Below are 103,087 nucleotides of genomic sequence, written 5' to 3' on the forward strand. Positions count from 1 at the left end.
GTGTCCTAATCAAGGGAAGTAATAGTACCACTCTATTCTGCCTTGGTCAGACCACACCTGGAGTACTGTGTCCAGTTCTGGGCACGACAATTTAAGTAGGATATTGACTAGCTAGAATGTGTGCAGAGGAGGACAACCAAGATGATCAAGGGTCTGGAAATCAAGCCTTAGAGGGAATAGCTGAGGGAACTGCGTATGCTTAGCTTGGAAAAGAGGGTACTGAGAGAATATATGACAGTCTTCTTCAAGTATCTAAAGGGCTGTCACATGGAGGAAGCATGTTTTCTCTGCTCCAGAGGGTAGGACTGGAAACAACAAGAAAGGAGATTCCGACTAAACATCAGGAAGAACTTTCTGAAAATACGAGCTGTTTGACAGTGGAATGGACTCCCATGAAAGGTGATTGACTCTCCTTTCCAGGAAGGTAGATGGTCAGGGCCCTATGGAGCAGTTGCTGCAACCTGAGCCATAACCTGAGACTTCTGCATTGAAGGTGCTGCTGTGCTTTTCGCTTCAAGCCCATAGCTGTCAACTTTCAGATTTGAAAACAAGGGATCAGCAGCCTCGAAAATAAGGGATCAGCAGCCTCATCTGTCCCGGGGACAGTCTACGGGATATCTAACAATCCGGGATAGCAGCGGGGAACAGCGCTGGAATAAGGGAATTTCCCGCAAAAAAAGGGAAGGTTGACAGCTATGTTCAAGCCCCTCTTGGTTCTAGCAGACAGCGAGGCGGGGGAAGGTGGCCTACGGACCCGTCTCTTGGCTGAACTTTCTCCTGCGACATCTGGCACGCCTTCCCGTCTCAAGTCTGCCCTGCAGTGGCGTAGCGTGGGTTGTCAGCACCCGGGGCAAGGCAAGTAATTTGCGCCCCCTAACCCGTGGATTTGCGCCCCCTAACCCTAACCCCCAGATGTTGCGCCCGGTGCGGCTGGCCCCCCCTGCACCCCCCACGCTACGCCACTGCTGCCCTGACTCTTCCTCCTGCCTTGCGGGCGGCATCACACCCCCAAAACCACTGGTCATCGCTTCTGCGAGAGTGATCTTACGCACAGAATCTGCAAACACGTACCGGTTTCGAGAAAGAGCGCGCCGTTTTTTTCACACCATCGACCCACTCGGTACAAGTTTCTAGGCCAACGCACTCCGCCTCCTCTCATCCGATTGGCCGCTCTTGCGCGGAGGGCGGAGCGCCCGTCCCGTCCGTCCCTCCACGTGGAGTCGGCGGTGCTGGGCGCGCAGTCTCGGGCTGCTGGAGAACTTGCCCCGTCTCCGGGAATCGCTCGGCGCCGCACCGAGGGGGAGAATGAGGGACTCGCCGGCCGGGGCCCGCCGATGGCTCCTCTTCCTCTGGCTGGCGGCCGGCTCGGGCGGCTCCCCGTGCCGCTGGCCCGCCTCGCCCCGCGCGCTCTGCTTCTATGGGCAGGTGCCCGAGAACAGCCCTCCGGGGACGCGGGTGCAAGGGCTGCGGGTGCCGCTGCGGAGGCTGCTGCTGCGGGCGCCGTCCCCGACGCCGGGAGCCGCCTGGGCCCTGGAGGGCGACGGCGCCTCGCACTTCGCCCTGCAGCTGCTCCCGCCCGGGGCTCCCCGTCGGCGGCCGGCGCTGCTGCTGCTTTTGCGCACGGCCGAGCGCTTGGACCGGGAGGCGCGCCCGCGCTACAGCCTGTGGCTGACGGGCCCCTCGAGGGCGGCGCTGCTGCTCCGGCTGCGGGTGCTGGACCGCAACGACCACCGGCCTCGCTTCCCGCCGGGCCCCGCGCCGCCCCTCGAGGTGGACGAGCTGGCGCCGCTGGGCTCCGAGGTGGCGCGCCTGCGCGCCCTGGACGCCGACGAAGGCGCCAACGCGCGCCTCACCTACCGCTCGTGGCCCGGCGCCTCCGAGCCGGGCCGCCGCCTCTTCGTGGTGCCGCGCAGCGGGCAGGTGCTCACCGTCGGCTCCCTGCTCGGCCTGCGCCGCCTCAGCCTCTGGGTCTCGGCCCAGGACCACGGGCTGCCCCGGCCCTTGCGCAGCCCCGCCAGGCGCCTGGAGCTGGCCGTGAGGAAGAGGACGGCGACGACGGCCGCCGTCCAAGGCGCTGCTCCGTCGCCGCGCAAGGCTCGCGCCCTGGCCGCCGCCTCCTCCAGCCCCAGCTACAAAGTCCGCGTCCCCGTCGGGGCGCCTGCGGGGGAGCTCATCTTCACCGTCCCGGACACCCGCTACCAGGAGGCGGGCGGCAGCTGGTTCGAGATGGTCTCTCCAGCCGCGGCGGGGGCTTTCCCGGTGGAGCTGGACAGGGGCTCCGGCCGACTGTCCCTCGTCCGGCAGCTGGAGAGGGGAGGCCGGACGGAGGTGGTGGTCAAGGTGCATCGGATAGACGGGCAAGGTGAGGCTGCCTCACACCTGGGAAGCCTGCTAAGTCGTGGGGGTCTCTGAGCAGCTGCGAAGCAGATGCAGTGACATCTTAGGGGTTTTAAGAAAAACAACAGCTATAAGCCAGTCCTTTACTCAAAGTATATCTTTTTTTAAAAATAAGATATTTATTGAGATTTTCAATATATATGAGTATATCTTTTGGGGTTGTCGACACAGAAATTTAAGGCAAACGTCCCAGCAACGCAATAAGATTGAGAATAATGAAACCATCTATCTAAATGCAGCATATTCTAAAATGCTTGGGCTTGATGCTGAACAGAACACAGTGTTAGGTGCCAGATGTGGGTTGTGTGGTAAATTGCCCCATGTGGAGCGGGTCAGAGAACTGCTTTGCCACTAAGGCTCTTCTAGTTGCATAAGCTGCCCAAATGATTTCCTGGGATAGCAACAGTTTTGTGGTGCTGTGGGAGCAACACTGAAGCAGCATGTAGACTGAAAGATTGGTGCCTGCATTCATGTGATTATTTCAAAAGAGATGCTGGAGTTCACAGACTCATTCCCTTTTTAATTATTTTGTTTTAAAGCATATATTGACTTGTGTGAGAGATTGCAGACCTTAGAAATGCATCAAGCCTGTAAATAAACCTACTGAGCAGAAATTCTGCCTCCTAATTCTTCAGACTCGAGATACAGCTACTCTCCATAGATGAGGCTTGTCTAATGCTTCAAACTACAATACACATCGTGCTCAAGTGTTCGTAATTTTGCTCAGCCTTTTTCTCAAATGAAAATGGTCACAGGTCTGGTGGATGGGAAGGAGGTGATTCACTCTTTGGGCCATTTCTCCTGATGGGAAAAGTACACAATCCTTTCATGTTTTTCCTTTGGAGAGAAGAAGGACATGGGAGAGCAATATTTGATTAGAAAAATGGCTTGAGAGGCTCTTCCACATCCTCCCTCATTTCTTTGTTTGAGACTGCAGCCTTCAGAGGCTGCTTCTTATTTTAAACGAAAAAAAGTCAGGACAGGTAAACACGATGTCACGCTGTTTGATCCCAGGTGGCAGACGTTTTGATTTTTCTTCAACTTTGTATTTTATAGTTTAGCTGTGTGAGTTCATCATTTGTAAAGATTTCAACAGTTTGGAGCAGAATATTGAGTTACGGTGCAAACATTCACAAGCAAACAAGACATGCTGAAGCACATTTCAAGCTGTACATCCTATTATCCTTGGCAAACAGTGTGTGGACTGAGGGATCCTTCCTAACCAGTGTGAAAATGGTTGCTTGTTTGCACAAAACTACAGTTATTTCAAACATGCAGTTTGCTTTTGAATAAATGCAGCTTCCTTTCTAAAGAAAGAGGTCATTAAACAGGTGCAGCGGCAATATCTGAAAGTGCAGTATTGATATTCATTGCTTACATTCCTTGATTGCAAAACTGCCCCCCCCCCCAGTGAAAGCATAGTGCTTCAACCTCTTGAGAATCTTGTTTCTTTTTTCTGGAAAGAAAATTAAGTTTCTAGTCTTCAAGACTTCTAAGATGGAACTGACTGTAGTGGAGCAAGTCCCTTTATTGTGACTAACCAAAATGTCACAAAAAGCACACAAGCTCTTTGAGTCCAGCAAAACTCTTTATCATGCTGGATGTTAAGCAAAGTGGGAAGGACGGAGAGCAGTGATAAGAGAGCTGGTTTGATTTTGAAGCCATGGTGTCTGGATTTTCAGTAGTACACCTTCCTTCTCTAAGTAGGGGCAAGTGCCTACATCAGGGATAGCAAGTTTTCTGCCCTCCAGATGTTGCTGAACTACAACTTGCCTGTTGACTGTGCTGGCTGGGGCACCTGGGAGTTACTCTTGCTATCTACATGCAGGTGGTACTGTTAAAGGGTGTGTTATTGGTCATAGAGATTGAACATATTTAGATACACTTTATATATGTGTTCTAAAGCTTCCTCCTTGTTTCCCATCCCTGGACTTCAGTGTAAGTTGAGGTTTCACACTCACAAGGGCTAACAACACATTTATGTATTTTTGGTCATATGAAGAGCCAGTTGTGTTCTCAAGGTGCTAACACTGCCTGTTACAGCATGTATGGGTAGCCTGTAGCCCTCCAGATATGGCAGCTCCCAGCCAGCATGGTCAATGGCTGGGGATAATGGGAGTTGTATCTGGAGGGCCACACTGAGCTATGGAGCATCTCCAAGTGGCTTAGTTTCCATCTCATATGACTCTTTCCATTGACATAATCTAGACAGTGTCTTAGTGCAGGTTTGATGCAACAACATCTGGACGTCTTTCCATGCTTACTGTGTACATTTCTGCTTGCAAATGTCATGGATGAGGACATGGTAACAGAGGTCAGGCCATTTCTCCATCTGGTCCAGTTCTCTCTGGCATCAGAGTCAAAGGCAGATGCTCTTTCCCACCAGCTGCTACTTGATCTCAGGGGCTAAACCTGGGACCTTCTCCATTCAAAACAGCGACAGAGAACCTCTGGCCCTCCAGGTGTTCCTAGGTTCCAGTTCTTACTAGACCAACCACCATGGCCAATGATTGTAGATGATGGCAGTTGTGATCCAAGAGGGCAACAGGATCCTCACTTCCTGGTGTAAACCGCATGCTCTACTACATCCCTTGAATGTTTTAAATAGCTATTTTTAACTGTCCTTATGGATGATTTTACTGTTTGGTTCTTTTTGCAAATAGCTTTGAGTTTTTCTTCTTACAACCAAGTGGCGTCTAAATTTTATGAAATGTATAAATAATAAAATATTGAGCCAGCCCCTCAAACGGTTTAGTCCCATCCACCTCCACTGCATTAAAAGTCCAGACAAGGCTTTTTGTGCAGGCTTGATCTAGCTTATTAAGTTAAAAGCAGGCAAACCGATGAAGGGTATTGCTGTGTTAACTTGTGAAGCCGACTGCACAATCGGTGTGCTGCTCTTCTGCATTGTTGTTCTTTAAAAAGAGCTTATTATGATCTCTGCCATGATCCTCTTTGCAAAGCTGTGTTCTGCTTCATCCTGTGCCCAATAACAATATCGACAAGACAAAACGCCTCGGGGTGGAAATAATTCCAGTGATCATGTAGGACAAGGTCATAGCCACACTTCCTTTAGAGCAGCTGTTCAAAATTAAATTACATTTGGAAATCTTCAAAATAAAACATGCTGGAAAAATGTCTGCGTGGTTGCTTATAACTGTTAAGCAGTTCCGGGAACTATTAAGTTTTACAAATGCACTTGGAAGAATTGGCAAAAACCAACCCATTGGTGGCTCTTGCAACAGTGCAATACTGTGGAATTCCAAGCTTGACCCAGATGTATTTCATGACTGCATGGAGCAAACAGCCCTTTACCAACATCCATTATGTGGACTATAAAGATGAGGAAGGAAATGTAAAGAGAATTCTGTAATTTTTTTTAGTGCCTTTCATTTGAGTAGGATTACACTTAAACAGGCAGTACAAAGTTGCCCTGTGTGGTTGTTACTTATTTATTAGACTTGTTGATCCCTCGCTACCCAGAGGTCTCCAAACGATTCACAGCACATTTAAAAAGAAAGTATAAATAAGCTATATAATGAAAACGGAATAAAGCTACTCCCATAATAACCACATGTTGGGGAAGTTCTCTCTCAATTTCAATTTCCTACCTATAAAATGGAAATACACGTAGTGCATAGAATTGTTTAAGGATAAACTAGTTCAGGCAATGTTATTGCCCACCATGGATATTACAAAAAAGTAGGTTTGATGCTTTGCTGACTCTGGTTTCATTATTTTGTGTGCTATTCTTGTCATCTTTTAAGGTTTGTGTACATTGCTCTGTCATGAATGGCTATAAGCTTTCTGTGCCTCCTTGTCCCTGGGAGTCTAATTTAGTCTGTGTGGGTCCCAATTAGCAAAGGAAACAGGTAATTACAAAAGCCAATTTAATCTCCAAATTAGTCTAAATTTTTAAAGATAGGAAAATACAAAATCCATTAAATTCCCAGGACTGCTTCTTTGTACTGGTCGTTATTGCTTTCCTTTTCTTCCAGTATAAATCCATCCTTTGTGTCCTTTCCCTTGATCTTGCTGAGGCTCTTGGTGTCTGCCCTACTTGAGAGACAAAGTGACCATAAGCTGCATATTGAACCCTGCCGCAGCTTTATGAATGCGGAAAAAAGCACTTTTGTGAGTGTTTGAGAGGAGTTCCAAGCGCTCCATCACCTTATTTCTTAGCAAAATGGAAAGCCTAAAAGAGCAGGGTGTAAAAAAGGGAAAAAAGTTATATGTTCTGTATTTCTGAAGGGTGGCTGCTCATTGTCCTTTAACACACTGTATAACAAATCAACTCACTTTATGTGTAACATTTATCATAGAGCCCATAACGGATGTTCTCTGAGTGTTAAAAGTGTGTATTCTTAAAAATGCACTTTTCAGATAGATCAAACACAGAGTTAAGTGCAATGAAAACCGATTTGAATTAAAATGGAACTAAATTAAAAATGGTCTGCATACTGCCAGAGGAATTTAATTTTCATCAGTTCACCCAGAAGTTATAGGAATGACTTCAGAGATATTTTTGAACTATTTCAGTGAATTTGTTCCAAGTACTGGCAATACCTCGCATGATGAAGGAAATATATGTCTCTTCTTTAAGCAGCTTACGTTTATTATTGATTTGTATACTTTTGGAATAAGTTGGTGGGACAAAAGTGTAGCAGCAGTGGTTTGCATTCAGTTTTCAACACTTATTTTGGGCTAAGTAAACTTGCCCAGACCAGGCCTGCGTGGTTTAAGTAGGTAGTAATATCCCCCCCCCCCCCGCCCGCACTCTTTGTTATCAGTTTGGCTTAAACATCCTGCTGATTTTGTGTCTTGCCAGATCACTTTCTTGTGGTGACAGATCAGTATTGACAAATAACTTGGCTGTAACATCAAGCTGTTTATGTCAACGGAACAAAATGTTGTGTGGTCATATTGATTCAGCACTAGCTGAACACTTGTATGTCTGATTATTATTTTTTGTCAGGCGGGGGCTTGGCTGAAAATTGGGAGCCAGGAAGGCACATTTTGTAGTCTGTAAAATGCTTGTCTGGTGTAGCACTGATGTTAAGTATTTGGGTACTTCTGAATTTTTGGCTAATAGTATGTAACATCCTAAACACAAGAAGGTAATTTGGTTGGCTTTTGTTCCATTTGAAAAGCATGTCTTGAGCACAAACCACAGGAATTGTTTCTTCACCAAAAGCCCCGTCAACACAATCATCAAAGTTGGCAGCATTGTGTAAGTAGCCAGCCAGTGTTAGAAACTCAGCTATATAAGCTAGGCTCCTTAAACCAGGGTTACAGTCACCAAAATGGAATGCCTAGTTGCCATTTTGGGGCCAGACAGCTTTGAAAGTCATATTTTTCAATACAACTTTTTGGTTCCTGAAATTCATTTTGATCGTGCAGATAAAATATAATGGATAGAATTCTCCAGCATGTGTTGCTAATGTGTGAAAATAGTCAAGATCCAAGGCGTGGCACCTCCAGATGGTGGAGACGTCAGGTGCCATCCTGGTGCCCGGGCTTATTCACTTGGTTGCAAGTGGCTGATAGCCAGGTGCAAAGTGCACCTGGTGCCTGGCGAATTTTGAACGATGTAGCCAGCCACCAGTTAAGTATGGAAACTAAACGTGTGTGAGTGCATCTGGAATTATTAAAAGCCATTGTCAAGCAAAGGTGGTTGTCTCTTTCTAAGTGGCTTTAGTTAATCAAGTCAACCTCAGTAAGCCCTCTTTTTAATCAAGTAAGTTAAGTCTTTTAGCCTCAGTTTTCTTGTCAGTGCCTATAAAACAGTGCTTTTCATGTGTTTATAATACACCTTTGTTCAGTTACGGATATAAAGATGCAGTGGTCTCTCATTGGGGCACCATCCAGACCCAAACCTGCTTGGCATTAGCAAGATGGCCAACAGCTCCCATCATCTCTGATCGTTGGTCATGTTGGCCAAAGACCATTATCCATTGCAAGATGCTTTTGAAGGTGAATTATATTTATTTATTTCATAAAATTTACCGGTACATACCGCTTGATTGTAAAAACAAAGCAGAACACCCCAGATGGGTTTACAAAAAAAAAAAAAAGAGGTTTAAATGAGGGCTCCAAGGCATTTAAGATGCTGAAAATGCTACAGAAAACAATGGTGAAGCCCCAGGTCTTTGTTCCGAATCCATACCTACTCTTTGCTTGAGCAGAAGGTAAAACTAATCAAGGTCCAGATAGCGTTTTCTGTTAGTATGCCCTGTTCGCTGGCATTTTGGATTTCATTGCTTTCATAAAGCAGTGCTGGACTTAGGACAGTGCAGGAGGTTTCCCCGAGCCCCAAGGGAGCACAAAATAATAAATGAATTATTGCGATAATAAGAAATATTTGGGGGGGGGCGCCAAATTTTGTCCTCACTCAGGGCACCATATTACCAAAGTCCTTCCCTGCAGAATGGCTCAAGTTCAAACATAAGCCAGTTTGCATCGATTGCTATAGCTTGTTATCCTCTGGCTATTAAGTGACCTATGTGCAAATTAGTGGGTGAGCTCCGTGAGTGGTTTCTGAGAGCTTGTTTGTATGCTGTAGTGATGGGCTTAATGCCTTGCAGGGTTTTTGCAGTGGGATTATAAATCAGTCACTTATTAACTTCGGAAGGTGGTGGACTCTCCTTCATTGAAGGTTTTTAAGCAAAGTTTAGGTGGCCATCAGTCATGGGTGCTTTAGTTGAGAGTCCTGCATTGGACTAGATGACCACCGTTGGTTTTGATATTCCTTGAAACAATTCCTCTTCTGATCAAAATAAAAACATAGTGGGGCTTTCAGGAAGGAGTATAGGTGGGAAAGAATTCAGCACTCACTCCCTGCCTACCCCATTTCCTTACAAAATTCTTTTTCTTACACATGAAATTTATAGTTATTCTGTAGTTACCTATCTTCTGTGCATGCTAAGATGCCCACTGATATGCATGGGGTCCTTCCTAGTAGCCAAAGGAATTCATTAAACCAAGACAAAGGATTCTTATCACACCATTTGTGTTAATAAGCTGTCCAATTAATTAGCCAGGATATTGGTGCTATATATGACAAATGATTTTTTGTGCTGTTACAGGTGTTAATACAACCATCTTGGCAGTTAACCACCAATCTTCTGCTGTAAAAGGCTGAAGATGTGCCTGCTGAACTTAAGCTCTAATTATTACTGGCAGCTCCCACCTTATCATGTTCTCCTGCCAGCTAAGAGTAGGGCTGGGTGATACCTGGCTCTCAGCATCACAATATATACCAGCTAAATATATTGATATCACAATATATATCTGTGGTGGCGGAGGGCCTTGCTGGGCCTCCCTGTGTAAGCTCCCAAATTCTTATTTACTTACTTATTTTTTCTGTATCCCTTGCAGACCATGACTGGTATTTGTGCCGTGTGGTGATTATAGCTGTTGAAGAGGAGCTCATCTCTTGGGAAATGTATCCGTACCCCTATTTGGCACGTGTTGATCCTGACGCTCGAGCCGGCACATCAGTCTATCAACTTGTTGCCCATTACAGTGGTAATGAAAATTCTAGTGTTGGGATATCCTATGCTCTGATTGCAGGTAAATAGGTGCTGCTTTCTGTCTGAAATGAATTTTGCCTCTTTTTATTTTGAAACCCATTGATGCACTGCCAGGATTCAAGCCCTGACCCACTAGGGTGCTTTGAATTTCTCAACTTTCCAATTCCAAAAATGAGTAGTGCTAAAAAGTATCTGAAGAAGTGTGCATGCACACGAAAGCTCATACCAAGAACTAACTTAGTTGGTCTTTAAGGTGCTACTGGAAGGAATTTTTTTATTTTGACTATGGCAGACCAACACGGCTACCTATCTGTAACTGGTGCTAAAAAGGTGTAACATGACTGGGGAAATTCAAAAGATAGTTGAGTTAACTTAATATAATTTAGGTTGGCTTGGCAAGTAAAATGTGTGCAAAATTGCATAGAAATCATTAAAATGATTGCAAAGTACTTGCAGTTCTATTAAATATTTATTTATTTATACTTATATTTTTCTTATTATTTTATTTAGCATTACCTGACATTTTCAGTAGGTAAAATTAAAACTCATAGGTTTTCCAAAAGCAGTTTATGTGCTTCTTCATCAAATGCAGATTTACCAAGCTAAATGTTGTCCAGTCACAAAGATAATAGCAGATTTGAATTCATCACACCCAAAACCATATTTTCAAAACCCTTCATTGAAGAAATTTGCAAAAATTAAGTATCACCCCTTAAAATGACACACCCTACTGACCCACCTCTGCCCCAGCTAGTCTCTTTTTGGCAGACTTAAAAAGCCTTTGTTACGTTGCGTTGATTATGCATATTTTAATTGAAAAGTGACTAAGGGATTGCATCTTTACTGCCCCATTTAATGTCCCCACCTCAACAAACCCCACTGCAGCCACAGCAAAACTACTTTTTGTGCTGAGTCCTAGATTAGTTTGAAGCGTCAGTGCTCTGCAAATGGTCTTTTCTCCCCCTACTGCTGTTGCTTTCCCCTATAATTCACTTTCCCTTCCTATACCCTTCATTCTTCTGTGCCATATGCTTGATAGAAGCAGCAGATGAGATAGCGTAATGTAGTCAAGTGAGGTAAATTGGTTAGGGACTAGCTTGATTTAATCGCAAGTGCCAAACCGCTTTGCATAAATGGGATTTTTAATTGGCTCAGAGTGTACACAGGAATGTGTGCAAGCCCTGCTCTTTCCTGTGTCACTGGTGTGTGCAGGAGACAGTGGCAGCTCATGTGTGCTACTAACTTTGGCCCAGGAATGGGAACAGAATTCCTGTTCAGAATACTGATGGTGGCAGCTCAAAGTCTTCCTTCCCAGGCATAAGAAGTGGAGCACCAAGTTTGGTGGATGTGCCAAGCCACCCTGCTTGCTGATTTAGCTGCCACTCAGCCATCAAAAGCATCTTTTTCTGTCCACTGCAATGTGTAAAAGTCAGTGTTGGTGGGAAATAGTACTGGGAAAGAAATTTGTGTAAGTGGGGAGCTTGGTGCTAAAAGGTAACAACACCTCTTTTCATAATTTTTTGTACTCCTTTCACTCAACAGGTGGTGAGGAACGATTTGATATAGATATGGACACAGGGGTCATATTGACAACTGGCTTGCCTTTAACTCTGAACCAGGAGTATGTGGTCACCGTGCTGGCCATTGATGAATATGGCAGCAAAAGCCCATACGCTTACATCTCTATCCTGGCTGGCTCCAGGCCTCCTCAGTTCACAAATATGTCCTACAGTGTGTTTGTTCCAGAAAATACTCCAGCAAGTGAAAAGTAAGTGGTGAATTAATGTCCTGCTGTACTAAAAGACTGCGTTGTAGATACTTACGCACGTTACGTAAACATAAAAAGCTTGCATTGTAAAACCAAAATTTATTTTCAGTGTGTTGTTGGGTCTAGCTTGCTCTACTGGGGCGACCCTTGATGGCTGCTTTGAAGTTTTATCAGGTGAAAAATGTGGAAATCTGCTTCTTTATGTGAATGGGTCAACAGGAGCATGCTACAACTCTAGTAGCTTCCTGTTGTTTTCTGAGCCCAGTTTGTGTCCGCAGAAACCTAATGGCCACATCAGACAGAACACCAGGCCATTAGCTATGGTTGAGCAAATCGTCCTTTGCACAATCTGTATGGTGGCGTGCACAGCCCTGTAACTCCTGCTTTGCTTGAAACAAACCACGCAGCAGCTGGCTTAGTATTGATGTCCCAGTCACCTCCCCAATTGTGGTTTGTTTGGGAGAAACAAGATCGCCATTTGTTTGGTAAGGAACAAACCATAGGTGCTGGTAATTGCTAAGCCAGCTGCCTCCATGGTTTGTTTTCCCACCCAACCAGGGGAAGAGCAAAGTGGGAGCACCTGGACTGACTGCAGCAGCCTAATTTGAAGTCTAATTTCAGGAGTTATTTTTAAATCCATGTACTGAAAGTGTAAAAATGAAATTTGCAAGGAGAAACTGGTAACTTGGCAAGGGATCCTGGTTCACCTCTTTCATCTCTTCTGCCTACCCAGGATTAACAAACTGTCTCTTGGTTAATCTTTCCTTTTCAGAGTGGCTGTTATTGAAGCAGTCTCCTTCCAAAGCCAGCCTCTCTCTTACACTCTGCTGATGAATCCCAGTGGCCTCTTCAGCATGGACCCAGAGACCGGCATGCTAAGCTTGACTCATACGGTGGACTACGAGAGCGAGCATCACCTCTACCATTTTTTAGTTAAAGCAATGGAAGCCGAGAGTTTGCTCAGCAGTGTCACTGAGGTAGAGCCAGGGTTTTCCTTTCCGTACTTGGTGATCTGTTCATTTCAGTATAGGGGGTTTGCATGTTAAGATCATTACACAGAGCATATCGAAATACCAGTCCTCCAATGCCAGCCTAAAAAGTTTGTGTATTGAATTAGAATGGCAACCCCAAATGGATTTTTTAAAAAAGGCATTAGCGCTTGTGTAAGGAGATTTCCCTTTCTCCACCCATGCATGCTCTATGGGTTACCCCAGTACGTGGGTAGTGCTGTAGTCTAAACCACTAAGCCTCTTGGGCTTGCCAATCAGAAGGTCAGTGATTCGAATCCCCACGACGGAGTGAGCTCCTATTGCTCTGTCCCAGCTCCTGCCAACCTAGCAGTTTGAAAGCATGCCAGTGCAAGTAGATAAATAGGTACCACTGCAGTGGGAAGGTAAACGGCATTTCCGTGCGCTCTGGTTTCCATCACAGTGTCCTGTTGCACCAGAAACAGTTTAGTCATGCTAGCCACATGACCTGGAAAGCTATCTGTGGACAAACGCCAGCTCCCTCAGCCTGAAAGCAAAATGAGTGCCGCAACCCCATAGTCGCCTTTGACTGGACTTAACCATCCAGGGGTCCTTTACCTTTACACCCCATGCCATTCCCAAATGTGCTCCGAAGGGTTGAGGGAATCTCCCAGAACTGATTTAGGGAACTTGGAGGGGGGGGGGAGTGAGTCCATCAGTGCATGGATTTCTTGTGCAGTGGAGCAGTCTGCTTAATTCTATGTTGAATAGCATGAACAACAACAATAATAAACAGAAACAAAAGGTGCCCATTTTTCAGTACATGGTTCCCAGAATCTGGATCCCTGAGGTGATGTGTTCATCAGTTCGTTGTTGCTTGGTTTATCCGCTGCCTCATAATCTTGTTGTTTTTTTAAGTTCAGTTCTTTATATTTTTAGATCTAAAATATAATTTGTTTAATTACCTTGTCATGTAAGACCATTGAAATGGCCATAGCCCAATGATAGAGCATCTCCTGGGAAGGTCCCAGGCTCAACCCCCAGTGTCTCCAGATAGGACCACTGTGTGAAACTCTGGAGAGAGCCGCTGCCAGTCAGTGTAGACAGTACTGGGCTAGATGGACCAATGGTCAGGCTCAGTATAGAGCAGATACCTAGAATTGTTTAATTATCTAAGTTATATAAGCCGCCTTGAGTGGTTGCTTTAGAACCAGAACTCCAGGATGTACATTTTCCAGGGACTATGGAAAATGGAACGAATTTCTCTTGGCAAAGAAATATGCACTTGATCGGATCCCATGTAACTAAGCGTTTCTCTTCTGTCCCCTTGTAGGTCATAGTTCATATCACGGATGAAAACGACTGCTCTCCTGAATTTCAGCAATCTATTTATAGCCGGGAAAGCATTCCTGAATCAATCCCTATAGGCACGTCTTTATTGCAAGGTAAACCAGAGCCATCATTCCCTTGCCTGTCTTTGCAAAGCACCACATGATGAGCCGAGGACTGCAGGCAAGCTACTTCAAGTAGAGATAGGTGCAGCCCTTACTCACAAGAGTCTCTGTCCTTGCTTGGGCAGCTAGTATGAAAGTGGGCACATGTGCCCCTTCCCTGGTCCTGGGATGGAGCACTGGGAACCCTCCTCCCCACTGCCAGAGCCCTTCCTGGATTCCAACAACACTCTGTCCAGCTCCAGACTTCCATCTTCCTTCCCAGTACAGCCAGGCAGGGTGCAAGGTGTGAGGGGGCTCAGCGGACATCTGTTCCAGCCTCCTTTACCTCCTCATCTTCCTCCAGAGCCTCTCATTCTGGGGCTGAGCCTGATGGTGTAGTCATGACACTTGGAAAGAATACATCCATGTATATTAAGATTTCATTCTGGCATTCTGCTTATCCCCCCCCCCTTATTATCGCATTTCAAACAAATAAGCAGTCACTATTATATTTTGCTTTTTTAAAAAAAAACACCTGTTGCTGAATATTTGGACAGCTCTTGGTCTCGTGCCCTCAATATCTTGAATGAATACCCAAAGGTCAGTGAGTTTCCATCCTCTTAATTGCACTGGGGATTCTGAAAAAAGCATTTGCTCCCATAGGGCTTTACAATGTGTTTTCTCCCTCTTGGCCAGCTGTGAAAACATCTTTCTTGGGTGTTAGAAACAGCACAGAACAGCTCTTCTACTTCCTGTCATGTTTGACTCTGCAGTGCAAACAGCACCTTTTTCCTAGGTTGCATTTGGCAGACTGTGATGGTCTCCTCCCAGCCACTGTGGGCCCCCTGCCTTCTGATGGAAGGGTGTTTCCTGCTAACACAGAGTGTACCCCTCTGTTCACTCTCCCGCTTTAAAGGCCAGCTGCCACCAGACAAGGTTTTAATTATTTCCACGAGGCTACCCCTTACCAATCAGCCTCCAAATTTACCTGGGCTCCTGTCTGAATCATTATTACTATTGGTACTAATTCCTTTATTTTTTGCTCTTCACTCTAAGGTCCCAGAAAGTGTTTGTTTGTCTGAGCAGTTCTTTGTTAATTACTGAAACTTGTGTTGACTAGTCTTCTGTATTGTGACCCAGCTCAAATGTCCTCATTGTTTTCACCCTTTTAAACATTCCTGGCTGCAGTTCTTGCAGCGGACTGTGATTCTGGATCCAACGCTGAGATCCTCTACTTCATTCAGAGTGCTGATTTTTCCATCACGCCCGAGGGTGTCGTCAATTCCAATCAGCGGCTGGACTATGAGCGAGCCAACCACATGTATGAGTTTGTGGTCATTGCCGTGGACAAAGGGCACCCTCCACGGACAGGGACGGCGTCCGTGCGCATTCGCTTGACAAATGTGAATGATGAAACCCCGGTGTTCTCCCAGTCAGTGTAAGCAGAGCTTCCTTTGCAGTGGTTCCACTCCTGCATTGCAGATTTGCTGTGTAATCTTGTTGTGCCAGTCAGAATGGTTGTTAGGTCCTAACCCTTAGCTGTCTTAAACTGACCTGCAGAAACTAATGCAATGTTATGAAGGTGCATTGCACAAAATAGCTGCAATATCTGATTTTTTGGACCATCAGGATATATAAAAATATGGGTCTGCTTTTAAAAAAATAAAAAATAAAGACAACTTGAGGTAGATGTTTTGACTACAGCTGCTGGCTGGGGCTGATGGAAGTTGAAGTCCAAAACATCTAGAGTGGACCAGGTTCGTAAAGGCCTGTTTAGTCAGACATATTATGGGATACATAGAATCAGCAATGACGTGACTATGTGGTAGATGGAAGCCGATGAACTTACCTTTAGTTTCTGACCATTTCCTGCTAGTTCCTACAGCAGGTTTTAAATTACAATTCTCTCAAAATTCCAGAATGTATTCTCTTCCCTTCCTCAGAGCTAAACAATGTATTACATTTATTCAGTGTCAAATGACATAAGCATTTCCCTTGCTTCTGGCACACAAATGATGTACAAATAATTCTAGCATCGCACAAAGTCCACACGCTATAAGCCAAAATTCTCCTTTCCTAAAGAGCTGTTTAGTCACAAAGTGAAATCAGGCCAAATCATTATCATTATTATTATGAATTATTATTATTATTATTTATTTATTTATACCCCCCCCCCATCTGGCTGGGTTTCCCCAGCCACTCTGGGCGGCTTCCAACAGAACACTAAAATACAATAACCTATTAAACATTAAAAGCTTCCCTAAACAGGGCTGCCTTCAGATGTCTTCTAAAAGTTTGGTAGTTATTTTTCTCTTTGACATCTGGTGGGAGGGCGTTCCACAGGGCGGGTGCCACTACTGAGAAGGCCCTCTGCCTAGTTCCCTGCAACTTGGCTTCTCGTAGTGAGGGAACCGCCAGAGGGCCCTCGGCGCTGGACCTCAGTGTCCAGGCAGAACGATGGATAGCAGGGGTGTGCAAACACCGTGCCTATAAAGTACATTTCTTCCTGCAAAGAATCCTGGGAACTGTAGTTTGTTAAGGGTGCTAGGAATTGTAGCTCTCTGAGGGGTAAATTGACAGCTCTGTGGGTTTTGTGGGGGAAACCAAGTGTTTTCATTTTCTGGTGTGTCAACCTGCTTGCCCACCTAGCCCCAGAGGCATTGCTAGGTGCTTAGTCCCATAACACACATTTACATATGATTTACATATGTGGGGGTGTTTTTTGGGGGGTGTAAATATGCCTCTGGGAAATTATGGTGGTGGCTGGGAGTTTCACCAGCACTGTGCTTTGCTATATGCCCAGCCAACTCTGTACGAAGTTTAAAGAACTGTACAATGCTGTTTAATGGGAAATTGTTGGGTGAGTTAGGAATTAGAATGCATTTTTTCTTTCCTTACATCAGTTACAGAACTTTCCTCTCAGAAGATGCAGGCCCTGGTACATTAGTGGCTACCATCCACGCAAAAGATCCTGATGGAGATGGAGTACTGTACTTAATTACGGGTGGGAACGAAGAAGGCAATTTTGAACTGGATAGCCATAAAGGTAAGGAAAGAGATGCTGAATGTTAATCTATTGTATCTTCTTCCGCACTGTAGGCATTGCCTGTACAGTATTGATAAACCTAAATAGGAAAATCCTTGCAAATATATGCAGGCTGCTCATTGTTTCAGTATAGCTTTCCTGGCAATGCCAGAATAAATTGGATTTATTCATTTATTATAAGTTGTAATGTTTATTTGTGTAGCCAAAGCCATTCAAAAAGGAAAAGTACAAGATAAAATATATTACACAGCTAAAATAGTTATAAAAACCAGGCATTCTGTCAAATAGAAAATCGCTCCACCGATGAATTTGCCTGATCATCCCCACAAACATTTCCCTTTAGAAGTGTCACTCTAAAGATAAAACAAGCCACCTTTTCCAGAAATCTATGGGGACATATTGTTCTCACATTTAAGACCCTTATGTCCTGTAAAGAGAGATACCTTTTCCTTTTCCTTGTTGGTAACTCCACCTTCCTTCCGACTCCTGAATCCAGGTATCCATAATTTTCTTTTGCTTTCTTTTCTTGATCTTCAATCTTCTGAATCCAGGTATCCTCCGACTTCGCAGAAACCCCCTGCCTAAACTGAAAAGCCCGCAGTATGTTCTAAATATCTCTGCCATAGATGACAATTCCTCGGGGGGACCACGATCTCTCAGCAGCTTTGCAGAAGTCGTGGTGGAAATAAATGACATTAACAACAACAAGCCTGTTTTCAGGGAGGTGAGTTGACTTGCTGCCCCATTCGTGTGTTTTTAATTATTTATGTAGCAGCAGAATTGTTAGTAGTTTTGACTTCTGCTTGGCAAACGTGCAAGATGTGGTATTCTCTATGCTTGGCTGCTGCTGATTTTGAAAAGTTCAAACCTGTAAAGTTTCGTCCAGTTTTAAGTCGGTCTTTGTAGTCTCCCTAAATAACTTGTGCTTAAAACTTTCTCTCTTCCTTTCAAATGAATGCCTCTGACTCCATCTGCTTTATCTTGCACTTAATTTAGTTGCCAGAGTACTGTGCCTTACATGATAATGGATTTCTGAAGTTGCTCAAGTTAACTTGCTGTTTTCTTGTATTGCAGTGTGCTTACTACAGTGACAGTACCTGGGTTCTAGAGAACCAGCCTCCAGGAACCTATGTTCTGCAGGTGGAAGCCTACGATGCAGACTTTGGAGTGAATGGAGAAGTGAAGTATGGCCTCATGCACAGAGATGGAGCTTCACCGGGCTTCAGTATTGATCCTGATTCAGGTAAGAATTGCCTTTCATAGTCTGGCTAGCGCTGCATTCTTTTTCTTCTCTTTTTACAATAATTTTTATTGGTTTTCAATTACAACAATCCAATGATAGCCTCATTATAACAATGCCAAATTATAATGCAATTACTAATCCCAATCATTCAGATGCCAAATTATATAATTTAGGTGGCCTCCCATGTGCTAGAATGGATGGTTTGATGATTTACTTTGTTTCTGCGTTCCAAAATCCTATTCATCTCAGTTACACTCCAGTCAAAATAACAATCCCTTACACAACAACTGCAATATTAACGACATCCATTCGTCTTGACACATTAAATGTTTTATACATCTATAGGTGAAGCATTCAAACTACATCCTTATTCCTCCTGTGTGTGACAATTATTCTGTCCGTCGTGTTCCTTCCTGTCCTTGTAAAATATTATGTCTATCTTTTCCCAGCCGTTGCTGCTCTCCATCATGTCTTGGGCAGAGCTAATATCCCATTGTTGTTTCAGAGTTCTCCATTCTCAAATGCCGGGCGAGCCAGATCCTGCATGATCAGAAAGTGTTAACTCCATAGCCTGTTCCCCTCTTACTATAGGAACCTGGGGAACTGCTTTATACAGAGTCAGACCACTGGTCCATGTAGCTCAGCAATGTCTGCCCTGACTGGCAGGGCCTGTCCAGAATTTCACATGGCTGGGATCTCTCCCAGCCCTTACCTGGAGACACCTGGGGCCTTCTAGATGCAAAGCAGGTGCTCCACCCACTGAGCTCTACAGCCCTCCCTGTATGGGAGGCACTTGTACTAGAGTGCTTCCGAAGACTGTTCGTTTGCTCATGCTTTCTCTGGCTAAGTCATTGGCCCATTGACCCTGACACTGCTCCTGACATTATATTCATATTTGTGAAAGGAGGGTGGTGGTGGTGGCTATTGTTTTGTTTTTGCTTTAACTAGTTATCTTGTGCTTTTATTATGTATTTTTACCTTGTGAACTGCCCTGAGATTTTATGTATATTTTAATATTCATTTTATTTTGCATTTTTTTTTACATTTTAGTGCTTGCTATAAATGCTGCAGGACCCTTGGATGGGAAATTGTCTATAAACTATTGTTATGAAATAAAGCAATAAATTATATCCTCAAATTTAAATGGAGATGAACCATTTGAAGGGGTGATGGGGGGGTTAAATACCCCTCTCCTCCCTGTCAATCCCATTGGAAATAGTTTTTCTTCATCTAAACTGGTTGTTGGTCTACTGTCACTTGCTTTTAAGTGTACCGTATTTTTCGCCCCATAGGACGCACTTTCCCCCCTCCAAAAATGAAGGGGAAATGTGTGTGCGTCCTATGGGGCGAATGCAGGCTTTCGCTGAAGCCTGGAGAGCGAGAGGCATCGGTGCGCACCGACCCCTCTCGCTCTCCAGGCTTCAGGAAGCTATCTGCAAGCCTTGCGAGCCCGGCGGGAGTTCCCGCGGGCTCACAAGGCTTGCGGGCAGCAGCCTGCAGCCCCGTCGAGTGTCCGCAAGCCTTGTGCGCCCGGCAGGAGGTCCCGCCGAGCGCGCAAGGCTTGGGGCGGCAGCCTGTCGCCCGAAGCACGGGGAGCCCTCCGGAGGGCGCCTCGTGCTTTGGGCAGGTGTGCGCAAGGCTTGGGGCGGCAGCCGCGGTGGGGGGGGAAATATTTATTTATTTATTTATTCCCCCCCAAAAAAACCGAGGTGTGTCCTATGGGCCGGTGCGCCCTATAGGATGAAAAATATGGTATATCCTTGTACTTATTTCAAGCCTCACCGTGTTGTGCTTCTAAATAACGATGCTAAATTCTTCGGGTGCACAAGTATTTACTGAATTTTTGTTTTCAGACTCTCAATGCATTTCAAGCTGACTACTCATCTTCTGGTTATTTCAGCAGAAGCTCGTGGTTCTGTAGTTACGTTATTTCTTTTAAATAGCCCTTTACCCTGAAGAAGAGAGAAATTGGGTCAAAACACATTGGGAGTTGGGCAATTTCTTCAGTAAATGTTTGTATACCATCTAAGCTATTTTGTGAGACACAAGAAAAATAAATTGCAGAGTGGAAGAAAAAAGGAGCTCCTCTGTGCAGGCAAACATTACAAGGGATAAGCTTTTATTAAGCCTGAACAGTGGGAGTGAGTTGCTGCAGACTTGTGAAAACGTCTGATTAAAGCCAGCGGTGATCCTGCTGACTCTTTGATAGTAATGTTTCTGTTTAGGTGTTATCGTTTCGACTCGGCGTTTTGACCGAGAGAAACAGAAGGAGTATACGCTCTCTGTGACGGCTACAGATCAAGCTCAGGAGCCACTGATTGGAGTGTGTCAAATCACCATCTTCATTGCTGATATGAATGACAACGATCCAAAGTTTGAGAACAGCCGCTATCAATGTGAGTAGGCACAAACTGTTGTTGCACTGTGAGAGTTGATTTAAGTTTGCGAAGTGTGTGTTGAGCCCAGAAGCCTTCAGTTAGATTCCTTCTCTGTAGGGCTGTAAGATGGCATAAATTTAAATTTCCTTTCAAACCCATGTTCATCACATGCAGCAATGTTTCCGTTCCACTGCATTTCAGTTTCTGGCAAAAAGTTATCATTACATTATTCCACACCATTTGTCCCAGTTCAAAGGCCATTCATTTCATTGTATAGGAAATGCAAGGCAAATGGGAAGGGGCGTAGCATCATGAAATACATATTGTTTGTGTTACGTATCATTTACAAACGGGGGGGGGGGTGCAGAAGCAAATTCCAATTGTAGTCAATGGATTGATTTCTGTTCTTGGCACGGGACAATTGAGTGAACGTTGGCAATTTCCGCTTCTGTTTTTATTGGAATTCTGCAACATCTCTGACTGCGGCTTATACTCACCTCACCTGTGTGAGCAGCAGTGCAGAAGCCAGCTATACTAAAGCTAGGTGAAGACTGCTTTGTATGGGAAAATGTACATTTGTGGTCACTGGCCTAGGTGGGTTACTTGTTAGGAAGAAAATGTATGCTGCCTTAGGTTCCAAAATGAAAGAAAGGGGGGGAGTAAATAAACATCATCGTAATTTTATTTAAAAAATTCCTTCCAGTAGCACCTTAAAGACCAACTAAGTTAGTTCTTGGTATGAGCTTTCGTGTGCATGCACACTTCTTCAGATACGCATGCACACGAAAGCTCATACCAAGAACTAACTTAGTTGGTCTTTAAGGTGCTACTGGAAGGAATTTTTTTATTTTGACTATGGCAGACCAACACGGCTACCTATCTGTAACTGTAATTTTATTATTTATACGCCACCTATCTGGCTGGGTTGCCCCAGCCACTCTGGATGGCTTCCAGCAAAATATAAAAACATCATAAAACATCAAACATTTTAAAAAGTGTCTATACAGGGCTGCCTTCAGATCTCTTCTAAAGGTTAAATAGTTACTCATCTCCTTGACATGTGATGGGAGAGCATTCTACAGGGTGGGTGCCACTACCCAGAACCCCTCTGCCTGGTTCCCTGTAACTTCACTTCTCACAGTAAGGGAACCACCAGAAGGCCCTCAGAGCTAGATCTCAGTGTCTGGGGGTGGAGACACTCCTTCAGATATATTTAGGGCTTTATAGGTCAGCGCCAACACTTTGAATTGTGCTTGAAAACATACTGAGAGCCAATGTAGATCCTTTAGGGCTGGTGTTCTATGGTCCTGGCAGTTGCTCCCACTCACCTGTCTAGTAGCTTCCGAGTCACCTTCAAAGGTAGCCCCACGTAGAGCGCATTGCAGTAGTCCAAGTGGGAGATAATCAGGACGTGCACCACTCTGGCGAGGCAGTGCACAAACAGGTAGGGTCTCCTCTGGCGTACCAAATGGAGCTGGTAGGCGGCCACCCTGGACACAGAATTGGCCTACATCTCCATGGGCAGCTGTGAGTCCAAAATGACCCCCAGGCTGCATACAGTGGCCGTCCGCAGATGCTAATCCATTAGGGCAAGTTGGACTCTGCCCCACCAACCTCATTCTGTCCTTAGCCAGCCCCTACCTGCCTGCCTTCAAAAGGTGGCTTTAACTGTTGTTGCCTTTGGCTCCACCTACCGTTGTTCCCTTGCCTCCTGCCTTACCAGTCACATCAGGCACAAGTTGTCACTGGGCTAAATATTGCTTCCAGGATCAGAGGCAACAATGCCTCTGAGTAGCAGTCCATTGGGGAGAAACAGCAGGAAGAGGTTATTGCCATCATGTTCTGCCTCTGTGCTTCTGAAAGAGGCATCTCGTTGGCCACTAAGATAAAGGATGCTGGACTAGATCCGGCAGGGCCTTCCTTGCATTTTTATGTGCTGTGATTGCCATCACTGAAATGCCACTTTAACTAGGCCAGGGCATGTTTAGAATGAACTCTGTGCTTCCATCTTTCCAAAGACTTCCTTCGTGAAGACACCCCAGTGGGGACAAGTTTCCTCCATGCTGCAGCTCATGACGATGACCAGGGGGTAAACGCCGCCATCATGTACTCCATGTTGCCGCAGGAGCCAGAATACTTCCAAGTCAGCCCCAGCACCGGCTGGGTGTACGTGAATCTCGTAATCTCCCAGGTATGCTTCTGCATACAGCAGAGCTTTCCAAACTGTGTGCCGCGACACATTAGTGTGTTGGCTCAGTGTGTAGGTGTGTTACGTGGCCACTACCCGCGCTCCTCCCAGAGCTGGAAAGGGGTCAGTTTAACCTCCGGTTTGCTGCTAAAACTGAACTGCTGTGTTGTGAAATGATGCATGTCCGAAAAGGTATGTCACCGGCATGAAAAATTTGGAAAGCTCTGGTTTACAGAATACTTGCTGCACCTGCTTTTTTTCAGCCTTTGTTCCAGCAAACGAGCATTCGTTTTTTGGTGAACGGCTGCTAAAAATTATTTTGCAGACATTTCAGATCACAAGATACATCGTGGCCACAGATGGAGGGAACCGGAGCAGCACGGTGGAACTGACCGTCACTGTAACGAACGCACTTAATCAGTCGCCGCAGTGGGAGAAAAGTGCCTATTCGGTCACGATCCCGGAGAGCACGATTCGAGACACCAAGATAGTGGTAGGCTTTAAAAATAAAATTGGAAACGTATTTGTTTCAGGATAAAAGGAAGCTGGTTTACACTGAGTGGTGCCCAGAACTGGACACAAAATAGAGTGGGACTATTAGTTTCTTACCTTTCTTCCCAGGAGCTCAAGAGGGTGTGCATGGTTCTTCTCTATGAGTCATCGTCCCTCCCCTAATTGTTCTGAAATTCTGCAAACAAGTCTTGCTCCTATTGGACACCGGTATCCACAAGTGAATCCATATTTCTGCATCTCTGATTTTTTTATTTTTTTAAGAAGAATTGGCTCCTTTTGCTCCACAGCTCATTTCTGTTCTTCCTTGGGTGTGGATTCCTGTGTGAAATGTGCGTGGCAGTAATTTGAACATCCTTTCCAGACATTTTGTAGTATAATTCCCATCATCCCTGACCACCAGTTGGCTGGGGCTAATGTGAGGTGTGTTCCAAAACATCTGCAGAATTAGAGGATTGGTTATTATTAACAGGAAAGCAGAGCTCTGATGCCATGGGCCGTTGGCTGCAATAGTATCATCTGCATTTCGACTCTTAAGGATCAAGGTGGCCCATGTAAATGCATCTCCCCACTGAATGGTGTTCCTGGTTATTCCTGTCCCTAGACTATCAAAGCAACGTCCCCACTTGGTGACCCAAGGGTTACCTATACCCTGGAGGAGGGCCAGGTTCCGGAGACAAACATGCCTGTCCGCTTCTACCTCAAACCGAACAGAGCAGATGGGTCTGCTTCACTGCTGGTTGCTGAACCTCTGGACTTTGAGACCACCAAGTTCTTTGCACTGAGCATCAAGGCTCAGAATGTAGCTACAATTCCATTGGCATCTTTCACCACGGTTTGTGTTAATGTCACAGGTTGGTTATCCGTTTATTAATATCGGCATATCAAACTGAAATTACAAGTACTTGATGTCAGTGAACTATGTATCGCTAAATCTGCCTTTTTGTTCCGCAGACGTCAATGATAACGTCCCGTTCTTCACATCTTCTACTTACGAGGTTTCTGTACCTGAGGGAGCAGCGGTTGGTACCTCTGTCGTGCAGGTTCTTGCTACGGATTCAGACTCGGGACTCCACGGAGAGGTTCGTTGTTACCTTTCCCTTTACTGAAAACGAGTGAGAAAATGCGATTCTGTATCCTTAAACTTTCTGGGTGGTGGTCAGTGAAGTCTTGCTCAGAGTAGACCCATTGAACATTACTAAGTTAAGTCCATTAATTTTAGTTCATGCGCTCCGAGTAAAATCTAGCTGAGTACCATTTAATTGACTCAAGACTCTAACTTTTTGTACTACAGTGGAACCTCGGTTTTCGAATGTAATCCATTCCGGAAGTCTGTTCGACTTCCGAAACCTTTGAAAACCGAGGATCAGTGGGCTGGCTGCAAAGTCAGTGGGGGGGGGGGAATGTAAAAAAGCGCCTTGGAAGCCATTCGACTTCTGAGGCCTGTTTGAAAACAGAAGCATTCACTTCTGGGCTTTTGGCGTTTGGCTTCTGAAACGTTTGGCAGCCGAGACGTTAGAAAACTGAGTGTAATAGCCTCCTGAAGTAGGAAGTTACAGTATACATATTCTTTTCAACTGGCGCCACATGCCATCTGTTGCATGCGTTAAAACTTGTGGATGCCAATATGCATTAAAGCACTTGTGTAGACTGTACTTCATTTAAGACAAGAATGGAAGAATTCTTATTTTCTGCCAAAAGTTGCATTCTTCTCAGGGGTCATTTGTTAGGGGCTGCATCCTGGCAGTGGGCGAGACCATCTCTTTCCCTGTCTCTGTCCTTCCCTTCCCTTCCCTTCTCTCTCTCTCTGTCCCTCCTTTCCCCTTTCTCACCCTCTTCTTTTCATGGGAGAAATAGATTAACTCTGGCTAGAGCCTGAATTGACTGCTTACTCTTGACCTCATGTTAGTGTATTATAGGGGACCCTTGGACGTCTGTGCTGATACTTTCCCTCCCCCTCCCCCACTTTGTGCTGAGTGGATGGGCCTGTGAGCCTCCATTTTAACTTCCCATGATGCCTCTGAGGTCACATTACTCGGGGACATTGTGACAAATTAAAACAGGGACTTTATGCTACTCAGATTTGATAGCAGAAGTGTTGTTGCCGCCTGCAGGGCTTATTGGCGCAAGAGGACTCCAGAAGACACTTTGCTCAGACCTTAAAGCCGTTCTCACATTACTCAATAATCAACGGCAACCAACAGCAGATTCACAAACATAAGAATGTCTGATTCTCCAGTGCAAAGATTTAAAGACCAGTGTGTGAATCCAAATTGCAGCAATCAGTGAGAGTCCTGAATTGTTCAGTCGTTAACTTGCTTCAAAGGTTATGCCCTCTGTGGCAAGTCCACACAGCTCTTCAAACTGTAGAGCAGCGGTTCTCAACCTGTGGGTCCCCAGATGTTGCTGGACTACAATTCCCATCATCCCTGAGCTCTGGCCTTGCTAGCAAGGGTTGATGGGAGTTGTAGTCCAACAACATCTGGGGACCCACAGGTTGAGAAAGGCTGCTCTAGAGGGTAGAAAACCACAGTCCACATATTTGTGGCTATACTGTGACTACACAGACCTTTCCCTTCCACACAAACGGTGCTGCTATCTAACTTTCTGTAAGTGCTACAAATGGCATAGGTCTGTGACTATCGAATAATTATGGCCTTGGAGCTGAACTAAGTTGGATGTCCTTGAGAGTGGTTGTGTTCCTGTTTCTGAGCTGTTACGAAGGTGGGATAGAGTATAAAGCCCACTCCTATGTTCTTCAATTGCAGGTCCACTATTCAATACTGAAGGACGCTAGTGAAGATTACCAATACTTCAACATTGATTCCAAGTTGGGAGTCATTTCTACCCAGGCATCTTTTGACAGAGAGAAGAGAGGATCTTACTTGATCGAAGTTCATTCCCAGGATTCTTCTGAATCAGCCAGGCCTGGTTTATATGGGCAGCCTAACACAGGTAAACCTCAGTGGGTTTCAAAAAAACACATAAAGAGGTTCCTGTGGGTCAAAAGAGGGTTCAGAACGATGTGCTGGCATTGTGATTGCCTGAGCCTCCAAAGGCAAATAGCTGGTTATTTGCTTTTCAGATACGGCGTATGTGAGGATTTTAATTAGCGACATAAACGACAATGCCCCTGCTTTCCTGCATTTGGTGTATGAAATTAATATAGATGAAGACGAGGATGTCGGGTATGCATTTTTGACGGCAACAGCAGATGACAAAGATGAAGGTACACAACACAGGTTTATTTTATGTGTTGTCCAGTCTTGACTGAGACTCTGTCACAAGAGACCAGGGCCCTGCGGGACTTGACATCTTTCCGCAGGGCCTGCAAGACAGAGCTGTTCCACCAGGCCTTTGGCCAGGGCACAGCCTGACTCCCTCCCTCGGCAATCTTCGCGGAGCTCTGGCCCAATGGTTGCCAGTGGCCTGAATTAATTAATTTTATAATGAATGATTTTAGAGTGTTGTTTATGCTATACTTTTATACTGTTTTATTGTTGTTAGCCGCCCTGAGCCCGGCTTCAGCTGGGGAGGGCGGGATATAAATAAAATTTATTATTATTATTATTAATTTGGACGCAGTAGTGAGGCTATGGCAGGCTGTTCCAGAAGATGAGGTGGCAACTGTCCTGTCTTCAAAGGAACTTTTTCTATATGTGGTACAGGAACAGGTTTATAGAATGTGGAATAAAACAGTAATGGCAAAAATTGCATGTCATGTACTTTTCAAAATACGACTATTTGGAAACTAGCTTTATTCAGACCTTTCTTAATGTTCTGTAAAGAGAGCCGGGATAATTTTTTAAAGCATTTCTCATAAGCTCGATATATCCACCCATTATTATTTTTTTTAATGGAAAGTAGACTCGGACCTTTTGAGTTAGAATATAGCCAAGCTAAAAGTTTTTGGCTAGTATCTCACATGTGTTAGCATCTTCGTCTGGCACTCTTACATTCCCAAGGTTTTTTATTTAAATAGGATGGATCATAATTTTGGACTGACGCCCATTAAGAGTTGGTTATTTCCGTGCCGGAATTGTTATTTATAGGGCAAAATGCTGCTATTAAATTGGAGGACTTATTGCATTTTTTGCTAGTTGCCGTTAACGAACTGTAGTCCAAAGGTGGAAAGCTTTGGAAAGTCTAAATATTGCTGCTTGGTATTAAAATGTCTGGACAGTTGTAGTCTCAGAAAAGATTACATGCAATGCACAAGTTCTGCAAGGCAGAAAAAAACCGCATACCTTCTGTGCCACTGGGGATGAAACTGTATTTTGTATATTTCTGACCATAATACACAAAGACACTTAACAGCACTTGCTGTAGATATTTGGAAGCCATATACTCTTTATTGTGCTACTCTCTTTTCACAGAACGTATCGCACTGTCATGTCAGTAGCAGTTCCTATCTGTACATGACTCCTAAACTGGGACAGTTTTCTGTTGTTTGTTCTTTATGCCTACTGCATTGTAATAAAATGCAAAGTAATAATAATGATATAAGAGAGGGGTACCTAGCCTCTAGATTCACTTCAGAGTCTTGCTATACATACATACATACATACATACATACATACAGTTTACTTTGGAAGTAGGCATGCGTGACCCTTCTACATTTTGGGTTGGGTCCAAGCATACGATGCAATCCTAACCTTATCTACTCAGAACTAAGCCCTGTTGAATTCAGCAGGGCTTACTTCTAAGTTAGTGGGGTTAGAACTGAAGCCTTAGTCCAGGCATAGGCAAACTCAACCCTCCAGATGTTTTGGGACTACAATTCCCATCATCCCTGACCACTGGTCATTAGCTAGGGATGGGCACGAGTTTGCCTGTGCCTGCCTTAGTCATGCTGAGAGTAGACCCATTGAACCACATGGCTCTTAAGTCAGTTGATTTCAATGGGTCTACTCTTAAGCAACACTAAGCCTGGATCTAAAATTTTCTTGTTTTTTTCAAAATTCTTCTGAAAGTAATGTTGGGATAGACCCTAGTGCTCAGAGATCTCCCGGGCTGTGATAAGGATAATATGGTAGCAACCTCGTGTTTTTAGGATCTAACGCCAAGCTCAGATATCAGATCACTTCAGGAAATGAGCGAGGAGATTTTTACGTGGAACCTGAGATGGGAACTCTATTGATTGCCCAGTGTCTTGACTATGAACAAGAACAGCATTATGAGCTTCAGTTGGTAGCTTCTGATGGAAAATGGGAGAACCACACCCTTGTTATCATCAATGTAGTCAATAAGAATGATGAAGCCCCTGTCTTCTCCCAGGACGAATACCACAGCAGTGTCTTGGAGGAACTTACTGATCTGCCGGTAACTGTTTTACGGGTAAGCAGGGTAAATCTGGGTTCAAAAATTATGCAAATGACACTGGTGGAAAATTCCAGCAACTTAAAAGAATTGCAATTCTTGAAATGAAAGCATATTCACTCAGAAGACAGTTTTGAGGAGCTTTGTTGGATTTATTCTCCATAGTAAGTGTGGGTTTGCGCTTAGGATTGCAGCCTAATTTATGTGAATTTCTGGATACTAACTGTACATTTACACCATGTCATCGTTGTTTGGTTTCTACCAGACTCCATAGTGATCTCAGCTGGTTGCAATAAAACTATCATGTTTGGGTTTTTATTTTTATTATTTCAATGTATACACCGCCTATCCAGATAATAATGTGCAAAGTGATTAAGAACAAAGTATAACATAAAACAAACAAAATATCGTCAAATATAAACCAATATACAAGACAAGGTTTTAAAAAACCCAGATCAATGAAATAGCCTATTAAAAGCAGCAGGAAAAACCCCCAGGTGAGCTTGATGGCTAAAAACCTTTCTAAATAATGTATCTGTTGTCGGAAGACCACCCGTAGGGGGCACTAAACAGGCCTCCGTAGGAAAGGAATTCCAAAGTTTAGGTGTTTGGTGCTGAACCTTTGTACTTGCTTTCAGGTTTCTGCAACTGACCCCGATCAGGAAGCTGACCAGAGTGCCCTTCGCTACTCCTTGCACGGTCAGGGTGCCCAAGCGGAGTTCACTATCAGTGAGTACACAGGCGAGATCACTGCAAATGAGAAGCTGGACCGGGAAAAGCGGTCCGTGTGGCGCTTCCTTGTTCTTGCTACGGATGAGGATGGGGAGGGTCTAACAGGCTTCGCTGACGTCATCATTGACGTGACGGACGTGAACGACAACCCGCCTCTTTTCCTTTGCGCCTCGGACGGTTGCTTTATGGGGCAAATTCCAGAAGACGCCCCCGCTGACTCCACCGTCATGGAGATGTCAGCGGTAGACCTTGATGACCCCAGAGCTGGGAAGAATGCCGTGTTAACCTACAGTATTATTCAGAATGTCCAAAACGAGATTAACCTCAACCTGTTCTCAGTTAACCCAGCTACTGGTACCATCTACACTGTGTTGGGATCCTTAGACAGGGAGAAAGAAGACCAGTACCTGGTGGTGGTTGAGGCGAAAGATGGAGGAGGCCTGACTGGAACAGGGACTGCCACTATTTTGGTCACTGATGTAAATGACCACACGCCAACCTTCACGCAAAAGATCTACACGGCCTTTGTCTCCGAGGGCGCAAGCCTCAGCGCTGAGGTTGCTGTGGTGTCAGCTACTGATGGGGATGAAGGAGAAAACGCTGTGGTGGCTTTCAGCATCGTAGGTGGAGATGAGGACCACAAATTCTTTATTGAGACGGACAAAGCAGACAAACGCGGTATAATTCGACTGAGGAAGCGGATAGATTTTGAGAAACCCCACGAGAGGGTGTTTAACTTGACTGTAAAAGCAGAGGACCTGGATTTTTCCAGCATAGCTCACTGTGTCATCTACGTGGAGGACTCCAACGACCATGCTCCTCTGTTTTACCCACAATTCTATGAGGTAGCAGGTCTGGCTGAAGACGTCCCCCTCGGAACTAAAGTCGTCCAGGTTATTGCTGTTGATTTAGATTCCGGGCTGAATGGACGGTTCTCTTACCGCCTGCTAAATAAGTCGGACCCAAATGGGAAGTTCTCTGTGGCTACTGATGGCTGGGTCCTTGTGGCAGGTCTTCTGGATTATGAAACTGTGGCACAGTACCAACTCGTGGTCATCGCTACAGATATGGGACAGCCTCCCTTGAGCGGCAGTGCCACAGTCCTCGTGGCTCTTCAGGACGTAAACGACAACGGACCCGAGTTTGAGGTGCAGTACAACCCAGTAGTTTGGGAAAACACTCCTTCTCCTCAGATTGTCCAGATGAACGATACCTCGACGCTTTTGTACGCTAAGGACAGGGACAGCCCAGCAAACGGGGCGCCCTTCTCCTTTCACTTACTGAGCGACTTTGGCAGCGTGACTTATTTTAATTTGCAGGACTTCAGCAACGGGAGTGCAATGCTAACTGCGTTGCACACGTTTGACAGGGAGGTGCACAAGGTATTTGAACTGCGGATTCTCATTGCTGACAGCGGGAGCCCTCCCATGAGCTCAACCAACACATTAACCGTGAATATCGGAGACCGAAATGACCACCCTCATGCTGCTGGCTTCATGGAGTGCCTCATCTACAGCTACAACGGTAAGCTGATGGTGATGAAGCTGGCTTGCATGCTTAAAGGAGACTGCCTTATTCCAGGTCATGTTTTGTATATCTGCCTTGTTATTGTCTACTCAAACTGGCAGCAGCTCTGCAGGGTCTCAGGCTCATTTTCCCCACCAGCTGATCCTTAAAAAACCCCCAAAACCCGAAACTCTGATACCAGGGGTTGAACATGAGACCTTCTGCATTCAGAGCATGTGACTTGCCACGAAGCTATCTATGGTCATGTCTGTATTCTGCATTCTTGTGGCCTGCATTCCCTGTTCACAATCAGTTTCAGAACACCTTGGGTGAACATTAGGATGCATACAGAGGAGTTTACATCCCAACTTTACATCTCAGATTGGTTTTACCTTGATGCGTTCTTCCCAAAGATTTATGGGTTGTAAATTTGGTTGCATTTGGGGGAAGGAGTAAAATAGTACTAAAGAAAGTCAGGTAGGTTGAATGTGTTCCTTCGTGCAATGTCTTCCAAAATCTGTTCTGGCGAATGCCCAACAGCTTGCCTGCTACCATCAGTCTTCCCCTTAAATCACATGGCAGTAGTGATTGTCACGTCCATCAGGCTGTTATGCAAGCAGAGACTGGCACCTGCTGTGCCGTTTGGCATTCTGGCTATCTATCCTTACTAAAAAGCATATGTTTAGCCCTTCTTTTTAAGAGAAGTGTGAATGAGTGCAAACCAGGCTTGGGGAATCTTCTGCTCATGGGTCTAATTCGGTCTCAGTTTGGCCCATGAGGCTGTTTTCCCTTAACCCACACCCACCTCCCTTTACAGCTGACATCATGTGTGATAATCGGCTGATGGGTGGTGTTTCAATGCACCATGCAGGGCTCTTTGCAAGATTGCCCCTATCACCTGGCATAACTGTCATGTCAAGTGACTGACAGGTCAAATTTGGCCCACGAGAGTTAGAGGAGAGAAGGATCTGGGCTGCTTCACAGATCTAATTCTAGTGCCTGCTGAAATCCTGGTCTGGGACCAATGATCCACGTGTGGGCAAGAGGAAAGCTCTTCTGAAGGTGCAGGGTATTTTGTTGATTTCCCCCACCAACCGCAGAGCATGCTACAACTTCTGAAAAGCCACTCTAGATGGTGAGAGGACTTTACATGGGGGGGGCAGGGGCTGGAACTGGCACATCCCTCCCCCCCCCAGTGCATGGATCATTCCTCAGTGATTGAGCTCATGCATTGCATGCAGAAGGTCATAGGTACAATCCCTGGCATCTTCAGGTAGGGCTGAGAAAGACTTCTGGTGTCTGAAATTGTGGAGAGCAATGGTGAGCCAGTGTAGAGAATAGTGAGAGCAGTGGTCCGACTAGGCATAAAGCAGGTCCCTCTGCTCTTCCCTAGGAATTGTTAGATCCAAGCCTCAGGTGGCATAGGGGCCTGAACAGGAATTTTGGTGGTTGGTGAGCTCAGCATAGTTCCCATGGCCCTTACCTGGCTGGTTTCTGAGTCTCCGTATTTCCTTTTCTGAGACATTCCCTTCACTTAAAAAACCTAAAACAGGTGCCTGCTATAAGCAAGCATATGCAGTTTTTTCTTTATTGTCTCAATTCACTAAATTTGATTTTCCTTATTTTACCTTGAAACAAAAGTTTTCTTGTCCCAGATTTTGTTTTCGTAGGCATACAGCCTGCACATCCTGGATGACAGATGTGTGTCAGGTTGCAGGTGTTGATATCTTGCGCTGATATTTCAACAGCACAACATGCTTCCAGAACAGTTGAAAAGCAAACATGATAGGACAATAAAATGAATAGTAATTTTTTAACACTTGCAGAATGCTTTCTCACATTTACATAAGTAGTAGATTTTCTTTTTTCCCATTTTTCTTCTCTTTTTTTTTTTAAGGTATCTTGCCCACAACTGTATTGGGTCAGATTCATGCCCCAGACAATGATGACTGGGACCACAAGACGTATCACTTTGAAGGGAAAGCACCCAGGTAAATGTCAAGTTCTTAAGTTTTTGAAAATAGCTCTCTCTTAATGAGAGAGTCGAGTATCAGAAACGGGTAGCTGTTCTGAAAAATAATGCAGTATAGCTTCACAGAACACATGGGCTGCATTCACACATCATACTAAATCAGGGTTGCCAACATGGTGGCTGATACCTCTGAGCACCCACACAAACACCCACCCACACACACATACTACCCCCTTTGTCTTAAGGTGCTAAGAGTGGTTTTCTTTTTCTACCTTAAGAACAACATAGAGCTGAAGAAGGAAGTTGGAGGAGGGGCCTCTCTTCCCCACTTCCTCTTTCAGCTCTGTGTGTTTTCAAGGCTCAGATGGATTCTGCTGAATCTGACTTTTACCCAGCTCTTAGAAATGTGAAATGTTTGCACACTTTATTTCTGGGTTTTGTTTTAAAGGTAGGCTGCTAAGGTAGGGGGTAACCAGTGGCATAGTGCCCACTTGCCCAAAAATCTAATTGTGCCTGTGGACCTAAAAATGTTGGCAACCCTTGCACTATGCTATAGTTTAGTGTGACGTGCATAAAGTGAAAGGGTGGACATAGGAAAACATTTTCGGCTATCGCTACTAAGACTATTGAGGAGATTTTTAGATATAAATTGCTGGGCCCTATGCTTCACTTATGGGGCAGTTTGCACAAGACAATGTAATCTACCTATTTAAAAATAGTATTACGTGCACCCCTTAACTTCAAACTATGAGAGATTTCAGGGGTGCAAATATGTGCCATAGGTTTGGTTTCTTTAGAAGGAAAGTCTTTAAGAGATTATGTGTGTTTTTGCAATGCATTAATATGCAAATTCCATACTTCAAAGTGATTTGGGAAGGGCAAGAGTCCCCAAAAGGTGGCATGCCACTGCCCAGAAGCAGAGGCACTGCCAATCACCGGGAAGTGGGGGGGGGGGAGGAGCAGTAAAGTGGTTGACGCTGTGCAAACACATCAGCAGGAATGCTGGATTGGCTTTGCCACTGGGCCCACAGACCACGGGTTGCTTAGTTCCTTTCCCTCCAGGAGGGCAGTAACTTCGTTGGCCAGGAGTTCAGGTGCGTTAGTGCCACCCTTTCTCACTCACTGCTCCTGGACAAATTTATTTTAACAGGTGAGCATAACCAACAGGTGAGCATAACCAATTATACTGGGGAGTAGATAAATTTACCAGAGGGTTAAATTCACATGAAATGCAACGAGCCAACACAGCAATGAAAATCAAGCAGATAATGTGACTGCATGCATAAGTTGTTATTTCATTTAACAAAATTTATACACCACTTAAGTCAACAGAGAGCTCTAGCCACAATTTGATCGGGTGATACCATGAATGGTTTCTTCCTCTCAGGTATTTTATTCTGAATGACAATTCTGGCTTACTAAGTATCAAAGAAGGAACTCCTTCAGGAACCTATGACATAAGAGTGAAAGTTACAGATGGCATCTGGCCTGATGTGGTCTCCACTGTAAGGGTGGTTGTGAAAGAAATCAAGGAAGAAGCTGCTCACAATGCGGGATCTATCCGAATAAGAGGTAAATGATGAGTTGTAAGCATCTTCTGGAGATCAGTTAACATTGTTGAGACTCCTGAATGCCCACCAAGGCCTGCAACTGAGTCACTAAGGACTCATGACCAGGGGTATCAAAGGTTGCAATGTAACAGGTTCATGAGGGTATCATAGTTCTCTTGGTGGAAGGTTGTTGATCCAGGACCCAGAAGAGTGATATTCTAGGACAGGGGTGGGGAACCTTTTCTGGCTGGAGCACCTGATCTTTATCAACCCCACCTCTAGCGGGCCAGTGTTGACAAGGCGGGCTGGACCTCTGACATGTCAATCACCTGACCTTATAGCGGCATCCAGTGATGCTTTCCCTTTGCAAAAGCCTCTTTGAAGTGGCTAATGCAGGCACGTTGCTTCAAAGGATGCTTTTGCACAGGGCTGGAGGTCCCCCAGCCCTGGTATAGAAGACAGAAAGTGATTTCTCACTGTCAGCAACCTTCCCTGGTTGGATTCCAGCACAAGCCAACTCAACTGGCTCCCAGTATCAGTAGGAGAAGAGCGGTCTGCACCCTCAAATGCTACCATGACTAGTGATGGGGAACACTGTCACTTATGATTTCTGTCAAGTTCCCATTTTTTCCATTCTCATTTTCAAATCGGTCTGCCACTCCTTTTTAACAAAACTTTCTTACAAAAATTCACCAGCATTTTAGGGTACATTTTTCTATACCTGTGTTTGTATGCAATTTTGTCTAAACTGCAAAGCAGTTTACCTAATAAGAGCACATTTTAATACAAACATTACCCTGGTTTATGCATTTTTGTATGCATCACTTGGCTAGAAAGCTGCATTGCAAATTCAGAGAAATGTGAATTTCAAACAATGGCTGTGTATCAGGTTGTGATTTTTTTTGTGTGTGTGCAAAATTTGGCATGTCCACTATTACATATGAACTGAATCAAATATCTCCCCCATACCTAGTCATGGCATCCCCCAAAGCCAGGATTTCATTTTTTTTTAATTTTTTTTATTGGTTTTACAAAAATTTTTTAAAACAAACAAACACATACAAAGACATACAAACACGTATAGTTTCATAACATTTTTTCATAAACCTCTTTTCCCGGACTCCCCCATACCCCCCCTTTCTGCATCCCAATGTCCATAATTTTTAGCAACTTCTAAATATTTCTTTCCAACCTCTATCTTCTTAATCTTTTCTTTAATCTAATCTTATATCGCTGTAACCCTTTCTTTCTGAAAACCTCGACATTCTAGCATTCATCAAGTTTATAGTAGTCTTTGAGATAAGTTTTAAATTTCTTCCATTCTTCTTCCGCCGTCTCTTTTCCCTGATCACGGATTCTGCCAGTCATCTCAGCCAATGTCATGTAGTCCATCACCTTCATCTGCCATTCTTCCAGGGTGGGTAGATCTTGTGTCTTCCAATACTTTGCGATGAGTATTCTTGCTGCTGTCGTTGCGTACATAAAGAAAGTTCTATCTTTCTTTGGCACCAATTGGCCGACAATGCCCAAGAGAAATGCCTCTGGTTTTTTAGAGAAAGTACATTTAAGTATCTTTTTCATTTCATTGTATATCATTTCCCAGAAAGCTTTAATCTTCGGGCATGTCCACCAAAGGTGATAGAAAGTACCTTCAGTTTCTTTACATTTCCAACACTTATTATCAGGCAAATGATAGATTTTTGCTAGCTTGACTGGGGTCATGTACCACCTGTATATCATTTTCATAATGTTTTCCTTTAAGGCATTACATGCCGTGAATTTAATACCGGTGTTCCACAACCATTCCCAGTCAGCAAACATAATATTATGACCAATGTCCTGTGCCCACTTAATCATAGCCGATTTGACTGTTTCATCTTGTGTATTCCATTTCAGCAGCAAGTTATACATTCTTGACAAATTCTTAGTATTGGGTTCTAACAGTTCAGTCTCTAATTTTGATTTTTCCACCTGAAAGCCAATTTTCCAAAGCCAGGATTTCAGGTCAGTTTAATAGCCCAAGGTTTCCTGCAACCTGTCTTGTCCCTCGGTAGAGGCCACAGGTAACCATGGAGTACCAAGATGTTGGTAAAGTAGTATGTGTTTTAAAAAAAAATTAAGGTTTAGGTATGAGATTGGATAAATTTTCAAAGGATGAATTCCTATGAACGTTCTGGAAGTGGTCTTGCCTTTTAGAGAGGAGATGCCTGAAGGTTTTTATTTCACCGTTGCTTCAGTGTCAGGCTTGGAAATTTGTGTGTGTGTGATATATTTACAGATATCACTGCAGAGGATTTTATATATCAGTCATCCGAGAGTGAAAGTAAGTACAACCAAATGAAGAAGCTTTTTTCAGAAATCATACCGGCCCAACTCGAAAATGTCCACATCTTCAGTGTCTTGAACAGCCCAGGCAAAACACAAGGAATAGATGTATGGTTTGCAATTCATGGATCACCCTATTACAAAGCAGAAAAACTTAACGGAAATGTTGCTGTGTCCAAAGCACGGGTAAGTGGTGTTTATTTGTCATTCCCCCCACCCCAAAAAAACCCTTGCAATTCTAGGCAACATTTTTAATGAAGTCTACAGAAGCTATCTGATGGAATCTTTGTGGATTTCCTTCTAAATTTTATTCCAGATTTTGAGAGTGCAGTTTTGCATGGGAAACACACGGCAGCTACTTCATGATCAAACAGGTTTGAAGATAGTCTTTCCCCCAAAGAACTCCACTCTGCAGGGAGAGTGGACCTGTTGAGATGGCCTGCCTGTGGGGACTGGTGGAATCTGATGGTTTCCTTAACACCTGGTGGTGTGCAGGCAAAAAAAATAAATGGTGTGGGGGAGGGGGCAGCTGGAGCACAGGTAGTGTAAATCCCAGTCTGAACCTGAGGGTATACAGTCGTACCTTGGAAGTCGAATGGAATCCGTTCCGGAAGTCTGTTCAGCTTCCAAAACGTTCGGAAACCAAGATGCGGCTTCCGATTGGCTGCAGGAAGCTCCTGCAGCCAATCGGAAGCCGTGGAACCCATGTTGGACGTTTGGGTTCCAAAGAATGTTCGCAAACTGGAACACTCACTTCCGGGTTTGCAGTGTTCGGGAGACAAAAGGTTTGAGTCGCAAGGTCTTCGACTTCCAAAGTATGACTGTATTGCCGTTCTTATCGTAGGGTGATGATGGCAGGAAAAGCCATCCATCGAAACTTTTCCAAGTGGTGAGTGGACTCTTGCCATGTGGCCAAGAGAGCGTTGTTCTTGTCCTCAGCAGCCTACTGTAACAATTTTACAGATTTCTAAATGCAATAAGAAATAATAAATTCCTGAGGGACAAAATGGCTCAGAGTCACACAGAGCTGCACATCACAGTTACAGCTTGCCCAGTGAACGGGCAGTTTCAGTTATTGGAGTGGGGAAGCTTTCCCGTCTTGGCTTCTTAGAGCTGGCTGAAGGAGACTTGACAGGGTGGGTCCAGTGGGTTATTGGAGGAGAGCTAATGGTAGTTGTTGTCCAAAACATCTGGAGGGTACCAGGGTTGTGGAAAGCTGCACTAGCTTAAGACTAAATTGAACATTGAATTCAGTTCAGAGGAGACTTTTTAAGAACAAATACGTTGCGGGGCACTGCTTGCTATGAGACAACTGCAGCAGAGCCCAAAAGGTATCATTTGTGAAGTCTTCAAAGAGGTGTTTTTAGTCTAGTTCTCTTGTGCATTTGGGGTTCCTTTAAAAAAAAAAGGGCTGACAACTAGATCTAACCCACAACAGCTGGAAACTATCCTGAATATCAGCATCACACAAGTTGGCATAGATGAGTGCGCAACTGAAAACTGCTCTCATAGCGCCGGATGCACCAGCAAAAATGAATTCAGTGCTCTTCCCACGATTACTTCTTCCGGAAATGTTTTGCTGGCCTCCATTACAGTGCTGAGCAGTGCCCAGTGTACTTGCGAAGCTCGGGAGAGAAAGCACCATTCTTGTTCCTCCTACCGGATCAATCCATGCTTTAATGGTGGCACCTGTACAGACACAGACCTGGGCTACAGGTTAGTAGATTGGCTCATGATTGAGCTGTGTTGTTGTTGTTGTTTTAAAAAAGTGCCAACCTTTATGTGGGGATGGGGAACTGGATCATGGTAGAACTCCAGATTCGAAAGTAGCCAACCCTCTGCAGGCCTCTTTTGACAAGCGGGTGGGGCCACTCAGCTGCCAATCACTTGACATCATATAAAACCATGTGAATTGAATGGCTGCAAAGGAAGAATGGGCTCCCCCTCCTTCCTTCTCAGCCACAGCTTGAAGGTTTGCCTCATGAACTTCCTGCTCCTGACATCAAGTGTGGAAAATGTCGGTGCGGTTGACACAAAATGACCTGGTGACCCACCCTTAGAGACTGGACAAGTCTCAGAGGCTTTATAGTGAAGAAATGTTCAAGGCGGAGTACAATAATTCCAACTAAAAGCACAGTAAAGGAAATACCATTCGCAGATTATATACTCGGGTCACCTTATATGCTAATAACCAATTCTGACGTAGCTGAAACAACACCATCTGCACACAAGAGGGAAGTATCTTGAAGCCTGGGAGAATCCCAGGTTTTGCAGAATTATACATCTTTGACCCCAGACATGTTTCTGAAATGGCTTTATGGCTGTCATATTTTTCCAAGACACAAGATGGCAATGTTGGGCTTTGAAGTTAAATCTCTATGGTTTCAAGCTTAAGGATAGCTCCTCTTGCCTCCCTGATCAACTCTTTCCTACAACCAATGAATAGAAGCGGACCCGTTATATTTGAAAGGAAATTATTCCCCTGCAAAAAATGTTTTGGGTTTTTGTCTCCTTTCTCCTCCTGGAACATTGTCTGCCATCTCTTGAGTACTTCTCACTGTACAGTGAACTTTCCCATTTCTTTATTTGTGGATGTCCATTAGGCCCTTTAGATACTAAAGAATTTAGAAGAAATTTGTTTTGTTAGATTTAGTGTGTGCATGTAGGAGATATATACCACCTTCTCTCTGAGGAACTCAAGGCAGTGTACATAGTCCCCCCCCCCCCATTCCCTCCTTTTTAATCCTCACAACAACACACTGAGGTAGATAATTCTGAGAAATAACGGCTATTTCAGGGTCATCCATTGAGCTTAAGGGCTGAGGAGAATTCTTCCCTGCCCTTATCTGACACCATAACCCAAGGTGGGGAACCTGTGGCCCTCTAAATGTCGCTGGACTACAACTCCCATCACCCCTGGTCATTAGCCAAGCCACCCATCTTAGAGGCCCTCACTTCCTCCTGCTGGAGTGAGTTACATAGTTTAACTGCACTGTGTGAAGAAACTCCGCCTGTACGTTACTACTACTAACAATAATCTTAAGGGGGGGGGTTGTTGCCTGCCCTTCACCAGAAGATCACAAAGCGGGTTAAGTAATGTACAAATAAAATATTAAAACCAGTTAATTAAAAACAACTAACCATCAGGAAGAATAAGGTGAGTCCTAGAAACCATTCTTCCAGTGGCAAAGGGTAGCTACTACGCTCTTTGATTTGCAATGCAATGTGTGTCTGCTTAGGGGTAGAGAGAGGGACAGGAATAACACGTTGGTTTATTTCTGCAGCTGCAAGTGCCCCATGGCTTTCCATGGACCTGAATGCCAGCAGACACAGCACACCTTCCGAGGACACGGATATGCCTGGTTCCCGACCCTCAAGCCTTGCTTTCAGAGCCGTATATCGCTGGATTTCATTACCGAAGCAGCCAATGGACTTCTGCTTTACAACGGGCCCATGACACGCCTGAAGCCGGGGGAAGCAGAGGATTTCATTGCCCTAGGTGAAAGATTTCTGTTTCTCTCCTTCTGTACTACTGGATCATAAAGCAGGGGTTGGGAATCATCCCCCTCCCCCCGGCATTCCCTCAGGACCACATGCTAGAGATGGGTAGGGCCAGAGGCAAAATGGGTAGAGCAGTGGAAGTGATTCCAAAGGCCTCTGGACTATGGCAGTACAGACACTGAGGTCCAGCTCCAAGGGCCTTCTGGTGGTTCCCTCACTGTGAGAAGTGAAGTTTAAAAGGAACAAGGCAGAGGCCCTTCTTGGTAGCGGCACCTGCCCTGTGGAACACCCTCCCACCAGATGTCAAGGAGATAAACAACTACACAACTTTCTGAAGACATCTGAAAGCAGCCCTGCATAGGGAAGTTTTTAATGTTTGATATTTGTTTGCCGTGTTTTATTCTCTTGGAAGCTGCCTAGAATGGCTAGGACAACCCAGTCAGTTGGGCGGGGTATAAATAATAAACTTATTATTATTTCTCATTTTGCTCTCTACACCTAAGGTATATTCCTCTTTCAACTGTATTTATACTGGAATCATAGAATCGGAAGCGATCACAAAGGGTCATCTCTTGTGCAGGAATCTCTTGCCCAACGTGGGGCTCAAGCTCACGACATGTGAGATTAAGAGTCTCATTCTGTACCAACTGAGTTATCCCAGCTGAGGGTATGCAAAGCCAGGAGCGACTTGGCTGGTGGGGCCTCCCCGCAGTAGCATTGCTGCTACTTACAGGGAGGGACGAGGCAGCAGCAAGGTCAGGGCTGCACAGATGCACTGGTAGAGCCAACTGAGCAGTCCTGCTGGTGCATCCTCTAAGTCGCATCCGCTTTCCCCCACTCCTGGTAAGCGACAGTGACGCTTCTCCTTGGGATGCTGTTGCTGTGGCCAACTCCTCTTCCACTGGGCAAGCTGCTCCTGCATGAAGGTAATGTGAGTTCTTGTAGTCTTAGATCAGGCATCCCCAAACTCCGTCCTCCAGATGTTTTGGGACTACAATTCCCATCATCCCTGACCACTGGTCCTGTAAGCTAGGGATGGTGGGAGTTGTAGTCCCAAAACATCTGGAGGGCCGAGTTTGGGGATGCCTGTCTTAGATGATACAAAAGAAGTGCATGTCAACAAGGATCAAGCGAAATTCTCAAGGAAGAAAACCACCCAATATGCTTTTCTCTTTCATTAAACAGAGCTCTCGGAGGGCGTTCCATTGCTAACTTTGAGCCATGGCTCAGGGGCGCTGCTTCTGCAGCTGTCGGAGAAAGTCAACGTCGCTGATCGGCGCTGGCATAACATAAACATAATCAACGATGGAAAGGCAAGTGTAAAGTGTACCCCAAAAGGACTCTAGAAGTTTTTGAGCTTTCACACCCAATCTTTATTTGAGCATAGCATATGTTTTTTTATGTTAGTTATCCTGAATGGAAATCACATTTGTAGAGGAAGGGAGGAAATTAGATTTGTGATTAGATGTTACATGGGTAGATGCATATTTTTTTCTCAGGTGGAATAATTTGGTTGGGGAATTGGCACAGGGGGCAGGAGACAGGACTCTCCAGCGCTCTGGCTCCAATCTGAGTCAACATAAATATCTTTTCCACTTTAGAAAGTTCAGCTGATCTTGGACCACTGTGTAAATGTCTCTGTTATGAACAGCGTCGGTGCCCTGCAGGGAGTGTCGAGGGCAGATAAATCTGCCTGTAAAGTTTCTTCCGAGACTCCAGGAAGTGAGAGGTAAAATATTGGAAATATAACCTTTGACTGGTAGATCAATCAACTTGAGTTTAGGTTGTTTAATTGATGCAGGCCAATTTGAATCGGTAGGGCCGTGGGCTAAGTCAGCAAATTTCATTACGCCGCAAGACATGCAGGTTAGTGACTTGTTTAATGATAACTTTTAATTCTTTGGGCCACTTCAGACATCATACCATTCAGTTGCCAACAACCTGCCTTCTGTCTGGGGTTCTTAGTTTAGCTACCATTCCAAGGATCCTTTGGGGGGAGCCGTGTGCTTTAAATGCATGGTGTGTACACAGCCATAGTATGAATCCATGGAGAGCTGCTGCCTGTCAGTGTTGGCAGCTAGATGAACCAGTGGTCTGACTCAGTATAGGGCATCTTCCTGTGTTCCCTTCCTCAAAGGCCAGCGGTTATCCTTATCTAGGTTGGCTGTAGGTTTATTAGAACTGTGGGGTGTGTTTTGCTTTTTTGCTTTCTACCTTTCTAATTCTCTTGCTGTTGGTAGATTTCTCAATGTTCACCAGCCTCTCCAGTTGGGTGGAGTGAAGAAGGCCCAGCCCTACCATACGACACAAAAGCATTTCAGAGGGTTTGTTGGCTGCATCCGAAATGTTGTCCTCGATAGCCAGGTAAGACCGTCAAGGGATTGCACATTCTTCCCCAGCTCCCTGCCATCCCAGTCTACCTGCAGCTGCTTACCGCCATTCTTCTTCCTTATCTATTTCTCTATAGGTATACAATTTAGAGCATCCTGCAGAGTCCTTGAACAGTGCACCAGGGTGCTCTCTGACTGACGGGCTGTGCCAGAAAGCTGGTGTGTCTTCCTGTGGCACCCATGGCAAATGCATTGGCGACTGGGGCTCTTTTAACTGTGACTGTTTCACCGGCTACACAGGAGCAAGATGTGACAAAGGTTCGGTTTGCACTGTGGGGTAAATCTCAGTAATCCCAAGGAAAAGACTCTGGCAACAAGGCAGTTGACTCATCACGGAGTAGAGTTGGTTTCGGTTTTGATTTTAATGAGATGGATTTGTTAGCTTTTCCATTAGGAGTGCATTTTGCACCATGCTCCCACCCCTAATTTTGTGAATTTTTTACTTAAGCGCTGCATAATCTAATTCTGCTTCCATAACAAGGAATAGGGACTTTTGGTAAATGGAGCGTGGAGGTGCTGAGGACTAGATACATTTTTGTCCCTAACCAAAATAAAATGCAAGCTAATATTCTTAGTCATTAAATGTGTCGTGTTTATGCCTGCTAGCTTAATAGAACACCTTCCTGCAGCAATGTAGTTGGCTGTGGTCCACAAAACCTTGTGCCCTAATAAAGACTCTTTGATTTTAATAAAATATAAATTCATACTAGACACTTAGGAAGGGAGGTGGGAAAGTCCAAATTATTACACAGTATGACCTTCGTCTGCCCTTTCACATTTAGCTCTTCCAGAATGGACTTTTGGAAAGGATAGTTGGATTCACTATGAACTGAAAACGCTGTTTAATGCGTACCACACCCGTGTCCAACTTGCAGTACGCACAAGGATGTCCTTCTGCACCCTTCTCAGTATGGCATCTTCGGATGGAAGCGGATACATTAGAGTGGAGGTAAACAATTAATCCACTGTTTTTCCACGAACACTTTCATTTTTTCATTTTTTTAAAAAAAACCAAACCAGCGATTACAGGAGCAAAAAATAAAATTAAGTAAAAGTAAGTGTCACATCATACATTGATGTTAAGGAAAAGACAATCCAGATTTCCCTCATCAGTGCAGGTAGAGACTAATTTGCATCAGTTCCAAAAGTGCAAGAAATAAAGCATAAAAACAATCTGGGTCTTTTGACCCATTGGAGACCTTTAAATTGTGGGTAATCCTCTCCGAAATGGATATTTCTATAACAACGTGTTAACTATAAGGCCTTCAGTGTTTTCTACCTTTCATGGAATCATCATAGAATCATAGAGTTGGAAGGGACCGCAAAGCTCATCTATTCCAGCCCCCTGCAATGCAGGAATATGCAGCTGCCCCTTACGGGGATTAAACCTGCAACCTTGGCTTCAATCACCACCGTGCTCTAACCAGCTGAGCTGTCCAGCTGCCTTTGTGCCATTGAGATTCTGGCTGCAGCCAGCATCCAGCTTTCAAGCACAAATTGCATACATGACCATCCCAGATACTTAAAGAAAGTTGTTTTTACATATTCCATAATTCTACAGCTGTTTTCTCCTGTGACTATGTTAGACACCACAATAATTATTTTTCTTTTCATTTCCCAGTTAAATGGGTTTCCAGTTAAAAAGCTGCATTTTCTGAAAAGTTTCTTTAATCTTATAAAAACTTAATTGGAGCAGAGCACTTTTCCCACTGCAAAGAACAACAGTTTGCTCCCATTAAACCCTCAGATCTTTAAGTATGCTTTATGCGTCTTCCATAAAATTATTTATCATGTCTCCATGCAGGTAATTGGTGGACATTTTGGTGTGAGCTTCAGTTTGGGAGACAAAGACCACACGCTTCAGTTAAGCACTGTGCACATAGACAACGGTCAGTGGGTTGAACTAGCCTTACAGCGGTATCACAATGAATTTTATTTGCGTATCAATGATGGTGGAGGCGATCATGAGACTTCGGCCATTCTGGGATCAAGCGGACAGTTTGAAATGAATTTGGCAAGCATTGTGCTCGGAAACCGCCTTGCTAACGGTTCAGAAAGCGATTTCCAAGGTACGTGGTGTAAAAAATTGCTCATGTCCTTTGTAGAACCACTAAGGATGTGCAGCTCAGAACTTCCTCCAGAGCGTAGCAGCACTGGGCATTTCCCAGAGCCCCAAGACCAGAAATGGGCCCACTCATCTAACAGTACTACCAGTTCCGCTTTGTACAGCGTATCTAAGAAGAGCAGAGGCAGATTATGAGAATTTGCACCACCCACTTCTTCCATGTTTGGGGCCCCCACTGAAAATGCCATGCCATCCTAGTATAACTCCTAGGAAGCCATTCATTTAAAAAAATATTTATCATTATCATCATTTATCCCCATAACTGTGGCTTTTTCTATGTTGTATCAATGGAATGCAATTGTAACAGGTAATACGTGTTGCTTGTTCAATAGCAATGGAATAACCTTTCTAGATGGTGCATTGGGAAGTGGTTCTCATTGTCTCCGCCCATTTCTCTGTTAATGGGACAGCTTTGCACTGTGCTGTACTTGGCAAGACTAGCAGTTTCCCGCATCGCTGCGCCAGCATGATGCTCCTGACTTGAGTGGCATCCAGGGTTCACTGAACATCGGTGCAATGCACTTTCACCACTTCTGATGTCACACTACACTCTGGTTAAAGGAGGGCCATTTACAACGGAACTCACTTAAGCCTCTCTTCCTTCTGGTGCCCCCTGCAGGCTGCATGAGGGATGTCCGCCTGAATGGCCAGCCTCTTCTTGTGGATTGCAAAAGCACTGAATACAGCTTTATTGTGGAGCAGCAGGGCATCACCATAGGTTGCCATTCCAGCTCTTGCAGCAGTCAGCCCTGTTACAGCCCTTTCCACTGCGTAGACCTTTGGAGGAAGTATGAGTGCAGGTATATATACCCTGGTCTTGCTTTGTTCTTTTTTCCTTTTGAAATCTTTTTCCTTTTGTAAAATCAACTGGTTGGCCACGGTGAGAACAGAATGCCAGCCTAGGTGGCCCATTGGGCTGATCCACTAAGGCTCTTCTCTCATATCTGTGGAAGGAATCAAGCCAGCAGTAACCCTACCATATGTAGCAACCGAATGTAAATGTCCCATTTTAAGTCTTTTTGCTGCAACACCAGTGTGCATGAGCTCCTGCACACAGACAAGAAAGGAACCTTTCTACATGCACCCAGAGAGCTTTGCATTTTTGCTTTAGTTGGGAGCTGGGACTAGCTTACTTTCTGGGACATCATCTGTTCCCGAGAACATTTCCTGCCGTCGTTCCAGATTTTGTGATAACCGTTCTAACTCGTCTGTAGAGGGCATCAACATTGATGCAGGAGCAGGCAAGCACTGGCTTAAGGGAGCTGGAGAGCATTGCACCACTTTTGAAAAAAACTCTGTTCCCATCCCTTGCTTTTAGAGGGGCACCAAATAGTCCGGGGTCCTTATTGGCCTGCACACATCACCAAGGGACCACAGGAAGTGTTGCTTCTGGTCCATCGTTTCAGGAGCATAGCCACACAAGATAGGTGCACCTTCCAGGCGATCTGTTTATTCTGCATCGATCCTGGTTTGCTGGCACAAAGCTTACGCTGTGCCTGGCCTTCATTGAGCATGCATTCCAATTCATTTATGTGGCAGTTCTGTAACAATGAACAGTCACACTGCTTTGCTCGTGGAGTGTTAACACATTTCCCTCCTAACCCCACAACTTTCAGTGCATTTTCCCTATCAGAGTCCATTTGCCGTTCCTATTAATTGTGTTTGTTTCGCTAGGGCATGGGTAGGCAAACTAAGGCCTGGGGGCCGGATCTTGCCCAATCGCCGTCTAAATCCAGTCCGGGAATCAGCATGTTTTTACATGAGTAGAATGTGTCCTTTTATTTAAAATGCATCTCTGGGTTATTTGTGGGGCATAGGATTTTGTTCATTTTTTTTTCCTTTTCAAAATATTGTCCGCCCCCCCCCCAAGGTCTGAGGGACAGTGGACCGTCCCCCAGCTGAAAAATTTTGCTGACCCCTTCACTAGGGCAACAGGGTGCCCCTATCTACTTTAATTATGCAAACCTGAATTTCTGGTATATGCTTGAATCCCTCCCACAAAATAGTGGAGCCTGGAGACATCCAGAGACAAAAGCAGCTCAGGTGGGACCCAAGAGGTACCTCCTGTTATTTCAGCCACTGGCTGTGCTCGCTCCCCCTAGGGAACTTGTGGTCCCACTGCAAGGGATTTCCGATCCTTCCTTTGCATTTATAAACATTGCAAAACCACGGAGCGGCTTCATGTTTTCTCTTTCATGAAAACGGTGGGTTTCTCTTCATCCAGGTGCCCAGCTGGCAAAGTGGAAGTGATGGATAATCTCACGGGCCTGAAACAGTGCACATCGTCACCCTGCGGGCACTGGAACTGCAGGAATGGAGGGACCTGTGTGGCCCAGTCCCGAGACAAATACGTCTGCCAGTGCCCTGAAGGTTATAAAGGGAAATGGTGCGAAGTCGGCCCCGTGAAAGCTGGAAGACCCGTGGGGCTCAGCTCTGGTTCCATCTTGGCTATCAGCATGTGCCTGCTTGTTTTTCTAGGTAGGAAAGTTTCACCTCTCTTGTGCTACAACTTAATTCTGTATTGAAATGAGGACACTTAGCAACACCTCTGCCTTCCTGTACTGCTTTAACAACTGTTAGTAAAAGATACTCCATGGAGATCTGGCTACCTTCTTCCTTCCCTTCCCTCGCCCCAGTTCTTCCCATCTCCCCATCTATGTCTTCAGTAGTTCTTGGTCAAGATTGGCACACGTGCTAGACAAAACGGAAGCTTATCTACATTGTTTTGAATATATATGGCAGGCCTAGTCCCACTGCTCCTCTGTGCACCCCATAAAATTCCCTGCCCTGGTGCTCAGATCAGCATTGGGCAACTGGGTCCAAGACCTGGCATTTACATTTCCCACAGGACCCCAGAATGCTGCTATGTTGGGCACTGTGGGCAACCACTGTAGGGAAAGAAAGGGCCAGTGGATGTGATTCTACTCCCCTTCTGTGTGCATTTGGATAACAGCTGAGCAGTCTTGCTAAAGCTGGTTGTGTACCCAGGGCTCCCCTTCTTTGGCTGCTGTGTTCAGTGGAGCTCCATAGATGCATGGGACTTGCCAGTGAGAGATCCACACTTGAACCTCCAAGGCTGCCTCCCTGCATTTAACCCTGTGCTTAGGACTTTGAAAACCAAAATGCAAAACTGAGCTCAGCTTTGAATGAATTGTTAACTCGGGAAGGATAAAAATGAGCCCGAGGATCATGTACAGTGCCTGGAGGAAAGGCAGGAAATAAAGCAAAATAAAAGCCTCCCTCAAATAGTCAGCTTGGATGGTGATATTTCTGCTGATATAAGCACAAGCTATTTATTCATGTTTTTGCAGCCCCTTTGCTTCTCTCTTTGGATGTGGGAAGAGCCAGGCTGGATCAGAGCATCCTGCTTTCCACAGCAGCTAGCCAGATGCCTGTGGAAAGTACACAAGATGAGGACAATTCCTCTCTCCCACTGTTGTTCCCCAATGACTAGTATACAGAGACATGCAGAGTTTCACCCTGGAAGTAATATATAGCTATAGCAACTATTAGTCATTGAACAAGCCAAGATATATTAAACCAAATTCAAACCGTGATTTAATATCCTGACTTGTTCTGAAGCTGGCACCAATAGTTTCATGATTTAGATGAAATGGGAAACTATGGTCATTTACAGACTTCCTCATTTCATCGTGGTTTTCAACAAGGGGAGAGGAAGGAAGGGGCTGCACGCATGAGTAAAAGGTTCATGTGCCTCAGCTTAAGTCAACTTACGAGCATACAAATGCGGCCACTGTGTACATGTCTCAGAAAAGTAATGACTCAATTTATAATACCACTTTAATCTTCATTAAAACAGTGTTTTACTTACTTTGGGTATCTTATTTACTCAGGATTGGTGAAAGGCCAGAGACTGGCCAAAATGCCCTCTATTTAAATGTCCTAGTGGATTCCTGTAGGTAAGTAAAATACCCTTTTAATGAAGCTTGATGTTAAGATATAGATGATTCATTACACTCCTGAAAAATGTACTTTTGTTTAATTGACCCTTAAATTAAAACACGGAATTTCCTCCATACGAATATAAACCTTAAATGCTTTGCTTTTCTTCTTTATGAATTGTATACAGCTATGCTCTGCAGGTTGAAGGCTGCTCATAACCAATGTTTCTTTTTTCTTTCTTTCTTTTTCCTTCCTCAGGTTTATTAGTTTCCTATACTGTGTGGAGTCAGTGGGGGAGATCAAGGTTTCGGAAAGGAGGAATTTACCACATCCCTGAGGAACACGAAAGCTGGGAAGATGTCAGAGAAAACATCTTCAATTATAATGAGGAGGGTGGAGGGGAGCATGACCTGGTATGGTTTTGCATGACCTGGTATGGCATCACGACGGCATTTTAAATTCCTTAATAGGCCAGATTCAAATATGCATCAGAGAAATAAAAAAGAAGTAAAATAAACATTTTGAAGGCATGATTGCAAACTGTTTTGTCAGGGGAAAAGTTTCGTAAATGAAATACTTAACCATAGCTAAAGCATAATGCTGTCCATGTTTACTCAAAAGTAAGCCCCACTGTGTTCAGTGGGGATTACTCCCTAGTGTGCAGGTTTAGGACTGCATAAAATTAATATTTATTTATTGCTTTCAAGTTTTGTTTACAAAGCAGTTTACAATATGAATAAGAGTGGGGGGGGGAGAGATAAGAAAAGAGTGAATATAGGGGAAAAGATAATCGGGGTAAAATGCATACAATAAAATCGGGGTAAAATACATACTTCCCCCCCAAAAATGTACTCTCCAGACAAAAACATTGCAAAGAATATTTGTGCTTCCAGTTTTTTTAATTAGTTTTTATTACTGTTATTGTGTTACAAAACAAATCTTAGTTACATTCTTACAAAACTGGAAGAGATTAGAAATTACAGTTGCATAATGCAGCCCCTGCCAAGCTGTATGCAGCTTACCTGACCAGGTTACTGAAGTCCATCCTTTATAAGCCTCTTGCTGCGAGGTTCCAAATAGAACAGGTTAATTGACTAGCAAAGCATGGGCTGTGGGTTTGATACAGGAAGTATGCCATGAAAGTTTTAAAAAACCAAACTGGGAGGCTGGGAATGGGTGGGTCAGTGAGGAAATAAGTGTCACAACCACTTCCAGAATTGTAATGGGAAAGAGATGTTGCCTTTGTGATAAGACCCCCTTTGCCCCTGATTTTATCCCTGATGCCTATCCCTCAAATATTCTCATTAACATTGATTTAAAAAACCCAGACCCTGACTTCTTAGCATCCTGGACCACATTCACCAGCCCAGACTTATTTGTCTGAGGTAAACATTGAGTTCCCATAGACCTCCCTTGTGTTTCACGTCTCTCCCCTTTTTGTCATTGTCACTTTCCTTTAGGGTGTTTCACATGAACCCCTCCACATGGAAGGGATCATCATAGAGCCTTACCTGTCCCTGCCACATTCCCCTGAAGTTTTCATGTTCAGTCGAAATTGGAAGGAGTTCTACCTGTGTACATCTACATGTGGGTACAACTCTTCCTGATGCCACTGAACACACGGATGTTACAGAGTGTGGTGGTAGTAATGCACAAGTGTGCTAGCCCACACAGACCCTCCATGTAGTCCTTTACTGCACATTTATGTGAATTCCCCTTTGAGTACTCCAGGGCTGGCTCAGGGGATGATGAGGTGTGCTTCTGAGGAGGCTTCAAGATGGGTGAAGGGCCCATCATCCCACCATTCTCCTTTTGTATGGAGCCCTCCCCCTCCCAGTGGCAGCACGAGAGGATTCTCAGTTTGCGTGACCTGCTTCTTCCAGGTTAAGAGGGCCAGGGTTGCCTTGTCTGAGCGCCCCCCAAAATCCAAGAGCCGGGTCTGGAGTACTCGCAAATTTTATTGGTCGCCACATTTAAAAGAAGAGATAAAACTGAATACAGTACTTTCAGCTGAGGCTAAACCAACTCTGAGTACAAAAGGTACTTGACACTGTCTCTCCTGTCTTGTGTTTAATATTAATTAGCATTAACTTCTTAAAAAACTGGTGTTGTGCATTTTAACTGTGTTGTTTCTCTGGAATCAGCCAGAGGTCTTGCTCTAGGACTGACGTTTTGCCAAAACGTTCCCTCATGAGAAGTCTCTGAAAGCTATTTCATATAATAAAAATTTCTTAGAGTTTGATCTTCATGTGGGGAAAACTATATACACTGTAAATTAAGAGGTCTGGCAGGAGTGGTTCTCCCCAACCATCAACACATGAAGTTTGAGTCTGTATGTTCATTGGCTAGTAAGTCTGTGGACCTACAGAAGGGAAGCAGAAATCTTTAAGAAATTTTGTATGACCTGACCTTGATTGTATGTAGAAGTGTGTATTTGGTGGGTGGGGCTAAGGGTTAATATGTGAAGCACTGCCATTTATTTGACTGAGTTTTTGAGAATCAATGTGATTCAGTAGATAAAGCAGCCTTTCCCAAACCAGTTCTTTCCTGATGTTTTGGACCACAAGTCCCATCACTTGTGACCATCAGCCATGCTGGCTGGGGCTGATGGGAGTTGGAGTCCTACAGCTTCTGGAGGCCACCATATTGGGGAAGGAGAGATGGACTTGGATCTGGAAAACTCCCAATGCAAAGTCCTCCTTCCTCTACCATGGTCTGAATATGGCCTTGAGTAAGTCCATCATCTTACTACCATGGTCACCATCTTTCAAACAGGACAAATAGTGACTGACGTCCCAGGGCACTGGGATAGAAAACAGAATAAAGACTTGAAAGTGATGAAAAGTGTGATAAAATAATTAAAGGTAGTAATTTTATTTGCTTAATGTTTCCTTTCCATTTCCTCCCTAGAGTGCTTATAATATAGACGCATTGAAGCAACCTCTACAAAGTATACCTCATCTTTCCTCAGGAAACACTGCTTCACTCCTCAGATCACATTCTGGACCACAAAGAAACCCACTTGTGAATCACGCATGCCTGAAAGAATCTTCTTCTTTGGTCCCAGACCTCAAATATTATGTGTCTCAAATACAACAGGATGCAGACAAAGATTTGCAGAGCCTTCCAGCTGATACTGTTTATTGTCGAGAGTGGCAACACTCTTTGAGTGGAAGCTTGCATTCCTTGGACCTCTCCAGCATAGAGGAAGATCTAAATTATAATTATCTCCAAGAATGGGGACCAAAGTTTGTAAGGTTAAAAGAGCTCTATGAACTTCCAACTGAACAGTTGTAAAATGTGGGAGACAGGAACCTAGCACATTGCTGTGTGATGGATCCTACTCCTAGGAGAGCACACTTCAAAAACATTTTAGTATTTTATTTAACAATCCAATTTTGGTTCTATTTATTCATGCTGGTTATTTGGGAACAGTAGTGTGGTTGATCTCCTCACCTTCCCTTAAATTAATCTGTATACAGTATTTTAGTGTCTGTTGTACAAATAACGTTAGAGGGATATTTGTTGTGAAGCTTTGAAATGCTTTGAAATGAAGGAATTCTGTAGCACTGAAGAGTAGCCTTTAAAGTATCTGTAACGTGTGAATCTTTAGTAGTAATCTAGATGTGCAAGTAAATTTCTGCCATATTGTATTATTTAATCCTCTTAATGCTAAATGTTTTATGTAGATATTGTGTAGATATTGTAAAATACATTTGTTTACTTGTCTCTCTCTTTTTGTACTTGGGCGTCAATAAAATCTTCACTCATTTTTCTAAATAAGGGGAAGAAAATAACAGTTGGGCGGCAGCAGGAACCACAAATAAAATGTAGAATTAGTATAGAATTAACCCACAGCCCCCCATGGGCATATGGGAAGCACTTCTTTTCTCTGATGCTGTTGGCCTTGCCTGTGAATGATTTGATACCAAAGGGCATTGTTCCTTCTAGAGCCTTCCGCCTATAAGTTTGGGTGCTAATTAGGTTGATTCCTATGTGAGAGCCAGAAGCAAGCAGAAGGGGTGTGTATGTGACTAACCCAGATTCTTGCAGAGATACGGAGTGCTGGGGAATGGCCAGCTTGTGAGAAGATACAAGCCAACTTCTTTGGCAATCACTCATGGCCGAGTAAGATTGTCTTCCATGAACACGATCTTAACAGTGAGTCTGTAAGTGACTACGGAGGCCAATTCTGGTTCCACACGTCCTTCCACAGTGGAGCGCTTACAGGCCAGTGTTTCCCAGTTATCAGTGTTTATACCGCATTTTTAAAAGATTTGCCTTGGAAGAGTCCCTCTTTTGCTGACCACCAGCATTACACTTTTCATTTTTAAGTTTGGAATAGAGTACCGTAATTTTCGCTCCAAAACACGCACTTTTTTGCTCCTAGAAAGTAAGGGAAAATGCTTGTGCGTGTTACGGAGCAAATGCACAGATCGGAGCCATGGCTGCCATCAGTCAAGCAAAGCGGGAGCCGTTTACACACTCTATGAGGCTCTCGCTTTCCTTGCTTTAAAGCGACCTGGAGCAGGGGAGGAGGGAGGGAAGGAGAGCCATGGCAGCAAAGCTGACACGGAGGAGGGACAGACGCTAGCAAAGGTCTGCGCGCTCTCTAAACAGAGCAATGAGGCTGCAGAGGGACAGCAGGAAAGATAAAATTTAAGCAACCAGCAGCAAAATAAAACCAACCTCTAGCTCTGAGCCACCCAGTGAAAACCAGGAAGTAAAAACAAAGGCTGGGGATGAGGGAGAGGGGAAAACTTCGCAAAGGTCTCAGCTGATCTGCCGGGAGGGAGCAGCTTGTTTTCAGGCAGGATAGATTTGAGCATTGTCTGGGTCCTAGTGCCCCTATCTCTTTTTTGTGCTCCATTCTATTGCTGCTGGTGGCTGCTTATCACTCAGGCTGCAAGGAGGAGCGCTTTTACACAGCTAATGGCGAATCCCCTGCAATCCAAGTCCTCCTCACTTGCTCAAATCTATTCTGCCTCAAAACAAGGAACGGAAGGAAAAGGCTGCAAACTGTTAAATGGGAAAAAAACCCAGGCACAGGGCAAATACCTTAAGTATACCTTTAAAGCAACAGTGCTCTTTCCCTCTTCCCCGCTCAGCTCCCCGAAAAGCTCCTTCTCCACACCCCCCACGCTGCTCCTTGTCCCTTGAGTGCTTTTCCTTCCCTCCCCACTTAAAACGTGGTTACAAAGCACGGATCCTCAGGATTTTTGCACTGGGTCACCTCAAATTCACCATCAGATCACATGTCTGTGGCCACAGCATGAACCACAAAAATACATCCACTGTTTCATTTAGAATATTTTTTTTCTTGTTTTCCTCCTCTAAAAACTATGTGCGTGTTATGGTTGGGAGCGTGTTATAGAGTGAAAAATACGGTAGTTGCTTTGGAAGGCTTCCATTGCCACATACAGAGGATGCTTGATGGGTGGGAATGTGGTATTGAGCTCACCTGTTGTGCTGAGCACTTCACTTGGAGGAAAGAGGGAAAATTAGAAAAAGGCTGCAGGTACCTGGGTCAGAGAGAGCAGATGGTGAACCACCATTACCAGGGTCCTGGGGAAGTGTGGTGGGCAATAAATGAGGGAGTGGACGTTTGTAAACTCTGCTCAGCCTCTCGCCCACCTGTCGGTGCTGTTGCTCAATGTCAGCTCAGCCCACTATAAAAATCCGCGATTGGATAGTGGATGACACAGCTGATCCGTATATTTGCAATCAGGCGGTGTAGAAATGATAAGACAAATCCCTGCAACTTCTCTCAAGGGAGCGGAGCAGCGGCCTGAACCTCGCGCCAAGATAATGCGCAGGATTCCACAGTCTTAAACACACGCACGCATAAGTGCTCCAGCTCCCCCCAGGATTAACAACCCATTAAACCTTTTCACCCGCTGCACAGCTGCCCTGGGAGAAGCTCTACCGGTTGAATTTCTGCTCCTCGCCGCGCACGTGCGCGCTCCGTGGCCCTCCTGGGTGGAATCCAGCGCCAGCGAGCAAGCGAACCAAAGGCACTATGCGTAAGCGAGCGGCCACGGAGGCGGAGCCAGCCGGAAAGCGACGAATCGCTTTCCGAGCCCGGCCTGCCGCCGCTTCTCGATTGGCCGGAATCCAACAATCGGGGCGGAGCAAAAGCCCGGCCGGCTGGCTTTCCGTCCCTCCCCTTTCCCCGAGACAGGGCGGGCAGGATAAGAGCAAGCGGCACAGGCGGCGGCCATTTTGGTTGGTGGAGGTAAGAGGAGGAGGCGGAGGCGTTTGCCTGTAAAGGGTCAGAGGCAAAGGTGAGGAGGGCGAAGGGGCTGCCGCGTCGCTGGGCTCCAGTGGTGTGGGGCGGAGGGGGTGCTCTGAAGGGATGGGATGTTTAAATAGGTGGGGTGCGGTCTTGCAAAATAAAAGGGATGCAAGGGAGGAGGCGCTGTAGTATGTGGTGTCGCAGGACCCGCAGTGTGTCGCTTTGCACCGCTGCCGTGGCCCCTCCAAAACGGGGTCTGGATGCAGGAATGGTTTGCCCTCGGCGTATGTGAGATGCAATCAATGCAACATGGTGGTAGCCAACACACACCTGAAAGGTGACGCTTCTATGCAAAGCTCACTGTTTGCAACGTTTCTACGTGTATCCGTGTCAGCTGATAATAACAGCTCTAGTGCACATGGGGAAGACCGCTCCGGTGCACAAAAGCAAAGGCCTCAATGAAATCCTTTTTTAAAAAAAATAGTCACTTCATGTATGTTTTTTAATGAGGGACTCTCTGTTGGTTTTCATGTAAGGATGCAGATGAAATGGAAATGGAGCCTAATGAGAAGCGTATCATGTTGTGAACCGCCCCTGAGATCTGCGGATGTTGGGCTCAGACCAATCAATCAATCAATCAATCTATCAATCATAAAATAGCTATTTGTTTGTTTTGCATTTTATATATTTTGCATTTGTTTTGATGGTTCTGGAGTGTATTGCTTTGGTGCAAGGTTTTACAAACAAGAGATCCGTTCCTGCTCACCCCGGATCCCCATTTGTTGTGTTTGTGTTGTGGATCTCAGTGAGGATTAGATACTCTGCAGTCGTAGGAATATATTGCATTGTATGGAGCAGCTGTTATGATGTTGCTTTTAAATCTGGTGTAGCTGCTGGCCCAGCAAATGCTTGAAGAAAGGGAAAGAAACTTCAGAGAGGAAGATGAGTGCAGAAGCTGCTGACCGAGAGGCTGTCACTTCAAGTCGACCTTGCACACCTCCCCAAACATCCTGGTTTGAGTTTTTGCTAGAGGAGTCTCTGCTGGACAAACATCTGAAAAAAGTTTCGCCTGGTTAGTAATATCAAAAAATCTACAGAGAACAAGAGAGCTTGACTGTGTTGTTTCTGCTAGAATGGTTAGGATTCTCCTTAGTTCTATGTATAGGAATTCTTTTGTTGTGAGCTAAATTTGTTACTTGTCATTTGAATGTGGCTGTACAGTTAAGCTGCTTAAATCCCATTGAAATCAGTGGCATTTTAGCCTAAGGGAATGCCACATATTATGAATGTGTGAATGTTTAGCAAAAAATGTATAAAAGGTATCATATTGAATAGAAATAGGGCAAACATTTGCAAGCACACATCATAAACATAGCCATGATTGGTTACAGTGTTCATTTGGTGGTAGACCTGAGTTTGTGTCTGTGTGATGTTGAAAGGGCCATAAATGCAGGGTTGTAATCTTCATCAGTATTAAATAATCAGACAAGTTTGTTTTCTCTAAATAAAAAATCATCGCTGCACGTTCATCCTGGAAAGTATGCTGTTTGCTTTGTATTGGTTACCTCTTTTTCTCTAGTATTTTCATCCAGATCAAACTTTTCCAAACCTGTCTTTTCTGCCCAGTAGATCCCTCACCTGTTCAGCTAATCGTTCAGTTTTTGGAGCAGGCTTCCAAACCTTTGGTGAATGAGCAGAATCAGGTCCAGCCTCCACCTGATAACAAGAGAAACCGCATTTTAAAATTGCTTGCTCTGAAAGTTGCAGCACATTTAAAGTGGGATTTGGATGTACTGGAGAAAAGGTATCAGTGGACTTCTTGGTTAATGTTGTTAACATATAATCAATGGGGAACTTGCAGCTCTTGGGAATTGTAGGCCAGAAACATCTTATTATCTCCCACCTTTAGCCATACTGTCTGGGCTGATGGGAGTTGTAGTCCAACATCATCTGGAGGGTCCCAGGGTTTAGACAGCATTCATTTTTAATTTTTTTTTTACATATTTTGTGCACGTTCTCTCTGGTTTTTATTGTTTTTGTTGTCTTAGAGGAGCACATGCTAATACAAATGTATGCTTTAACAAGGACCTACAGTGCTCAATTAATAATTATTAATCATGATTCAGCAAGCCTGCTGAAAGTAAACAAGTCTGGTCAGTGCCTGCATGGGAGAACACTTGGAAACCTGATGTATGCTACCTTAAGTTGTATTGCTTTAAGGAAGCTTTGTAACAAAGTACCATTCAGTAACTTCTGCAATCCTTGGTCTTTTATTCAGTTTATCGGTTCCTGTATTGAACATGCTGCTGAACGAACTGCTGTGCATTAGTAAGGTTCCTCCAGGAACTAAGCATGTAGATGTGGACCTTGCCAGTTTACCTCCAACCACAGCAATGGCGATACTACTCTACAATAGATGGTGAGAATGTCATTGTTTGAGTGTCATTGATGTAATTCAAATATGGAGACAAGTGTTAAGATTAAATGAATCTTGATTATATTGCTTAAACTAAACTGGTCTAATTTGATAGTCCTATGACAAAAATGTTGTATGCACATTGGTTTGCAGTTTTCTTTGAGATTTAAACCAGCAGTTGTAATAAATCATTATTTTCAATGTGTACATAGATCCCTAACTATAATATTATTTTGTAACTTACATAAAAGATCAAGGAAAATTATAGGGATATACTGTCAAGTTATTGAATCGGAGGAGAGGTTGACCACAATCCCATTTTAAATGTGGTGTAGAGTCTTAGATCTATTTGTTGCCATTTTTCTTGGGTGGAGCATATGCAGTCATGGATAAAGTTTCACATATTTTTCCTTGTAAAATAGCTTTTTTATATGTAGGAGCCATGCAAGAAAAAAGTTGGCAACTTCATGTGCTATACTATACATGATATTTTTTAGAATCAGATAGGTTGTTGGTGCTTTTTGATAACTTGTGACTATCACACTTTGAGTGCTGTTTTAATGTAGCACAAACTTTTGTTTGAAGCTGTAATAATGGATAGAGCTGATAATAATAATAATAATAAATTTTTATTTATAGCCCGCCCTCCCCGGCCAGAGCCAGGCTCAGGGCAGCTAACACTAGTAAAATTACAGTAAAAACATAATGGGGGCAAAAAAACAATTTAAAAATCAGGTTGTTTCCATGACTGAACTGTATGATTATCACTTAACTTTCTTTTAATAGGGCTATTAGGACCATAGTCAAAAGCAGTTTTCCTGTCAAACAAGTGAAACCTGGTCCACCTCAGTTAAATGTGTAAGTTTGTGCATCTGTTTCAGACCCTTACAAACAATACATTAATCAACTTAACTCTACTTTTAGCAAGGCATAGCAGTGGTTTAACATCATAGGTCATTACAATAAATATTGTTCAGACGTTTAATATTATTGTTGGTTACATGGTCAATTGAAACTTTACTGTATTTTTTTTAAAAGGGTGTGCGTGCGTGCTGGTAAACTTTTTTTTTTAAAGAACCCTGCCACTGAATTGATTGTAGCTGAGAATAGGTTCTGGTCCTATTAGAGCAAATTATATTCAGAAAAGTTTTGTAAAATGCCTAAAATGTAAAAACTGAATCAATTCTCTATTACTGAAGTGTTGTTGGAGAAATTTAAAATGCCGTAAACAAAAAAAAACTTTTGTTTTCTTAAATTCAGAAGATGTAAGCTGTTTTGGAAATCTAAATATAGGGACATCCGTTTAATATTGCTTTGAATGGTACGCTCATTGTTGCTTTTGCCTTTTTTATTTAGAATGAATCAGATTCAGCAAGAAAAGGAAGTAACAGAAAATATCCTGAAAGTAGTAAGTGCCTTTTTCTTTGCTAGATGTGAATGTGAGTGGATTGACATATTTAAGGAAAAAAATGTGGAACTTTGGATCAATGTACTGAATTTAAACCCTTCCTGGATAAATATGGCCCTTCGTAACTTTTCTTTTCAATAGTTTATTTGCCATAGCATATATTCCAAACATTCTCGTGCTCTTAAAAACCATAGAATAACACGTCATGTGCTCCAATCTCATTAAAAGGAAGGAATACATTAAGATGTGAGTGAAAATTAAGATGTGAGTGTATTAACAGAGCAACTCCTCTTGCTTTATTGGAGACACTGGCTGTAAATTTTTGCCCAACCCATGACTGTGTAAATAAATAACTGTCTGCTTTATGAGTTCCTTGCAAGAATACAGTGGTACCTCGCAAGACGAATGCCTCGCAAGACGAAAGAGTTTTCTGTTTTTTGAGTCGTTCCGCAAGACAAATTTCCCTATGGGCTTGCTTCGCAAGACGAAACGTCGTGAGAGTTCTTGCGAGTTTGTTTCCTTTTTCTTAATGCCGCTAAGCCGCTAATAGCCGTTCTTCGCAAGACAAAAAAACCGCAAGATGAAGAGACTCGCGGAACGGATTAATTTCGTCTTGCGAGGCACCACTGTACTTATGTGTGGGTCCATTTTGTATAAATATGTTGCCATTCTGGCCTGTTTTACCACATTTCCCAGTCCCTTCACATTTAAAGTAATTATGTTGGTGTCAGTACTCATTCTGACAGGTGGCTATTACCGTATTTTTCGCTCTGTAACACGCACCCGACCATAACACGCACATAGTTTTTAGAGGAGGAAAATCCGTAGGCATGCCACCCGTAGGCATTTCCTCCATAACACGCACAGACATTTCCCCTTACTTTCTAGGAGGAAAAAAGTGAGTGTTATGGTGCAGAAAATACGGTAATTACCCCCCCCCCCCAATTAAGTTGTTCTATAAAGTTATTGTCATTATGGCAGATAGCAGTGAGCGACTGCCGTCGCTGTGCAGGCAAAGCAGGTTCTTGAACACTAGTTTCTAAGATTTCCTGTGCTAAGGATCTACAGTTCCTGAGTCCCTGATCCATGCTGCTATTAAGTGTCCCATATACTGTCGTGGGTGGCGCTGTGGGTTAAACCACAGAGCCTAGGACTTGCTGATCAGAAGGTTGGCGGTTCGAATTCCCGCGATGGGGTGAGCTCCCGTTGCTCACTCCCTGCTCCTGCCAACCTATCAGTTCAAAAGCACGCCAAAGTGCAAGTAGATAAATAGGTACCACTCCAGCGGGAAGGTAAACGGCGTTTCCGTGCGTTGCTCTGGTTTGCCAGAAGCGGCTTAGTCATGCTGGCCACATGACCTGGAAGCTGTACGCCGGCTCCCTCGGCCAATAAAGCGAGATGAGCACCGCAACCCCAGAGTCGGTCACGACTGGACCCAATGGTCAGGGGTCCCTTTACCTTTACCTATACTGCCATACCTTGGGTTACAGACTCTTCAGGTTGTATTTTTTTGGGTTACGGACCGCCGAAACCCGGAAGTACCGGAACAGGTTACTTCTGGGTTTTGGCGGCTGCGCGTGTGCAGAAGTACTAAATTGTGCTTTGCACATGCGCAGAAGTGCTGAATCGCAACCTGCACATGCGCAGACGCGTCACTGCAGGTTGTGAAGGCTGCGGGTTGTGAACGTGCATCCTGCACCGATCACGTTCGCAACCCGAGCATCCACTGTACTATACGCGGTTGCTGCATCTTCTGTGCAGGGAGATGTGCTGTTACGTCCGCTGCTAAGTCCTTCACCCAAGTTTCTGGGTGAATCAATGCAGCAAAATGAGGGACTCCAACAAGCAGTGGTGCTACTGCCTTATGTGGTGAACCCAATTCCTGATCCTCAAGCTCCCTCATTGAGAGCCAGGCTGATGTTGTGACCATACCTGCCTCACTGTAACGTCCCCCCCCCCCCACTGAATCTCAGATTTTGCTTGCTGAAGGGAACTGGACTGTGCTTGTGTTTCGTATTTTGATGAATAGTTCCTTGTGTGAGGTGGTATTGAGGATAATGGGTTTTCGTGAAGACTCCTTGGATTGAAAATCGATTGGGTATGTTGTAGGAATCTTGAACTCTGCAGAAATCTTTAAAAGACTGGATTTCAAAAGTTCAAGCCTTCTGATAATCCCTTGTTGCTCTTCCATTGGGAGGTTTTTAAAAGAGCATTTCAAATTCTCCTCCCAGTTGCAGTTGTCTTTGGTTAAATCTTCTGATTCCAGGCACTTGAGCAGATCCTTTGGGGGGGGGTTGCTTAGGCTATTTTGAATTCTCCTTATTGGTGTCCTGTTGTTGTTGTGATGGCCAGCTGCTTTAGGGTTATCTAATAATGGCAATATAGTCAATTTTTTTAAAAGCTTGTGTTGGAAAAACTCCCATATCAGTCAGCATAGACTTGGCATGTTGTAACATTGTCAGGATACTGGGACTCCTGAAAGATAGTAAAACTTTCTGTGTTTGTTTGGGGCAGATCAGAGATTCTTTTAGCTGATAGAAATGTGGACCAAGGTAGGAATCTGCCTTTATAGGTGCATATTGTAAGGTTGACTTGGTTTGCTTGCAGCACTAAATGTTGCTGCTCTTTCATTTCACTGCCAGACTTCTGGCTTGAGTTCTCTCAATGTTTGGATCTATTTTTGTTTGTTTGTTTGTTTATCTCCTTAGCTCGTGGGGCGATAGAGGAGGTACCTTTGAAACCCTGTGACAACTCGAGTAGATCTCCCTACCGAGTGTCCCCTTGACCTTACTGATCAAAATATTCATTTTGGAATGTAGTAAGTTCAGTGTTTGACAAATCAATTGTTTTAGCTGTCATTAGAATCAGCTCGGGACGCGGGTGGCGATGTGGGTTAAAGCCTCAGCACCTAGGACTTGCCGATCGAAAGGTCGGCAGTTCGAATCCCCGCGGTGGGGTGCGTTCCCGTCGCTCGGTCCCAGCGCCTGCCAACCTAGCAGTTTGAAAGCACCCTCGGGTGCAAGTAGATAAATAGGGACCGCTTACCAGCAGGAAGGTAAACGGCATTCTGTGTGCTTCGCTGGCTCGCCAGATGCAGCTTGTCACTGGCTCCCGGCCTATAGAGTGAGATGAGCGCACAACCCTAGAGTCTGTCAAGACTGGCCCGTACGGGCAGGGGTACCTTTACCTTTACCTTTTTAGAATCAGCTCAGCTGGGTTCTCCTGAGTAGCACTCGGGTTCGTCTCAGCCTTCTGGGGTTCTGAATTTGCCTTATTATGATTGCTGTTGGGCTCCCCGATAGTGCTGATAGGATCTTCATATGAATCTCCATGTACTTCAGCTAGCACTGCAAAGCGATTGTGAAAGGGAACTTGTGCAGACGTAGCAAGACATGTTGAGGGGGGGAAATCCCGATCTTAGACTGTTTAGCTGTGGGGGGCGGGGAGTGAGTAGTCCTCAATTTCTCTAAAACGTTTGTTTGGCCCCCTGATCATCCTTCCCACCAGTTAGTGTGCCAGACTAGTCAGAGGGCAATTAAAAATTACAGAGCAGCCGGCTTAATTAAGCATAGGTTTACTCTAGAAACACTATTGTTGTTTTTGAGTGAGTTGAACCTCCCGCAGCCTCTTATCAGCATTAATAGTTGAAGCTGCTTGGGCAGCTGGGGCATGTTTTGACTACTGCCAGCTTTATCTTCCAAGAATACTGAATAATTTCCTTTCAGGAACCCTACATTTCAGACAGCCGGGACACAGGTGGCACTGTGATCTAAACCACCGAGCCTTGGGCTTGCCGATCAAAAGGTTGGCGATTCGAATCCCTGCGACGGGGTGAGCTCCCGTTGCTTGGTTCCAGCTTCTGCCAACCTAGCAGTTTGAAAGCACGTCAAAGTGCAAGTAGATTAATAGGTACTGCTCCGGCGGGAAGGCAAACGGCGTTTCTGTGCGCTGCTCTGGTTTTGCCAGAAGCGGCTTAGCCATGACCCGGAAAAACTGTCTGTGGAGCAGACAAACGTCGGCTCCCTCAGCCTGTAAAGTGAGATGAGCGCCGCAACCCCAGAGTCGTTCGCGACTGGACTTAGCTGTCAGGGGTCCCTTTACCATTACACTTCAGACAACTGTAAGTCTGTGTATAGGCTGAATGTAAACTCCCCCCTCTGAATTATCTTGCAGCTACTGTCCTCAGTTCAATTAATTAGCTTATGTAGGTAACAATTTAAGATTTTAAGGAGGTTTTCTCACCGCTGCTGTATCGTAGTCTCCATCTTTTTTGTAACTTTCCTGTGACCCTGTTGGTGCCCTCTTATTTGTGGTCTAATTCCGGGTCCATGTTATAAGAAAGAGTTTGTTCAAGGAGGTCGGGGTGGAGAACCTCTGACCCACGAGCCTAATTTGGTCTGCCAGGTCATTTTGGCTAAGTCATTTCCACCTGCTCCTACACCTTGTGTCATATACGATGTAAGGTATGGGATAGATAAAAACCAGTCTCAGGGATTAGCTGATTGGCAGTGTCTGTAAAACCCTATGCAAAGCGCTGTGTGAAATAGTGCTTTAAAGGGGGCTACTGGAGACAACTTTGGGCTAAAAGATCACCTGGTGTCATTTGTGAGGTCAGTTGACGGACCCGTCACACTCTACCTGGAAGTGGGTGGGACACATAATGATCTGGTCTGCCGGACAGATGCAGCTCCCCACCCCGAAGGAAATTTTCTCACGTATGTGTATTGTGGTGCAAGGAACTAGGCCACAAAAGCACAGGAAGAAAGAGCCAGGCTCTTTTCACAAGTTACTGGTCTTATTCCCTCATTCATTCATATTTTTATTTATTTATTTCTTAAATTTATTTGCCACCCTTCATCACAAGATGTCAGGGCTGTTCACAGAATAAAATACAAGATAAAAACACCAGTAAATAATTGAAACAAAAGCAACAATAATCTTCTCTTCTCACAGGCACATTTAAAGTTGGTGTATAATTTTAATCAGCCAAAGGCCTGGTTGAAGATTGTGATTGAATTCAGTAGGACTTGCTTCTGAGTGAGCATGTTTAGGACTGTGATGTTACTTCTGAAGTGTGCAAAATAATCTGAACCGGAAGCCAATTAAAGGGTTATTGTTTGTGGTTAAGTAAGTTAGTAAGATCCTATGCTGCTTATGGAGTAAAGGAGAACTTTGTGCTAAATATTCTAAATATAATGAACACATTGAATAAATAAGTGGCAATAATAACTGGATACATGCATTTCTTTGGGTCGTTACAGCTAAAAGAACAGGCTGCTGATTCCATTCTGGTCTTAGAAGGAGCACTCAAATTAAATAAAGATCTTTATATTCACACAATACGGACTCTAGATTTGCTAGCCATGGACCCTGGTGCGGTTAATGGAGAAACAGAGAGTTCCACAGCGGGATTCAACATCAGTGCTGAGGAACTGCAGTGTCAGGTATGCCAGACATTTTGCCTGAAAGCATAGCTGCTGAAATGGTGGTGCTTATGATGCAATTCATGATGCCTCAAAGCACCACTATTATTCTATATTCAAGCTTCCTTGATTTACCTGTGGCTTCTAAGCTTATTTCATATTTAATTATTTCATAAAATGCATATATCACTTGAATGTGTATTTTTTTAAAAAAAATATCTCAAAGTGGTTTACAAAAAGTAAGCTTCAAGTATGGAGTCTTACAATTATCTCTAGGCCTCTGTTCCTTTCCCAATTATTACTAAGTTCAATTTGGATATTTTCCAATTGTTGGAAACGGAAGGAAAACCCATATTCAAGCAAATATGTACCACAGAGTCTTCGACACTCTGAGCATAGTCAATCTTTTCCTTCAGGCTTTTCTCAAAGATTGTGGCAGACACAGAGATTTTATATATCTACCATAGTTTTGTTTGTTTAGATAATTTATATCCTGCACTTTCAACATAGATTTATGTTCCCACAGCGTAAGAAACAAAAAATATAATTTTGAAAGAAATGCTGCTTGTTTGTGTTTCAGGTCTGCTATGATTTAGGTGCCATCTATTTTCAGCAAGGTTCCACAGATTCTGCTCTTTATGGAAACGCCAGAGAGAAATTTTTTAGAACCAAGGAACTGATTTCAAAGGTAAGTCATTCAACAATAGACAGCTCATTTCAGTTTTTGCATGTGTAACCAAATATTTCACATTCATGCAATGCGATCTAGTGCTCACTTTAACTAGATATATCCTGTGAGCAATTTGGGTTTACCTATTTGGGTTTCCTGATCCTTTGTCTTAAGTACAAGAAAACTGAGTTTTCCATTGGAACATGTAATGCATAATGTTTATACATTTAGGAAATGATTTCATCATATATAGCCTTTGAAGACATTTGTCTTAAATAATGAATTATTTTAAAGTTACTGATAGAAATTGGATATTTCTTACAGATTGGCTCTTCGCTTCATTGCATCATAGATGAAAAAAGGTTAGCTGGTTACTGCCAAGCTTGTGGAGTTCTTGCACCTTCTGACAATACTTCACAGCCATCAACTCCTTACAGTCAAATCCACAGCTGTTTAAGATCTGGCAGTTATCAGGTAAAGGATTTGCAAAGCTTGAATTGCACATCATGTGATCCTTATATTAGTCTGCTTGTTTATTCCTCAAGTAAGGTAAAAAGGTAAACGGTAAATGACCCCTAGGTGGTTAAGTCCAGTCAAAGGCGACTATGGGGTGCGGCACTCATCTTACTTTTCAGGTTGAGGAAGCTGGTGTTTGTCACAGACAGCTTTCCAGGTCATGTGGCCAGCATGATTAAACCACTTGTGGTGCAACTGAACACCGTGACAGAAGCCAGAACGCATGGAAATGCCTTTTACCTTCCCACCGCAGCAGTACCTATTTACCTACTTGCACTGGCATGGTTTCAAACTGCTAAGTTGGCAGAACTGGGACAGAGCAGAGTGGTTTAGACCAGAGTGCCCCCCGCGTCCCTATTCCTCAAGTATATTATTAGTAGTAAGCAGAATATTATTAAGTAGTCTGCTGTATATAGGAATTGTTATTCTCCTGAGAATAAAAACCAGATAGAACCAAAGCTGTCTCTTTTAATTTTGTATTGTAATCAATTGGTTACATAAATAACAAAAAAAAGTTCATTATACTTTTAAAACCTTTTCATATTCTGATTTTCGCAGCACGCTTTATATATTGACACGTTTTTAAGTTCAAAACAATGAAAAATAACATTTCACATCTGTATAAGTTAATTTAATATCTGTATAAGTTGAGTTGTTGTTGCAGTATCCAGTAAACTGGTTCCAGCTAACTTTGAAACTATTCCGTCTTGGTGTTGGGCCAAATGCCATATATTGTCAAACTGATTCATCTTCTCTCTGCATGTACTTCAGGAACTAGTGAAGATTTTCCTTGAAGATAACCGAACACCCAGTTTACCCGTTCAGTTCAGGCAATCAGTTCTCAGGGAACTCTCCCAGAAAGCTCAACAAGGGTGAGAAATAACTTGAATGAATCATTCCGATGCATGCTTTGCTTAACAGTTAAGGCCAGGCAGAAGGTATAGATTTCTGAGCAGTTGGCTCGGACCAGTTCCAAGCCAATTGGTACTTTCAGCTCATGGTTGACAACTTAAAACTCTGAGGTAATTTGGCCTGATTTGCTTGTAGTTCACAATATTTTTAAAATGTTGAACTACTTGCTTTTCATTATTAGAACAGCATTTCAAGCAGGAATTGAAATAAAAAAATTCCTTCCTGTAGCACCTTAAAGACCAACTAAGTTAGTTCTTGGTATAAGCTTTCGTGTGCATGCACACTTCTTCAGATACACTGAAGAAAGCTTATACCAAGAACTAACTTAGTTGGTCTTTAAGGTGCTACAGGAAGGAATTTTTTTATTTTGACTATGGCAGACCAACACGGCTACCTATCTGAAGCAGGAATTGAATAATCCTAGGTGTCCGGTCCCTACTATTCCCTTAGTGTGAAAAGAATTGAAATGTTTCATTGGTTCAGTGCAGGGCTAACTTGTAAGCATTCAAAATGCATTTGACGACCCACCCCCCCCCAACTAGGTTCGAAGCATACGCTTTCTGTGTTTATTTATTAAAAAAAAAAGAGTTAAGAAGCTGTATTTTATGTTGCCTCATTGAGGAACATCTCTGGGTTATTTGTGGGGCATAGGAATTCGTTCACCCCCCCCCAAAATATATATATATACTCCGGTCCACCACATAGTCTGAGGGACGGTGGACCGGCCCACGGCTGAAAAGGGTTGCTGACCCCTGGTGTATATCTATCCACAGTCCTGATGCCACATTCATAATCTCTGTCTTCTATCCTGATGATAAATGTGCTTTGAGGTTTTTTACCATACAAGTGCATAAATTTTATGAAATCAATCAGTCAAACAAACAAACAAACAAACAATCAAACAAATAAGAGAATGGCTGGAATGTGAAGGATGAATTGTTTGCCCCATATCTTACTGTCCATCATCAATACCTTTCTCAAACTTGCTTCTGCAGTAGCCCCTTCTGGGCAGTCAAGCTGCATTCTGGAGTGTAAGAACTGTCCCTTGTGTCCTTTTATGTGCTTTTCTTCTAACAGCATGTGAACTTTCCGTATTTTTCTAGGAATGATGTCTTGGAAGAAATATGTTTCAAGGTGTGTGTGTGCAACAGTGTTTGTGATGTAATGCAAGGCCGACCAGTCGGTGTCCACTTTAACCAGCTGTTTCTTAGACCCACCAAAGAAAAAATAGACTTTCTCCTAGAGGTATGGAATTGTCCTCAGTTTTAGGCATATCTGCTTAAACTGTTTTCTAAACTGCTTTTTAAAGCTACTGAATACAGCTTATTGATCCTAATGCACTTTTTAAGTGCTATGCTTTTCACTGTTGTATCTGAACTAATGGGTGCTACTTAACTTTTAAAATATGTGTTACTTAGTTTTGTGGCTATGAAATCATTAGCTGTTCAGTTATGGTATTGGGTAGCAGATTGGTTGACTAGATACATATCCTTACCATGTAATTATTGGTTAGAGTTATCAGACAATTGAGTGTATACACGTAACTGCTTCAGAAGGTACACAACCAGCATGTGGAAGCCACAATACACAGTATGTTTTCAGATTGCCCTCACCCAAATGAACTAATGTTATGAATGTGAAAAGGTTATCTGCTGGCTAGCTTTAAGTCTGCCTTGACAAATACTTCAGGTAAATATCTGCTCTTTCATGGGATTGATTCAGATATTCAGTAGCATGCAGGGCTGCATGTGTGTAGAGGTGCTGTTCTCATGAACCACCAAATCCATCTGGGACCTTATTACATTTCATACAGTTGTTGTTAGAATGTTTTTTTTCCCTCAGTGGCTAGCATGCTATCTTTATTACTCCTCTTTTGCATACTCTTTTGAGGGAGCTTATGAAAATGTCTATTTTCTGAAGGAGTATACGCAATCCGAAAAAAAAATTAAATGTGTGTGCTTTTGTTTTTGTTTTAAGCTTACTTAATTTTTCACTAAAGCTCAATTCAGTATTTCAACTTTGCAGGTATGTTCAAAATCAATACAAGTAGAAAGTGCTTCAGAATCCTCAAAAAGGAAAATGGCCTATTTTCTGAAGTAAGTATGCAATATTAGATTACTTGCAGTCCTCCTTAAAAAGTTGATTAGTATCTTTCATTCAGGGAAGTAGTTAAGTGCTAAGTATATCAGGTACTAAGATATCATTGGTACCAAGGAAGAAACAACATAATAGTGTTTGTCTGTAAGCTAAATAGCCCTCAGACATTTTCTCAGCTTCAACAAATTCCCACATGTGCCACTTCTAAAAGGGGGGGTGATAACTGCTGGTGTAATTCGTGGTCAAACCTAAGCTAAATAACTCTTACGTAGAATGCTTTTTGTTCATTGACATGATCCACTCTAGGTAGGTGATTCAAAAGCAGTTGTAATTAAGACCTGCTGATTTCCTTAGCCATTGCTACACAAGATACCAGTGTCTCAACAACTACCTTTCTCATGTGGTCATTTGGACACCTGGCATGATTCACTGTAAACGCAGTGATTAGTAAATAGCCCCTTGTTTAAAAACATCTTTGAATGTATATTCCAAATGTCATGCCACTACAAACTACGCAAAGTGCTGCAATTTCTCTTTCTGCTAATCTTTGCTTAATGAGACCTTTGATTGTTTTTTACAGAAATCTCTGTTTGGGTTTGGAAGACCTCCAACTTGTCTTCATGATTTCCTCCCACGAGCTCTTCATAGCGTTGCTGAAAGATGATGAACGAAAGCTGCTTATTGATCAAATGAGGAAAAGGTCGCCTCGAGTCAACTTAGGCACTAAGCCTATAACTTCATTTTATGATATTCCAGGTTATTTTCCCACCCTCCCACTTAAAATATTCATAGATAGCTTTTTTCTGAAGACAAATGACAGTCCTTCAGTAAGTTAAGCCCTGAGCAAAGAGTAATCAGCTTATGCAACAAGTTGCTATAGTATGTGTTTTGGCAGTTATTGTAGATTCCTATTAGTCATCATAGATGGCTAACATTGCAACCTGCATATTCAGAAGCCATGCACTTCTGACTACCAGGTGCTAAGGGTTCCAGCTCAATATGGGATATCAACAGGCCTGCAGTTCACTACTCAATCTGCGGTAGTTATCTCCCTGGCAAGTATCTGAGTGAAAAATCTAAACTGCACACCTGTAGCCAGTAGAATACTGTTGCGTGCTGCGCTCTGGCTTGAAAGAGTTGAGATAATGGGACTAGCCGCTGCTAGGTTGTGAAGATGGAGCTATTGTCTTTTGCTTTAAGGGCTACTGGCTTGTCAGGGCAGAAATGAGAGTGGTTGAACCAAGCATGCAATCTCTCAAGGTGCTCCTGGGAGCAGGAAAGAGATCTTTCTGCTTGCCTTCCCAGCTTAATTCAGGGAGGCACAGAATTGGACTTACATGGCTTTCTGAGCTGCAGCTAGGATGACCCATATTTACTTGGGAGTTGAGTTGGAGAGCTTAGAGAAGAGAGAGGCATCATCTTGGGCATTATGTGAAACAGTGGGATATTGCTGTCATGCAGTATTTCTGAGACTGAGGTTCTCTTTGAGACTGTTTTATCGAGCCCAAGAGTCTATTCGGTTATTGTTTTAACCCAATGCAGAAATTTCATTTTCCCCGTCTTGAAGTGGATGACCAAACACAGTGTGGATGTGTGGTTGTTAGGTACAGAAGTATAACGTTTTTAGGGAATCCAAAATTAATGTGTCCTGAGGGCTATGACTACAAAGAGTCTTGATGCCACCTGAAGGTTTCTGTGTATGTCTGTGTCTATGTATGGCAGTGACATTAGCACTGTACAGTGGTACCTCAGGTTACATACGCTTCAGGTTACATACGCTTCAGGTTACAGACTCTGCTAACCCAGAAATAGTGCTTCAGGTTAAGAACTTTGCTTCAGGATGAGAACAGAAATCGGGCTCCAGCAACGCGGCGACAGCAGGAGGCCCCATTAGCTAAAGTGGTGCTTCAGGTTAAGAACAGTTTCAGGTTAAGAACGGACCTCCGGAACGCATTAAGTACTTAACCCAAGGTACCACTGTACATTCAAATATTTATATGGTGGATAGCATTAATTAAAGTGATTTCATTTTGGTGTAAAATAAAAGCATCTTTAGTTGATCCATCTTATCTTAAAAGTGTTAATCTTTTTTCTGTTCCCTCCAGTTAGTTATAGCTTGGTTCAGGGAAAACTCAGTATAATAAATTGCTCATTGACCTCTGTGATAATTTCTCTTCCAGCCTCAGCAAGTGTGAATATTGGTCAGCTTGAACATCAGCTTATATTATCAGCCGATCCCTGGAGGATCCGCCAAATTTTAATTGAATTGCATGGCATGACATCAGAACGCCAGTTCTGGACAGTTTCTAACAAGGTACTTTTAATTTTTGACTACCTTAATTTTCTGTGTGTAAGACACCCCCATGTATAAGATGGCCCCTACTATTGGGGACTAAATTTAAAGAAAATGAGGGGAGATGGCCCAAAGTTGTTGAACTTTTTTTTAGGGGGAATTGCATGAGCACCATCACCCCAGCAGGACCGTTGCTAGGGTTTGTCAAAGTGGGCAGCGGCTCCCCACACACCACTGCAGGTGGTAAGCTCCCTAGAGTGTGCGCCTCCCGCAGCGGCATGGGGGAAGGAATTGCGCGCCCACCAACCAGCTGGCTGGCTGCGCGCAGCTTCCCCCCCCAAGCCATTATCCATGTATAGAACAACCCCAGTTTTTTTGACATGATTCTTGAGTCAAAAAACCTTGTCTAATACATGGAAAAATATGGCAACTTCTTTAAATCTGAGCTATATTACAGTTATTGATTTCTGTGTTGTTGCTTTTTCTTAGTGGGAAGTGCCAAATGTTTACGGCAATGTAATCCTAGGGATCAAAGATAATTTGACCAGGGATTTGGTCTACATCCTTATGGCAAAGGGGCTACACTGCAGTACAGTCAAGGTGAGGTAATCATTATCTTGCTAATAAGAATCTTGCCAATTAACATTATGGAATGCTGCTAATAACTATTACTAGGACTGAGTATTATGTTGTTGGAGATTAAGCATGTGGGATTTTTTAATAAAAAGATGGTGCCACTTTCCTATTCGCCGTGGTTGTTCCCTTCACTGTGATGTCCGGTGTCTTGGTCTTAGGCCCCAAATGGCATATTTGAGTTGCACATAAAGCCACCAGCGTTATGAGAGGGAAGTGTGGCTGACTGTTGTAATTTTAGGCTGTGCGCCTATTTTGCTCCATGTTCCTTTTGCCTGAAGACTACTAGCCTTTCAAGTGGGGTGGGATAGGTTTGTGGATGGGTTTCCCACTGTAAATCAGCAATAGGTGCTCTGGAATTGTTCTGCCTTTTCTGGGCAGATCTGTTCTCACAACTGAGAAAGAGGCGTAGCTGGCTCCATAGCCTGCATTGCTGTGCAGAGCAAGGCAATTATGAGCATGAAAACATTGTGCTCCATGCAATATTTAGATATTTAAAAACCTACTACTTTGACTTTCCTTATTTTCTATGGGTTGATTTCAGTTTCTGTGGTTCAAGGTAATAATTTCAAAAGCCTACTAGCCCTTTAAGACAGGATGGAGATAGTCATGTGATAGACAGTCATGATGCAGCACAGTGATCTTCATAGGGTATGGGGGCATGGACACCATTGATTTTTATCCCAGCCTTCTTAGCAGCAACCAAAATCATGAGTGTGGAATTTAATTATTCCCTTTGCCTCCACCAAAACAAACCACCACTTTAGCAAGCGTATTGCATTATGTGCTTCTGTAGGCTAAATGTTTTATTACAGGACTCTGGACTTTTTGTTGTAGTACAGTGGTACCTCGGGTTACATACGCTTCAGGTTATATATGCTTCAGGTTACAGACTCCGCTAACCCAGAAATAGTGCTTCAGGTTAAGAAGTTTGCTTCAGGATAAGAACAGAAATTGGGCTCCAGCGGCACGGCGGCGGCAGGAGGACCCATTAGCTAAAGTGGTGCTTCAGGTTAAGAACAGTTTCAGGTTAAGAACGGACCTCCGGAACGAATTAAGTACTTAACCCGAGGTACCACTGTACATGAATGTAGCTACTGTCATCGTCCCCCCCAAAAACCCCCACTCTACGTGCAACTAGAAGAGAAATAGGCAAACTCCTCACACTGTTTTTTAAAAATTATTATTATTACAGGATTTTGTCCATGCAAAACAGCTTTTTGCCGCTTGCCTTGAACTTGTGACAGAGTTTTCTCCAAAGCTGCGCCAAGTCATGCTGAACGAGGTGCTACTTTTGGACATTTATTCCCATGAAGCAGGAGCAGGGCTTTTGGGAGAAACACCCCCCTCTAACCTGATCAGCAGAGTTCGAGGTTACTTAGAAATGAGGGTTCCTGGTAAGAATGCTTGGCTAATTATGTGAGAAAACTTCTTCAGAAGCTTAGGATCAGAGGAGGGGAAATACTCCACAACTGATAGATATTAGCTTGTAATCCAAGTGAATGATTTTATTTGTATTCTTCAATCCTGGTGCTTGGGGGAAGGATGTCAGCAGGATGCACTTCAATCTTTATTGCTGTCAATTTTAATTATATTTAAATGTTTTAACTGATTTTAGCTTCTTAATGATAATTTTAATGTTTCTTGTAAACAAACGGCTTAGAGGTTTGACTACAATGACGTGGTATATAAATTTTCTCAAACAAATAAACATTGTATGCTTGTAAACATATAAGATGTTAAAAGTATCTAATCAGTTGCTCTTTAAAAATATTGTTTTAGATATTCCACTTCGACAAGTTGTAGCAGAGGAATGTGTTGCCTTTTTGTTGAACTGGAGGGAGAATGAGTACTTAACGATGCAAGTTCCTCTCCCACTGGTTCAGACCAATCCTTACGTGAAGGTAAGGCATGTTTCGGAACTGACTACCAATACATTTGAAATTGTATAAATCCTAAACTGTCTCCAGACTTACCTGTTATTCTGTTCAAATGCTGCCCAAATTAATGGAGCTTTATTTTTCAACAACATTTGCTTTAACTCGTCTACCTATAGATATAGATTGCATATAGATATAGATATAGATACACCCATACATGTACATGTACATGTACATATACATATACATATACATATACACATACCATATTTTTCGCTCCATAAGACACACTTTTCCCCTCCTAAAAAGTAAGGGGAAATGTGTGTGTGTCTTATGGAGCAAATGCAGGTGGGAGGCTCTGCTCAGTGCTCCCTTTAAAGAGCTGCGTGAAGTGTGTGTGCTTTTTCGCAAGGTGGGAGAAGGGACTGATGGGCTGCCCTCTGTCCCTTCCCACAACTCCCGGAAAAGTCAGCAAGAGCCGCTGCCGGGCCTCCCTTTCGTCCCTCATCCTGCTTTGCTGGGAAGCCAGCAGAACAAGAGGCGCTGCACAGCTATTGCTCTTGCTCTACTGGTTTCAGTGAGAGCTGCGCAGCTTGCTCTGCTGGCTTTTCAGCGAAGCGGGAGGAGGGATGGAAGGGTTTAAAGCAAGAAAAGCGAGAGCCGCTTACATGCTCTGCGCAGAATATTTTATTTCTTGCTTTCCGCCTCTAAAAACTAGGTGCGTCTTATGGTCAGGTGCGTCTTAGGGAGCGAAAAATACGGTGCACACAGTGCTTTTTTAAAAAAATAATGTTTAGGGGTGCTCTCATTTTGACTCAAGAAAATCACCCTTTGATAGTTCAAATTGGAAAACATAAAAACAGTAAATGGACAAAAGTACAAAGATTCACAAAACGTGATATGTGCTAAACTTGTTGAAATTCTGAATTCCAAAAGCACGTGTTATATGAGGTGTAAGAGTTTGTCTGCTGCCAGGAAAGAGTAAAACATTCTGGACATACACAAGCAACTTTGGGTTTCACCGAAGTAGGTCTCTGGGTTGTGTAGCTGAGGATTTCTTTGCCAGATTTGATTTCCTAGCTGTAACCAGGCACAGATTGCTGGGAAAAGAAACAGCGTGCCTTGAAAGCTTTCAAAGACTGACGGTTCCTTCTTGGTGGTGTGTTTTGCTTAGCTTGGACAGCTTTTGGCTGCCACATGTAAAGATCTTCCTGGACCCAAAGAAAGTAGACGGGCAGCGAAAGACCTTTGGGAGGTGGTTGTACAGATCTGCAGTGTAACCAACCAACACAAACGAGGGAATGATGGCAGAGTGAGCTTAATAAAGCAGAGAGACTCAACGTTGGGCATAATGTACAGGTAAGTTGCTATAGTTTTTTTAAAAAAATACAACTCAAAGCCAAAATAGGTGTCTTCTGAACATGGGTGTACCTGTAGCCAACGTTAGGAAGAGCTACAACATTGCTCCAACCCTAAATTGAGTCTAATTAAATTAATTATTGCATAGGATTAATTGAATATATGGGTGGGGAGGGAAAAGAGTAAACTGGCCTGCTTATTTGAGCCTCTTATGGTTTATAGCACCCTGTTCTGGGGTTGAAGATACACTTCAGCATTTTGGTTCAGGTCTGATGGGTGGTTGTACACTGTAGTTCCTGTTGTATTAAAATTTGCTTTTAAAATCTTTTACAAATAAATTGAATACATATAAATAATGAATTTTTTAAAATAGTTGATAACAGTAACCACATGTCTTCTGTTATTTAGGAGTGAACTGCTCTCTTTTATCAAAAAGTTGCGGGTGAGTTTGGAGCTAAAGTTTTTGCTATGGACTAACCCTGTAAAAAAAAACACTGTTGCAGGAAAATATTTTGCAGGCGGATATTATCTTTTTCTTGAGAAATGTGTTATTTCCTCATCCTTCGTTCAAAGGGAGTTGTAACAGGAGATGCATTCCCCTTTGTCAGGTTGAGTTTGCCAAATTCCAGATAGATGCTAGAATAAATGTAATAAACCGAAGCAAATCAATCAAACTCCAGAGAGATGGGTGACTACTTCTGTGTTCTCAGTGGACAGTCCCCTTTTTCAAACTGACTCTATTCTTTAGGTTTCTTGTTTTATCATTGAATTAACAAAGAGGCTGCCTTTGCCTCCACAAACTGAGAAATACATAGAATGAAAATTATAGAATCACAGAATTGCAGAGTTGGAAGTGACCCTGAGAATCATCTAGGAATATGCGGCTGTACCATCTGGGGATCAAACCTGCAACTTTTACATTATCAGCACCATGTTCTGAGCTATCCAGGCTTAGCTATATATTGTATATTACCAATAACATGCACCAGACTTTCTAGAAACAACAGTGCAGTGGTAGGAAACAAGCTCCCTGTTCTGAATAGAAGGAATACTACTAGCCCAACCCTAAACATGCAGCTGGCCATATAATTTTTTGCTATGGTGTGGCCCTACAGATAAATAGCCTGGGTAACTTACCTAAGAATTGCTACTTAAATATATTTTCGCAAGTAACTGCAAGAACGCCTGTTCTGTACAGTGCCATATTTTAATATGCTGGGGAGATTCGGAAGACAGTTGTTTTAATCAAGCGTGCATTGTAGGCCATGCAGCTTTTTTATTATTTAGACTTGAGAAATGCAAAGAATGACACGCATCTCTTGCAAAATGGCCTTAACCTGTGTGTGAAGTTGTATAATTTTCTACGACATGTAATATCCTTCAGTAATCTGAGAAGCTATGTATATAGATTTCATTTCAAAGTTGTATAAGCATTTTGAAAGTTTGCAAAGAAAAACTGGATTTCCCTGACACTGAAAAGAAGCATTGTATCATGTACTTTTGTTTTTCCGCTATAGGAGCCTCTCGTTTTGACAACAATATTATCTTTGTTTGTCAAGCTTCATAATGTTCGGGTAAGTGCAGTACTCTTCTTATCATAAATATTTGACTTTGATGTCTGCCTCTCAGACTCATTTCCCATATCATATTCTTTCCTCTTCTAGGAAGACATTGTGAATGATATTACTGCAGAACATATTTCTATTTGGCCATCATCCATTCCTAAGTAAGAAAATTGTTTTTGCTCCAATTATAGTTGTGAAATGTGCTTTTCTGGGGATCTGCAGATTGCTTCTTGGTCCTGAGTGTCTTGTTTCAAGGGTTGTCTATGTGTTACCGTATTTTTTGCTCCTTGAGATGCACTTTTTTCCTCCTAAAAAGTAAGGGGAAATGTCTGTGCGTCTTGTGGAGCGAACGTGTGGTCGATCGCTGGCTCCCTTTCTGGCCCCGCCCCCATGCCCAGGCCTCCATTGTTGAATGTTCTGCTGACTGGCTGATTATCTGTCTGGAAACAGCTCCCTTTCCTTTCCTAAAGAAGCTGCAGAACTGTGAGTTGAACCCCATAAAAACAGGATTTTTTTCCCTTTGCAAAGTAAGCTCAACAACTTTGAGCTGATCCTCAAAAAAGGGAGCTTTTCCCCTTTGCAAAAGAAGCTGCACAACTGTGAGCTGATCCCCCAAAAATGGTGCTTTCCCCCTTTCCTTCTCTAAAAACTAGGTGCGTCTTATGGTCAGGTGCGTCTTATGGAGCGAAAACTGCGGCAATTATATTTTAACAGTCTTTCAGGAACAACTCTGTGCCTTCCATTTTAAAGAATAAAAAGGCTTTTCTGTCAGTTATGCAAGGAACTACACCTCCCATTCTGTTTTCCCCGGAGAGAGCAATGCCTGTTTGTTAAATCTAGAATATTTAGGGCTTGATACCTTTTGGTTGTGCTTGACTAACTACTCTCATGTGTTAACGTGCCTTTCTTAAAGCTTATGTGACAGCGGGTGATGCCTGAGGAGGACTCTGGGTTTGTTAAGGGAATTGGATAATGATCAGCTTGGAGAGACTATGCCAAATGAATATATAAGGAACATTATGGGGCAATTCCCCATCCTTCCTAGAGTGGCTCAAGCCAGTTTTGGCAGTGCATCGTGTAGGATGGTAACTGTACATCTTTAAGCCTGGAGCCAGTATAACACCAATAATGGAATCCCTGTCTGCTCTATGTATCTCCTGGCTGAGGTGTTTTGTTGGAATGGCTGTGAAATGCATTCTGAACCGTTGGAAAGAGAGTTATTTAATCCTGGCTGATAATGGTGAGGGAGAATAGGAGAATAAATGAAGTGGAAAACTGCACATGACTTCTTTCCTGTGTGACTAGACCACTGTAATGAGATTGTATTCTTCTTCAGATGTACACACCACCCATCTTCAAAAGATCTCAGGGCAGTTCACAAAATACAAGATAAACGCACAAATAAGTAGTTGAAACAGAAACAAAAAAAACAATAACCCCCCCTTTCCACAAACACATTTAAAAGGCTGTAGAATATTAATAAGAAAATACATTTTCTTATTTTTCCACCCTCTGTGGCGGGGGCACATCCAGAAGGGCCTCAGGTGATGAATGCAGAGTCTGGGTCAGTTTATATGGGGAGAGGCAGTCCTTGAGGTATTGCAGTCCTGAGCCATTTAGGGCTTTATAGGTCAAAACCAGCACTTTGAATTGGGCCCAGAAATGAATTGGCAGCCAGTGCAGTCAGGCCAGGATCAGTGTAATATGCTCAAACCAACTTGCCCTGCTGAGCAACCTGGCTGCCAAATACTGCACCAGCTGCAGACAAAAATGAAGCAGCTCTTGCTGCAGCCTGGCTTCTTAACATGCCCAAGCGGTGGTATTTCTGTGATCCTGGGGTACTTTAATCATACACAGGAAATGTGTTTAAATAGTGCATGACGATGTGAGAGTTTAATTACATCTTTAAAATTTGAATGCTACACTTTCAGTTTAGAAGTAGGTGACAAATGTTATAAAATGTTTTGTCTTTTCAGCTTGCAGTCAGTGGATTTTGAAGCTGTAGCTGTTACTATCAAAGAGTTGGTCAGTTATGCACTGACTGTAAATTCAAATAATCACTTCTGGTTAATCATTCAAGCAGATATTTATTTTGGTAAGTTGAATGAACTTCTTCCTCTCACTCTTTCATTTGTGTTGCTGGCTGTCTTCACACACACATATATATCTTGTTATGTAAGAAAGAAGGAAAGATTTGGTGAATAATAGTTTTGAGACTCCTCTGGAAGCAATGCCTGGAATTGCAAGTGGGGCGTTGTCTCATGAGTAGTCATTGTTCTTGTAGAGCAGCTTCAAAAATAAACAGGTTACCAGCCTGCTTAGAAGGTTTAATTTCACTGCACACAGGTGGTGTAGTGACAATAAAGGTTTATTATTTTTTATTATTATAAAAGGTTTGTAGCTGTACTTTCATGCAGAAAGGAATCTTCTTCCTCCACAGCCAGTACTTAGGCTTACTAGACCAGGCTTCCTCAACCTCGGCCCTCCAGATGTTTTTGGCCTACAACTCCCATGATCCATAGCTAGCAGGACCAGTGGTCAGGGATGATGGGAATTGTAATCTCAAAACATCTGGAGGGCCGAGTTTGAGGAAGCCTGGACTAGACTCTTAACTGAAAATTTGTTTTTTACCCTTGCTTCCTTAGTTGCCATAATAAATACTAACTACTGCTGTCTTTAGGGACGTGGGTGGCGCTGTGGGTTAAACCAGTGTTTCCCAACCACTGTTCCGCGGCACACTAGTGTGCCGCGAGATGTTGCCTGGTGTGCCGCGAGATGTTGCCTGGAGGGAGGCGGGCGAGTCGGGCGGCGAGAGGCGGGGCGGCGGCGGCGAGGAGAGGCCGCCCAGCGCGGGGCTCTCGCCGTCTGCCTGCCTGGCTGCCTGCGAGCTCGGCGGGCAGCGCCTCCGTCCGCAGCGCCCGCCTCGCGGCTCTCATTCCCTGCCCCTGCCAAAGCTCACCCAGCCAAGCTGCGCTTTCCTTCCTGCCTCGCTTTGCTGCCTCCCCCCCCCCACCCCCAAAGCTTGGAGGTTCCCCGGCAAGGGGGAGGGGAAAAAATTGAAACTTACACTTTCGTGCGTCCCTCCCGGCGTGACGCTGCGCGCTGACGTCACGGGGCTGTAATGGTGGTGTGCCTCGAGATTTTTTTCATCAAACAAGTGTGCCTTTGCCCAAAAAAGGTTGGGAAACACTGGGTTAAACCACAGAGCCTAGGACTTGCCGATCAGAAGGTCAGAGGTTTGAATCCCCACAACGGGGTGAGCTCCCATTGCTCGGTCCCTGCTCCTGCCCACCTAGCAGTTCGAAATCACGTCAGAGTGCAAGTAGATAAATAGGTACCGCTCCAGCGGGAAGGTAAACAGCGTTTCCGTGCACTGCTCTGGTTCGCCAGAAGCGGCTTAGTCATGCTGGCCACATGACCCGGAAGCTGCACGCCGGCTCCCTCGGCCAATAAAGCGAGATGAGCTCCACAACCCCAGAGTCACAACTGGACCTAATGGTCAGGGATCCTTTTACCTTTTACTGCTGTCTTCAGTTAATCTTACCTACTGCATGTTTCAAAAGAGTCAGGATAGAAATTTACTGCTTGTTTTTATTGCTCTCTCCCCAATGCAGCAACCAATCAGTACTCTGCTGCTCTTCACTACTATCTTCAGGCAGGAGCTGTGTGTTCGGATTTCTTTACTAAAATGGTACCGCCAGATGTATATACAGATCAGGTGAGTTACATGTCAGCGAACAAGCAAAAGATGTTCCGCTTCAACATAAAATAGGGCTCTGGTTTTCAAAGTTTGATAACACAAGTTCAGTCGATGGGTTTCCCTAGGCTCTGAGCAGTTCCAGAGCCAAAGAAACCTAGTTCTAGGTAAACCAGAAGCCTGTAGAAATTCATGTTGAGCAAAAAGATAATTGATATAGTTGCCAGATATATTTGCTCTGTTACTTTATTATTGCTAGCTTCAGCCAAAAAAAGTAGCAGGCTAAGTGCTTTGTGGAGGGGTTAGTTGTATCTGGAGTATCAGATGATTATCTCAGATGATTGGATACATTATAGACTTACTAAAAATGGTATATCCATTTCTCTCCAGGTGATAAAACGAATGATAAAATGTTGTTCTCTGCTCAACTGCCATACGCAGGTAAGGCATATATCCGCTGTGTACCTAGAAACAAGTCCTACCAATACAAGTCTGCTAGAATAAAACACAGACTTGTATAGTATAATATACATTGCAGTATAATATAAATGAAATAGGAGCCTCCCTTATCTGGAGTTAGTGACATAGTTACATTTTATCAACTCTCAATTTTTCTAGGTAGCCATTTTGTGCCAGTTTCTTAGAGAAATAGATTATAAAACTGCATTTAAAGCACTTCAGGAGCAAAACAGGTAAGCAAGATTTTAAATTTCCACATACTGTGCATTTGAATGTATTGACGTACATTAACTAAGATTTCTTTCTTAGCCATGATGCAATGGACTCATATTATGACTACATCTGGGATATTACCATCTTGGAATACTTGACATGTATCCTTTTATAAAAACAGCCACATGGGATTGGTTTGAAAACCAGGGTGGCTTATACTGTTGAATTGTGCTCACAGAAGGATTCTTTCCATCAAAGTATATAAACTTCACTTTATTTTTTCTGCTGTATGATTCCACGATTCTATTTTGTTGTATTAATGACATTTTAAAATGGTTTATTTTACTAAGATGAAAAAGATAATAAAGCAGAACTTCCATTCATAGGAGTATTTAATAATTGTGAGAGGCTAAAGGATGTGAAAACTGTCTATATAAAGTCCTGCTCACTGTATTTCTAGGTTTCCTTAATTGTGTTTCAGACCTTCATCATAAGCGAGGAGAGACAGACAAGAAGCAAATAGCAGTAAGTTGCTGTTTAGGTTTTGCTACTATGTGCTTTCTTCTGTGCAGCCATTACATAAACAATATGCATTGCATATAAAACACTGAAATGATTCTCATAACTTGCTTATTGCCAGTACTAACTTATGCTGATGCTTGTTTCAATACTTAGATTAAAGCTATTGGGCAGACTGAGCTGAATTCCAGTAATCCAGAAGAAGTGCTGCAGCTTGCTGCTCAAAGACGGAAAAAGAAGTTTCTTCAAGCAATGGCAAAGCTTTACTTTTAGAGCACCATTTCTAAGAGCGCAAGATAAACGATGGCAGCTGCAAGTTATTTCCAACACTTTATTAACGCATAAGACCTTTTTTTTTTTACAAATTTATAAACATACTGTGTGGCATCTTCCTATTTAGAAAACTTAAAAATTCTTCCTTTCTTTTTACAAGATTATACAGAAGCGGATTAGCTTTTGTAATGCAAGCTGGCATAAAGAGGGACAGTAAAATACCTTGGACAGAGCATGACTCTCCGTAGTACTTAAGCTGTTGCAGAACAGTCTTAACTTCACCTGCTTGTTTTTTCACCCTTGCTTTGTGGCAGCTTTTCTTGTATAAAAGGAAAGATAGCACCTCATGAGGAAAGAGGTAGTATGTGACATTTATTCACGGTAAAGCAGGTGTTGTTCCAGTTACATGCTGGTTGCTTAAGTTGCCTGCTGATTTTAGAAGTAGTTTCAATGTTTAACTGCAGCCTCTTCTCACCCCCTTTCCTACGCCAATGCTTAAAACCAGTTTCACCTTATCTCATAGCTATACTACACAAGTATAGTAGCAAGATTGATCTCCCAGTAGCAGTTACACTGCTATGCAGGCTTCTAAAATCTGACCAATGCTGTTGAGTGTAGAAGTTGACTGTACAATGTGCTTTCAACAGAAGTCAGCAGAATATATCTTAAGTTCATACATAGCTAAACCACTGACACACTCACCCACAGGTATCAAAAAACTCAGTTACTTGAGGCCATTCAACAGGTTAAAAATGTGTAGTTCATTCTGACTGCTGAACAGTTAATTCATAGTCTGTTCTTTACTGGGCTGCAAAGTCAGTAAAGTTGAATGTGAGCTTCCTTTTGATAGTCTTCCCAACCACTTGTCAAGTGTAAAAAGTCCAGGATGTATTTTCCAACAGTCTTACAATATTGTTCAGGTTGGCACACACTCCTGTTGTGCAGGGATTTCATTTTTCAGAACTCTTGGGTGGGGTAATTATTCCTCCTGTAGACACCGGTGATAGCTGGCCTGGTGCTGCAACAGCTACTTCATAGTTGACTTCATCCTATTTAATTAATATTTAAATTAATGCACCAAAATGGTAAACCAAGCAATTTCTGCTTTGCTATTCCCCTATGGTTCAGAGCACATTCCTTCATGAGAGTTTTTGCCTGTGGACTCAAAGGCAGAAAATTGCTCCCTTACATTCCTACATATAGTCCCCCTTTCCTTGAAAAGGAACTGGTACAGCTAGGGTGCCCTCTCCTCACCTCATGGTCTGCATCTTTCATGCAAATGGCAAGAATTTCCTTCCTTTTTCTCCAGGGAGGTAAGGGGACATACATGGTTCATGTATCCACCCCTACCCCATTGCCCTTAAACAAGCCTAGTGACTGGTCAAAATAGCCCTGTTGGATCAAGCCAGTAGCCCACCTAGTCTGAGTTGGGGGCACATTGGTTCTGTTTACAGTATGTCTGTCTACTGATAAAAGACCAACTGTACTGCTGCTCCAACACAGCTTATTTCTTATTGTGTTCATGTATTTAAAACTAGATGCATCTTCAAATTTCAGTTATCTTTATACATTAGTTTTATTTTCTAATGCAACTATATTAACTGCCAAAAATGTACATCACTGTCTTTACAGCCCTAGTCAGTATGGACATGGTCAGGGACGATAGGTCTTTTAAAACATGAAACACTAAGGGTCAGAGGTTTGTCCTGGACCAGCTCAAGTGGAGAAGGAAGCAGCTGGATCTGGCCCAGAACTCACTACCTTGAACCAATTTCTTTAAACATCTCTGTAGTGCTATACAAATATGTCTTGCCAGCCCAAATAACTTTTACACTGGAAGTGGGCAAGATACGTGACATTACTTTAACACTCAGAGGTACAACACGAAACTCAGAGTGGGAGAAACAACTCACCAGCATGTCCAAGTAGTTTGTGTGCGTCTGTATATTATGCCTGTCTTCTGCTGCAATTTTCTTAAAATTCTTTAGCTTCACTGGTGATTTTTTTGCAACCTTAAGAAACGGTTTTAGCCACTCTACACATTCTGCAATACTGTCCCACTCCAAGCCTAATAATAAAAGAGAAATTTTGAGTCTAGGTCTTCATAATGCGTATTCACTGCTCTACAACATACAAGAGCTACACTTGATATTTTACATAAACAGTTGCATAGAATGTAAATAAAATTACATGATTACAAATAAAAGCCTTTAAGTATTTATATGGCACTCTGCGTATATTACTAAGCCGTTAATGCTAGAACAAATCTATTGGAACAGTGGCTTGTTCCAGGCCAACTACTGAGTTCATGGCAGAGGCAAGATTTTCAGTTTCTAGCTTCTCTCAGTCACAGCTTAACGTTCTTGCACTCGCTGAAATAGCTTTCAGTTTCATTATTGGCCATCAGTTTCAGACTCAAAGCAACCTCAAAACTAGAAAACAGTCATGAACCCCTTGGTTTCACCACTACTGTGCATTTCTGAAACTTTGAACCTTGTGCAGAGTTTAATATGCCTTGTTTCAGATATAAACAGCCACAGCCCAGCGAAGCTAAATGAGCATAAGTACAAGATATTACCAAATATTATTTCCAAGATAGTGGCTGGTGTGCTGGCAAGAGGATCTAGCAATTCTTATTCCTATTGCAAAGGGATAAAGTAGTACCCAGCATGTCCAAGGATAACTCCTAATAGACTCAGCTAGTGACAACTGCAGATAAAACGCCCTCTTGTTTCTCATTAATCTTATCATGCTTGGAGTAATCACAGTTTGCACATGGAGGAGAGAAATGGAACAGAACAGGATGAAGAGACGTTGTGTAAAAGACAGGAAAAATCCCATTGTTTGGGTAGGCAATTTTTAAATGTGCCCAGGGATAAAGTGAGAGGTAACCCTAGAATTCAACATTTAATGTAGCACGATTAAATGCGAGAAAGCTCAAGGGGCAGCAGAGTTATGAGAAAGCATGAGCTAAGGGCAGAGGTGGAAGGGAGGAAAGAGAGGAAAAATTAGCCTATTGAGAAGTACACAGACACAATTTGTGAGCAGGCTCCATAACTAAGCCTCCAGAGAGTGAGAACGACCCCTTTCAATCCTGAGCCAACAGCCCCCTCAGCCACAATATCGGGTAACACACCAGTGATACAATATTGTTGAGGAGCCCTGCTTGTACTTTATTTCTAAAATAAAAAGGTATCCAGCCAGTTTGTGCCAGTTTGCATGCCCACATATTTATTTATGTGCCAGTTTGCATGCCCACATATTTATTGCAGCCTCAGACATCTTACAATAGCTAGGACATGAAAACCTGAGTAACAACAAAAAAGATGCTCCATCTTACCTGAGACTCTTGTAACTACATGTACTGAAGTATAGTGACAGAGTGCAGCCGCTGCCAATATTCTATACTGGAAATCCAAAGAATTGACATCTAGAATACATAGATCTAAAAGCTGCAAGGAGGGAAAAACCACATTTATTAGTATAAATACTTGGTTATAACCAATCTCCGTATTAGATAGCTAATCACTAGAAGCTGAAGTAACTCACTGAATCAAAGTTGGAAGGGATGCTGAATGTCATCTAATCCAGTCCCCTGCAATGCAGGAATCTCAACTAAAGCATCCATGATGGATGGCTGCTTGTCCATTGCTTGGATTATGAGGGTGCAAGATTACAAATGATGCCTGTCGGTGGCTTAGAGTTTAGGAATAGCACCAGTTTCACTAAGCTTATGTTACTTGAGCTGATACACGGAGGCTCCTCATAACACTTTAGACTATTGTGTCTGAGTAGGGCTATCCAAAGATGAATTAATTTAATAAAATCCAGATGTTAAAAATATTTTAACTGAATTAAGATCAAATGTATTTGGAAAACATTTGCAAGCTACAGTCTCACATAATTGTCCTGAGTCCTCGAGATCAACACTGCACTGATGCTAGCTCATGAGATTCCTCATCACATTTTAGAATCCAAACCAATTGTCTTATGTATCCACTTGCCAAGAGCTCGATGTGCTGCACTAAAGATTTCTCATCTTATAATTTGTTTGCAACCAAGCACTGCTTTGAATCATCCAGAGACCAGGTGAACTGGGTACCTCCATATATTTTGAAGCTGGGTGGGTGGGGTTATATCATACAGGCTTTATAACCAATGCAACAAGCATGTTCTCTTATTCTGTATTTTACTGTATTACAATGCAATACATAAGCAAAACTCGAATTAAAATACAATTAAAAATAATACAGCATCTAGCACAATTGCTCCAACAGGCAAAAAAATCATTTACGTGGTCTGCCAAGACCCTTCACAATTTTCAAGTCGTCTGTGGGAGACCACCGCTGGAGACAGCTGTATGATCAAGCACTGAAGAAATTTCCATCACTTGATTCTTGCCCTGTACCTCAATGTCATCTTCCTGGTGTTCAAACATGAACCCTGCAAGTTGTCTACCTGAGCTGAAATCTTGCATCCATATATCTGTATGGTGCTCTTATGCACCAGATGTGCTGGAATAGGAACTTACCTGTGCTATTTCAATAAACTTTTCCTGAGAATACTGAGGTAGCAGCACCTTTGGGACATCTTTCAGAGCATCCACTTGGAGATAAAGGTTCAGCCAAGAGATGATCGTTACTGGGCACAGCTCCCACTTTAGAGCCTACATGTGTGTGAATATCATAACAAAGGCTTTAGGGCATGATGCCTACATCTACAAACTTAGCAAGTAAACTTTTATTCATGCAGCCCAAAACCCTGCACAAGTTCTCACAGCAGTGTGCAGAACTGTTTCTGCACTGTATCACTGACGCGTCAGGGAGAACAGTTCTCTATTTTTTCCTTCTCCCCAACATGCTCAGCATTCTTTGTGTAGAATGAAGCAGAATTCAAGTTGTAAGCCCTCCCCTCATGCTATCCTATGATACAGAAATCCACTCGGTCTTTTCATCTACTGCTCTGCAAGACTTAACCCTTGCACAATGCCCTAAATCAGGAATAGAGAGCCTGTGTTGCCCTCTAGACGCTGCTGGATTCCAACTCCCACCAACACATCTGGAGGGCCACAGATACCCCATTCCTGCCTGAAAATATGTACAAGATCCCAGTGCCCTCTCCTGGTACTGGCAACAAGCCTCCGATTAAGCACTCCCATTCTGAGAATGCCAAGCAAAACCAGTTCTTATGTAAAATCAAGTAAAGTTGCTCAAGTCACAGACAATTCTCTTATCCCAGAGGGTACTGTTAGAGCATTCCAGGATGTATACACTGGCATGAGATGTTTAGCTGCTTTATACATAGCTCCAACTCTTTCCAGCCCTGAGATGGTGGTCAAGAAATATCTTCTGTAAAATACAAAGCTTAAAATGGATCCACTCTTTTCACTGTGTATCCAAGCAGCTTCCACAGTACACATCAGAGTCGGATTCCAAATTCTGGAGACATTGCTAATAAATAAATACGATCTGCTCTGCCTAAGAAGCCAATAGAGTAGGAGGAGCAAATATGATAACCCCCCCAGATGTTTTGGACTTCAATTTCCATCAAGAGCAGCTAGCATGGCCAATGGTCAGAGTAATAGGAACTGCACTTAAAACATCTGGAAGGCACCATGTTAGCTACCCATCCAATAGAGTAATTCCAAGGATGCAGACTCTTAAATATGTGCTAAAATGGTCAGCATCTTCATTTTGTTACCTTTAATATAATGAGCTCCATTCTTATAATATCATCTTCACTACAAGCACCATCAGTAACATAGGCAAATTCCTGTAGTTTGGGAGCATAAATCTCCTTAAAGGAAGAAGAAAAAGACAGAATGTTAGAACAAACCACAGCAAATCCAACGGGGCTTACAGCCTTGTTGATCCATTCTCCTACAACCCTATTCTGCATACCACAGCTATTTCAATTTCACAAATTAGATTCAGATGCTTTTAGGCTCCTGTTACCACCCATGGGAGAGCAGCCATTAGCATGCCAACTTATAGGCTCAGCTGCAAATCCTTGTTTCCATGTAGGAGTGGGCAAGCACTTGAAAAAGCAAAGAGCCAAGCACTCGCTGAGATAGATCCTCAGCCACTACGGTTATGCACTGATCCCCACACATGGAGAAGAAACTTCACAGAAGTGGTACTACTGTGCAAAGTCTCATATCATGAGCCCACTGGCAACGCCATGAAATCCTAAGGCCAATTGCACAGGGCAGTCCAAAAGCTTCTTCACTGAACCACTGTCACTTGCCCAGGTCTGACTTGTAAAGGACCACTGTCACAAAGCAGGAGTCACAGGTGAAATTTGAAGCCAGACCATTAGAACCAAGTCCTTTACCATGTCCCCAACCTAAGCTGTGCTTGAGATCTTTACAGATCTCATCAGTTGCCAGCTTAATTGAAACATTTTAAGATGTACAGGCCCGGCCCATAGAGTGCATTAAAAGATGGTGAAGTTTACAACGAAAACATGTTGCATCATTCAAATGATGTTGACATGTTTGGCCTGCTAGGCATACATATCGGTGCTCTTCTTTTAGCAAGTCTTAGCAAAAGCCAGTGTGGTAGTGGTTGGAGTTTCTGACTAGAATTGGGAGTAAAAAGGTAAAGGACCCCTGACAGTTAAGTCCAGTCGCAAACGACTCTGGGGTTGCGGCACTCATCTCGCTTTACTGGCCGAGGGAGCTGACATTTGTCTGCAGGCAGTTTTTCCGGGTCATGAGGCCAGCATGACTAAGCCGCTTTTGGCGAAACCAGAGCAGCGGATGGAAACACCATTTACCTTCCCGCTGGAGCGGTATCTATTTATCTACTTGCACTTTGACATGCTTTCGAACTGCTAGATTGACAGGAGCTGGGACTGAGCTATGAACCGCCGACCTTCCGATCGGCAAGCCCTAGACTCAGTGGTTTAGACCACAGCGCCACCCGCGTCCCTTGTGAGTACCAGGTTTCAAACCCCCATTCAGTTCACTGCGGGAGCTTATACCAGTCACCACCTCTCAGCTTAACAGGGTTGTTGTGGGAATAAAATGGGGGAAACAATGCAGGTCACCTTGAGGTTCTTGGTGAAAAGGCAAGTTGTAAAGCAGAAAGGATACAAAATAAAGTGTTCAGTCTCAGCTAAGTACTGTATTAGGAAACTCCCAGCCTTCAGTTACTGAGGGATGCATTTCCCCGTGATCAGAATCCTAGTAAGAACTCTGAGGGCTAAGAACACAGGCAGCTATTTGCTAATGGCAATTAGGGTTATCATTTGTGAGCACACACACACACACACACACTTCCAAGAGCTGCTCTTTCAGTGTGCAAACTCTGCAACTCAGACCTTCCATTTTCCTCAGTAATAAGCCAAACTACCTTAATCAAAAGAAAAAAGGCCCATTTCTTCCTCAGCTGCTATACTGGGATGGGCCTTTGCCTGTAAAGGACATGCAGCACAATTATGGGTTTAAAATGCTATATTGTCAACGGCAGAATGGTTTCACTGACAGCTACTTACCTCAAGCTTGGAAGCAATGAACAGGGCTGTAATTCCTATGAGCTGAAGCATGGTTTTGTTTAAATTATTTTGAGTCAGCATGAATCTGTCAAAAAAGTCTTGTGCCAAGTAGAAAGTTTCCCTATGGAGCGTGTATACTTCACATACCTGTTACAGAATAAGCTTTGTTTATTCACAGTCACTATACTACAAACAGCGAGACAAAACATTTTTAAAAAGTTGTAATTCAGCAGGGGATATATTTATGCCTATGTTTTTGTTGTGCCTATATATCAGGGGTCAGCAACCTAAGGCCCATGGGCCAGAAGTGGCCTGTGGAGGTCGTTTGACCTGCCCCCGAGCCGCCCCTGAACTGAGCTGCCCGCTCATGCGCTGCGCTAAACCAGCACGGTGTGGAGACTCGCTTCTGCGGCACCGAAAATCGCGTCTGCGCAGATGCTGAAAATGGCATCTGCGCACGTGCAGATGCCGAAAATCGTGGGCTCGGGCACTCACATGCACACCAATCTGGCTCACAGAGGGATCTCTGTGGGACCAATCCGGCCCAGGCAAGATAAACCTTGGTGACCCCTGCTATATATTGATATGCTGACTAACCTTGTGAGGTGCTTTCAGCACAATTTGAAAAAGCAGAATATAAACAAGCTTAATACTTAAAAGAGGGGGGGGATGAAGCACTCTGGGTCAATCTTGCTACTTCTCAGGACTGTCCTTTATACACACATTACATTTATAAGTTCAATACTCACTTCCAGAAGCCAGTCCAATAGAATTGATCTCATGTGTGGCTGCAAGTTGGAGTGTAGAGATGTGAAATGCTTACAGTGAGAATATTTGTTCTCCTTTTTGAGAATGTTGAACCAGACATCTTTAGAATTTCCCCAGCTAAAATCAAAGACAGACATTTTAAATTCCAGATTATTTTTAAAAAGACATAAAATACATGGTCTCAGCAAAAATTGGACTTCAATGGCATGAAGCCAAATGCTTGGATTTAGTGCATTCAATGTATTATTTCTAGTCTCCAAACTCTAATGACCTTAGTTTTCCAAAGGGGTTCTACTCGAAGCTTGTTTGGATTTCATGAAATACAGTTTTTTTAAAAAAAAAATTCTGAGGTAGAACAGATAAAGAAAAGTCCATTTGCCTGAAGACTACATATGATGCAGATGGCTGTATCTGACTTTTCAGGCTTTAAAAGGAGCTGAAGGGATGGGACAACATTTCTTTATAGCATTTTAGCCCCTCTCAACTGAAAGGTCTCACAGCATGGCTACTTCCTACTCCCAACAAGATAAGAGATTGAGGTAGTATTCCTGGGATGAGGCTTCAATCCTTCACCCCTGCACCATTTCTATGATTTAATTATGCAAATGACAAGCATAATAAAAGGTGCTTGCTCTTCCCTTCAGCTGCTGCCCCTGATCAAATGGAGTTGCTTTGAGGTTTGTAAATCCAATCAAGGATGGTCAATGTTGCATGCCTTCAAGGGCAAAAACTGAAAAGAGGTAGATATTACTCAGTAATCAATTCACTGAGCTTTTAAGTGGCTATAGAGACTTGTCAGAAGACAGTAAGTTTTCAACAATTGCTTCAAATTATTGTCATTTTGTCATTAAGCAAAACTGTAACAGATGATTTTTCTGACTGACAACAATGAATGACTATATTAGGACTAGGTTGACAATTGGGCAGTTTCAGAACAATGGTCAATTTCACTCAAGCAGGGCAGGGAAAGAGAAAGGACATGGAAACCAACACATACCATACTTTTCCATCTATAAGACAAGGGTTTTTAATTTAAAAATGAGCTTTAAAATTAGCCCTCGTCTTATACATGGGTAGTGCAGGGGGGGGTGCGATTGGTCACAGCCGTGAGCAGGAGATTCACAGTGGCGATAGTGTGGGTGATTGGTAGCTGTGAGAAGGGCTGTTGGTGATTGGCTGCCGCTGCGGCAATAGGGCGGCCATTTGGCGACTGCGTGTCTTCAGCAATGCATGCAATTGTCAGTGGCGGGTGAGCGATTTCCAGCAATTTCCCCCCACAAAAAAGCTAAACAACTCTGAGTAATCCTCCCCATTTTCTTAATTTGGAGTCCCCCAAAATAGGGGACGTCTTATACATGGAAAAATACGGTATAGGTGCTTCTCTTTACTATATGCATGAATGTGTTGTTCCCAATCTCGCCACCTTCTTGTAGTCCAGTCTTCCCCAATTTGATGCCCTTCAGATGCTTCAGACTACAGTTCCTATGAGTCCTCTCATTATGGATTAAATTTGTATACCACCCTTCATCCAAAGATCACATGGTGGTTTCACAACGTAAAAATATGAGAACAAAAAATACGTAATAGAACAAAAACAAATCAATAACCCTCTTCCCCCAAACCTATTTCAAAGGCAACAAAATATTCACAGCATGGTTATCAATGCTTTCACCTGGTGCCTAAAGGTGTGTAGTGAAAGCGCCAGGTGAGACGCCCAGGGGAAAAAAAATCCACAAATGGGGAGTGACCACAGAAATGGCCCATTCCTGTGTTGCCACCCTCTGGGCCTCTCGTGGAGGGGGGCCCACAAAGAAGGGCCTTGTATGATGAAAATCACAGAGTCCAGGTACAGTGGTGCCCCGCAAGACGAATGCCTCGCAAGACGGAAAACTCGCTAGACGAAAGAGTTTTCCGTTTTGGAGGTGCTTCGCAAAACGAATTTCCTATGGGCTTGCTTCGCAAGACGACAATGTCTTGCGAGTTCCTGCTGGTTTTTTCCCTCCCCCCCCCCTTTTCTAAGCCGCTAAGCCGCTTATCAGCTGATCCGATCAGCAGATAAGCCGCTAAAAGCCGCTAATAGCGCTAATCCGCTAATCCGTCAATGGGCTTGCTTCGCAAGACGAAGAAACCGCTAGACGAAGAGAATCACAGAACGGATTCTTTTCGTCTTGTGAGGCACCACTGTATGTTTATATGGGGAGAGGTGGTGTATACGGGGAGATAGCACATCTAAGTTGGAGGGCACTGTACTGAGGAAGACTATTCTAGTCAGTGCAGTTCCAAAAAGTTAGCAGTATAAGAGACTACACAGCAACAATACTTGCAGACATGATCTTAACACATTTTTCATAGAATGCCAGATTTATATGAAATTTCCATCAAACACAGATGACACCTTGGAATATAATTTGTCCATCAAAATTTCACAGCTCACATATTGCCCTTGATGATAGGCAAAGCATTCAGACCAAGGACTAAAACAAGACGGTTTTATTAGCGGTGTTCCTCATTGTGTTTTCTATATGCCACTAGCTCCAAATCAAAGACTACCCACCAATACAAATTGGTGAAGAACACAGGGGTTTTGCACTACATTCGCTTTGCTGACATATCAAAGTATAGCAGCATCACAATTGCTTTTGGTTATAGGTAACTTACCTAAGTTCCGGTAAAGGTGATGGATTTATGAAGAGGTTTCTGAACCTGTATTTTTTGAATCTGGAAAAATCAGTGGTTGTCGCTTCTTTGTGAGGAGTTTCTATTATAATACAAGGGGAGATGCCGCCTGATATTGTAGATGGCCAACAACTCTACAAATGAAATATGAAGAGCTAGCATGAGAAAAATACATACAACACCAAGCAAGATAGTTTATGAGTAGCAGAATTTGTCCCAGCCTTTTGAAACCTTTTCACTGTCACATAGAATACTGTATTTTTCGCCCCATAGGACGCACCTAGTTTTTTTGGGGGGAAATAAAGAAAAAAAATTATTTCCCCCCCAGGTGCAGGGCTGGGGAAGCCCAAGCTTCCCCTGACTCCAGCCCCCAGAACAGAGCTGCGTCTCCCACGGCTAGCGGATAGCTTCCTGAAGCCTGGAGAGCGAGAGGGGTCAGTGCGCACCGACCCCCCTTGCTCTCCAGGCTTCAGCGAAAGCCTGCATTCGCCCCATAGGACGCACACACATTTCCCCTTCATTTTTGGAGGGGGGAAAGTGCGTCCTATAGGGCGAAAAATAAGGTAGACCATCAACCAGCTAATGTTTACTAGGCCTTGCAAATCAAACCCTAAAGCATTTTATCCAAACCCTTGCAGCAGCAAGACATTAGGTGGGATATTGGGAAGTGATATAATTAACACTATACATTCCTGGAAGTTGAAAGTAAGTTTTTCCATGGTGAAATATTCATCGAACACAAACTGCAGCAGCCAACACAACAAAATGAATACAAATCACACACTATGCAGCTGGAGTCATTAATTCTCCCTTATGTATTTAGTTAAAAAGAAAAAAGCTGCTTTCCCTGACAAAAAGTGAAGAACCTCCTGCTCACAATGGACACATTAACAATCTAAATTCTCATACATACTTGAAGAATGCAAACCAACTTAAGTTAAAAATCAATGGTTACGCAGGTCATTATTACCTTAATTTCATACTGATGTCTCATGTTGATCTCTTCTGTTCTCGTGGGGTCCTTTGGAAAACAGACACAGATGCACCTTGATTAAGAGCAAAGCAGCAACCAAGTGAAGCCAAATTCTCCTGGTACATCAAGGGCTCCCTCAATTTCAAATCCCTCCCTCAAAAATAGGAGCATTAAAGCCGTCAGTGCACAACTATTCATTTTTGAAAGTCATTTACTGGCAACATATGCCCAACCACTGATCACAGCTATTAAACAGTGATAATTCAAATACTTCCCCTAACTAAAAAAAGGGATAACGGAGGAAACATTATGCAAGTATCAGAATGCTCTTAATAGCATCCAACAGCATACAAAAAATAACAGGCATAGTGGTCTTGCTGCTCATATCCTTCACAGATTATGCCAGAATTCTTAAAAAGTGATATGCAAAGTGAACCATGACGAGGTTTAAAATCTTCCCTGACAAAGTGCTGCTTAGTGTCAGCACCCCTTCCCTTGACTTGGCAGCGTGGACAGGCAGCAACAGAGCTGTGATCTGTGGCAGATGCCTGCAAACCACAGAAACAATGAGCTGCTTTGGTTATTGTGGAAAATATAAAATGTTGGGGAAGCTCCACACAAACCAAAATTGGGATGGGGTGGGGGAAGCAGACCAAGGAATTCGAGACTTCAACATCAGCAGCCTCCTGGCAACCACTTGAGAGTGCCAGGTGCCGATGTCTGCCTTATTTACAAATATGGTGTGGGGTTCACCTAACAAATCCCATCCCCAGAAGGCCTGCTCAAAGGCTTCCACAATGGCGCTTCCCTCCCCTCCCCTCATGTACTGTATGTCCCTGAAATTGGCTCTGGAGTGGGTGGGAGAACCCCTAGAACAGTGTGCCACTGTCCCATCTGGCAAGTTGATATGCTTGCAGAGACGGAACATTTGTAATAGTGTGGTGCTGAATTCCACCCATTATCTCTACATTTCAGATGTGAGGATGAGGCCAAGAGGAAGGTGGTTTTACCAATATCAATGCCGTAAATTCTTGTTTCAGCTTGAACAAGGCAATCCTGCTCATATTCTTAACCACATCTGGCTCCAGGAGACCGTTTCAATTCCTACTTACCTGCATTGCTTTCCTTTTTCTGTTCTGAAGAGACTCTGGCAGCTGCAGTTCTTGAGGAGACGTATCCTGGCAGGGCTGGTGCAGCTTGGCTTGTAAACGACTACTGTGGAAGTGTAAATACATTTTCCCATCAAGACAGCAGTAGAGAGCATTGCTATACATACACTGTGGCCCCTTAAAGACTAACCATTTTTATGATGGCATATATTTATGGGCTGCAGTCAGACTGTATACAGTTAGCATATTATAAAAGTGATGTTTACCTGCGCCTTGACATCTTATTAGGATTCCAGATAGTTGCCTGCAAATGAGAGAAGACTATAGGTTAACCCAAAGTACATACAAAGTGCTGTTTAGCTCATGAATTGCATCAATTCAGACCATTGGTCCATCTGGCTCAGTACTGTCTACACTGACAGGTGTTCAGGCAGGGCTGTCTCCTAGCACTACCCGGAAACGCTGGGGATTGAATGTGTAAAGCAGATACTGTACCACTGAGCTACAGCCCTTCCCCTCAAATTAAGTCCAGCTCCCAGTGTGTGCATGCCTGCTGCCTAAACCCCAAAGATATTTCCAGAAAGTAGCAGAGACCAAGAACATCCAAATGGCAACTGCCCAACATCGTGGGCAAGGCATTTTTATGTACAGCCAGGAGCCTACAAGTGTTCCACAGGGAGGCAGGCACCTGTTACCTCGTGACAATCCTGCGCTTGGAACAGGAAATCTGGGCAAACTGCCCACATTAGTCATGTTCCAGTCCCTGAAAAACCCTGCACACCTGAATTAAGAGAAGTGAACTGGCAGTACATTACCCCGCAATCCCTCTTAGTAAGGGTGGTCTGTGTTAGTTGCCTCCATCTCAGCTCAAAGCAACAGTACTTTACACACACAAAACTGAAGGTCACCCTTTCTCATCATCCATGTGCTCACTGGTCAATTTCAGGTTCAACCAGCTTCCATCTGCTGCCTCCCAGCATCAATGCCAGTAGCCATTTTGTTCCACTTCATGCCTTGATCCAGGCACCATTCCATTTGCTTCCTCAGAGAACTCTGCTATGAGCATGTAGTCCCAAGGTAAGATTTGCCGACTTGCAAGTTTTGTACCCCCATCAATCATAAGCAGTGCTGGTTTGCATATTTTGCAAATATGTATGCCCCATGCGCTCAGAATCAAACCCCATACATAGCATTGTCAGGAGCCGAGACTACTTGCATATCTATAAACAGCTATTACTGTACATGAATATAGTTTACACACCAAAATCCTACGTGCAAGGAGATTGCCAAGCTTTACAGTACTTTCACTAGGATCTTATCACTTATGATGACTTGTTGCAAAGACACACATTTTGTTTCGAGTGAACTAAGTAAACCAGAAAGACTCGAGCTGCCCCCTCCTCTTTCTGCCATTTGTTCTCCCCGCTGCCTGCCAAGCGGGAAGGGTGGGGGGGGCAGCAGCTTCAGGAGCCCCCCACCCCACCCCCAAGCTGCCGAGCCAGCTATACGCGGCTCTCCGGCCCGCGCCAATTTACAGAAAGCGGGTAAATGCAGGAGGCGGCAACAGCAGGCTGGACTCTGCCACCACCCTCCATCCAGCATGCGGGTGAAACTCCCGCTTGCCCTAAGAGGGTGAAACGTAAAAAATAATAATGAAGAAAAGAGCACAGTGTTTTTAAAAAAAGTGGGGGAGGGATACCGGAGGGAGTTTGGGGGGGGCGGGCAAGAGCGCTCTCTCTCTCTCTCTTTTTAAGAAAAGCATTTCCCGCCTACACTTATATATGCTGAGTAGACGACCCCCTATATACTGAGGTTGCAAAAGAGGAAATGTTACAGAGGGGGTGCACGGGATAGGAGTAGAAACCCCGATTGCTCCCCCCTCCTTGCATCAAGACAGCAAGAGAGGGAAAGACCCACAAACACAGCCCCCTCCCCAGGCAAGAAGCGCCCCCTCTCTTCCCGCCGTCCCCCAATAAATCGAGTCCAGAGCCAAAGCGGGGGGCTTCTGCAGGATGGACCCCGCACCCCAACCTGCCTCTCCCGCCTTCCAGCCCAACAGGGGAGGGGGAAGATCCCTTCCGCCGCCCGAAACACACCTTTTCCTCTGTGGAGACCCCCCCCCCGCAAAAACACCCCGAAGGGTCAGGGGGCGAAAGACGGAGGCAAGTGCTCTCGGGTCAGCCCGGGAAGCCACCAGGCGGGCTCCCCGCCCCCCGCCCCGGAGGAGGGAGTCGCTCTCCCTCCAAAAAAGCCTCACACGCCCAGCAAGGGCAGGCCGACCCAGCCAGTTCCCAGACCCCACCGACGAGAGGAACAGGTTTGCCGGGGGGGGTGGGGCGGGGGTGCAAAGGGTCCCCCATAGGGAGACCCCCATCGCCCCCACCCCAAAAAAGGCAGAGGCGCCCTAGGAAAAACCGGGAGCAACTCCCCCCCCCCAAATTTTGTGCTGCAGGGAAGACACCTCACTTTCCCGCCTCGCCAGCCCCCACCTCGGCCCCCGAGAGGCCCCCCCGGGCCGGATGGGTGGGGGGTCCCCGCTCTTTCCTCGCCGCCGCCTCATTCTCCCTCCAAAAAAAGCCCGGCCGGCGAGCTGGGAGGGCGGGCATCCCGCCTTCTGGCTCCGCTTCCTTCTCCAGCCGGCGCTGGAGCCCTGCCGCTCGCTGCCTCCCCCCCCCCCCTCAGCGCTTTTCTGGGGCAGCCCCCTAAGCGGCGCCCCGGCACCCTCAGCCCCCCAGCCCCCTCCTCGCCAGGACATTCACCACACGCAGGGAGGGGGGGATTTTTAAAAAGCCAGCCCCCCTCCCCATATAGGCCGAAAGCAGCAGGGCGCGAGCAGCCCTCGCTGCCCTCGCCCGCCATCCAGCTCCTTCCCGAGCATTGCCGCCCTCCCGCCCCATAGAGAAGACCCCCCAAGACCGCACCTCAGCCGCCGCTGCCGCCCAAACCTGGACTGTTCTCAGCTGGCGCCGGCGCCAAGGCGCTTATATAGGGCGCCGCCTGCGCATGCGCCGGCCTGGGTCCCAGCTCAGCCCTCTCGTCGCCGCCTGCAGTTCCCGGGCTGCGAGTTCTCCCGCCCGACCGCCCCGGAACCCCGAGGTGGAGCGCGCCCGGCGCCCCGCGCGCTGCAAAAAGGACGAACCTCGCGGATTCCCAGCCGCGGACAGACATTAGGAACCCCCGGCTCGTTCCTGCTGGGGTTTTTTTTTCCCTCGGAGAGGGAAACACTACTAAATATATATATATATATATACACACACACCAAAAATATACTATATGCAATGACAGCAGGGCAGCTTTTTAGGCACGCCCGGTGCACGCTCCCGCGCATCGCCCAGCCATACCCGCACCCCGTCCGTCTTCTCTCCCCCGCCCCCCGGGGGGGGGACATTGCGCAAGAGTGTCCCCTTAGGAGGACGTCCCGCTTCCCCCGCCAGTCCCGCCAAATGCTCGCATGGCAACCGGCTGTGCCCGCGACTTGGAGACGCGACGGGGCTTTTGCAAGAGCTTGACCCCGTGATCGTTGGTTCTCCGGGGCCGTGGGTGCCATGCAGTGCGCATGAAAGGCCCTGGCCCCGAAATGTGTGGGTGCCCGGCCCCTTCATGGGGAATTGGGTGGGTGCTCGGGCACCCAGGGCCCCAAAGAGTTGGCACCCGGGCTTTGACAGCCGAGTTGGCACTCGGGCTTTGACAGCCGAGGCGGGAGGGGAGAAGCCCCCCGCCAAGGCAGGTGGGGGAAGCTGTCAACCTTCCCTTTTTTGCGGGAAATTCCTTTATTCCAGCGCAGTTTCCCGCTGCTATCCTGGATTGTTAGATATCCCGTAGACTGTCCCCAGGACAGGTGGGGCTGCCGATCCCTTATTTTCAAATCTGAAAGTTGACAGCTATGGAAGCAACCAGCCCTCCTCCCTCCCCAAACGTCCTCTCAGCCCGTTGTTGCGCGTCTTTTACATACCGGTTAATAGCTCGTTAACCCTGCAAAGCCGTGTCAGCTGCGTTCCCGGGAGCCCGTGCAACCAGAATGGCTCCTGCGCCGGCCGCGGCTCTCGGCCTGGCATTAGCAACACGCGCGCTTAGACAGCTCGCCACGTCGGGCTCCACCTCTGGGCGGAGCCGCGCCGCGCGCCGCGGCCAATCAGAAGGCCGAATGGCCCGGCAACGTGGACCTGTCGGCAGAATGTAAACACGGCTCGCGGGAAGCCAGGAGGAAGACCGCTGTCAAAGATGGAGGGACTGTGAAAGGGGTGCTGGACCTTCTTGCAGCGCGCAGGGCTGTGTCCAGGCTTTGGCATGTGGTCAGGAACACGAGAAATGTTCGATATAATGGGGGGGGGGAGATTTCTCGCAGGGGGGGGGAGAAAAAGAAAGGAAAAAGTGCTTGAGACTGTAATACGATCTATAGGTAAATAAGTACTGGCAGTATCCTGATGAGTACTGTATACAATTATTAGTAAGTCATTATAAGGAAGACGAGAACTTAAGGTGAGCCCACCTAGTAGCCCGGCAGTCTCTTCTCACGATGGCCAGGCAGATGTCTGCCTGAGGGAAGCCTTCAAGCAGGGCCTGAGTGCAAGAATAACCCAGGATTGCTCAATCCGTAGAGCATGTGACTCTTCATTTTAAGGGTGTTGTAACTCAAGATTGATTAAAGACAAAAGAAGTATTCCAAATGCACTATCAAATTTCTTTATTGCAGGGGGCTGGACTAGATGACCCACCGGATCCCTTCTAACTTGGCAGTTCTATGATTCTAAGAGCACTCTCTCCTGCAGTTTCCTGCAACTGGCATTTATTTACCAAAGTTTATACAGCGCTTGATTGTTTTTTTAAAAAACCCCTCAAAGTGGCTTGCAAAGGGAAAAGGGAAAACAAATAAAACCAGGCCTTGCTCCCTAGATGTTTAAAACTAGGGGTAGGCAACCTAAGGCCCAGGGGCCGGATGCAGCCCAATCGCCTTCTCAATCCGACCCAAGAATCAGCATGTTTTACATGAGTAGAATGTGTCCTTTTATTTAAAATGCATCTCTGGGGCATAGGAATTTGTTCATTCCCCCCCAAAAATATAGTCTGCCCCCCTCCAAGGTCTGAGGGACAGTGGACCAGCCCACAGCTGAAAAAGGTTGCTGACCCCTGTTTAAAACACTTCCCAACAGTGATCATTTAAGCAAATTGAGTACTCAGACCAATTCAAAGATAGTCTTACTCAGAACAGACTGGTTGAAGTCAATATATATTGACTAACTTAAATACATTAATTTCAGTGTGTATTCCTTGAATACCACCCCAAGTCTTTTGAATGAACATTGTGCAAAATTACCATTTAGGAAATTATAATCTTCATCTTTCCCTATATAATCCTTTCAAACTGCAGCAGCACAGTGACAAGATTGTTTCTGCATTTTCTGTTTTAACCAGCCCATGCTGGTGCTGATATCCTTTGCTTTTGATTAAATTCAGGGCTGGATGAAGACCATTAGAGGCCCTAAACGCTGAAAAGATTATGGTGCCTCCCAATAGGTAATTCAAAATAAAAATATTAAAACATAAAATAAAAGATTACTTTCTAAAATGACACAGATATGCAGAGATGTAAATGCACATATGTCAGGTGCTAATGCATGCCATCCTTGCATTATTTCAGTCTACATTAGGAGTCCGCCCCTTGGTTTTGTTGGGAGTAAGTAATGAGAATACAAAAAAGGGGGAAGAATGTGTAAGGAAGTCCAACAAAGGTCAGATTTTCCCTTGAAGACCACTTTGATGCTTCAATGATTGTTCCCTAAGCACCAGCTGAGCCTCTTTTAATGGTGGGACCCTTCACAGATATTAAAATCAGTTGCCAAAGATAAATGCTGGGACTGCGTCATTAATGTATTTATTCATATGGAAACTGATATCCTGCCATTCTGTTGGCTATGCATCACCCAGAAAAGCTGACAGCGATTTAAACCAATCATAAAATACAATAGTAGATAGGTAGCCGTGTTGGTCTGCCATAGTCAAAATAAAAAAAAATAAAAATAAAAAAAATTCCTTCCAGTAGCACCTTAAAGACCAACTAAGTTAGTTCTTGGTATGAGCTTTCATGTGCATGCACACTTCTTCAGATACACTGAAGAAGTATCTGAAGAAGTGTGCATGCACACGAAAGCTCATACCAAGAACTAACTTAGTTGGTCTTTAAGGTGCTACTGGAAGGAATTTTTTTTATAAAATACAATAGCATTTAAAAGAGAAAGATAGAGAGAAATGGGGGTGGGAGGTGGGGTTTGCTTAAATACTGCGTGTCTGTTTTGCAGCACAAGCAGGCATTGACAAGAGCATATGTGGATGTGAAATCCCAGAAAGGAGAAAGAAATGCCATTTATGAAGCTGTGTTGAGTCTACTGTAGCAAGACAAAAGGCATTATGGCATCTTAGGGAGTGCATAATTGGTTTAAGACAGGAGCCCTCAGCAAATGCAATCAGTGAAAGTCTTGTCGTAGTAGGATGGTGTGGATTACACCTACTGCCATCATTGTTAACTGCTTCACTGCCAATATGTGTTAAAGAAACAGTTCCATTGTCTGCTTAAACAGCATTCAGGACTGGATGATGTTGTAAGCAGAGCTAACGAAGCAGGATTAATAAGCTTGAAGTGCAGATATTTTCAGTTGTGTCCCTCTCTAGGTGTACCCATTGTTTTGTCTCATCTTTGAGTATATATGCTATTATATGGTGTATTTGGTTGGCAATGTACTTTCAGCAGCCAGAAACACCATAACCAGACACTGGAGAGACCTGTCAGGAGCAAGCATGGACCAATGGTACCAAATAGTATGGGAAACACCCCTACTAGAAAAATTAACCAATAAACTGAAACTGACACGGGGACAAACAGAAGAAGACGCCTTCACCCCAGTATGGCTCCCCTTTATCACATACACAGCCCAACAAGACAATGACAATCCACCAACAGCATACAAATCAATATGGTTAACCTGATCCAAAACACCCACCCACCCCACTCACACACGAAAACTAAGATCACCACAGCCAATCACAAACAAACAACCACACCCTAGGCCAACCCCAACCTCTCTCACCCAGTGGCGTAGCGTGGGTTGTCAGCACCCGGGGCAAGGCAAGTAATTTACGCCCCCTAACCTGTGGATTTGCGCCCCCCTAACCCGTGGATCTGTGCCCCCTAACCCCCAGATGTTGAGTCCGGTGCGGCCGGGCCCCCCTGCACCCCCACACTACGCCACTGCTCTCACCACCAAAGGAACACAAGTGAACAGCACAAGCAACGCTGACACCAAACCCTACATACATTAAGCATAATAGAAACATCGCCACCCGACTCCACCCCCACCTACCTTCCCCCCTCCACCCCCTTTCCCCCCTTCTCCCCCTAATGTCTCAACAAATGAAACGGATTTGTAAAAATGTTACATGGAAAAAATATGAGAGACATTATACTTACTTCTCTAAAACAAGGAAATCTTTAATAAAATAAAATAAGCTTGAAGTGCACAAAGCTGCATTGCCAAAGCCTATCCCGAGTTGTGGCTGCAATCCTCAGCATACATGTTTTCCAAAGAAGAAAAGAAATAAAAGTTCCTTAAAGCTCTGTGGAACTTACTGCCAAATAATGTGATCAGAATCAAGGCAAAACCCTTGTGTTTTGATGTGGAGACCCAGTCCCAAATCTCTGCTCAGTGCAGAGATGCTTAAGCCTATCCGCTCTCTCAGCCTAGCCTACCTCACAGGATCATTGTGAAGATAGAATTGAGTAACTTGGTATTTGCATTGGATATAAGATAGGAAAGAATTCTAAAGGACCAGAAAGCAGCTGGCAGACCATTTTTCTGTACAAAACCTGTAGGTGTTGCCTACCACCTTTGGGTTGCATTTAAATGCAATGTGGGGTTTTTGTTTTGTTTTTGCCCCTCCTTTGAGATTGGTAGTGACCTGAATTACCAGGTTCCCTTCTGGGATTCACATTCATTTTTTAAAAACAGCAGCTGAATCTCACTTGCAACTGCTGGTGAAGAGGTCATTCCCATCAGAGCAATTTGCATCACTGTACTAACAGAACTCAGCCTCCTGGGTGTGGTGTGGCCAAAATACTGCAGCAACGTGTGATCAAGGTCATCCATATTCCATTGCCTTAGCCATAAAAAGTACAGTGATGTGCTTCAGTTTGCAGATAAGGAGATTAGCCTGCCCAATCATAAGATAACGCAGTCAAAAATGAGCCTCTGCAAGGAACTTGTGATGACTCATAGCTGCGAGAGAAACAGCAACTGAAAAAGTAATCAGTTCTGTTTTAAACAGCCTGTTCCAAGCTGGCACTCTTCATACTACAGCTCCCATCAACCGCAGCTGCATAGGACTGATGGGATTTGTAATCCAAAACATCCGGGGGGGGGGGAGTCACCTGGTTGCCAGAGGGCTGGTTAAAAGAAAGAGTGGAAGTTTTACAAGATCATAGAATCAGCCACTGACCATCCTTGGAAGCTGGCAACAGGTGAAGAGAAAGAATAAACATGCATGCCTGAAGTATTTTCCTCTCACCATCACATCAATTGGCTCTCCATCAACTTACATTAAGAAGAGGTTTAAGGGAGAGAAGGCTAACTTTCAGATGGCTTTAGGCCCTACTACAGTTCAACTTATAAATTAAGTTCTGAGTCCCATTAAGGTTGCAATTCTAACCCACTTACCTAAG

General features: G+C 44.0%; 3 protein-coding genes across 16 annotated transcripts; 2 read left to right on the plus strand and 1 right to left on the minus strand.

Moving 5' to 3' along the window:
* Nucleotides 1-1,217: 1,217 nt before the first annotated feature.
* On the plus strand, nt 1,218-52,515 carry LOC308592680 (neural-cadherin-like). Of its 8 annotated transcripts, none has more exons than XR_014010616.1 (34): nt 1,218-2,362; nt 9,775-9,969; nt 11,472-11,697; nt 12,470-12,674; nt 13,999-14,110; nt 15,287-15,536; nt 17,002-17,144; nt 17,696-17,868; nt 18,219-18,387; nt 20,613-20,783; nt 22,784-22,956; nt 23,279-23,446; nt 24,068-24,317; nt 24,418-24,545; nt 26,232-26,418; nt 26,549-26,692; nt 28,517-28,800; nt 29,421-31,038; nt 32,918-33,011; nt 34,380-34,564; nt 36,821-37,053; nt 38,306-38,583; nt 40,152-40,366; nt 41,554-41,685; nt 41,974-42,097; nt 42,609-42,732; nt 42,836-43,016; nt 43,541-43,707; nt 44,563-44,827; nt 45,503-45,683; nt 47,108-47,361; nt 49,045-49,219; nt 50,670-50,826; nt 51,697-51,828. XR_014010616.1 is itself a non-coding variant. In XM_081204252.1 (34 exons), the coding sequence occupies exons 1-34, from the start codon at nt 1,306-1,308 to the stop codon at nt 51,705-51,707; spliced, it is 8,409 nt and encodes a 2,802-aa protein (XP_081060378.1). In that variant the 5' UTR covers nt 1,218-1,305; the 3' UTR covers nt 51,708-51,835. The 8 variants fall into 8 exon arrangements, 7 of the variants coding, with proteins under 7 accessions (XP_081060378.1, XP_081060379.1, XP_081060376.1 ...); XM_081204252.1 differs by having other exon boundaries at nt 49,045-49,199; nt 51,697-51,835; XM_081204253.1 differs by having other exon boundaries at nt 49,045-49,145; nt 51,697-51,835.
* Nucleotides 52,516-54,946: 2,431 nt separating this feature from the next.
* Nucleotides 54,947-81,587, plus strand: INTS8 (integrator complex subunit 8). Of its 4 annotated transcripts, none has more exons than XM_081204448.1 (28): nt 54,947-55,070; nt 55,912-56,093; nt 56,648-56,825; nt 57,300-57,440; nt 58,224-58,295; nt 58,794-58,845; nt 64,107-64,289; nt 64,849-64,956; nt 65,263-65,412; nt 66,226-66,326; nt 67,470-67,611; nt 68,392-68,462; nt 69,044-69,219; nt 70,644-70,777; nt 71,246-71,356; nt 72,585-72,786; nt 73,172-73,293; nt 74,444-74,628; nt 75,037-75,070; nt 76,146-76,202; nt 76,293-76,354; nt 78,170-78,288; nt 79,808-79,911; nt 80,281-80,331; nt 80,509-80,582; nt 80,659-80,723; nt 81,044-81,087; nt 81,238-81,587. In XM_081204448.1, exons 2-28 carry the CDS (start codon nt 55,964-55,966, stop codon nt 81,352-81,354), a joined length of 2,985 nt encoding a protein of 994 aa, XP_081060574.1. In that variant the 5' UTR covers nt 54,947-55,070; nt 55,912-55,963; the 3' UTR covers nt 81,355-81,587. The 4 variants fall into 4 exon arrangements, with proteins under 4 accessions (XP_081060574.1, XP_081060575.1, XP_081060572.1 ...); XM_081204449.1 differs by having other exon boundaries at nt 54,999-55,021; XM_081204446.1 differs by lacking the exon at nt 54,947-55,070 and adding an exon at nt 55,337-55,358.
* CCNE2 (cyclin E2) lies at nt 81,542-98,352 on the minus strand. Of its 4 annotated transcripts, XM_081204882.1 has the most exons (12): nt 97,299-97,372; nt 94,644-94,681; nt 94,381-94,483; nt 93,266-93,316; nt 92,278-92,429; nt 89,601-89,736; nt 88,852-88,998; nt 87,055-87,150; nt 85,886-86,020; nt 84,695-84,806; nt 83,268-83,422; nt 81,542-82,403 (listed from the first exon to the last, which is right to left on the minus strand). In XM_081204882.1, the coding sequence occupies exons 2-12, from the start codon at nt 94,655-94,657 to the stop codon at nt 82,305-82,307; spliced, it is 1,200 nt and encodes a 399-aa protein (XP_081061008.1). In that variant the 5' UTR covers nt 94,658-94,681; nt 97,299-97,372; the 3' UTR covers nt 81,542-82,304. The 4 variants fall into 4 exon arrangements, with proteins under 4 accessions (XP_081061008.1, XP_081061006.1, XP_081061005.1 ...); XM_081204880.1 differs by lacking the exon at nt 97,299-97,372 and adding an exon at nt 98,330-98,352 and having other exon boundaries at nt 81,542-83,422; XM_081204879.1 differs by having other exon boundaries at nt 81,542-83,422.
* Between the last annotated feature and the right edge of the window lie 4,735 nt (nt 98,353-103,087).

This window comes from Podarcis bocagei, assembly GCF_964188305.1.
Source record: "Podarcis bocagei genome assembly, chromosome: 8".
Classification (NCBI taxonomy): Eukaryota; Metazoa; Chordata; class Lepidosauria; order Squamata; family Lacertidae; genus Podarcis; species Podarcis bocagei.

Coding starts and splice junctions, on each gene's coding strand:
- INTS8 (XM_081204448.1), top strand. CDS start 55,964: ATGAGTGCAGAAGCTGCTGACCGAGAGGCTGTCACTTCAAGTCGACCT. Junction 64,290..64,848: donor CTGAGGAACTGCAGTGTCAG/GTATGCCAGACA, acceptor TTTGTGTTTCAG/GTCTGCTATGATTTAGGTGC. Junction 69,220..70,643: donor TTCATTTTATGATATTCCAG/GTTATTTTCCCA, acceptor TTTCTCTTCCAG/CCTCAGCAAGTGTGAATATT.
- CCNE2 (XM_081204880.1), bottom strand. Junction 92,430..93,265: donor GACATCAGTATGAAATTAAG/GTAATAATGACC, acceptor TTTCATTTGTAG/AGTTGTTGGCCATCTACAAT. Junction 86,021..87,054: donor TGGAGCTCATTATATTAAAG/GTAACAAAATGA, acceptor ACACACATGTAG/GCTCTAAAGTGGGAGCTGTG.
- LOC308592680 (XM_081204250.1), top strand. CDS start 1,306: ATGAGGGACTCGCCGGCCGGGGCCCGCCGATGGCTCCTCTTCCTCTGG. Junction 24,318..24,417: donor GGTTTGTGTTAATGTCACAG/GTTGGTTATCCG, acceptor TTTGTTCCGCAG/ACGTCAATGATAACGTCCCG. Junction 26,693..28,516: donor AGCAGATGACAAAGATGAAG/GTACACAACACA, acceptor TCGTGTTTTTAG/GATCTAACGCCAAGCTCAGA.